At 33.5% G+C, this 115,472-nt stretch overlaps 18 protein-coding genes and 2 pseudogenes across 36 annotated transcripts; 12 read left to right on the forward strand and 8 right to left on the reverse strand.

Moving 5' to 3' along the window:
• Window positions 1–4,483: 4,483 nt before the first annotated feature.
• LOC111307190 (uncharacterized) lies at window positions 4,484–8,129 on the forward strand. Its single transcript, XM_022905201.2, has 5 exons — window positions 4,484–5,052; window positions 5,373–5,478; window positions 5,747–5,870; window positions 6,086–6,985; window positions 7,490–8,129. Exons 1-5 carry the CDS (start codon window positions 4,851–4,853, stop codon window positions 7,892–7,894), a joined length of 1,737 nt encoding a protein of 578 aa, XP_022760936.2. The 5' UTR covers window positions 4,484–4,850; the 3' UTR covers window positions 7,895–8,129.
• Window positions 8,130–11,728: 3,599 nt separating this feature from the next.
• LOC111307604 (putative inactive receptor kinase At5g58300) lies at window positions 11,729–15,920 on the forward strand. Of its 2 annotated transcripts, none has more exons than XM_022905642.2 (3): window positions 11,729–12,209; window positions 13,667–14,955; window positions 15,215–15,920. In XM_022905642.2, the coding sequence occupies exons 2-3, from the start codon at window positions 13,671–13,673 to the stop codon at window positions 15,838–15,840; spliced, it is 1,911 nt and encodes a 636-aa protein (XP_022761377.2). In that variant the 5' UTR covers window positions 11,729–12,209; window positions 13,667–13,670; the 3' UTR covers window positions 15,841–15,920. The 2 variants fall into 2 exon arrangements, with proteins under 2 accessions (XP_022761377.2, XP_089607540.1); XM_089751414.1 differs by having other exon boundaries at window positions 11,839–12,203.
• A 154-nt stretch (window positions 15,921–16,074) lies between these two features.
• LOC111307605 (uncharacterized) lies at window positions 16,075–17,570 on the reverse strand. The gene has a single exon (XM_089751415.1). It carries the CDS (start codon window positions 16,751–16,753, stop codon window positions 16,367–16,369), a length of 387 nt encoding a protein of 128 aa, XP_089607541.1. The 5' UTR covers window positions 16,754–17,570; the 3' UTR covers window positions 16,075–16,366.
• A 1,071-nt stretch (window positions 17,571–18,641) lies between these two features.
• LOC111307611 (ubiquitin-conjugating enzyme E2 28-like) lies at window positions 18,642–21,174 on the forward strand. Of its 2 annotated transcripts, none has more exons than XM_022905650.2 (5): window positions 18,642–18,896; window positions 19,016–19,126; window positions 19,884–20,011; window positions 20,117–20,221; window positions 20,719–21,174. In XM_022905650.2, exons 2-5 carry the CDS (start codon window positions 19,057–19,059, stop codon window positions 20,860–20,862), a joined length of 447 nt encoding a protein of 148 aa, XP_022761385.1. In that variant the 5' UTR covers window positions 18,642–18,896; window positions 19,016–19,056; the 3' UTR covers window positions 20,863–21,174. The 2 variants fall into 2 exon arrangements, with proteins under 2 accessions (XP_022761385.1, XP_089607546.1); XM_089751420.1 differs by having other exon boundaries at window positions 18,673–18,804.
• An 84-nt stretch (window positions 21,175–21,258) lies between these two features.
• On the forward strand, window positions 21,259–26,152 carry LOC111307612 (thioredoxin H-type-like). Of its 4 annotated transcripts, XM_089751422.1 has the most exons (6): window positions 21,259–21,458; window positions 22,224–22,305; window positions 23,231–23,298; window positions 24,336–24,452; window positions 25,142–25,264; window positions 25,771–26,152. In XM_089751422.1, the coding sequence occupies exons 3-6, from the start codon at window positions 23,278–23,280 to the stop codon at window positions 25,903–25,905; spliced, it is 396 nt and encodes a 131-aa protein (XP_089607548.1). In that variant the 5' UTR covers window positions 21,259–21,458; window positions 22,224–22,305; window positions 23,231–23,277; the 3' UTR covers window positions 25,906–26,152. The 4 variants fall into 4 exon arrangements, with proteins under 4 accessions (XP_089607548.1, XP_022761388.2, XP_022761389.2 ...); XM_022905653.2 differs by lacking the exon at window positions 21,259–21,458 and having other exon boundaries at window positions 22,102–22,305; XM_022905654.2 differs by lacking the exon at window positions 21,259–21,458 and having other exon boundaries at window positions 22,119–22,305; window positions 23,252–23,298.
• A 761-nt stretch (window positions 26,153–26,913) lies between these two features.
• Window positions 26,914–30,277, reverse strand: LOC111307607 (receptor-like protein kinase FERONIA pseudogene; annotated as a pseudogene). The gene has a single exon (XR_016331896.1). The product of XR_016331896.1 is annotated as a receptor-like protein kinase FERONIA pseudogene (transcript).
• A 1,936-nt stretch (window positions 30,278–32,213) lies between these two features.
• LOC111307610 (mannan endo-1,4-beta-mannosidase 6-like) lies at window positions 32,214–37,050 on the forward strand. 2 transcript variants are annotated; one of them, XM_022905648.2, is made up of 6 exons: window positions 32,214–33,075; window positions 33,185–33,464; window positions 33,588–33,782; window positions 33,958–34,080; window positions 34,165–34,376; window positions 34,602–37,050. In XM_022905648.2, the coding sequence occupies exons 1-6, from the start codon at window positions 32,879–32,881 to the stop codon at window positions 35,032–35,034; spliced, it is 1,440 nt and encodes a 479-aa protein (XP_022761383.1). In that variant the 5' UTR covers window positions 32,214–32,878; the 3' UTR covers window positions 35,035–37,050. The 2 variants fall into 2 exon arrangements, with proteins under 2 accessions (XP_022761383.1, XP_022761384.1); XM_022905649.2 differs by having other exon boundaries at window positions 32,230–33,069.
• On the reverse strand, window positions 36,069–38,040 carry STN8 (Protein kinase superfamily protein). Its single transcript, XM_022905645.2, has 4 exons — window positions 37,669–38,040; window positions 37,362–37,535; window positions 36,743–37,147; window positions 36,069–36,627 (listed from the first exon to the last, which is right to left on the reverse strand). Exons 1-4 carry the CDS (start codon window positions 38,038–38,040, stop codon window positions 36,283–36,285), a joined length of 1,296 nt encoding a protein of 431 aa, XP_022761380.2. The 3' UTR covers window positions 36,069–36,282.
• LOC111307609 (serine/threonine-protein kinase AtPK2/AtPK19-like) lies at window positions 36,069–42,949 on the reverse strand. Of its 3 annotated transcripts, none has more exons than XM_089751416.1 (11): window positions 42,763–42,949; window positions 41,026–41,971; window positions 40,812–40,894; window positions 40,614–40,734; window positions 40,344–40,517; window positions 39,528–39,635; window positions 38,930–39,157; window positions 37,669–38,111; window positions 37,362–37,535; window positions 36,743–37,147; window positions 36,069–36,627 (listed from the first exon to the last, which is right to left on the reverse strand). In XM_089751416.1, the coding sequence occupies exons 2-8, from the start codon at window positions 41,698–41,700 to the stop codon at window positions 38,037–38,039; spliced, it is 1,464 nt and encodes a 487-aa protein (XP_089607542.1). In that variant the 5' UTR covers window positions 41,701–41,971; window positions 42,763–42,949; the 3' UTR covers window positions 36,069–36,627; window positions 36,743–37,147; window positions 37,362–37,535; window positions 37,669–38,036. The 3 variants fall into 3 exon arrangements, with proteins under 3 accessions (XP_089607542.1, XP_089607543.1, XP_089607544.1); XM_089751417.1 differs by having other exon boundaries at window positions 42,169–42,764; XM_089751418.1 differs by lacking the exon at window positions 39,528–39,635.
• A 1,204-nt stretch (window positions 42,950–44,153) lies between these two features.
• Window positions 44,154–47,462, forward strand: LOC111307192 (uncharacterized; annotated as a pseudogene). Its single transcript, XR_016331897.1, has 6 exons — window positions 44,154–44,558; window positions 45,354–45,429; window positions 46,046–46,090; window positions 46,178–46,268; window positions 46,371–46,472; window positions 47,189–47,462. The product of XR_016331897.1 is annotated as an uncharacterized LOC111307192 (transcript).
• Window positions 47,463–47,755: 293 nt separating this feature from the next.
• LOC111307191 (uncharacterized) lies at window positions 47,756–48,856 on the forward strand. Its single transcript, XM_089751419.1, has 3 exons — window positions 47,756–48,339; window positions 48,448–48,519; window positions 48,610–48,856. Exons 1-3 carry the CDS (start codon window positions 47,911–47,913, stop codon window positions 48,691–48,693), a joined length of 585 nt encoding a protein of 194 aa, XP_089607545.1. The 5' UTR covers window positions 47,756–47,910; the 3' UTR covers window positions 48,694–48,856.
• A 1,064-nt stretch (window positions 48,857–49,920) lies between these two features.
• On the reverse strand, window positions 49,921–53,030 carry LOC111307613 (transcription elongation factor TFIIS-like). The gene is made up of 2 exons (XM_022905658.2): window positions 52,765–53,030; window positions 49,921–51,285 (listed from the first exon to the last, which is right to left on the reverse strand). The coding sequence occupies exons 1-2, from the start codon at window positions 52,927–52,929 to the stop codon at window positions 50,347–50,349; spliced, it is 1,104 nt and encodes a 367-aa protein (XP_022761393.1). The 5' UTR covers window positions 52,930–53,030; the 3' UTR covers window positions 49,921–50,346.
• Window positions 53,031–57,032: 4,002 nt separating this feature from the next.
• On the forward strand, window positions 57,033–65,294 carry LOC111307557 (phospholipid-transporting ATPase 1-like). Of its 7 annotated transcripts, none has more exons than XM_089751676.1 (9): window positions 57,033–57,209; window positions 57,445–59,701; window positions 60,379–60,721; window positions 60,893–61,685; window positions 61,823–61,946; window positions 62,088–62,307; window positions 63,237–63,695; window positions 63,776–64,051; window positions 64,952–65,294. In XM_089751676.1, the coding sequence occupies exons 2-8, from the start codon at window positions 58,267–58,269 to the stop codon at window positions 63,975–63,977; spliced, it is 3,576 nt and encodes a 1,191-aa protein (XP_089607802.1). In that variant the 5' UTR covers window positions 57,033–57,209; window positions 57,445–58,266; the 3' UTR covers window positions 63,978–64,051; window positions 64,952–65,294. The 7 variants fall into 7 exon arrangements, with proteins under 7 accessions (XP_089607802.1, XP_089607808.1, XP_089607803.1 ...); XM_089751682.1 differs by having other exon boundaries at window positions 63,401–63,695; XM_089751677.1 differs by having other exon boundaries at window positions 57,660–59,701.
• A 12-nt stretch (window positions 65,295–65,306) lies between these two features.
• Window positions 65,307–68,711, forward strand: LOC111307193 (WRKY DNA-binding transcription factor 70-like). The gene is made up of 3 exons (XM_022905205.2): window positions 65,307–66,916; window positions 67,657–67,761; window positions 68,096–68,711. Exons 1-3 carry the CDS (start codon window positions 66,603–66,605, stop codon window positions 68,535–68,537), a joined length of 861 nt encoding a protein of 286 aa, XP_022760940.1. The 5' UTR covers window positions 65,307–66,602; the 3' UTR covers window positions 68,538–68,711.
• Window positions 68,712–72,893: 4,182 nt separating this feature from the next.
• On the reverse strand, window positions 72,894–74,247 carry LOC111307194 (transmembrane protein, putative (Protein of unknown function, DUF599)). The gene is made up of 2 exons (XM_022905206.2): window positions 73,989–74,247; window positions 72,894–73,907 (listed from the first exon to the last, which is right to left on the reverse strand). The coding sequence occupies exons 1-2, from the start codon at window positions 74,151–74,153 to the stop codon at window positions 73,422–73,424; spliced, it is 651 nt and encodes a 216-aa protein (XP_022760941.2). The 5' UTR covers window positions 74,154–74,247; the 3' UTR covers window positions 72,894–73,421.
• A 1,246-nt stretch (window positions 74,248–75,493) lies between these two features.
• Window positions 75,494–79,949, forward strand: LOC111307615 (uncharacterized). The gene is made up of 5 exons (XM_022905660.2): window positions 75,494–75,885; window positions 76,049–76,985; window positions 77,313–77,408; window positions 78,854–78,990; window positions 79,660–79,949. The coding sequence occupies exons 1-5, from the start codon at window positions 75,644–75,646 to the stop codon at window positions 79,790–79,792; spliced, it is 1,545 nt and encodes a 514-aa protein (XP_022761395.2). The 5' UTR covers window positions 75,494–75,643; the 3' UTR covers window positions 79,793–79,949.
• A 282-nt stretch (window positions 79,950–80,231) lies between these two features.
• On the forward strand, window positions 80,232–85,992 carry LOC111307614 (vacuolar-sorting receptor 1-like). 3 transcript variants are annotated; one of them, XM_022905659.2, is made up of 12 exons: window positions 80,232–80,866; window positions 81,199–81,891; window positions 82,397–82,485; window positions 82,580–82,649; window positions 82,735–82,818; window positions 83,187–83,263; window positions 83,378–83,459; window positions 83,627–83,709; window positions 83,811–83,877; window positions 84,337–84,465; window positions 84,738–84,844; window positions 85,679–85,992. In XM_022905659.2, the coding sequence occupies exons 1-12, from the start codon at window positions 80,572–80,574 to the stop codon at window positions 85,766–85,768; spliced, it is 1,866 nt and encodes a 621-aa protein (XP_022761394.2). In that variant the 5' UTR covers window positions 80,232–80,571; the 3' UTR covers window positions 85,769–85,992. The 3 variants fall into 3 exon arrangements, 2 of the variants coding, with proteins under 2 accessions (XP_022761394.2, XP_089607913.1); XR_016332049.1 differs by lacking the exon at window positions 85,679–85,992 and having other exon boundaries at window positions 84,337–84,585; XM_089751787.1 differs by lacking the exon at window positions 84,337–84,465.
• Window positions 85,993–86,282: 290 nt separating this feature from the next.
• Window positions 86,283–89,217, reverse strand: LOC111307617 (protein FATTY ACID EXPORT 3, chloroplastic-like). Its single transcript, XM_022905661.2, has 7 exons — window positions 88,904–89,217; window positions 88,409–88,805; window positions 87,870–88,037; window positions 87,725–87,771; window positions 87,572–87,609; window positions 87,065–87,157; window positions 86,283–86,572 (listed from the first exon to the last, which is right to left on the reverse strand). Exons 1-6 carry the CDS (start codon window positions 89,138–89,140, stop codon window positions 87,079–87,081), a joined length of 966 nt encoding a protein of 321 aa, XP_022761396.2. The 5' UTR covers window positions 89,141–89,217; the 3' UTR covers window positions 86,283–86,572; window positions 87,065–87,078.
• A 4,686-nt stretch (window positions 89,218–93,903) lies between these two features.
• On the forward strand, window positions 93,904–98,696 carry LOC111307195 (leucine-rich repeat receptor-like protein kinase PXC2). Its single transcript, XM_022905207.2, has 2 exons — window positions 93,904–96,335; window positions 96,972–98,696. The coding sequence occupies exons 1-2, from the start codon at window positions 94,882–94,884 to the stop codon at window positions 98,413–98,415; spliced, it is 2,898 nt and encodes a 965-aa protein (XP_022760942.2). The 5' UTR covers window positions 93,904–94,881; the 3' UTR covers window positions 98,416–98,696.
• A 2,003-nt stretch (window positions 98,697–100,699) lies between these two features.
• Window positions 100,700–107,084, reverse strand: LOC111307618 (uncharacterized). The gene is made up of 4 exons (XM_022905662.2): window positions 106,586–107,084; window positions 106,016–106,478; window positions 102,625–102,749; window positions 100,700–101,592 (listed from the first exon to the last, which is right to left on the reverse strand). The coding sequence occupies exons 1-4, from the start codon at window positions 106,727–106,729 to the stop codon at window positions 101,140–101,142; spliced, it is 1,185 nt and encodes a 394-aa protein (XP_022761397.2). The 5' UTR covers window positions 106,730–107,084; the 3' UTR covers window positions 100,700–101,139.
• Between the last annotated feature and the right edge of the window lie 8,388 nt (window positions 107,085–115,472).

Here is a 115,472-nt window from a genome sequence, read left to right on the forward strand (position 1 = left end):
AGATTTTTTAAAGTTTCATCATTGGGTAATTATAAAATATTTTCAATCAAATTTGAAAAAGAATATAATTACTTTTATTGAAATTTCATTTAAATTATTTCACCATTTAGGATAAAATTAGAGAAATTCTATCTAGAGATTTTTTAGGAATTTACCATTTAAAATTTTTAAAAATTTCGTCATTAGGTAATTAGTATTTTTCCAAAATTTTATTAAATTTTTATTTTTTTTGGTTTTTTATTGAGAATAAACATTAATTATTATTTTTGAAACTTTATCTAAATTATTCCATCATTTGGGATAAATTCAGTAAAATTTCTCACATAGTAATTTTATAAAATTTTACTATTTGAAATTTTTAAAAATTTTATCATTTGATAATTATTATTTATTCTAAAAAAATTTATTTTTTTATTTTTTAATATTTTTTTAAATTTAATTATGCAAAAAAAAACTTACAAAATAAATAAATAAAATAAAAAATACCAAAACGACTCGGCTTGACGGTTGAAATTCGGCTTGACTGCAGACACAGAATGCAGCTTCGGAGAAATCGACTCAGCTTAGCTCGACTGAGGGCCCCGATTAAGACGCGGGTCAACGAAGTGGGTTGCGCTCGAGTTGGGTTAGCTTGAATGGAAACATGTGGATCTTGAAACTTTTTAAAACCAAAACAAAGTCATTTTGAGACTGATATAAAAGGTTAGTTCTAGACTTTTTCTTCATATTTCTCTTTAATCCACTATCTCTTTTCCTTCTTCTTCTCTCCCTCTCTTTCTAGAACTGAATGAATTTTGGTTGAATTTTTGTTGGATTATTGAAAATCTCGTGGGAATTTGAGTTAGTTCTCCAAAAGTTCGTTAAAAAATTCAACTTTCGTTGGAATCTTTAATTGGATTTTAGAAAACTTGTTAAAAAATTTAATCAGCTCTGAAAAATTCAATTGGCACAAAAAAATTCATCGAAAATTGAAAAATTTCTAAAAAATTTTCAAAAAAACCAAAAAATTCTATTTCACACCCATAAATTCCTTAAACACTATTTTTTGTCTCTGATTTGTTTTTTTTGTTTTTTCTATCTGTGTGATCTATGTTTTTGTTTTTTTTTTTTTTTTTACCTTATGTTGAAGTTTGATGTACATCTGTATTTATAGAGTTCAAAGTCTTAAAACCCTAAATTAAAAAAGAGTTTTGATCCTTTCAAATTTAAGAGTTTATCCCAACTTTAATAATTTTATACAAACAATTCAAAACAAATCCAACCACTTAAGAATTTTTCATAATTTTTTTATTTAACTTTTATTATTATTTTTTAATTAATAAAAATAAATAAATCCTGGCGAGGTACCTATATCGTTATCACCCATATTTTTGCTTTTTATTTTTTTTATTTTTAATAAAAATAAATAAAATGAAAGCAAAATAAAAAATCTAACCAAACTTATTAATTAATTGATTAATTAATTAATACGTAATTGACCAAACCAAACGCGACACAGATCCAACCAACTTTTGCCTCTTTTGGTCAACGTGAGATTTGTTAAATAGAGTAGCTCCCATTTTCAAAAGGTGGGGACTCACCATATTTAATGCTTTTTATTTTTGTTGACTGCAAAATAATTCCTACCACAAAGATTATTGGGGCTAATAGCGGTTGCAATGTCTCTCAAAATGTTTTATGAAAGTTTCTTAAAAAAGAAGGCACAAAAACAATAAAAAAAAATTAAGATTTTGAAACAAAATTTCATGTTTTGCTTTAAGATAAGTTGCATCTACTACTTGTTTATTTTTTATTAAGGGTACAAAATAAAATCATGTTCTTAAACAAGGGAAAATATTAACTGTTATGGAGAATTTTTTTAAAAATTAAAATTAGTATTTGTCTCTACTTGAATTCAATGAAAATAATAAATTAAATATAAAAATATTTTTCAAAAAAAATTGTGTTTAATATATTATATTAATAAAATTATAAAATACAATGCATTAGTTATATTTTTTTCTTCAATATCGCTTTAACTAGTATCATTAGACAGTAATTAATTTCTTTAAATATTATTTTAACTAACTTTAATCAATATATACCTTTAAACATCATTACTTGAATCCTTTACTCTTATTTATTCATTTAAAATGTATTGTTACTAATATCTTACACTGTTAATTATCAAATATATAATAGAAAAAATATTTATAATATCATAAAATTTTAATACTATATATAATTTAATATATTTTATGTTTAAATGATTTAAAAATATGTAATTTTGAAAAAAAAAAAAAAGGTAGCATCTTTGTCCACGGACTGATGATCTGGCCTATGAACATGAGTTTGTAATTGTATATATACTTAGAATATACTCCACTAAAGATATTATTTTAATTCATCCAGTATAATATACTCAATAATATTCTCAAGATGACATAACGGTATTACAAGCATCTTAATTAGAATAATAATTTGTATAGAATAAATACACCAATATGCACACATTCAATAGAATTTATTCAAGATGAAACTTTAATTCATCCATTTAAAATCCTTTTTTATTAAATATTGTAATTTAATTTGGTTTTATTAATATATCTTGTATCATAAGCTTTGATAACACATTTTAAAAGTACCACATCTAATATATATATATATATATATATATATATATATATTATATAATAACATATATAAATAAATTTGTCACATAAGTGCTTATATGAATAACTCTCTTAAATGACACATAAAATAAATTTTTTTTTAAAAAAATAAGATAGTTTTTTTAATTACAAATTAGATGATTTTAAATTTATTTAAATTATAATTGAAAATTAAATTAATTTAGAGATATATATTCTAAAATTAAAAATATGAAATATAGATTTTATTTTTTAATAAATAATTTCAGTTGTTTATCAAATAACCTTATTTAAAAAATTATTTAATTATAAAAAATTTTCAAACATGTTTAAAAATTACAAACATTAAGTTTATCCAAATTTTTTAACAATCCTTTTTATCTTGATTTAAAAAATTATCTTTTTAAAAATTTACGTAAAACATTAAAAATTCAAGCATTTTTATATAAGATTTTGAAAATTTAAAAAATTTTCATATTAAATATTTAAATAATAAGATTATCAAAATGAGTATATTCATTTGAATTCTAATTATTAAATTTATATTTCAAATAAATGCAAAAAATTTTATATTATCTTTATCACTTATTACATCCATTTTAAAATTTTAAAAATTATCTATTTAACCTCAATTGCCACTAAAAAATTTTTCTAAAAATTTAAGACAACAAATGTAATGTGTTATATATCAATTTTTTTATTTTTTTAATAACTTTTTTTAAGGTATATTCTATTACTATTGCAATTTTTTTGTTTATAAATTTTTTTAAGATATATTTTATTGTTATTACACTTTCATTCTTATAAAAAATAATATTTTTTCACATATTTTCTAACATTTTTCATATTTTGTATAATAATTTAGTCAATATTATTAAAGTGAAATTGTGTTAATGTTTTTTTATTATTTAATTTATCATTCAATAATATATATTTTTATTTTTTTTGAAAAAAACATAATTTATTTTTATTTAATATAATTTTATAGGTGTATAAATATTATTATAAACAAAAATATCCAAAAGAAAATTACAATCTTTTTACTGTTTTTTAAAAAATTATTTTTTAATGACAAATCAATATATAAATTTTATATATGTTATGAGTTTTAAAAATTTAAATATAATTTTAAAAGAAAACTAATATGTATATATATATTCATATTAAATAAATGAAATTATTTCGTATATCATATGAATTATAATATAATTTAATATATATTGTAATAAAAAATATAAAAATAATACCCTTATTGAACCAGTTGAAACCAAAATTATATTGTTTGCAACTATTTATAAGAAATAACTCTTTTTTTATATATAATAATAAAGAATGAAGACCCGTTACCTGTCTATCGATCCTGTTCCAAACCTTCGAGGCTTCCACCTCAAAAAAAAAAAAAATTGTAAAATTATTTTTAGGGTAATTAATCCGAGTAGAGTAAAACGTGGACGCAGATTTTTCTTTTTTTGTTGGTTGATTTTGGTGAAAAGAATCACATGTCGCCTCCGAATAAACTCAAGATCTGGCATTTCCGTATAATTTTATTTACAACTATTATTTATAAGAGAAACAATATAATTATTAATTTTAATAATATAAAATACGATAATATGATAGAAATATAAAATAAAATAAAATAAAATAAAAATTATATGATTTAAAATTTTAATAATAATTATATATAAATTTAATAAAATAAAAAATATATTTTATATTCTTATATTAATATAAATTATAATATATAATTTTTTATAAGATATAATATAAATATATGAATTTTAATATTTTTTATTGTATAAAAATATGAATTATTAAATCTAATGAAACAACAAAAGCTGTGTACGTAAACAGAAGCACGGATCTGATCTTAAAGAGAAGAAACAGAGCAGCTAGCAATGCGCAGATCTAAACACCACTTCACTTCTCTTTCCGACATATGACTTAAACTTAAAAGGTATATTTAGATTAAAAAACAATAGAAAAGAGACAGATAAGTGACGGCGCGGTGACTAACTGTCTTTGCTTTGCATTCCCAACATTTCTCTTTTGCGGTAGATCTCGAGCTTCCTCAGCCTCTCTCTCTCTCTCTCTTTCTGTTCGAGGAAAGCTGCATTTTAACAAAAAAAGAAAGAAGAAAGAGAGATGGATTTAGGGTTGGGAGCAGCTGCATAGCATAGGAGTGGGAGCAGGCAATAATTGGAACCCAAACAAGCCAAGATGATGAATAGGAATCTAAGGGAATCTCTAGTGGGTCGCAGGAGAAATAATATCAACAACATTTCGTCGGCGTCCCATCATCACCGCCGTGGTCAAAGTTTGAATAGTGCATTGATCCCCAGGGATTCCGACGAGAATTTGGATCTCTTTTCCAATAACCGCCGCAGCCTCTCTGTCGCCTCTTCCGATGAATCCCCCGATGGTACAGACAATTCACTTCTCTGCATGGGCCTCCTTTCTTTTTTCTTTTCCTTTATTTACATACTTTTATTATTACATTTAGTTTGTCGGTTTCAAGGGGGGCAGTTGGCTAAGCTTCTTCTCAATTCTATTTGGAACAAAAGAAAGCTTTTTTTTTTTTTTTAATTAGAAAATGATTGACGGTTTTTCAATTCTATTTGATATAACATCAGAAGGGAACGATGTCGTTTTCAGCAATGAAAGTTGACCGAAGTGACATGAAAAACGCTTTAGTTTTAATAAGTTTGAAGCTTGGATTTTGATATTGTTTTGTGGTATCAGTAAAACTGGGAAGATTATCAGTTGGATCAGCAAAAGTGGGAGTGGGAAAGGATGGCCTTGATGATCTACTTTCGTCTACCGATGGAGGAAAGCATGACTATGACTGGTAAACCACAATACTAATAATTATTACTCTAATCTCTTGTCTTTCGTTAATCTGAAGTTTTAAATTGTATGATAACTATGTTATACTAAACAAACTTTTAGTTGAATATTTAGAGCCTAAGTTTTAATTTGATTGCTTTCGTGATCAAATAACCGGTTGACAACATTTATGGGTAGTGTGTCGCTGTGCTTATTCGATTGAGACTTGAATTTCAACTCATTTGGTAATCCTTGTCTCTCTCTTTAATAATAACTACTAATGTCATTAGGCTTCTAACTCCTCCTGGAACTCCGCTGTTTCCTTCGTCTGAGGGATCTGAATCTCAGTTGACTTCACTAGCTCCAAGAAGCAATTCCAAAGTTAGATCAGTTTCAACCACAAAGGCTTCAAGGGTATGCATGTCCTTCTTTTTTTTAAAACTCATTTTGTCCTAACTTTTATTTTTCTGCAAGTTCTGGCAGAATTAGGGATTGATGTCTATGTGGTTGCTCTCTTTTTTGGTTGGAATTTGATTGTTGTTGAGCTAGCTTCTGGGTTGGCCAGTGCCTCAGCCACTTGAAGTTTGCAACCATGAATGACTAATTTCTCTGTTATCTCTCTGTTTCAGCTTTCAGTTTCACAATCTGTAAGCAATCATTCCTCAAGACCCACTAGAAGCAGTTCAGTAACTCGGTCTTCTCTCTCTTCTTCGTGTAGGGGCACTTCAATTCTCAATACAAGCTCAGCTTCTGTGTCATCTTATACTAGACCATCCTCTCCTATTACCCGCTCGCCATCTACAGCAAGACCTTCAACCCCATCTGCCCGCTTAACAATATCACGGCCTTCTACTCCTTCAAAAGTCCGTACATCTCCCACCAGCTCTTATATTGACAAGAGTCAATCCTCGCAAAGTTCAAGGCCATCAACTCCAACTTGTAGGCCACAAATCCCTGCTAACTTGAATTCAACAGCTAATCAATCAAATTCTCGTCCATCAACTCCCACACGTCGGAATCCAATTCCTTCTCTGGCTTCAGCAGCTGGTGCTTCACCTTCTGCTGGTCGCATTGTTTCAAATGGTCGCAATGCAGCTGCAGCATCTCGACCAAGGTCCCCAGGTCCACGAGTCCGCCCCCTACAACAGCCGGTTGTGCCTCCTGATTTTCCTCCTGACGCACCACCAAACCTTAGAACAACTTTGCCAGATAGGCCAATCTCTGCTGGTAGGTCTAGGCCTAGTAGTTCTGTCACCATGAAGGGAAACCAGGACACTACTAGCACTGTAAATATGCCAAGAAGACATTCATCACCAATTGTCACTAGGGGAAGACTCAATGAACCCCCTGGCAGGACTCGTGCCCATTCCAATGGGCAAGCATCTGACATACATGAGTCTCGAAAGACTTCGCATGTCTCAGATTTAGCTATGCGGAAACCTGTTAAGTCCTTAACAACCAATGCAGATAGCACGGGATTTGGGAGGACTATTTCAAAAAAATCACTGGATATGGCTATTAGGCATATGGTATGCTTACCTTCTACTTTTTATTGAAAACTTCTCATTGAAATCTAGTTGTTCCAAAAGTTAGCCATTTTATGTGTTTTAAAACCTTTTCTTTTTCTTGATCATGTGCTAAGTACTTTAAATGTTGCTAGGGGGTGGGAATAGTGTCATTGAAGTAGATTATAATTGTTGGTTTCCACCAGCGCCATCATTATAATTGCTTCCTCAACTCAGATATTTTTATATTCTATTATCATCATGAATAGAACATAACCATGATCCAAAAATTTTAGCCGAAATTGTCAGGGTCTCAAAGTGTTAACTTGGATTTCTGAATAAGAGCTTGGAGTTGCAATGGCATGTTTAACAGTTGGAATTGGTTGTGATATTTTCCATAAATGCTTCTGTACTAGTAAGAGACTGCATTATGTTAGGTTGCTAAGAAACAAATGTTCCAACTTGCCTGGGATGTATATAGTCTATCATGCACGACAATCCTAACACCATTTATAATCTCTGATGCAGGACATAAGAAATGGCTCAGGGAGCATTCGTTCCCTTTCAAGCACAACCCTTTTTCCGCAAAGCATCCGATCTTCCACTGCCAAAACCCCATCTCTTCATTCCTTAAGTGCTTCAGATTCTGTCAATAGCAATGGACGCCCTGGTAGCTTGAAAAATGGAGACTTCTCTAAGAATGGAAATAGTATTAGCAGACCTGCAGAGAATGGAAGTGATTCCCATGATGAGAGATACTCTGCCAAATTAAGTGAGGTGGACATCTATGAAAGTTCTCGTTATGATGCAATATTGCTGAAAGAGGACTTGAAGAATACGAACTGGCTGCATAGTATTGACGATAAATCCGATCAAGGATCCATCTTTGATAATGGATTTGAGCCTCTGCCTGAACCTTTTGGGCTATTATAACATCTAAGAAGTGGCTTTAATTTCTTCTTCCTAATTCATATTTATTTATTTTTTCTTTTATAATTTGCTCTCTTGTAATTATTTGGTTACTTTGCAAGAATGTAATATGACAGCTTTTACCACTGAAAATGAGTGAAGAAGGCAGCAAGTTTTTCTGCAAAAGAAAATTTGATCTTTAATTGGTCTTCTGTTGTTCATCTGTTTGCCCGTAAAGAGTGAAACGGAATTTTGTCCTAAGACCTACTTCTTTTTGTCATCCAGGCAATTGGAGCCTTACACAGCTAAAGGTTATCCATTGAAATTGAGACAGGATAAGTTTGCAAGCTAAAGCGAACCTTGAAATTCCCATGAGATTATTGACCAAAGGGAAGATAATCATAATTGTTAATTTCATTTCGATATTAATTGTATTGATTGGTACATTTAAGTTATGCCAAAATATTATATATCAAAAAAATTTTTTTGTATCCGATTTGCTATCGGATAATATTGGTTGTTTTTATTGATTTCGGTTGATATAATGAATTTTTATGAATTAATTTATTTTGGTAGGTATGAAAACGTGAAACATATTTTTTAATTTTTAATTTATTTTTTGTTATTTGATTATTTTTAATTTAATAAAAATAAAATTGACAAAATAATCTTTAAAAGTTAAATTTTTTATTTTTAATTATAACTTTTTTTTATACTTTATTTTTTCAAACTAAAATATATAAGTATTTTAATCTCTTTCAATAAAGTAATTATATTTCTTTTTTAAAGTTTGACAATTATAGAGTCAAGATTAATTTTTTTAATTTATTTGCTTTTATCTTAATATTTGTATAAAATAAATTATTTAAATATTATATGATCAGATTAAGTATTTAAAAATATTATAAAAAATTTATGATATTATTTTTATACTTTTAAATTTAGTTATTTGATTTTTAAAGATATTAAATATTTATTTTTTTAATTGATAAAATCATATATATATTTATAAATATTTTTATACTAAACCTAAAAATCTGAAATAATATATCAAAATCACTAGTATAAATTCTATACCATTTTTTTAAAAAAAATTAAAATATTAACCGATATTAACAACTTTAAATATAATGCTATCAGGATTCAGGACCATTGGGCCACTGGCGACTCACTGTGTTCCTCCTCTCCAGCCATGTCGTGTTATCAACTGGTTTGATTTGGGAAAGGATCCACTGTTGTGTAGACTTATTGTGGCCCAGGCTACACAACAGTGGATCCTTTCCCAAATCAAACCAGAATAATTCCACTTATCAGGACTTAAAAATGAAAGAATTTTTATACTTCATAAACAAGTCAACGAAAATGGATTAGAAGGAAAATGATAGCATAATTGTTTCAATCAGAAGAAAAGAACGGCATAGTCCTGGGGATAAGAGCAAATGATTCAAATGCATCTGAAACATGTCAGGCTAGCCATATTATATCGCCTCCGATCTCATGTGTTAAAAAAAATATGTAAATATAATATAATATATATAAAATTTAAATTCAAAATTTATGAAATATTTTTTATAAGATAAAATTATAAGATTTTTAAATTAAAATAGATAATATTTTATAAATTAAGTACAAATTTTTATAAATGATATCAAAATAAGAATCAATCAATAAAAATTTTTATAAATGATATCAAAATAAAAATCAATCAATAAAAATTAAATGTTACATCGTAAGAGTTATTAAATATTACATGATAAAAATATTTTGATCTTGTAATTAGACTTAATTTGATTAAGACATCAAATTTTAAAAATAAAAAATTTGTAATATTTTTAATTTTATATTAAAATAATATATAAAGAAGATATAATATATATGTCAAAATTTAAATTTAAAACTTACGTGATATTTTTTATATGATAAAATAATAAAATTTTTAAATTAAAATAGATAATATTTTTTAAGTTGAAGTAAGTCACCGTAAATATCCTATCTATAAAAGATTAGAAATAAATTAAAAAAAAAATGATTAACCTAACTTTAAGCAGGTGGGAAGAGAACACCAGGCTTTTGATAATGTCAAAATCAGAAATAAAAAAAAAAAAAAATGATTAACCTAACTTGAAGCAGGTGGGAAGAGAACACGAGGCTTTAAAAATGTCAAAATGGCCTTTGCATTTTCCATTTTTTATTTGATATATCCATAATAATCTACTCAACTAACACTGATGGAGGTAGTTATAAAATGAATGTCAAAACGTCTCTTTACCTTCTTGCCTTTGACAGCACCTTTAGGAACAAGAATTTTCTTGCCAACCAACCGAGGGAAATTAAGTGCATTATTAGACCAAAACCATGGAATTTCCTGCTGCGTATGGTATGAAAGTCTGAAGAATCCTATGTCAACTCCAGGCATAGATGCATATTAATAACTTGCAGTATTTGAGGAAGTTTCTATACATGTCAAAGGCCACAAAAAAAGGCCAGAATCTTCAAATTTTACCAAACGCTTAAATAATTAATAAAGTATATGTTAAGCTGGAGACTTTAGAATATAATAATAAGCAAACTAAACCTTAACAGGGTATTCCTCATTATCTTATAAAGAATTGAGTGGAGGCTAATCCACCAGTGTAAGTCAAATATTTTCCTTTATGATTATAATAATAATACTAATAGTTGAACTTTGAGAACAACCCCACCTTCATGTGCTTCAATTATTACTTCCCTTCATCCATTTGATAAACTAATCCAATGGATTCTTCTATCTATTGGATTGGAAAATCATTTCAAAGGATGATTTGAGCTTTGCATCTTTCTTTTTTCTTTTGGGTTTTGGAGAAACGAAACCCTTTGGACTTTATTGTAGCCATGCCAGCAGGAAGGGGAAGATAGAAATCACTTTCAACTTTGTCCTTTTGTAATTGTAGTATGGTATCCAAAGCCAATCTTCCACCTAATGTAGGCAAGAAATTCATGAATCAGAAGAACTTATCTGTCATAACAATCACTTTTCACCAAAATGCATGTTTAAGTAGCAATTTCTTGTTTCAAGAGATGAACAAAATAAGTCATCGGTTTGGCCCAACTGTTCATTTGTCCCTCCTTAAATGGGTTGGACTGTCCTATAACTACAGCTTGTAAAATCATAACCTAATGTCTTCAATGGAGATTACCTGATAAAATCAAGTATATAATATATAGTATAAAAATGTAAATTTTGGACCCACCAAATAGGAATGAGAATTCTTTTATCAAATATATATATGAGGAATTTCAACATAAATAGGTATGAAAATGTACGCTGAAAAATGGAAGATTAAGGCAAAAAGATTATTACATTTACACTCCATTGAACAACCTATCACTTTGAATGAAAAGGCAAAATAATACAATTTGTTTGATCAATCCATAACATGATTAGTAGCAAAAAAATTTGCGCTACTTTAGCAAATATTGAGGAAGCTTGAAACATTTGTGTCTTCCAAGCGAAACCTGACTCACAGCTGGAGTTGGACAACTTTCGTAACGGTGGAGAAGGGTTCACCATGAAAAAAAAAAAAAAAGAATCATCATTGTCTTTTTTCTTTTTTTTTTTGTCCATTAAAATTTAAGTTCATCTTTAAGATTAGAAGAAATGGTTAATTTACAAAAAAAATTTATTAATTTTTTTAAAATTTTTAAAATTTATAAATCACTTAATAACAAAAAAAATCATAGAATTCAAACTTAAATACCTTAGAATCAAACTTTAAACCTTAGCCGTTTCCTCCAACCACAAATCATCATTGTCTTACCATATCTTTTCTGTCACATAATTCTCCCTCGTAGGTCCTCTCATGAATTCACCAATGGACAGGATTAGTTAATACTAACTGAGAAAAAAAAAAAAAAAACGAAAAAGTGAATGGGTACCGAGTAGTGAGTCCAGTCAACCTACTCTACTCACCATGGTAACGTCGTTATTTACGAATTGTATTTTGCTTTTGCATTTCAATTTTTGGTCAAACAATATTGTCAGTCCAATGGCTGGAATCTAAGACCATCAACGGAACGTAGAGTCTTCGAGATCTGCAATTCGAAGTTTAAGGTCCGACGTTAGCTTAACGAAGAAGCCTGGGCTGTCGGCTCCTCCAAAACCTTAAAAACACTCACAACTTAACTCCTTTTATTTATACTTTGGTTTCTTTTCTTTTTTGGTCTTTCTTTTTGGTGAGCGTATTGTTGAAGAAATGCCGTTGGAGGAATCCAAGACCAAGAATTGCCATTTTAGCTTCTTCTCTTCTCCGTTTCTGAGCCTCGTCCTTTGTCTCAGCTTCCTACACCATCCTTGGTAAAGGTTGTTTCTCTTGTCTTTTGCATTGTCTTTATGCTCGTTATTATTTGTTTCTTTTCATCTGGTTTTTGGATTTTGGTTGTTTTAACTCGAATTCCATGTGTTTTGTTCCTCAAAAAAAAAAATAAAAAATCAAAATGCAGTGATGGGTTTTTATTTGTCTAATGAATTCTGCAATTGCTTCCGGTAGAAAAAAATCATAGATTCAACTCAATTCTGATTTATTTGCTATTTTAATATGTTTCTTTCTTTAGCTTTGCTCTGTTTTTTTTTCTTTAAAGTTTGAACTTTGGACTTGGATTGCTAAATCTTAAATATTGTATCAACATTATGTTATTCATCTTCAGATTTTCGGGAAAATTAAGAACTTTGGTTTCTTTTTTTTTTGCTTTTTTTTAAATGGAAAACTTTTGAACAATTTGGTGTTTGCTAGAATGGTAGAATTCGTTTCACAAAATAAAGAGCAAACTTTTCATGGTTATAAATAAATTTTCTTAAAGGAAAACATATTCTAATTCTCTGTTTAAAGTAGTCGTGTTTGATTGAAATACTAATTATGTTTGAGGGTCAAATAAAGCAAACGCCTTGAAGCAACAAAACCTTGATTAACTGCTGTCATCTCCTTCCTTGTAACTAGCTGTTATGTTTATGGCTCCACATTCCAAAAGCTTGACTTTATAACCTCTGATGAATTAAAAGTAAATATCTTGTCATTGTTTTTTGCCTATTTGGGTGAAAAAAATAAAAAAAAAAAAAACTTTGGACAAACCAATGTTTTTATCTCATGTTCTGTTGTTATGTTTTTTCTTTGATTTTTGTGTTGTGTTGTGCATGTTTTTATAGTATGTAGTTTTTCATATATTTATTTGAAGTTTTAATTTTATAAACATTATATTTGTTCAATTGTTCTTATAATTCCTTTTCGCTTAAGTATTGACTGCTTTGACTATGATGGAGAAAATTTTTAAAGCTGAAAATGCTATTCTTTTAAGATTTTGCATTGCTTTCTTTACTTCATTCCTTTCACTTTATTGGATTATGCTTTTGAACCCATTTTGGTGATGACTTGACTTTAGTTAATAGTGATACTTATAAGTTTTTAATCTTTGTTCCAATTTTATCATCAGTCAACATAGTAAACCTTTTTCTTCTTTAATTATGCTCTTTGAAAATTTTTAACCTTTTGTCCTTCATGGGAAAAAGAAAAGAAAGGAAATAAATCATTATTACTGGTAAGAAAGCTTTAGGCTGAGAAGAAAAGAGAAAGCTTAGGCTGAACTCATCTCTTAACTATTTGCATGATGTAAATTTTGTTAGATGGATTTAAATGTTTTGATCATGGAGTTACTTCTTTGTCTCACCAATAATGCCTGTTACATAAAAGAACTTTTCTCTTCTGTTATTATTTGCCTTGTTTGAGGAAGGAAAACACATGTTTTAAAATTACATTGCTTTGCCAGGGGAATGAGGACTGCTGAGATGAAGCTGCCATCCTATTTTGCTTCAATTGCCTTCCTGTTTCTGTGTTGCATTTCAGAAACAGTTGCTGACCTAAACTCAGATAAGCAAGCCCTCCTACAGTTTTCTGCCTTAGTTCCTCATGGGCGGAAACTTAACTGGAGTCCTGCTACCCCGCCATGCACTTCATGGGTTGGCATCAATTGCACCAAGGATGGATCCCGTGTGCTAGCTGTCCACCTTCCTGGTGTTGGACTGTATGGTACAATTCCAGCCAACACACTTGGAAAGCTGGATGCTCTCATGATCCTCAGCCTCCGATGCAATGGTCTCAGTGGGAACATTCCATCTGATGTACTCTCCCTTCCCTCTCTTCGTTACGTATACCTTCAGCATAACAACTTTTCAGGTGACATTCCTTCCTCTCTCCCTCCCAATCTGGATTTTCTTGATCTCTCCTTCAACTTCTTCACAGGCAGCATTCCAACCACAATTCAAAATTTAACAAACCTGACTGGTTTAAACCTCCAGAATAACTCCCTCACTGGACTTATCCCCAATTTCAATCTTCCAAGGCTTAGGCTTTTGAATTTGAGCTATAACCATTTAAATGGATCAGTACCATCTTCCCTCCAGAAGTTCCCTGCTTCTTCTTTCATAGGGAACTCTATATGTGGGCCTCCACTGAACCAGTGTCTTACAATCAGCCCTTCACCTTCGCCTTCCCCCACTTACTTACCTCCAACAGTGTCAGAAAATCCGAGAGGGGCCTCCCATAAGAAATTAAGTAGAGGTGCTATAATTGCCATAGCAGTTGGGGGTTCAGCACTAGTGTTTTTCTCGTTGCTTATGCTTGTACTTTGCTGTTTAAAGAAAAAGGATGGTCAAGGTTCTCTTACATCAAAAGGAAAAGGTGGAAGGAGTGAGAAACCTAAGGAGGATTTTGGGAGTGGGGTGCAAGAGGCTGAGAAGAACAAGTTGGTTTTCTTTGAAGGTTGTTCTTATAATTTTGATCTTGAGGATTTGTTGAGAGCTTCTGCTGAAGTGCTAGGAAAAGGGAGTCATGGTACAACCTATAAGGCTATCTTGGAGGATGGAACAACAGTGGTTGTGAAGAGGTTGAAAGACGTAGTTGCAGGGAAAAGAGAATTTGAACAACAAATGGATATTGTGGGAAGGCTTGGTCAGCACCCAAATCTTGTGTCCCTTCGTGCTTATTACTATTCCAAGGATGAGAAGCTGCTGGTTTATGACTACAATGCAGCTGGCAGTTTTTCCTCCTTATTGCACGGTACATTTATCTGATCATCTTCTTTCCTTTTTCATTTTATGTCCTGAATTATACATTACAATCATGTTTGAAGATCAATTATTGATGTGATTTATGGAATAATTTACTACTAAAAGTTTTTGAATGATTTTTTAACCTCTCTACCATAGATCAAATGGAGAAAATTAAGCAGTTGTCTACTGCCAAAATTTTGATGCTCCGACTATAATTCCAAAGGATAATCCCTTTTCAAAGCCCTTTGTTTGTAATTTCATTACAGGAAGCAGGGAAAGTGGACGAACTCTGCCAGACTGGGATTCAAGGGTAAAGATTTCCCTGGGAGCAGCAAAGGGCATTGCCCATATCCATTCTTCTGGAGGTGGAAAATTCATCCATGGCAACATCAAGTCCTCCAATGTCCTCCTCACAGAAGACTTGCATGGCTGCATTTCTGATTTTGGATTGACTTCTTTAATGAGTTTCCCAACCGTTACATCTAGAAGCGCAGGATACCGAGCTCCTGAAGTGATTGAAACACGAAAATTTACTCAAAAGTCTGATGTCTACAGCTTTGGTGTACTTCTCCTAGAGATGTTGACAGGCAAAGCACCAGTCCAATCATCAGGGCATGAAGATGTGGTCGACCTTCCAAGGTGGGTTCAGTCTGTTGTTAGAGAGGAATGGACTGCTGAAGTGTTTGATGTAGAGCTAATGAAATATCAAAATGTTGAAGAAGAGCTGGTGCAGATGCTTCAGATAGCAATGGCATGTGTGGCAAGATTGCCGGACATGAGGCCTACAATGGAGGAAGTAACTAGGATGATTGAAGAAATTCGGCCATCTGATTCTGAAAATCGGCCCTCATCAGATGACAACAAATCGGGCTCAAATACTCAAACCCCATGAATAATGCAGCCATGCTGTCGTTGTTATGAATTCAGATGTAAGGAACAACAGTGAGGATTAAAGTTGCATGTTGTAAGGTCTCCATCTATGTTGTTCTAACCGTCAAATTCTTTTGGGATTTTAGCATAACAAGATGTGTCTACTGCCCTCTTTCTCCCCTATCTAGATTAATCCAAAACTGTGGGAAAGAAAAAGGGTCAAAATTATAGATAGTGTTAGGAAAATCAGTGGAATAATAGCATCCGTTGTCACAATTAAAGCCAACATGTTTTGTTACATGCCAGACCATTGCATGTCCCATGGGTTAACTATCCCATCAGAAATATTGCACATGGTGTGAACAACAGCAACAAGGATGACAGTTGTCCACAACATATAACAAACATAAAATTAGTATTTCCCTGTTGGCATATACATTACAAAAACGATGTAGAAAGCCCAATTTGGCCAACTATATCTAGTTCAAAAGTATACCATATCTATTCCAAATAATAATAATCAATAGTAAATGAAAATCGCATCTAAGCTAAGACTCTGAGCATAAAGTATTGCTAACCATGTCATCACTACTAACATATTTAGCGATAAATGATATTAACCGGAATGGAGCATCAATCAGGGGAGCATCTGTGAGTGGCACAGCATTGTCTTCACTGTCAGTAGCCTGGGACTCCAAATCCCTTAGATCAGTATCATCCAGAGGAATTTGCACAATTTCTCCAGAGTCCCCAGCTTCTACAAAGAGTGGAAGAGGGGCGGCAGGTTGCTCATCCACATTCTCACCATCAATTTGGTCATTGTTAATTGGAAAAGCTTCTAGAGAATCCAACTTTGGAGCCAATATAGAACCATTCTCAATGGATTTAGGTAGAGAATCGGACATTTCACTGACTGTAGAATGTCCTGCTGCCATACTTTGTAGCTCAAGCTTAACATACAACTCATTCACCTGCCACAGAGTAAGGCAAATTCACAACATGAAAAAGTCCTTGTTCATTGGCTTTAAAAAGAATAGTAGCAAAAATAAATTATAATGTGTTGCAGGACAAAAGGCACCTTCTCAACTAGCACTGCATTCTCCATGATCAGTTTGTTGACACGAGCACTTGATGCTTCAATCTGAGAGTTCAGGTCCTCATGGCCAGAAGCTTGCTACATTGGAGAAAACTAGTCAACTACATTGTTCTCTCTTCCTAAATTTCTTCAGAGACATAAATGCTGTACGTTATAACCTTTAATTACTAAGTAGACCATAAGTAATTAATTGTTCACTTGTTTGAATATATTCTGAATAACTTCAATACACCAAAATTCAAACCAACTTTTGGCAGAGAAACCCCCCTATAGCAAACAAACAAGGAGGCAAATCTAAATATATCTCATGAATCGTTAATTATGGTGAAACTAGCAAATTTGGTTCAACCAGAAACAGAATAGGCCAGACACTAGAGAAAAGGGGAGCTAAAACTGCAGCTAAAGGAAGCAAACCTTTTTAACTTCATCTGATGAACAACCAGAGGTCATGTTCCTCCCAAGGTTTTGAATATAGAACTGCAGGGCTGTTACATTTTGTGTGAGCTGCTGATTTTCTTATGAAAGCTTACTCCTGGATTCTTCCAAGTCGACCACCTGCCAAGAATTGTTTTAATTTCCACATCAGAAAAAAAGTCCGGAAAATATTAGCCCTCTACCCCACAAATACGTGCATATGAAAATACATATTAACTTTAGTATGTTGTAACCAAAAAAAAAGAAGAAAACTTTAGTATGTTACTGCTTTCAGCAAATGTGATTCATTTTCATATTGCAATTGTTGGGTTGTCACCTCTAAAGAAGGCTGTAAGATGTCAGAGGGTTACAATGTGATTCAGTAAGAGAGAAGTTTAAACTACTACAGGAATTTTTGGTCTGACAACAGCAGATAGAAAAGGTAAAGCAGTCCATCAAATTCATTTCTTAACTGCTTGATTGTCTCTTCTAAAGTAGCCTGTATAACACAAATGCTTAAGCTACAAAACTAAATACAAAAGAAAAGACGGGAAATATCATAATATATTTGAAAGAAAGAAGGAAAAAGAACAAACATTTTCTCGTTTAAACAAAATTTAACAAGATAATTTTGCTTATTTCCTCCCATAATAACATCAATCTAACCTCCTTTGTATGTAAGATTCCTTTTCATTTTGTAAGTGTTGGATTGTCACTTGCAAAATTGCCTGTAAAACTATGACAAATTAAGCAGTGTTTGGTGATACCAGTTTTAATTTATTTAAAACAGGGACGAATTCCTTTTGTCTTTACTCGTTTAATGCTTTCGTGACTTTTTGTCTCACCTCTTTCCATATTTAGAAATAATATGTGATGACCATATTTATTTACAAATAGTAATTACAAGAATGGAGATTTGATTAGATAATTAATGCATGATTTATTTATTCAAATAATAGGATTATATTCTTACCTGCAATTTTTTTTTTTGGTTTAATTTTAATGAAGAATATTCACGGAATAAAATTGATTATTTAGTTTATTTTTCAAATTTATTTTCATAAATGAGGAAAAGAAATTATACGTATTTTATTTTTTGTCAAACATGTTTTATTTATTTTAATTATTTTTTAAATACATCTTTAAAAATATTTATCTTCTTATTAATTTTGTTTTTGAAATTTAAAAATTCTCAATAAATGTCTCATTATTATTATTATTATATTTATACAGCTGAAATTAAAATAAAGAAATATATTTTCTCAATAAATAAAAAAAATTATGTTTGAAACCGAGATTAACTCGTGAGTGGGGCATGTCAGACTCAGATATGTCATGTGTATAAGAAGGTTGGAAGCCCCAAAAATTACTTCTCTCTCTCTTTTTGTCCGACTGTTTTCGTGAGTGAAAAATCAAGGGATTGCGGGTGGAGAAGAAGCGGTTGTAGGGTAGAGGAAGAGAGAGATCTGTTTCAAAGTTTGAAACTTGAAACCCTTTTTACTCTCTTTTATCCGCTGTATCCGTCTCAACTCTAACCCCAATTTCTTTCTTTCCTTTTCTGGTTTTGGGTATTTTTCTGTTTACTTTGTTCCTTTCTTTCCTTTTCGCTACTTTCATAAGGTTTGTTTTCCGTGTGTATGCCATATATTTTCATTTATGAGATGGGTTTTTGTGATTTTTTCCTTAGGCTCCAGTCCAGGTAGGATTCTTGTTATCTGTTCAAGCGTTATGGCTTCAAAGCGGATTTTGAAGGAACTCAAGGATTTGCAGAAGGATCCACCCACTTCTTGCAGTGCAGGTCCCATTTTCATGTTCTAGATATGCATTAATTTTTTACCCTCATAATAATATTATCTTTGATCCTTTATTTATAACAGTTTGGCTATCTTTCTTTGCTCTGATTTCATTTGATGTGCGTCATGGTTTATGTATGGTCAGACTACCTTTTCATTGTTTCTAACTGCGTTGTTGTTAGCATATGAATCGATTAAATTCCAAACAAGATTATATGTATAGTTATATATAGATATATCCTAACTAAAATTTACTTTGCCTTTATCCATTCTGAGTGCTTATCGCTGAAACATTTTTGTCATAGACATGGGTCCAAACTCCAAAAGTATTAGTTTACAAAGTTTCAGAGTCCCATTCTTTGGGTCTAAGCTTTCATTTGGTGTTTATGTCTCTAACCTCCTCTTCATCCAACCTGATTTTGATGCGATTGGAAAGCTTTTCAGGTTTTTTTTTTTATATATATATATGATTTTCTATACGTGTGATTAGCATTAGATGCAGCTTGATAAGGATCAAACCATTATGGTAAAATATTTCTTTAGTGTATTTAAGCCCTCTCCGTCTCAAAGGTTAGACTTTTTGGGGTTTTTGTGGATTATGATTTATTGCCATTCACTTAGTAGTATCCGTCCATAGACATGTATAAGTTTGTGAGTATGCATTTCCTTTCCATTTGGTCAACAATAGGAAAAATGATAATGGTCATGTGCAGCCATGGATGTTATTTAGTAACTATTGGTTGCTTGCATTGTTTGTAATAGGTCCTGTAGCTGAAGACATGTTTCATTGGCAAGCAACAATCATGGGCCCCTCTGATAGCCCTTATGCAGGAGGTGTATTTTTAGTTACTATTCATTTTCCTCCGGATTATCCTTTCAAGCCTCCCAAGGTAATTACTACACCTGCAATTTTTTATATCCCTTTGTGGTGTGTGCAAAAGGTTGTTTTGAGTGATACATACTCGTTTGAAGGATGATGCTGCTCTGTTGTTTAGGTAGCATTCAGGACCAAGGTCTTCCATCCAAACATCAACAGTAATGGGAGCATTTGTCTTGATATCCTAAAAGAACAGTGGAGCCCGGCACTGACCATTTCCAAGGTTTGACGTTACTACAGCTAATATATGGTAATTCTGTTACAGTATATGTCTAGAATCTCTGTTTTGGCTGACCATGGCATGCATGTCTGCCTTGCATGGCTATACTACTTTTTCCCTGAGAAGATAAGTATGGCAGTTTTAAATGATTTCAGTCTTCGGTGGGTAAAATGACTTGCCTATGGGTTATAGGTTAGACTTGTACTTTTTGAGTTTGAATGCAAAATTTGAACAATCACTACTGATATTGAGTGATTAATATCAGAGCAGAAAGACCTTGATGAAATCTCATCGGGAATATGCACCAACTTAAGCCACTTTTGATGATAACCATTATATTATTATTATTATTATTATTATTATTATTATTATTACTAATCCTTCCTTGCATCGACTTCTACTGCTGTGTATCGGAATTTTAAGTAATTAAGGTCAAAATCAATAGAGCTTGTCTCAGAATAGGAACACATGGTAGAAAAACTAATTCAAGTGCAAATCAGGTTCTACTCTCAATCTGCTCATTGCTGACTGATCCAAACCCTGATGATCCACTTGTTCCGGAGATTGCTCACATGTATAAGACTGATCGAGCCAAGTATGAAGCTACTGCACGTAGCTGGACCCAGAAGTATGCCATGGGATGATGGTGGTTAGCATGTAATACCCTATTGGCTTTTGCATGTTGTCAAATGTGTTAACCCTTTTGTGTGTCCCTAAAGGAACTTGTCATTGTGCTTATGCTTTGGATATCTGAGAATAGAATGATGCAGACATTTGTATTGTGCACTCTGTAGCTTGTGTGAAGTCCTTGTTTTGTTCAACGTTGAAGTAGCATCAATAATGTATCATCAGAGTCTCTAGCCCTAAAGTGCTTAACTCGATTTTCAGTATTGAACATTATGCAAGATGGGGCGATTGTTATAATAGATATGCCTTTTGTTCCCATTTTATAGCTATATGAAGCATTTCTTGTTAAATCAAATATACATTTGGTCCAAAAAATCTAATACCAGAATGAAAATGGACAACATTCAGGGGGAAATTGTGAAGCAACCAAAGTTTCACTCTTTGGTTTGATCAGACCACCTTTGTAGTGTCTGGTCTTCTTTTCTGACCATGGCAAATGGCAAATTGGCAGGACGACTTCAAACCTGTTTACAAATCCACACCTGGGAGGTGGCGACATGACCAATTGAGGAGCAACTGCAAATGTTTGATAAAAAATTTCAGTAAGATCAAAGTAACAACTTGTTCTATGAATAGAGGCGCTTCTAATTCCACTCATTTTACTTTATATTTGTTCTACGAATGAACGTATATAAAATCTTATTAGCAATAAATCCTCATTCCCTGCTTGAGAAACAAATAGTTAGTTTTATTTTAAACCGGTGTTTGACCCAAGAATTTATCTGCTACAATAGGAGTACAACATGATTTTTCTTGTAATAACAATAACATGGTTTTGGTGAATGGTGATTAATTAATAATTGATTTTTTAATAACATAATTACGTAATATGATTTAAATAAAATAAATATATATTTATACGTGTAATTGTTCGTTGATATTTTTTCTCGTTGGTTGGTATCTTAAAAAAAAGGACAATAACAAGAAAATGGTTAGATTTATTTGTAAAATTTTTAATTTGATTTTTTTTACCTTAATGTTTATCTGATTAAAAAAGATATTATACACTAAATTCATAATTTTTAAATGATAATTTTAATAATATGTTAATTATCGGGTTAAATTTAATTTTTATTAATCCAAAGTCGATGAAATAAGGCTGTTCACAAATCGAAACGGTGAAACATGGGGGCATATAAGTAATTTGACAGTAAAGGTAATGATTAAACGGTCACGGCATAGGTCGTTGACGCTTGACTCTAATTATTATTATTATTTTTTAGAAAAGGCTTGACTAGTGTTCTGGTTATTTGATTTCTTATGTTTGTTTTTAGCTTATTGGTCTTTTCAGAAATTTCAAAAACATCATTTTGGTTAGGTTTTTTTAATTCCTGGTTCCAAAGTGCAAATGTTACATTGATTAAAGCATCTAATCGGGGATTGCGTGCTTATCTTTTCAGGTAAATTATCCGCTGCTTTGTTCTTTCTTCTATGTGTCGTTTTATTAATTTTCTTCGATTTACATCCCTAATTTTCTTTTCTATCACTTTGTTGCCATTTATAGAGGACTTTCCGATTATTACGTTTTTTTTTTTGACCTTTTCCTTCTTTTTTTTTTTTGTTTTTGTTATAAGCGAAAAGGAAAAAAAAAAATTTTTTTCGGTTTAAAGAATTAAAGCTTAAATTTTTTATTAGTTATGTGAAAAAGCTGTCTGTATCTCAGCATTATGTTGGAATTGTTGTTGTATTTTGATTATTTTTGCTCAATTGAATAAGGGTTTTCATTTCTGGAGATTTGCCTTAGCTTTATGGCAAAGGTTTGAGAGCTGGTTTTTGGATATTCATAATTTCTGGGCTTGGAATCGAGGATCTACTATGACTTTCTAAAACTAAAGATGGAATTTTTATTAATTTTTGTTAGAGAAAGCTGTTAAAATTGTAAATGCTAATTAACCAAAGCTTGGGGGGTTGATCTTTGATGAGTTGGCAAAGTTGATATCCCCATCATTTCCTTCTTTAGGATCATATAACAATTTAATTAGAACAGTAGAATATTAGGACTGCTAAATGGACACTTAGATTTCATTTGTTGTTGTCGATGATGACTTCTTGTTAATGAGGGTTACTTTTTTTTAACCTTAACAACCCTTTTCTTTGGGTCTACTTGTGTTCATAATATATACATAAATTTTTTAATTCTATCAAAGGACTGTTTGGCCAAACAAGAGCTATTATGCTTTTAGAAGTTTATTGTGGATATGGATGTAGAAGGATTTAATCTAATTGCTCTGTGATTGGTTACTGTAAATGAATCAATGGTTAAATTGTTTTTGGCCATGGGTTTTGTCTGTGATTTCTGGACTTTGATGTCTTTATAACTTTCAGTGTGCTGATACATTGCTGCAGCTGGCATTTTTGCAATTTAGAAAAATATGGGACATTGCTTCAGTAAGGTAAGTGCTTTTAGCACATTTCAATTGCTGCGTCTTGAACTGCTTTTAGCATATGGGAATTAGTTTATAGCCAGTGTTACTGCTCTTGTAACATCTCTTTCCTTCTTTCTTACCTAAGAGTTATTGTTTTTGTTATTTTTTTGTCCCTTTTCTTGCCTTTCTTGCCTTTATTATTTTAGTTCTTTTTCTATTGGTGAATATAATTTGATAATTTTATTAACTGTACTACCCCAAGATCAGGATATGTTTTTAATCTTTTGAGATTTGAATATCTGATGAGTGAACTTTGCTGGCTGAAATGTAATGAATCTTTAATTAAAGGACCTACAAAATTCTGAAACGTTTTAAAATTAAAGTTTGCTGATATTTTACTTCAATTATTGGACGTGTGAGCTAAAGGTGCAATGAAGAGTTGAGGGCTATTCCGTAGCTGTGAATAAAAAAATTAAAAATGCAAGAAGAACTCTGCGAAGAAGAATAGTGGAGCTCCTACTGTTTCTTGGAAACTGAATCAGTATATGTTCTTATGTAGCTACGATTTTGTTCCTTTTGTGTTATACCGTTTGTTGTAATCTGTCCATGCTAATGATAGACCATAAATTGATTTTTTTTTTAATTTTATTTTATTCAGGTGTTTAGTGTATGGATATATTTTGTAGTTTGTTAGGGGAACCGATTTTCTAGACCTCTTTGTTGGCTCACTGTCTTTTATGTATTGTAAAAGTTCAATTTAACATTTATTTATAGAAAAGAAAACAAGTATTTCACATTAGTGACAATTCTAATGCCTTAAAGAGTGTGTCTCAAGATACTACTGTCTTGCCTTGGGGAATGGGGTGCACTCTAAGAACGCTATTCAGAACACCGATGAGATAAATGGTAGTGCTTTTGTTAATTACGTGTTCTTTTAACTAACAAAGATAACGATTGTCTCTACTTTTTTTGTTTCAACACTTATTGCACAAACCTCATGTGTCTTCATTTCTGCCTTGTTAAAGTTGTATGAAGAGAATTTATGATTCCTGTGATACTTGTAGGCTGGTCTAGCTGATTTAGAAGAGAATGTTGAGTTTCTTGGTGGAAATGTGCACCCTGTTACCTCCAAAGAGGATTGGGATCAGAAGTTGTCTGAAGCAAAAAGAGATGGCAAGATTGTAAGTTTCTTATTGCTTTCTACTCAGGAAAGATAACTGGGCAGTGGTAGCTTCGGTAGAGGAATTTTGCCATCTTTTTGCAAACGTCCCTTTGTTTTATGAGTGATGTTATCTCATTTGTTACGTGTTAATTTCTATATGCTTTGGGGGTAGTTATGTTATGATCTCACCCATGAAAATTCTATGTGTGAATAGCTACATGCCTACATCTATGATGCTGCATTGTTCATCATGAATGCCTCCTCAAGAGAACTCATCAACAATTACTAAACCTTAGTTAGAAAAGCTGTGTGATGTTTTTATTTGAGTTAAACATAATAACTGGAAACATTATTTACCAGGACGATACAAATTTTCTGTGATTATTTTCTTCTGCCCGTCTTATATTGAGTTTTAAGTTGGACGAGGCTTTGCAAAAATTTCGTTAACACTGCAATTTGTCTGCATTGTGGATTTGCATTTACTTTTTGGTTTATATTGATGAGGTGGCTTCATAAGCATGAAATATCATTATGAGTCCTTTTTTATAATGCGTGCAGCTTTATGGATCCCTTTCTCCTTTCATTTGCTTTTGCCTGAAAAGACTACTTGCTCTTAGTTCACTCATCTGTGTTATATGCAATACATTTTATATGCAATCATTATGAATGCTTGATTTATCTAATGTTTGAAGCCCAATGATTTACTAGGTGGTTGCAAACTTCAGTGCAGCATGGTGTGGACCTTGTCGAGTGCTTGCACCATTCTATTGCGAGCTCTCAGAGAAATACCCTTCTATGATGTTCTTGTTGATAGATGTTGATGAGCTAACTGTAAGTACCGAATAGTGTTTTGTAATGTCTATCTGCCCCCTCCCTCCAAAAGGTGTTCGTGTATTCGTGTTTTATTTATTTATTTTGTGCATATATATATATATATATAATTGAGACATCAATTTAGTGGAGTGGTATGTCTATACCTTAGTACTGTTAGTGGAACTTGCTGCTACAAGAGCTTTGTTCCCTTGCATGAAAAACAAATTTGGCTTGACATATATGAATCGAAGTTGTGCACTCTAGCAAATATATAAATAAATAAATAGGATCTTCCCTAGGGGCCAGACCGGTTTGATATGTGATATCCACCGTCGTAAAAGGAAATTAAGGTTTTTATGATGGGGAGTGTCAGGTCAATGGGTCTCCTTATGTAGCTAAGAGATCAATTTATAAATAGACAAATGAACACTGACTTTTTAGTATTTTTTTTAGTATCATTCATGTTTTTGTTGGGAAGTATCCAAATTGATTGGTGAAAAATACAAATGGATTGTGTGCTGCAGGATTTCAGCACATCATGGGATATTAAAGCCACTCCTACTTTCTTCTTTCTTAAAGATGGGCAACAAATTGACAAGCTTGTTGGAGCAAACAAGCCGGAGTTGCAGAAAAAGATTACTGCCATTTCTGAGAAATGATATTTGTAATGGTTCCTGTTTCAGAGAGTAGCAAGTTGTGTTATTGTTGTGAGCTTTGATTGTTTACTTTGTAAACCCTTTTTTTTTTTTTTTTTTTGTTGTGAGCGTAGCCACACCAGTAATTTTTGCAATGCCTGTTTGCATCAATGGACAATGACTCTTCTTTCAGAAGGACTTCCAATGAATGACCCTGGTTCTGTTTCAAAGCACAATACTTTCGTCTGAAATGCAAAAAAGTTAGTTTTCATATCCAGGTGTTATTACTATTTCTAATTAGAAATGAAAATAATAAATAAAGATAACATGCCATATTTGAAGTTCAATCAAAAGCAAATATTATAACAAAATATTCATACAGTTTCGCACTCCTATCTTACATTTTAATAAGGTATATAGTTAAATTATCACAAACGAGATGTTTGTTGGCAAAAGTTGTTGTGACCTCAAATGTGTGTGTATATAATGTGTGTGTGTATATATATATATACACACATATATATATATATATGACCAAAATTCATAATCTTAATTTAATTTAATGATAAATACTTTTTTTTCCTAGTTTGAAGATCAAACTCCGCTGTCACCCTTTTGGGCCTTTGTGCTCGACACTTGGATGCATTCGTCATTATCATCATCATCATCGTCATCCTCATTATCAAAATAATATAAAGTTTGATACGACCATGGCCACATTATAGACTGACTATCCATCCCAGGTCTATTATTCAAAGAATTCATATGGCCGCGTAGAGAAAGTCATATATAGACAGACAGCTATCCCAATAATTCTATCCCACGTTTTGCCAGCTGATCACAATCAATTTGTCACTGTCATGCAATGGACGTTTACACATAACACCAAACTAACAAGGACCCCACCCACATGGATCACACCACGCTGCTTGGTATTCTTTTCTCGTTGTTCTCAACCATCAACAAAATGGGAGCAATGGAATGGTTGTTTTGTATCATGAAATAAGGATATGTCATAATCAGCATAATCAGTTAAATGCAAACGACACTGCAACATTTTATTTTTAACACTCTTCATGAAATTTTGGATACAAATTACAACAACTGACTTGATCCAAACGTATGTAGTGAAGGGGTAAAAATATATATATAATAATAGTAAGTAAATGAATACCACAAAGACAGCCAAATTTTTGATTCCATGATCAGCTAACAACAGCAAGAGTATTAGCTCGCCCGATTCTGGCTAAAGCTCTCGCCAAATACAATCACTTCTGCACTTCTGATCTCAACGCCCTTTAGGGTTCATGATTTGTGAGAAAACAGCACTAGGTGTTAACCCATCAGAGTCTTCACTAGCTAGGCTGCGACCACCGATGCTCATACTCATCCCACTGCTCCTGGAATCTGTCACATTACCATCAAAACCAGGGGATGCATTAGGATAGTTCTTGCCTTTATAGGTTACCTCATAGGTCCCCTCCTCAATGTCCATACCACCAATTCCCTTGCCACTCTCTTCTGCACTCTCCTGTAGCTGCAAGGCAAACTCCAGGTTCCACAGCACATCACCCATAGATGGTCTCTCAATTCCCTGATCAGCCACACACTTCATTGCAGTCTCAGCAAACTTTTTGAAGCATTCGGGTGCTATCTTCCCTTTCAGATAAGGATCCATAATCTGATCAAGGATGCCTTTCTTGTGACAATGTGCAGCCCACTCTGCGAGGCTCACTTGCTCCTTTGGCAGCGTAGGGTTCAATGCTGGACGAGCACAAAGGATCTCAAAGAGGACGACCCCAAAAGAGTAAACATCCGACTTATCAGTTAGCTGCTGGCGTCTGAAATACTCAGGATCCAAATAGCCAAAGCTACCCTTCACAACAGTGCTCACATGAGTATGATCCACTGTGGGGCCAGTTTTTGACAATCCAAAATCCGAAACTTTTGCCACCCACTTCTCATCCAGAAGAATGTTTGTTGTCTTCACATCCCGGTGTATAATAGTGTGTTTGGCTCCAGTGTGGAGATAGTGTAAGCCACGAGCAGCCCCAATGCAAATTTCAAGCCTTTGATTCCACGGAAGAGGAGGCTTTTGGGTTTTGTACAGATGTTCACGCAATGTCCCATGAGCCATATAATCATAAACTAGAATCATTTCACAGTTCTCTTCACAGTAACCAATCAATGAAACAAGGTGGCGGTGGCGAAGTTTAGAAAGCATTTCAATCTCAGTTTGGAACTCATGCACACCTTGCTCAGATAGTGGGTTGCCACGCTTGATTGCAACTTTAGTTGTCCCACCATCAATTTCTCCCTTGTAAACTTTGCCAAAACCTCCCACCCCAAGGAGTAAAGCCTCATCAAAATTGTTTGTAGCAGCCTTGATCTCAGAAAATGAGAAGTGGCGGCAAAGGTTTGAAGGAAGGGAGGAAGCATAGCTCCCTGTGGTATTTGTCTTTGCTGAACCTGCAGAGTGTGAATTTCCATACAACGAAAGAGGAAGCCATCCTGATGGGCCATCACTTGTGCTTGTCTCCTTTCCATGCCTACGTCGATGTGAAGCAGCAACAACACAGAAACCAATAACAAGAGCTAGAACCAGTCCACCACTGACTACTCCAGCGACAATTGCCTTCAGGTTCTTTGAATGACTTCGATGAGATGGCAAAGCCAATGATGGATCGACTACATCCTGTTGTGGACCAGGGGTCGGATTGGGCCCTGCAAGGTTGCTTTTAGGATCACTTATCTTGAATATTTCCGCACCATTTAAGATTGCATCATAATACTGAGGCTTGGCACTTGTGTCTGGATGCAATGCAAGCCATAGATTCTGCTGTGAATTCCCTCCAGGAAAAATGACCACGTAATCCCTATACACAGGAACATCGACTTGTTCATTTGCCAGGGCAATCACATCAACCCCAGGCTCAGCAGTTTGATTGTTGAGGAAGACATCAAACACTCTCTGATTAATCTTAGTGATGTTATCTGTAAACTCACAGAAATGTAGCCTGACCAAGTAAGAGAATCCAGAGTCAACACTGAACATCCAGGTCAAATTGTAATTACTGTTTATGTAAGCATTCCGCCCCATGGATCTAGCAGTGGTGTACACATTGCTCGGTGCAATATAAGTAGGCATGGTCCCATAATCAATCGTGACATTTGGATCAGCAACTCCTGTAACTCCAAATGCTGCCCCAAACAGGTATGGCTGATCATCATACCAAGACCGAAACAAACCTGTATCGTCAGAAGGCGAGATATCATTTCCACCCACATTCAGTCGGTAAACATTCTCGAGTGCTGTGCTGTTATCAATGATGAATGGAGTATTTTGGCCCACAATCGTTATCCCATTGGTATTACTATAAATATCAGGCATTGACAAAACCTCAATTCCATTGACAAAGGCATAAGCATTTGAAGGAGCGGTAGAAGGACTAAATGTCAAGTTCAAATGGTCACCATCTACATTGATGGAATACTCCTTAATAATAAAGGCATAATTCAAAGCTTCACTTGTTTGAGCAGCACTAAAATTCTTAAGCAGAGTATAGGCACCAGAGGTGACTGAAAACAAAGCATTGGTTGCATTTTGCCCATCATACGAATTAGCATAGAAATACAACCTAACAAACTTCCGACCAGCTACTACCGGGAAACTATAGGTGAAACTTGAGAAAAAAACCCGGGCTGTCAAGTAAGGAACTTCAGGAACCGCCGGATCTTGCGTGGCAGCTTGGGCAGCAACAGAATTCCCACTTCCCACCAGAAACTTGGACCCAACATCCGGAGTCCATTTCCGATTATTGTTATCGGTAAGATCAGATTTCTCACCACAATTTAAGAGAATTTTCTCAGTTGGTACATAATCAGCAGCTAAGACAAGTTGAAACAACAAGGAGGCAAAAATGATAACAGACATAGGAAAGGAGTGATGAGCTGGGTTCCTCATGAAGTTGACAATGCGAGATCCGGGACAGAAAAAGACTTAATATTTAAACAAGAACGATAAAACCAAAGGAAACCCAGAATTCCAAAGCCAAAAAAGCATAAAGATTTCAGATCCAAAGAACAAGCTAGCTACCTCAAAGAAATATAGATGAATCTGAAAGAATGCAAGAAAGAAAAACAGGTTGCGTGTAAAAGACGAGAAAATGAACAGACTTTCAAGCCATTTACCTTTAGGAAGCTCAAGAGAAGACAAGAGGGAACTCACTGAGTGAAATCGGAGAAGATTGCAACACAGAGATACAAGGCCTTCGCTTGTTTGGGTGGAGAGAAAGAGAAGGAAGCAGGTTAAAGCAGCAGAAAATGAATGAACCGCCCTTGGTTTCTCGGTAGTTTACTTTTGTGTCTGAATTCCAACACCCAGCTGAGCTGATTTAATTTAAGTATTTTTTTTCTTTATAAATCAAATAATTTTTTTATCTAAAAAAAATAAAAATACCGTTACTTTAAAATCAAACTATTCTAATTTACTGATATAAACATAAAAAAAATTTATACAAATAAAATATATAAAAATAATATATTTTAAAATTTTAATAAAATTTATAAATAAATTTAATAAAATTAAAAAATATATTTTATATTTTTATATAACACAAATTATAATATATAATTTTTTATATAAATTATAATATAAATATATAAATTATTAATATTTCATACGATATAAAAACAAAAATTATCATATTTATTTTAAAATTACATAAACAAACGTGAATACGATATAAAAATTCACAAATAAAAAACAAAACTATGGAAACATAAATTACCATATTTATTTTAAAATTGCATAAACAAATGTGAATACGATATAAAAATTCACAAATAAAAAACAAAACTATGGAAACATGCTTCCCTTAAACTTTAACAACCTCTTTTATACGAACTAAAACATAAAATTAATTTGTTTGTTAGTTGCGTTAACGTTGAATTAGCAGTTGGAGTTGTAATATTGTTTTTTTTTTTTTTTTTGTGAGGAAGACATATACAGTTGAATGTTGAAAGGACAAAAACACCCTTCATTTCAATGTCTTATAATGTATCTGATGAGGTTATTGATGATCGAATGACAGCTAGATTGACGATTCCCGTGAATGAAGTAGGCGACGCGTTAACGCGTGTTTTTCCTTTTATATTTATATTTTCTAATAAAGTGGAAAGATTTTTATTTTTATTTTTTCTTTTCTTTTGGGGAAACAGCTGCACATGGGAGGGGGTGATGTGGGCCCCGCCAACTTACAGCTGTCCTCCAGTTAATTTTTTTCACCAACTTCATTAAATCACCCGCTAAGCAAACCTAACAAAAATGCATTTACCTATAATTAAAAAATAAAGCAATTTTATAAAAAAATTAATACAACTGACTTTTATAATTAAAAGAGCTGACATTTGTTCTTATTTCAACATTTATAATTTTTTTTGCAGTAACTTATGATTTTTTTAATAAAAAAAAAGAAAATTCACAAAGGGATTTTTTTATTTTTATAAAAAATAATTTTAAAAATGTTATCTTTTTTGGTTTTTTTAAAAAAATTTGAAAAATCTTATATTTAGAGTTTTTTTTATGGTTGTTTGTGTAGATTGATTATTGTTAATTGTTTTGTAACTTACTATAAAAATATCAAATCTAATATTTTTAGTTTTTTAATTACATATATATATTTTTTAAATATTTTTAAAAAATATTTAAATTTTAGATATGATAATTATTTTAAAGAATTTTTATTATTTTTGTGAGATTTTTTAATTGATTTTCATGTAAGTTATTTTTTAATTGATTATTTTTAGTTATATTTTTTATGTAAAATTTAATATATATTAGTTTTAAAATTTTAAAAGTTGACTTTTTTTATGAATTAAATATATTTTTACGATTTTTTTTTATTATCTAGAAGTTTTTTTTTATAAAAATATTTGAAGATATTATAATTGCAAACAACATTTCATTCTTTCTGTACTCAACTCTTATTATATTTTTATTACAATTATAATTAAGTAAATAATCTTTTTGAAATTTTTTTTATTTCAAAACATATTATTTTTTAAAAAAATTTAATAAAAATTAAAAACAATAAACAGAAGACTCGTGGCAAACAATGAACTTGCCACATGTCACCGTGCTAAGTTTTAATCTATTAGTTATAGATTCTTCCTCCTTGCTATCCTTGACAAAGGACATAAATTAGCCTCACTCTGTTTTTTCTTGATCAAACACGTAAATGAAATCTAAAAACCAAACACACATAAATTAGCTTTGTAAACTGTAGATGAAAAACAAAAGGATTAGTGCAATATAAACCATTCCATCCAGTATCAGTTACCTGCTGCAATCATTGTAAGCTGAAACCCACTTCACAAACCAACTTTCTCATGATCCTCTAGTCCTCTCTTCTTGACTTTACTCATATTGTTGCTCTCCTCTCTCTTTTCACGCACTGTTGCAGAAACTAAAGTCTCATTTCTAACAACTTCTCATATTTGCACACACAGAGTGAGTGCCAAATTCTTTCTTTCTTTCCTGTTTGCTTGCTTGCTTTAGATTGCAAGTGCAAGTTTTATTGATGGACACTATAGTTAGATTGTATCCCAAGAAATGCTATGATGTTCGCTTATCAACTAAAACTTTGTTGAACTCAGGTGTCTGGACCCACTTCAAAAACTTAACTTGGGAGTGATATATGTTGCTGTAGACCGTAGATAGCCCAAGTTCCTTTTCCTTCAAATTCAGTTTCTAGTGTCTTCCCCATCAGCCTATCATCTTACCCTATCTGCATTTCAAAGGGAAGGCAATGACTGAATGCCAGACCAAAGCAAGAATTTTTTTTCTTAGCGTCAAAGCTAGACAGATCATTCCCTCTTCCCTACTCTTCTTGTTTCGCGATTTCGGACATGCATTAAGAACAAAGATTAGTATTACATCTGGATAGACATTGTTGCACACTACACGATGCGTGTATAAATATGTTATCCTCGGAAGATGCAAAGTACAGCTTCTGGGTCAGTTTTCACTGCCATGGATACTTGCAATAGATGCTTCATTCTTCCATTGGCCTTTTTTATTATTTTCTTCGAAAATTTGGGGACCAATGTCTTTGGTTTTAATGGGAATGAGCAGACTGAAACCATGGTGGAGGAAGCCATGAGTTATTCACCACAATTTAGCACAAGGCACGGGTAACTAATCAGTGGAGCACACAATTTTATAAGAATTTTCAGATGTTCAAGTATCAGTTTCAAGTTTCAACAGTTGCATCTAATGTATTCGTGATTTTACTTTGTTCAGGATTTATAATGTGGAAGACGTGGAAGGTGATGACTGGCAAATGGTGGAGACGAAGGGGAACCAGTTTGTTGTTAATGGTCAACCTTTCTATGTCAATGGATTCAATACCTACTGGCTGATGGTATTTTCAGCTGATCAATCCACGAGAGGAAAGGTCTCTGAATTGTTCCAACAAGCATCTTCAGTAGGACTAACTGTTTGCAGGACTTGGGCTTTTAATGATGGCCAGTGGCGAGCCCTTCAGAAGTCTCCGTCAGTTTATGATGAGGAAGTATTCAAGGTACTAATTTCATTCTGAGTGTTGACATTGCTGTTCAATTTTTTGTGAATTTTGGTTTTGAACCAGTGGCATAGGGCATTCATCAGAATCAGATAATATGGTTTTGTTTGAAAATTAGTGCAGGGCTTGGATTTTGTGGTGAGTGAAGCAAAGAAGTACAAGATCAGGCTCATATTGTCGTTGGTTAATAACTGGGATGCATATGGTGGCAAGGCACAATATGTCAAGTGGGGGAAGGCTGCCGGCCTCAACTTGACTTCTGATGATGAATTCTTCTCTCATCCAACTCTTAGAAGTTACTACAAGGCCCACGTTAAGGTAAGTTCTTTTCAACTATATGTTACAGTGTTGTTTGTTGAATTTGCTGATCAACTCTATTCTCAATGGTTTGACAAAGTGGAGCTTATTGCATGCACATTATATCAGCATGTTGCAAACTCCTACATCAGTAATTACATTTCTGTTTATCTCTGTAATTTTTTTGGCTATGTAGGCAGTGCTAAATAGAGTCAACACATTCACAAATATAACTTACAAGGATGACCCTACAATTTTCGCTTGGGAACTGATGAACGAACCTCGATGCACCTCAGATCCCTCTGGCGATACGCTGCAGGTTTGGTTTTCTTCTAAAAACTAGTGAAATAAAATTAGCTTTGTATATAAGCCACTAAATTCTACTGTTGTTATTATCTTCAAGTCATGGATAGCAGAAATGGCTGCGTACGTGAAGAGCCTGGATGCAAAGCACTTGGTTGAAATTGGACTAGAAGGATTTTATGGCCCCTCAGCACCGTCAAGGACTCAGTTCAACCCCAATTCGTATGCAACTCAAGTTGGAACTGACTTTATAAGAAACCATCAGGCTCTTGGAGTTGATTTTGCATCTGTTCACATTTATGCAGATTCCTGGTAAAAGCTATCACTCGTTTTGGAACTATAGTAAAACATTTAATACTTCCTATAATATATTACATACATTAAGCAAATTCATCAGGCGGGTTAACATTAGCAACATATTAAACTCCAGCATACGCATGTCTCTTCATCATAATATGCTTTTTTGCCTATGCTCATTGTCTACTCTTCTCCATGTTATGCATGTGTCTTAATAGATGATTTAATTAATTTGTGAAGGATTTCACAAACTATTTCTGATGCTCATCTCCAATTCACAACATCATGGATGGAAGCCCACATAGAAGATGCTGAGAAATATCTAGGGATGCCTGTAATCTTTGCTGAGTTTGGTGTCTCTACAAAAGACCCTGGCTACAACTCATCTTTCCGAGACACTCTTATTAGCACAGTGTACAAAACACTCTTGAACTCGACAAAGAAAGGAGGGAGTGGGGCTGGGAGCCTCTTGTGGCAGCTGTTCCCTGATGGGACAGACTACATGGATGATGGCTATGCAATTGTCCTTGCAAAGTCTCCTTCAACATCAAACCTAATATCCCTTCATTCTACAAGACTCGCAATCTATAACTCCATGTGTTCTTGGAGATGCCGTTGGGGTTGCAAGAAGAAAAATGCTTTGGAGGCTTTCCTCTACCATGATGATCTGTAAAACTGTCTATGGATGAAGGGTCCTTCCAGGAAAGATCAAACATATTTAATGATGGTTATTATAGATAACAAACAGCTATTATACATGCAAAATGAGAAATGAAAGAGAAAACGAGGAACAAATAAGATCTTTGTGGAGTTGTAATATGTCAGCAATGGTCTCCACAACATGATTTTCACATTATATCAGCTAATCACACTACTTAATTCCATCAATACTTTCTATCTCTATCTGCAAACTGTTCCAAGCATTTCTTTCCAGCATATCTAGTCCATGTGGATCAGAGCGTGGATACCATACCTGCTGTAAACTTATATGCACATTCCAGACTTCAAACATCGTGTGTAAGCTTTACACACAGGAAATTCTTTTGGCTGTAAGTATAGTAGTTCCTTTCTTTCCCATATAATACCATGCATTCCTAGTAATTTTGTTTGGATTCAGAGCAAGCACAGTAGAACCACAATTCTTTTTAGATTTGCTTCTCTTACTCATTTAGCTTTTCCAATTAGGATGTTAATTGCAATTTTCTTTTGCTGTCACTATTCTTAAGCAGTAACCTTTTAGCAGATTTAGTTGCAAATAGGAAGAAATGTTTATTTCACTTTCACGCGGAAATTCTCACTCAAATAGATTATCAGGCTCTTTGTTCCCAACTTATCATGTTGCCATTTCCCAATCACAGGATTGAATGAGTGATTCAAGGTTACAACCACTTACCAGCAGTAATTAATTATATCAGAACCTAAAATCGGTTAGCTTTAAGCTGGTGGAGCAAGGAAGTGCAATCTAGTGTTTGGCTGTTGCATTTCTGATTACTTCTAACATGCTTTTCTCTGTGTTCCAATGTAATTCCCAACTGATGCCAAAACTATTGTATGACTTTGTGTAACAATTCTCCAGATGACATTGGATAATATGGTCGGTACGTCATGGTCATATCATAACCATGTTTTGGCATTGATTGGGGAAGTAATTTTGCAAAAACTAGAACAAGCTATTTCAAATCAAAATGACAAAAAAGGACCTTCACCTTTGAAAATGAAAATGTGTAACTTGTGATATCAAATCAGCTATTAAAAATTATATCAAGAATGTAACTGTAATTGCTGCCAGGGTAAGTTGAATGCGTAAGTACATTTTGCATACATTGAGCAACTTGTGGAAAGGCTGGCAAGGACCAAAAGAAATATAATGAAAGATCTCGAAAGGGCAAAGATTCACTCAGTCCGCCAGCAGCACATTGGCCTAGTTAAAGCTGAATTTTGAAAGAACAGCAGCTGCCTGGTCACCACCCAACAAAAAGTAAGGATGCCTCAGAGCAGCAGCAGCAGATAAACGCCCCCTTCTAAGGAAACCTCTTTCTGAAATCAACTTTGTTGCTAGGTCCCATCCTCTACCAGACTCAAGATCCAAAATTGTAAAATCGGGCCTTAACCGGGTTTTCTCCCTCCATTGGTTCAAGTCATATTGAACTGCTTTCAATTCTGAATTGAAGTTCTTTAAATATGCTGTTGACCTTAGGGAAGGTATTGCCATTTGTAGGAGTACAATGCCAACGGAATACATATCAAATAGATCAGGACTGTTCAGCTGCAACAATGATTACACTTTCCACTAACTTAGCACTTTGAAAGGCACTTCAAGCATATGCAACTCACAGAAGCAGTAGTATTTTAATACAAACGAAACAACAGAGAAACGATACCTGCCATAAAATCGGAGAAAGAAAAGCAGCAATTGGCTCTGGAGGAGGACTTGGTGTTTCCTCTGGTAGGACATACAGCTCTGGAGGACAATAGTCAGGATCAAGGAGCCCACGGTTGGGTACATAGTTCTTGCCAATGCGAAGGTCAGTTGCTGCCCCAAAATCTATCAGTTTAATCTGTCCTCGTTTCGTCACCACTAGGTTGGCTGGCTTTACATCACGATGAACAATACCTGTGTCATGAATTTTTTTAAGCGAAGCAATAATCTGGCGCATTATTTGCTTGATGATTAATGCATTTCGTTTAACAGATTCTACTCCTTGCAACACACGTCCGAACATGACAGACTCTATGTTTAATGGGAAGCTGCGCTCTTTCATGTAATCAGCAAGTGTTCGGTCCCCCTGTCACATTGACATCTTTACAATTAGTGCTGATTGATGATGCGAGAACAAGAATCCTTACATGAACTGATAACTCTGCAATAATCTTCATGCATTTAAATAGATAAAGATAGAGTTGATTTAATCTTACATTATATTACAAATTTCAGAGTGAATTAACCAGTAAGAACAGGAGATTAGATGAATTTTGCATATTTACAACCGGCTATCGTACCTCAAATTTCCAAACAAGCCACTTCCCACCCTTTATGAATTGTGAATTTGTTTTATCAGCAACAAAACTTCCTAGGAACTCAGCACAAGTCTCAGGAGCTGCTCTTGAAAGCCTGTAATTAAACCATTCCTCATAATCTCCACATTCTTCAGCCCCTTGGACACCAACTTTAACCTGCAGATTCCCAAGAACAAAATTTTACAAAATATTTTTATAGCATCGAAGTTATATTCCAATGTAGAGAGAAGGAAAGCTTAATATCAATATGATTTGTCCGACTAGTGCATTTAAATGATCAGTTAGTTACCTTCTTGAGAATGACCTTCTCCTTAAACCTACCATCCATGTCCAGCGCTTTTCTTCCTCCTCTTTTTGGTACTTTTTCTTCAACAGAAACATTCTTTGGAACAATCACACCAGAATAAACAATACCAAAGGACCCTTCTCCCAGCTTATCCCCAACCAAAAAATCACTCCTCTTCAAGCTCCTCCTACCAGTCAAGCTGTCCAATCCTAGTTGCAGAGGAGCAAGAAGGTAAGCATCAATGGCACCTAGAAGAACACCTGGCCTTGCAGTCAAGTATATCCATGTAAGCCCTGCAAAAACAATGAAACCCCACTTCTGCACCTCTGTTAATTCTCCCGTAACGGTTTCAAACCTAACAAACCCGGATTTCATGACAGGTAATTGAGACAAAGACCGCTCCAACAAATCATCTGGGATGCTGCCAAAGAATGCATTACACCTTCCTGGGTTACATTTGAGACGATTTGTTAAAGTAGAAAGATTAACTTGGGAAATGAACTTCAGAGGAGAGAAGCAAAGAATTTTAGGATTCTGCTGAACTCTTGCTGAAGTAGGACAGAGCAGGGAAGCCATACTGGTTTTTCAAAAGGTGAACTCCTATGTTTTTATCTCTGTTGTTTTTTAACAAGTTGAAATCGAAGCATCAGCGCTAAGCAGAACTGCAGAAGGGCCAGAGGCTAGTCTTTTTCCACGTGTCTTTCATAGATTTATCCATCGAGCACTATATATGTGGATACAAAACAGCCCCGACTTGATTTCCAGTCAGCAAAAAGGTGCTAACTTTAACTGGCACCGGGCCCTTGATCAAAGAAAAAGACAAAGATGGCCTTACAGCTAAGCAGTTATGCTATCGTTCTGTTCTCCTTTCATATGTTTGTCATATCTTTGGAAAAACAGATGGAAACAATCTCATTTGAAAGTGGTGAAGTTAGCAACCTTAAAGTTTCTAAATCGAGGACAGAACATAGTAGTTGAGCTAAAATGCTCAAGTGTAACTAACATTTATAAATGGAGGACAGAACATAATGCAAATATAGAACACTTGGCCTTCTTCCTTATTTGAAACCAGTTTGATTAAAAACGTACTAAATGGGCTTCCAAACTAAATACTATTTCAGGCTTGCTATAAGTGAGCAAAACGCAAAGATCTTTTCAAACACGTAATCGTGTGGTCCAAGCCGAAACACAGTAACAGAGGGAACTACTCTGAAGGAAAGGGTGTTACAGGCCTTATGTAAGTAAAATCAGTGAAAGGGTTTACATTGGTCTTTGGGCTAGAAGCTGGAGAAAACGACACTGGCATGTTAGTCCATCGCTTATCAAAGTTGGCAATGCAATGCTTCCCAGCAACTTCAGGACGAAAACAGGGTTGGATTTCCCTCGCCTCTAGTTTTTTCCAGTTGATTGGTTTGAACCACTTGTGTCGCTTAATTTCCTCACTTCCGGTTGGTCCACTTCCCAGGCGCTTGCTGACATCTTTATGTAGCAGCTAAAACAGCAGAAAACCAATTATCAGTAATCAGTTCCTCAAAAAAAAAAAAAAAAAAAGAAAACCTCCTTGTTCCCACCCCAACCCCCCCCCCCCCCCCAAAAAAAAAAAAAAAAACAAAAATGTTAGCAGGATCACCCACTCATGTTTTGTTTCAAGCAAGGAACGCCAGGTCAATCATCAAACAGAAAAGACACAGTTCTAGACTGGAGTATTTACATTCATTCATGATGTGAATTGAGGATGGAAGGAGATTCCCAACATCCTAACTTACCATCATGAAATCAACCAGAAAGATGCAATAACGTGTTGAACTCAAAACCCAGAGAGGAGGAAATGAGAAACATAAATTAATGTTTTGAATATTTACCCCTTTCAACAGAGAATGTGCTTCACCAGAAAGGAAGGTGGGCAGCTTTATCCTCTCCTTAACAATCTTTTGCTGAATTTTTTCCCTGTTTCCACCTATAAAAGGGGGCTGCAGGAACAGAAAGCAACAAAAATCAATGTTTAATTCCCATAAACTGCCATCACAGCAAGATAGAAACCTCACAAAATGCACCTAAAAAATGTTGAAATAGCAGCAAAAAGAAACATATTTTTTATGTTATTGAGATAAGTTCTTTAAGAGACTTGCAGTTCTATATGACAGGCCTAAGAGGTCATACATAGATGTTACAAAGTCATATGATGTCTTTATCTTGAGCAAAGCATGGCTACCCATTTTCAAAGATAAGTTATGCTTTCAGTTGTCAACCAAGGATATCACACTCCATAGACCTTCTGTCTGACCCAGTGCTTGCTCTTTGCTGTCATTCCTATGTCATTCTCTACGCTTGATATGCTTATCTACAAAATCAAGTAAATTCCTAATATAGGCACCGACATTATGCAGATTCATACCGAAGACCATTTCATCATCAAATACAGAAATCAAGTAAATAAACTGTATGTCCATGCTACCAGTTTCTTAATGAAATTCATCATGATTAGATAAATTTGTTCATTAATGTCAACATTAAGGATCCACAAAAACCCAGTCTACCAAAATTTGCATATAGAAACAAAAGCTATGAAAGAGCAAATAATAAACTGGTAAGTAACAAATCAAAGGAAGTATTTGAACATCCAACAAAGTGACATTTGATACAAAGACAAGAAAGCAGCAAATGATGAAAGCACCTACCTTTCCAGTAAGCATTTCATATAATAAAATCCCAACACTCCACCAGTCAGCAGCCTTATCATGTCCCTTCCCAGTAATTATTTCAGGTGACATATATTCCACTGTTCCACACAATGAGTTTGATCTTGTATTTTCGTCAAATTGCTTAGCCAGGCCAAAATCAGTCAACATTGCCTACAAAAAAAAAATGGTAAAATGATTATTTTTAATTTACTCCTGTTACAGCAGACACAAACAAAGATATATAGATAAAGAGGGAGAAATGAATACATAGCCATCAGCGTCCAAAAGAATATTTTCAGGCTTAAGATCCCTGTGCATTATGCCATTTGCATGAAGGTGCGACACTGCAGAAACAATCTCAGCAGTGTAGAGACGAGCCAGATCCTCTCTGAAAAATAAATGAAACTTACATCAACTATTTGTTGGCCACCTTATAACAATAAAATACAAGAAAAATAGTAATACCTGAAAAGACCATGGTGATAAAGCTGAAAGAAAAGGTGGCCCCCGTTAATGAAATCCAGAACAAGGTACAGCCTATATTTGGTCTGCAAAGGAATATTTTCGATAAAAATCGTTAGCTATAAGGCATGAGCAAATTATAATTCCTTAAATGCATGTTAAAAGCATTTACAAATAAATTTCTAAAGATTAGATTCATGGAAGAGCTAGAAATTACTTGGAATGAGTATTTGAGCTGGACAATGAAAGGATGATCAACTTTTGTTAAAATATCCCTCTCAGCTTTCATGTACTCGGCATGATTCTTCTCCATTATCTTGTCCTTGCGCATGACCTTCATTGCATAAATTTCTGGTGTGCCCTTTTTCCTAACCTGATATACTTTTCCAAATGCACCCTGCCCAACAACCTTCAAAACCTCAAAATCCTCAATGCCTATGCTCCCAACCTTCGAGTGATCTCCATTAACATCTCTAGGGGACTTCTCATCACCACCATCTCCAAAAGAGTGCTCCTCAACTTCGTTGATGGTTTCTTCCTTAACACACTCTATTATATCCACTGAATCCCCCGTCTCACGTAAAGTGAGTTTGCTTAGCTTCAAGGATTGACTGACACAAGAAGAGGGGCCGAACAAAGAATGTGAGCGGCTGTAAACAATAGCTGGTTCATCATAAATGAGCTCACTTGCACCTGCAGCAGAAACGGTGCTGTCTAGTTCACCACAGTTGACTTCTATTGAAGCCTGAACTGGTAGGGGGCCGAACACATCGGAGAAATCTAACTCAACCTGCTCGGGTGCAACAGCTCCTAGAGGAGGAAACAGGAACTTAGGATCAAATGTTTTACATGTACGACCCTTGGTCAAACCAGTTAACTGTGAGGAAACCATATCATCAAAGAGGCAAATTGGCTAACTGAAACACGACTGATGAGTAAGGCTCAACCCCCCCCCTCTCAAAGTCTCCTAAATGTGCACTACTGCAGAACTCCTATCAATGGCCTTGATCAATATAAAGCTGACGTATGTGATAGGAGTTCCAAGAAACTTTGGAAGCAAGCAGAACAAGATCCAGAAGAAGAAGTTGTTCTTGTTTCCCGATTCACAGGAAACAGTGGATGATCCAGTGGTTCTTGAATTCATGAAGAGCATGCAATCAAATCTACCATTCAAAGTTCACAAAAAGATCCTAAAATTAGAAACAGAAAAATAAAATGATCTTACTTTTCTAACATAACAACGATAATCAAGAAATTGATTCAACTAAAAAAATTGGAAACAATTCAAAATTTGATCTTGTTTCATTAATGATGAATTATGGGTAAAGCAGAAAATCAAAACTTTTGAAGAGAAAATTACCAAGATCAAAAGAAGAAGTTTAGCATGTAAACTGAATTCAAAAGTTGAAAGTTCATAGGCCAACCATATAACAAGGTGGGGTTTTTTTTTTTTTTTTCTTTTGGATTAGCCTTGAAACCAAATTGAAAACTTTAACACCCGTTTTGTTCTGGAAAATATTTACGATTTGAAGTCCCTACATTTACTCTAAATATGATCAATAAAATAGGAAAAACGACTAAATTTGTAAAATTGACGTTTACAAGGATTTTCCAAAGCCAAAACAATTGTTGGCTTTTTTTTTTTTAAACGTGAGCTTAAAGAAATCTAAAGATGATTAATGAACAGAAACATGATAAAGATTAAGGAAGAACAAACGCATGCAGAAATTTGACTACTTGATAATATTCTCAAACAAAGCTAACAACTTGTTAGTTGTATTATAAAAATGAAAAAAAACCATCAAACCCAAAACCAAATACAATATTCAAGGTCATCTAACAATAAGGACGCCATGATCCATCATACACGTTTGTTTGTGCAACGAGTAACATGTAAAAAGAAAGAGCAGAAAGAGATAAAGGCAAGGTTAAAGTGAAAAGAGAAAAGAATTACCTGGGAAGGGAACGAGGGAAGGGAGAAGACGGAAGAAGGGATGGTGAAGCGTAAGGGAACTGCTTTCTTTGGTTTCTTCTACGAAACGAATGCTTCAGGGATGAAGCAACGCGACGCCGCCACTATATAAAACAATAACAACCCTCCGCTTATTCTGTTCTTTGTTTTTTGTTTAATTTAATAATATGAATGCATTGAACGTTCACTTGGCTTATTTATAACGGTTGATCGATTAGGTCGCTTTCTTTTAAGGGAAAAAAAAAAATCTACTTTGACCCAATTCGAATATGCTGCTATTCCGATTTTTATTCGAGATGGATTGGCATGGCGGAAATTATGCTTTTTTTCCTTTTTGAGTTGGCAGGCAGCCTACCGTGAGAAAATCACATTCTAAAATTACGAGAATGCCCTTTGCATTTTTTTTTGGTCAAAAAGAGATTAGGACCTACGGAAAAAAAAGGCATGATGCCTTATGCGCCGTGGGTTTAATATCGGATTAAATTTGATTAGATTTTTTTAAATATTATATAATATTATAAAATTTTAAATTTTGATTTAAATTCAAATAAAATTTTTATTAGATTTAAATTAAATTAAATTAAATTTTATCGATTTAATTCGATTTAATTTATTAATTTTTATATATTATTTTAATATAAAATTTTAATATATTTAAATAAATTTTGATATAAATTTATTAATTTTATTTTATAAAAATTTAAAATAAATATAAAAATTAAAATATATATAATTTGAATCGATTTAATCTTTTTTAATTTTTTACTTCTTAATTTAAAACTTGATCCAAATATAACATATATATTTAATATTCGAATCCTTTGAATTGAATAAAAAAAATCATTCAAACTTAATCAAATATTATAATTTTGGATTAAGTTTAAGATATTTTTTTTTCTCATCCCTAAATTTGGCCCTCAATTTGAAATCCATATAGCTCTAACAAGAAAGTTTGAGCATGTGTTACTGCATGCTAGTGAATCAAGTTGATGTAACAAAAATTTTCAATTCAATTTGAATTTAGTGTTTCAATTAAATTTTAATTTGATTTTAAATAAAAAAATAAATTTTTTGAATTCATTTAATAAAATTTAATTTGACTTTTATATTTAATTTTAAATTTGATTATGTATTTATACTCAATCTCAAATTAATATATATAAATAAAATAATATTTTTAATTAAAATAATAAGATATATTAAAATTTAAAAACTTTAATTGGAATTACTTTAATAAAAAAATTTTAACTATTCCAATTAAATTTTACTAAATAATAATTAATTTAAATTTAAATTTAAATTTTAGCTACAAATTTAAATAACTTATAAATATTAATATATTATTTATTCCTTTACTCTGGACCCCTTTTTAAACTTGGAAATTCAACACTTAATAACTAACAAATTCCAGGTACCCATTTCCCAATTATTACAAACAATGGCAGATTACAGCTTATTTAATGCAATATGGAAGCAACACCATCTCCAAGGTCAGGCTCAGAGGGAGAGGGTTATAGTCACTTGGAGTTTGAAGACAAAGGGGACAATGAATTGGAGCTCTGACGACGTCGCAGCGATGCTAGCTTGGAGAAAATTAGTAACGAGGAATTGAAGGGTGAGAATGGGAGTGGAAAAAGTGGGGATGAATTGGTAAAAATGGGAAGGAGGAGGCAAGTGATGAAGAGTTCAAATATGGTGGCAAAGCAAGTGATAAGTATCCAATCTGCTCAAAAGCTTAGGCTTTCTGTCTCGATTATGGGTGGATACCACTTCAGCCAGTACTTTGCTCTCCACATTTTTATTATTATTCCATGTTATTGTGTTTTATTGCCAATTTGCAGCTGAATTTGGAATTTTGGGTTTCATTGTATATCCAGGAAATATTTCATTACTACGAGAATCTTTACGGCTGAGTTCGGTTGTTTCTTTTACTATTCACGTTTTGATTCCATAGGTATAAAGCAAAAAGCTTTACCGGATAAAAAAGCAAGTACTAATATTTTGCACAGTTAAAAATTGAAACTTTAACTTTTTGAATACCAAAATGTATGATTTTGTTTCTATATGGAACAATTATGTTTGAAAATGTTTTGAATTTAGCCAATTGTTTATTTTAAACAAACAAAATTTTGCTTTTTACTCTTTGCCTTGTTGATTTTTAGAGAAACAATAGTATGTAGCAAAAGTTACAACCAAAAGTGAACCTAGGTTATTTGGGCAAGTTGTTAATACATATTTATTGTTAATTTTTTAGTGGCTGGTGTTGGTTGTGGAGTTGAGGCCAACCTTGCTTGCTGGGGAATCAGAAAGGTTTCTTCTACAAGATTTCGACAAGCTAATGGATTAATATGTTTTTCATATTTGGATTTAAATACTGGTAATCACATTCCAGTCTGTGGTTCATGTCTGATGTCTGTATAAATTTGCGGTTAACCATGATAGAGTGTGTGTCTCTAAGTCAGGGACTATGCTTGCCTTCACCACTATTTCAATTAACTTCCTTGCATGTAATTTTATTCATAACAGTTTTCTTTTTCTGATAGTATGTAATTTTTTTTCCTTTTTCTTTCAAGGGTTGGTGATGTTGTGCTTGTTGAAGATGAGAGAGTGATGGAGAATGATTTTAAAATGCTTAGACATGAGACTCTGGTAGGTGGTGTTCCTTACCTGTCTTGCTTCCTCTGTTTGAATGTAAATCTCATCGTTTGTGATCTATAACTTGCTTGATTATTCTTCCCTCGTTATTATATTAAAGTTTTCTTGTATAGCATAGAGTGCTTTGTGCTAATATTCTGCCATGGGTTTCATCGTAAGAAATTGACCCATATTTGGTATGATTAAGAGATGACATCTAGTTGTTCATTTGAAGTGAAATTTTATTGGTTCAGCTTGCAACTTTTAGTTGTTTTAGAACGTAGACTTGAATTGCAAGTTGGATTTTAGTTCTTATAGATTGCAACCATTGACTGTTGAAAAATGTCATGGTTCTGTCATCTATGGAAATTAAACAGAAAACTAGAAATCTTTCCATGTCTCGGAGTCAACTAGTTTTTATTTTCACTAAATTTGAAATTTTGCACAAATTGATTTTTTAAGTGATAATTCATATTTTTCCATAGTTTATTGATATATGAGTGAAGCTGATGTACTAAATTCCCATAAGATATCAAAATTTCCCTTTTGTTATGGCTGTTAGGAATCGGCTTTTTCTTTATATTATATCTTAGTTTTTATTTTTTAAAGCTCAATTTTTTATGTTTCCTAGGTAGGATACAGAGTTGTAACACCAGGACATCGAAACATTGGGAAGGTGAGTGTGCACTTTATGCACTAGAAACTTGCTGCTTATTTCAGTTTGCTTTATAATTATCTTATCATATATCTCATATGATTGTAGGTGCGAGGCTATACTTTCAACATTAATTCAGGGGCTGTTAAATCTCTTGAGCTGGATTCTTTTTGGGATATCCATCATTCCATCAAGTTTGGTAGTCTTAATGCCTTTTTTTTTTTTTATGTAGTTAATATCAAGTCGTATAAGAATGTAGATTACCAGTATTTTTACTGTCATAACCAGATTATGATTCCAGGTGAGCACTTATGTATTGCTTGTTGAAGATGTGCTGGAAGTTATTGCTGACATAGTAGTTGTTCATGAAGCTGCAGCCTCACGCATACAGAGCTTGACAAAGGCATCTTACTTGTCACTGAGTTTCTATTTGAAAGTACTTGCTTGCGAATTTCTGTTTTGGATCCAGTGATGAAGTTTGAAAGTAACCTTTGTCATTTTGAATGTATGTTAGTAGAGATGCATGCCTATTGGGCTCAGTTTAACTCAGCAACACCACCTTTATGCAACATTATTTCCATGTACATGCACTTAGAAAAAAGCTTAATCTAGCCCCTCCAATCTTAACTAGAATCTTCTATTGTGACAAACAAGCAACTTTTCCTGAGTCTGGTTGACAAGCACACATCTTTTCTACTCTTGGGACAATGTTTCTTCCATATATAGTAGTGTATCAACATCTCATATGATTACCATGTTTATACCAATAAGTGCACATTGTTATGATCTATGGATTACTTCCTAATTCTTTTGAGATCTTTTTTCATAACTACTTCTCAGTTCTAGGGATCATTTGGAGATGCGCAATGCTACCTGCTTGTCAATGACAATATATATATATTTTTTTTGACATTTGATTCTGTATGTGTTTGATATGTGCCGGTAACTCAAACTTGGTTTAACACACTAAGTTGACTAATAAGTTTTCTCATAAAGTTAGAGAAGCTGATATCTGCTTACGGTGAAAATGTTGCCGTCAGACATGTTTGCCAATATTTTTCTTTTTTATCTATAATTTAAATCCTGCCATTATTAAAATCTCAGACCTGCTTACGCCAGGGTTTCTGGGATGCCAAGAATGCTGGTATTTCCATAGATGAGCACACAGAATATGCTGATGATGAAGAGCGGGTCAGGTTTAGTGATGGTTGGAGAACTCGAAGGGGCCAGAATTCAGGTTCAAAGATGAGGGAAGCAGATGATGATTGGGAATTTCCAACGGATTACTTGTGACTAGGTTTAGGTCCCCATGCTTGATCCTTTTCTAGCTTTCTTTCATATGTAGATTATGTGAAATTGAAAATTGAAGCCATTCCTCACATGGTTATTGTAATGTTCTCTGTTAACTTTCTTCTCAAAGCTAGTGCAGACAAGGAAAAATAGTGGTATTATTGTATTGTTGGAGTCATTTTGCACAATTTGTTGCAGAATGGAATGGAACACCTGAAACCCAAGGATAGTCATACAACATAAAAGTATATAATATAACATATGTTCAATTTGAGGAATACATGGTTTTGATTGAATCTGAAAAATGAAATGGCAATGAAGCAATACACTGAATAGCATTTGTCATAATCCTTACAAGAAGTGGTGGTCCATGCTGGTCAGTGACTAGCATTACGGTATCCTATTAATTCAATTATTTTTAAAAAGTAATAGCCGTTAGCGCCTGCATCTGTTCAAATTCAAACACTCTTTTATTTTATCTGTCTCTCGCCCTTTCCTTTTCTTATCTTTCCCATTTGTCCTTGTCTCTCCAAAATCCCAAGTCTCTAAGAATGGCGACTGCTCAGTTTCATCTCAGCGGACGCAAACCTCTCCAGCCAAAGAACACGGCCACCAGCAATGACAATGTGGTAGTGAAGCAAATAAAGTCAAAGCCCAAACAAGAATTTTGGGTGGACGATTCCGACAAGGAGAACCAGACACACCATCCCATACCTATGACCATGTTTGCTACACCCACGAAGAAGATGGAGGCGGCGTTGGATTTGGATTCGTCGTTGGCGGAGGAGCTGAGCGCCATTAGGAAGAAGATGGAGCGGCTGAAGTTGGATAAGGAGAAGACAGAGAAGATGTTGAAAAAGAGGGAGGCTACGCTGCATTTGCAAATGAAGGAGATGGAAGAAAGAGGGCAGATTCAGAAACAGCTCGAAATGGAGGTTGATAGATTGTTCAGATTAAAGGAGCTCAAATCTTATTGCATGGTAATTACTAAACTAAAGCAACCTGGGAGAGTTTTTAACTTATTTATTCTTACAAACTAAACCAGATTGACTTGTTCAATTCATTGTTGGCATTGATTTTGAATTCAGAGGATATCTCCAATAAAATCACTGAGGGAGAGACAACAGGGTAGGAAGATGATTAATGAAGTGCAGTCGCTGGTAAGTTGTTTTGAGTAATACAAGTAAAGAGAGTAAAACTGGAACCCATAATTTCATTTCTTTCTGATTTTTTATTATTCAATCTTTCAGGAAATAAGGGCTGCAGATTGGGAGGAGGAATCTGTGGATGAAAACACATTGCAGAGTCCAACCCCATCAGATTCTTCTGAGTAGCTGTATAATTACGGAGCTTTTGATTTTCGTTTTGGTTTTTGTGTTTCATTATTTCTCTTAATGTTTTGCCATTTTGAAATGAAATAATATAATATAATAATATCTCATTATAGTAACTGATCTTGTTGGAAATTCAAATTCAAAGGTGCTCCTCTCTCTTTTGACTTTAGATCTTCTTTCAATTCTTTTTGCCTTGGGTGGGACTCATAACAAAGTTATTAATATCGTTTTGAATAACTTTTTAATTTTTAAAAAAATTGTATATATCAATATCAATTATTTTGATAAATTATTTTTAATTTTTTAATTTAATACAAATATATTTATAAATATACGTGAATTTATATATTATAATATTATTATTAATAAACCATAAAGTAAATATGTAATATATTCAAATTAAATAAATAAATTTCAAAATATAAAAAATATTATCATTAATTTTTCATGACATTTTTAAACACTTAATCCAATCATATAATAATTAAATAAATATTTTTTTCATATAAATATTAAAATAAAATTGAATAGATGAAAAATATTAATTAAAACTTTATGATAATTAAACTTTATAAAAAGAGTATAATTATTTTCTTAAAAAAACTAAAATCTTTGTAAACTTTAGTTTGAAAAAATAAAATTATAAATTATAAATTTCGAATAGACAAAAATAAATTTTTAAAAATTTAAACTAAAAAATAAAAACTCAACTATTAAAAAATTATTTTGTTAATTATTTTTATTTTTATTAAATTAAAAATAATTATATAACAAAATATAAGTTAAAAATTATTAAATATATTTCATATTCACGTATCAATTGAAATATATTATTCTACTAAAATAAATCAAAATTAATAAAAGCAACTAGTATCATCTTATATCAAATCCGATACAAAAACTTTATCTTTAAATATACCATATTTTGATATAACTAAAACGCACCGATCATACCATCGGTAACAAAACGAAATTATCAACTAAGCTCTCGTGATTAAACCATACAAATCATTGTTCTCATACAAACTCTTTTATACTGCCTACGCACATATAAGACCAAACAAAATATCAGAAGCTCAAATATTCTTTTTCTTCTTTATACAAAGCTTCTTTTAAACTTTGGAATAGATGTACCAGGGTGACCAAAAGATCAAATCACATACCAAAATCCCATCAAATAATGTAAAAGAAAAAAAAAATCATGGAAATGGTACAAAATAACAGCCATTGGAAAAATTAAAGCATGCCTTTATAGGATTGTTGTTGGTGCACTAAGAAATTAAAGAGTCCTAATTCTACTACCAGCATCCTCCCTACCCTTTCGAATCAAATACATCATCTAAAGGGGTTACGATAAAAGAACAAGCATTAGGCACTTCACATGAAATGCCTTCGACAAACAGAGACTGACATAAAGAAATAGCCAAAGCCTCTGGTTGCATCCAAGCTCATCTTTGCCACAAGATGTGAAACAGCTGAGTGATGATTTTGCAACAATCATCCCTCAAATACCTAGTTATCCTTAAGAAAGTCCCTATAGCAGATAAATATGAACGAAAGATTACTTTAAAGTCAATGACCACAAACTCAAGACAAACAGAATGAAGTTTCCAAGATGATCAACCCTAATGAATGAAGAATCTCCAGATTCCACTAACAGAACTTCCAATGGTTGTTGCAGTTTACACACGTTACATAGGTTGTCATAGGTTCATCTGCACTCCTTGTCTGCATTTGATAGTATGTGGTCTTGCGTTGACCACAACGACCACACTTAAATTGATCAGTTGTGGCCTTTGGTGCACCACCACGCTCACAATCAAATAAAGCTCTTTCTTTTATTTCTTTATTTTCACGTTGCCTTTGCTCACTGGCCATTTCCTCTGGGGTCATAGTAATAAGCCTATCCGGCTTCACTTCTCCCAGAAGAACCTTCCTCCTTAAATCTGGATTGTTTGGATCCTTCACGTTGAACATTATAGATCTGTACTTAAATTTCTGGGGGCCATTTGATTTACCCATCTTCTCAAACATCACAGATTCTACAGATACAGCAACCCGGATGGGATCACAAGCATTCACTTGATCCAACATGTCCTCATCAGTCTCACTGGGAACTTTAGACAAGGCTTCTACAAGAATCTCCCGAAATTTGTCACGCAAAGGATCATTACATTTGACCAATGATGTCAGCTTCGGAGGACCAGCAGGTGGCTGTGATGGTTTCTTCACATTCGACATTTGTCTCTCATCATTATAAACCTTTTCAACCTTACCAGTCTCTCCTCGGTGCGTCTTCTCAGCCATTGCAGTATCTCCATTTGCTTCCTTTTTCTCAACTTTGATGGGCTTTGTTGAATCACCTTTAGATGTTTTCTCAACCTTTACGGTTTCTGTATTGGAGAGCTTTTCAGCCTTCACAGCACTGGGCTTCTGAATTTTCTCAACCTTGACAGTACTAGTGGTGCCATTTTTCTTAGTCTTGGTAGTCTCTTCAATAACAATTTTTTTCCATAACTCAAGCAAGTCAGAAGCCACAGTATGGATCTTCTCCCTAGGATGTTTTGTGAGAGGTCGAAGCCTTTTTCCAACCTGCAATATATATGGGAGTAAAATTTTTCTGAAATATAAACATTCACTAGGATACATATAACTAAGTATATAACCACATCAAGAAGCAGATGATAATGACTAGGTAAAGACCCACTAATAGGTTGAATTTGCCACCATTATTATACAGCTATCATCAGATCTGACTATAATTACAAGGATCTCCTTCATTGTCATTGGGCAACATCTTCAAGAAGATAGAATTAAACTATAACTACCTACAATGATAGTGGTAATAGCTGGGAATTTTAAGGCTCAATCATATACCAAAATTGGCTTTCTATTGTTAGTATGACAAGATACCTAACACATTTTTCATGATAAATCTACACATGAAAAATAATTAAAGAACAAGGCCTGTTGTTTTTCATACATGAAATGCAAAAGCTTTTTAACATGCTTGATTGGGAAGAAAACAGGATGCTACAAAAGGTGTATTGAAAATGAAGGAGAGAGACACTGTGTTCCCTTACTTAGTGAGAAAGAAAAGTAAGAACAAACAAAATGTGATGGATAGATGTTTTCCCACCAACACAATAAATAGATTGAGGGTAGGGTAAATGAGGAAGGTATTCGATATACCTTACGATTTTCAACTCTTTACTCGTAATTTTATGAGAAACAAAAGGAAAACAGCACAATTTTGGAAAATAATAAAGATGTATATTTGTTATTGCCTCATCCACTTCTCTATCATTTCTTCTAGTCAGTAGTCACAATCATACTATAAACAGGGGAGCCTTCCTTTGGCAAGAACATAACACATTAAAGGCTAAAGCGTCAAAAATGCCCTTGAACAAAAATTCAATGATCATCCAAGCCCTTATCGTTTTATTGCAATCAATTAAACCGTCAAACATCTATTTTAATCAATTGAGCCCTTATTAAATAAAAATTGGTTAACCATCAACATCAATTTCTGACTAGTCAAGCGCTCAATTGATCTGAAACAGAAAATTCAGAGTTTGATTTGGTTGCAATCAAATGTCAGAGACTTAAATGATTATCGAATTTTTGTTTGAGGGCTCTTTTGACCCTTTTGCCTACATTAAACTATTCCTATATTTAGTAACTGAAGCATGTGTAATTCAACTGCCCTAAGAATCTAAAAAGTAGCATTATCAAACTCCACCAATTTGTGCGTCTGGGCGTGTCCAAAATCAAAAGAATTATTTAACCCAATATAGTTTATTCACACTTGAATTAATCCAAGGAAACCAATTAAATCAGCTTCTCTAACGTTTATAAACGGCACTACATATATATGTTATTTGCTTCCGTTTAAAGAAAAAAAAAAGTTAATTTCTCAACCTACCAAGTAATTGGAATATTTCGTAAAGATTCACAAAATTAAAATAAAGATAAACTCAGAGACAAATTAAAATCTATATATGAGATTATTGGTTCATCAGAATTTTAAAAAATAATAACAATTATATTAATTTGGGGAAAGTGAAAAACCTGAGTGGAAACAAGAATATCGTATGTGACGGGGAAAGCCTTGAGCTGTTTCAAGGCGTCAACGCATCTGGAAACTTCAGGGCCGTTGGAGGAAACGGCATCGGAGGCAACCAAATCAGCAGCTTTCTTGGCGGCCTCGAACAAATCCACCAGCTCCCTCTCCATTCGCCAAAGCGGAATAACCTAGAGTGAAGAAAGATAAAGAGATCTGTAGGGTTTCCTCTCCCTCACTTCTTATAAGGATATTTTGAAGAGAGATCAAAACCGAGAAGGAAAGAGAAACGTTTCGATTTTGATTTGTTTTATTTCGTTTGGTTTGGTGTTTTGGACCGGACTAGGTCAAGATCAGGGCAGAAACTTAGGGATGGGGATTTTGGAAATACGTATCGAACGGTTACTGTTCTCAGGCTAGTATTGATCAAAGGGAATGGACGGTTTGTTTCGTTTCCATTATTTGGGCTTTGTCCTGGGCCTGGACCGTTGGGCTTTTATATCTGCTTAATCCTGTGCTTGGTGAGAAATAATAAGATCAGCACAAAAAGAAAAAGGAAATTAAAAGGGACTTTGTGTCCTTTTTTGTTTTATACTAGAAATATTCTTGCGCCTTGCCGTAGGTTTATTATTTGCATGTAATAATTAAAGATTAAAATATATATCTAAATAAAAATCTTAAATGAGGATTTGAAAAACTCTAACTCAATGAATTATTATATCCTTAAATTTTATTACATTATCCACAAAAGTTCGAGAACCAATAATTAAAGTAATTATAGTAATTTTGTTATTTATTTGAAATTTATGTAAAATACATAACATGAAAAAAAAAAGATAATTTAAAATTCTTATGTTAAATCTACATTCCTAAATTTATTTACATTGTTAATAAAAAAATAAGTTATCAATAAAAATATCAATGGCATGTCTATGCTTAATTTGTAGCAGTGAATTTTAATTTTAGAAATGGATAAGTATAAAAGAAATAAGATGATATACCTTATTTTAAGTTGTGTTGTTTCTATTTTATTAAAGCCCACATATATTTTTGTTACAAAGATTATAGGAAGAACTCATTTAAAATAAACATGAGTGAGTTAACATATTAAGAGTGTGTTTAGTACATAAGATTATGATACGATAAAATAAGAAGGTATTATGATTAATATTAGATTAAATAATGTTATACTATTTTGTGTTTGATATATACAAGAATTAGGATATGGTAATTTATTTATTGATCAAAATTATCTTTCATTAAATTTATATAATTTAAATTATTGATATAATTTTTAAGAATATAATATGACACATAAGTTCAATCCCATAGATTAAAATTAATCTTTTCCATTTTGAAATGCTAAGAGGATAATTAATCCTCTTTATAATCGTATATATTTTTTTAGATATATTCCAAATATAGTATAAGATAGTTATCATCATATCTTATTTATCATCCTATATATTATAGATGACTCAAGGCTATGTTTGGTGTAAAGAATGATTGACAAGATAAGATAGGATAATAATCATTTTATACCATATTTAAATTGTATATATAAAAAAAGGGATATGATTGCAATGAGGATTAATCATCTTCTTGACATAAAATGATTGAATCATTCTAAAGTAAAAAGGATTAATCCATGAATTGAATTTACATGTCCTATTATATCATTAAAAATTATATCAATAATTTAAATTATATAAATTTTAAGGAATGATAATTTTGACTAATAAATAAAATTATTCTACCCTAATCATTACACATATTAAACATAAAAAAATGATGATATTATTTAACCTAATTATATTTATAATATCATTTTTTCTTATCTTATCATACTCTTTTGCACCAAATGCACCGTAAATTTAATAAAATAAGCACTTGATACAACATAACACACATTTTAAAGGAAAGAAAGGGAAAAGTGTTACCTTTGTAGCTTTTGAAAACTGTGCCAGCAAAGATCACAATAGGATTGTTGTGCTATTTAGTAGTTGTTTTTCCTTTATCTTTGAAACCATCTCAACCCACATTATAACTTTGAGAATCTGACCACTATGTTGAGGAATGAAATTCGAGTTATGAATGTGATAAATAAAAAAATAATATGAATATGTTCCACATTTTTTACTTAAGTTCTCAAAATGACATATCATGTTTGGTGATCGTTTGTTGTTATACAATTAATATTATGGTTGATGTAAAATAAAATGTGAATACATTACTTAAATATATGAGATATATAAGAAATTATTATTCAGATGATTTACTCTCAAGCTTTGATATGAGTTTTCAATGTTTAAAACAAAACTAATAATAAAAGTTCTCGTAATTACACTTATAATAAAGATAATAATGATTTAAAAAAATTATTTCATTTACTGTTTGTGAATTTGAAAATTTATACTAATGATATATGAAATATTAAATTTTTATTTTATAAATGTGATTATTAAATTTGTATATTTTTTCACCACTTTATGACCATTTTAACCCTAAGTAAATCAATAAACCTTTAAAAAATCTGTATGAATATATAAGATTAATAATTAAATTGATGTCACGAATCAAATTAATATTAATTCAATTGATGAAATTTTATAAGAATTTAACACAATATTAAAATTTTAGCGCATAAAAGTAGAATTATATTAGTAATTTAACTTTCTAAGTAAGTATAAAAATTATTTTATACAATCATACAATGAAAAATAGGATATTCAGTTCAATGGAAAATTTTTTTATCTACTGTCCTATGCTAATCAAATGCACTTTATATTATGAAAATGTTTATTAACTATAAGTTTTTTTTTTTTTTTTTTAAGTTGGATTTGTTGTATAATTTTTTATTATATGAAGGGTTCTTCACATTTACATGAATTACCTAAAATCTTTTAGTGTTATTATCAAAAAATAAAATTTTTTATTATCGTCACCTAATTTATAAATTAATTTAAAATATTGAAAAAACCAATAATTTGAAACCTAACATTTTGAACCAATCATTGTCAGATAACTGATAAACAAGTATGATCACTAATCATGTTAAAACTTAAAAAATTAAACTTGATAAACTCTAAAATCTAGAAACGGTTTGAACTGAATGAAAATTTTAATTTATCCAGAAAATTATTACGGATAAAGATGAAATTTCGTAAAAAAAAAAAGTACAAAAGGGCAATTTTGGTAAGACAAAGATTTCAGAGACATAAGCTAGAAGTTGGAAGACAGTTGCACACGTTTCTGGGTTGCGAACATCTTTGCTGAGTGAGAAGATCGGCGACCAGCAGTTTTGTCTCTCTAGTTTTACTTCCTGCTAATCACCATCTCAGCCACGCAATTTCTGGTCTCCACCCCCTGCCTCGAATCTAACGGCTAATACTAGATAACACTAGATCACAAGAGTCAGAGCCCTAGGGTCATTTTAGGAAATTCATGACAACCTTGTTCTTTCATTTTTTCGTTTTCTAAAAAAAAAAGGAAAGAAAATCCGAATTTCTGTGCGGAGAAGAAAAATGGTGGACGTTTTCTGGTAATTTGGGGACAGTTTTGGAAATTTACATATGAGTGAGACAGAGACACGCAACCGTGAAAACGGTAACACTAAGTTTCATAGCACTAGCAGGAGGAGCGTCGGTGTTTTTTTTTTTTAATAAATCCGTTTCATTTTCTCAACTTACTACCGTATTTACTGCGGTTAAAAACATTAATTAACTAAACTTTTAATCAATCGAATTCGTTTTGATTTTTAGATAATATATAAAATTATTAATTTTTAAAATTTAATTTAAATTAAATTAAAAAAAATTATCATGTTGATTAAATTAATTATTTTTAATTAATTATTTATTTTTATATATTATTTTAATATAATTTTTAATATATTTAAATAAATTTAAATACAAAATATTTATTTTATTTTATAAAAATTTAAAAAATATATATAAATTAATAAAAATATATAATTTTATTTGATTCAATTTTTTTATTATTTATTATTTAATTTTAAATTTATCTAAATTTAATATATATTTAATATCAATATTTAGTTTAAATTAAATAAAAAAACGATTTGAATTAAATTAAACATTATACTTTTAAATAAAATTTTTTTCTCACCCTTACTTTACATCAATGTTATATTCATGTGTTCGAAATTTTTTGTCAGATTTTTTTTCAGAAAATAACTACTATCATTACTTTAGAAAAAGAAAAAGGTCATTTTTTTTTTGTATGAATAATGATGTGAAGCATGATTCATGATTTTGATCTGCTATTTTCATTTGGCCAAAAAATAGAAAAAAAAAGGAAAAAAGAGTCGGCAAAGCCAAGATTGGTGCTAAACCACCCGTCTCTCTTCCGATTTCCTCGCATTACGTGCCCTTTCTAACAAAATTTAACTTTCCCCATTTCTCTCAATCGATCTGATCGCTTCTTCTCTCAGGTTTTTACAACCCTTTCCTTTTTCTTTTTTAATTTCACCTGCCATTTCACATGATTTCGTTTTCAGAGCATTGATTCGTGCTTTGCTCTTTTCCCGAGACGATAACCCCTCTTTTCCCAATTTTTTGTTAAATTGCGAATTAGGGTTTTCAGGGCTGTGTTGATAATTAAATGCTATAAGTATTATCATAGACATAGCCATCATTCGAAGTTTTATTTATTTTTTGTTTTGTCAGGTCGTGTTTCTAGTTTTGGCATTTTATTGAATAGAGGAGATCTGTGGGAGCTGAGTTGAGTTGTTTTATCAGAGATCTGTCAACGTTCCCATTCAATTCGTCGACAGAGCTCTTTCGCTTTTTTCTTTTTTTCTTATTGATTTCGTGACACTTTTGATTTTCTGTGGGGCCTGTTTTGAATCTGCTGTCTCTGATTGTATTGACGATTTGCGTAGGCCTTGTTGCTGGCCTCTTTGTCTTCTCTTCATTTGTTTTTTGAGCTGCATTGTGTTTGTCTGGATTGAAGAAGAAGCAAGATTATATGTAGTTAGCGAAGGGGGCAAAATGGGGATTTTGGGATTTATTTTTGGTATGAATTCACCGGCGACGGGAACGTAAGAACAAGGCAGAGTTTGTTGCCCGATAGGATTCTCCAATGGGGACGGTGACATTGGAGAATTTATATTATTTTTGATTTCTGACCACCCTTTACTGCCTTCATCTGAGTCTTCCTCTGTGGTGGTGCATTGCCGTGGTACTTCTGCTCGCAACTTGCCCTCCTTTCGCTGTCTTGCCGCAATGTGTCTTTTTCTTCTTCCATGTACGATGAGACCCAGACCAATTTTCTTGAGTTAAAAGGCTAACAGGAAGAGGATCAGGAAGAAACTGCTGTCTCTGCTGGAACTACACCACGTTCTCCTTTGAAACCTCTTTATCTCTTTTGCACATTCCCTTTCTGTTATTACCTCAAGACAGTTGTATTCTGCTGACTCTCGTTCCTCTCAGCAGTTCTCATTGGAATGCCCCACGAAGGATCAGGGACACTGGGTATCGTGGGGTTCCATGGAGCTGCATAATAACAGTAACACTTGTACAAGTTTTGATATTTCCATGGGTTCATCTGTGGTGCAAGATAAGTTGAGTAAGTCCCGGAGGTTTCGCAACAAAAGCGTGGATTTTGATGATAATCTGTTATGTGCAGAAAATCCAAGGCTGATCTACATTAATGATCCGAGGAGAACAAATGACAAGTACGAGTTCAGTGGGAATGAGATTCGGACAAGCAAGTATACACTTATCACGTTCTTGCCCAAGAATCTTTTCATTCAGTTTCATCGAGTGGCCTATTTGTATTTCCTGGCTATTGCTGCTCTTAATCAACTTCCACCTCTAGCAGTCTTTGGGAGAACTGTGTCCCTTTTCCCACTCTTGTTTGTGCTTTGTGTCACGGCAATTAAAGATGGTTATGAGGATTGGCGAAGACACAGGTCAGACCGGAATGAGAACAACCGAGAGGCACTAGTTCTCCAGTTGGGGGAATTCCAAATGAAGAAATGGAAAAAGATAAGAGCAGGAGAGGTTGTCAAGATCCACGCTGATGAGACAATTCCTTGCGACATGGTTTTGTTAGGGACAAGTGACCCTAGTGGACTTGCCTACATCCAGACCATGAATTTGGATGGTGAATCGAACCTGAAGACAAGATATGCTAGGCAGGAAACAGCTTCTTTGGTATTTGAAGGTTGTAATGTATCGGGGCTGATCAGATGTGAGCAGCCAAATAGGAATATTTATGAGTTCACAGCCAATATGGAGTTTAATGGACAAAAATTCCCCCTCAGCCAATCAAACATTGTTTTACGTGGTTGTCAGCTGAAGAACACGGTTTGGATAATAGGCGTGGTGGTTTATGCTGGGCAGGAAACAAAAGCAATGCTAAACAGTGCAGTTTCCCCTTCAAAGCGAAGCAAATTGGAAAGTTACATGAACAGGGAAACATTCTGGTTGTCCATTTTCCTTCTTGTTATGTGTTCTGTTGTTGGCCTTGGGATGGGCCTTTGGCTTAATCGTCACGAGGAAGAGCTTGATACCTTACCTTATTACAGAAAAAGATACATAACAAAAGGAAAGGAGAATGGTAAAACATACAGATATTATGGGATCCCTATGGAAACTTTTTTCTCCTTTTTAAGTTCTATTATTGTCTTTCAGATAATGATACCAATCTCTCTTTATATTACAATGGAGTTGGTTCGCTTGGGACAGTCTTATTTCATGATTGAAGATAAGCACATGTATTGCAGCTCCTCTGGCTCAAGGTTTCAGTGCCGCTCATTGAATATAAATGAGGACTTGGGTCAAGTACGATATGTCTTTTCGGACAAAACAGGGACACTTACTGAAAACAAAATGGAATTTCGAAAAGCAAGTGTCTGTGGGAAAGATTATGGAAGCTCCAATCTTACAGATGACTCACAACAGGACAATAACATCAGAGGTGTGACATAATAATCCCTCTTCCATTTGATAATGTCCTTACTACATGCTACAATTTAGTAATTTAGAGTGCTGGTTGGTTCTTTTTAGCTCTCCTTTGTGTTTTCCTTTTTTTTTTGTTGTTTTTGTAATTATTGCAAATTTCAGTTTCTTTATGTGCAGGACTGAATCTTCTCTTTTTTTTGGATAAATTTAAAATTCATTTAGTTATTCCTGCTTGGTTTGATTGTTGACTTGATAACTTAAATGGACTTATCAATAAAATCTTTCTCACAACTTTCTGTTGAACTCTTGATTTGGTAGACTACTTAGATTTATTTTTGGTCTCTTTTTTTTTTTTCCTCTCTTTATCCTTCAGGTGGCAGGACGATTCTTAAATGTTATGAAATGACCGGTTAGGTTGTTAGAAAGGTATGACTTTGTCTTTGATAGGGTTGACTGGCATGTCTGCTGTTTGTACCGGTCTCCTATTCATAGATAATGGAGCTCAGTATCTATGAAAATTTCCCTTTTTATGCTTTATCCTGTGATGCTGTATCTTACATTGTTGAGAAGCTAGTTGATTCCATGTATATGGTTTGATGATCTTCTTTTGAATGATGATCTTGTGATCAGAGAAAATTAATCAGTAACTTATTTCTGCGGTATTAATTCCTCCTTTTTATATGATCGTTGTAGCTGCTGCTGTTCTTAGAAGCAGATGGAAGCTTAAGTCTGAAATTTCTGTTGATTCTAAACTTATGGATTTGTTGCATAAAGACTTGGCTGGAGATGAAAGAATTGCTGCACATGAGTTTTTCCTCACCCTGGCTGCATGTAATACTGTGATCCCTATTGTTTCCCAGGATACTTCTTCTGGTCATGGAAGAAGTGAATCATGGGGAGAGGTGGAAGCTATTGATTATCAGGGTGAGTCTCCTGATGAGCAAGCACTAGTTTCTGCAGCCTCTGCTTATGGGTACACTCTCTATGAGCGAACATCAGGTCATATTGTGATTGATATCAATGGCAATAAACAAAGGTATGTACTTTTTTGTAGTTACTTCTTTTCTTCCTTCTGTCTCCATGCAGCTATTAGATCATTTTCTATTGATCCTGCACTAGTAATTTTTCAAGGCCCAAGTGTCAAGTAGTACACCTTTATTTTTCTATATGCAATTTGTTGTGTTCAAATGGAACTTTCATGTTGCAGGTTGGATGTTTTGGGGTTGCATGAGTTTGACAGTGTGCGCAAGAGAATGTCAGTTGTTATAAGATTTCCAAACAACACTGTCAAGGTGTTAGTGAAAGGTGCTGATACCACAATGTTCAGCGTTTTAGCAAGAGACACTGAGAGGGATGATCAGATGAGACGAGCAACTCAGAGTCATTTGAATGAATACTCATTGGAAGGCCTCCGCACTCTTGTAGTTGCTGCAAGGGATCTTACAGATGCAGAACTTGAGCAGTGGCAATGCAGATATGAAGATGCAAGCACTTCTTTAATTGACAGAGCTGCAAAACTACGTCAAACAGCAGCTCTAGTGGAATGCAACTTAAATTTACTTGGTGCTACTGCAATCGAGGATAAGCTACAAGATGGTGTACCGGAAGCCATTGAGGCTCTTCGGCAAGCGGGAATAAAAGTTTGGGTTCTGACTGGAGATAAACAGGAGACAGCAATTTCTATTGGTCTATCTTGTAAACTTCTGACTTCAGATATGCAGCAAATAATCGTAAATGGCAATTCAGAGGAAGAATGTAGAAATCTTTTGGCTGATGCAAAGACTAGACATGGCGTGCAATCAGCAAACGGAAAAAAACAATACTTGAAGAGGAGAAAGAACTCAGAAAATGGTTATCCTGAGATACCTGATGATTCCAAATCTTCCAATGTGCTACAGTCACATGCTGGAAAGGAAGAACGTGATGTACGTGCACCCCTGGCACTTATAATTGATGGGAACAGTTTGGTCTATATTTTGGAAAAGGATTTAGAATCAGAGGTAAGACTAATTTTTATTCTCAAGTAAGATTAACTACTCATGGTGTCTGTAGCATATTGTTTGGAGATGGTTCAGCCTTTGAATCTATTTTGAACTGGCTTTAATATGTGGATTTACTCTCCTTTTTTCCTCAACAGCTTTTCGACATTGCAACTTCCTGCAGGGTAGTGCTATGTTGTCGTGTTGCACCTTTGCAGAAAGCTGGAATTGTTGATCTTATCAAGAGCCGCACCGATGACATGACACTAGCTATTGGTGATGGTGAGTCTTCTTTTTGATAATTCTCTTTGCAGTTGCAAGTGAAGTATGTGTTTAGATTTTGCTCTAGAGGCTTCACTAGCTTCTATAGTTCGCATGTTTTAAGCTTGCAGTGATAACTCTCTGGTAATGACATTTTGGTAGGGGCAAATGATGTTTCAATGATCCAAATGGCGGATGTTGGTGTTGGAATATGTGGTCAGGAAGGTAGGCAGGCTGTGATGGCATCAGATTTTGCTATGGGCCAGTTCCGTTTTCTGAAAAGATTGCTCTTGGTGCATGGTCATTGGAATTATCAGCGTGTTGGTTACTTGGTTCTTTACAACTTCTATCGCAATGCTGTTTTTGTGCTGATGCTATTCTGGTATGTACCATTTTTTTTTGTTGTGAATTTGAGTTTTTTGAATTTCCTGGGTTCAGTGTTTGAAAGAAAGAAAAAAAAAAATCCTAGGTGATTTCCCCACAGGTCACTGTATTGGTAGTGCTGACAATACTCCCATCTAGATAACAATTTTACCTCCATTTTTTTGTTGTTTCTTTATCTTTTTCCTTTTCCAGGGTCATTCCTCTTTATAATTCTCAGCAGCCTCTTCCTCTAGAATTTGCTACCTTTTTCCTTTTGTTCTCCCCTCAGTGCAGGGTGGCCAATTGGTGGCATTGCTTCAGCTAGCTGTGCCCCTTCAACATGTCTCAAACTCTCCTTTTCACTCTCTCCTGTTTGATCTGTCTCATGTGTCTAGTGTGACTTTTCATTTCCTTTATCTTCTCTCAAAAACACAAACATGATTAAAAAAAAAAGGGAGGTTAAAATCCCCCTTTATTCTCCATAGTCATCATCTCTGAGTGCCACTAAACTCAAATCCTGCAAATTAACCCAAAATCAAGAAAGAGAGGTAAACTGGTAGCAAGCAACAGGCAGTGAGTGTGTGGAAAAAGTAGAGGAGGAACGAGTTAAGATAGGAAACATGTGAAAGGCAAAAAAGAATAGAAAAAAAAAAAAGAGAAGAAAAAGTTGGGTTTAGTGTGCCCCCACTACAACTAGATTGCTTTTGTTTTATCCAAAATGATGTTGATGTAATATAAGATTGGCTGCCTAACAATAAACACAATTTCTTTACATCCTCAAAATCTAAACATAGTAACGTATAATTCAAGCTGTAGGTCTTTACATGGGCAAACGCATAGCAATACAGTATCTTGACTATCAAGAAATATTGAGTTGTTCTCTCTGTTTTCTGCAACTTGTATGTTAATGGATGTGGGTTTCACATTGCTTTCTTTTCTACGTTGTAGGTACATATTATGCACAGCCTTTTCAACGACTTCTGCATTAACAGATTGGAGTAGCGTATTTTATTCCGTTATATATACATCTGTCCCTACTATTGTTGTTGGCATTCTCGACAAGGACCTAAGTCATAGGACACTCCTAAAGTATCCAAAACTTTATGGTGCAGGGCATAGACATGAGGCTTATAATCTGCAACTCTTCTGGATTACAATGATTGACACACTATGGCAGAGCCTTGTCCTGTTCTATATACCTCTCTTCACATATAAGGAGAGCTCAATTGACATATGGAGTATGGGCAGCTTGTGGACTATAGCAGTTGTTATTCTTGTTAATATACACTTGGCAATGGACATTCGGCGTTGGGTATTCATTACACATGCTGCGGTATGGGGATCAATAATTATTACTTATGCCTGTATGGTGGTATTGGATTCTATACCAATCTTCCCTAATTACTGGTTAGTTTTGCCGCAGAGTGTGATTCTTGGTCTTTAAAAGTTTTATTGCATTGAGTTTATATTATTCTTACATTTGGCAGGACAATCTACCATCTGGCAAAGTCACCCACCTACTGGCTCACCATTTTGCTTATAACAATCGTTGCTTTACTTCCTCGCTTTCTTTTCAAAGTTGTACATCAGATTTTTTGGCCTACAGATATTCAAATAGCCAGAGAAGCAGAGATACTACGAAAAGTGCCTCCTAATTTGAGGTCAAAGCCAGATGAAGTTTCCAGTTAACATGGACATTCCACCCTATTTTGAGATGGTTCCCCAAGACTATCCATCATACGGATGTCCTGTGGCATGCAATTGTAAGTTATGGTAGTGCATGTTCCTATCTTTTTGTGTTAAGTTTCATACACCTGTTACTAATGACATCAGTCACTATTTATAATAGATGCATCCTCTGTGAATGTTTTCCCACAATTACTAACTTTTAACATTGAAATGGAAAAAAAATCTTGGTTGTGATATATAAATGATTTTGAAATCTTTAATAATTTTACTTAAAATAGGTTCAAGGGAATATTTCGTTGCTAGTTTAGATGTTACAAATAGTCTTTGTACATGGTCAAAGCTTGAGTGGTATGTTTGGGAAGCTTAAATTATAGATACTTGTGTGTAAATACTGCTTCATTCAAACTTGGAGGCAAGTGTTAGTGTTGTGCTCTGTCAATGCCTTACATTGTTTATATGAAAAAGATGCTGGAAATTCTACTTATGGAGCCTTTCAAGTATTTGACCTATTGTGCTTTACTTGCCATTTTGGGACTTTGTTTGCATTAAGTATAGATTAACACACTGTACTCGCTGTAGTACTTATATGAGCAAATAAAAGATGGATATTGCTTAGTAGAGTAACCATAATTGAGATTGAAGGGTGTCTATCTTGGACTGGTTGGCTACCTTTTGCCAAGCCTGAAATGGAGTTATTTCTAATATTATTAACATAGTGTTTCATATAATTAACTTTTGAAATTAATGTTCAATGCTTATTTATTGAGATAAATACTGGATAAGCCATCCGACGTCTTCTTTAATCTTTTCTTAATATGTTTGAGCTTTGAAGTCTGAATTTCAGGATCAAAGATAGTTTAGAACAAATACAAGTTCTGATAAAATCCATTAAAACAGCATTACTATATTTAGTCATCTTGTTGTTATGTGATTTTGATTCCTCTGATGAGTTGCAAATTTTGATTTTGCACAAGCTTTTGACACATGAGAGCACAGCAGCATAATCAGTTTCTTTTGGAAAGGGAAAGCCAGAGGTAGTGCAAGAGAAGGACTGGCCTGGTTTACACAGCGCGTCATTTGGATGATTCTAATGGTGGAAAGTTGCCCCGAAGAGGAATCTTTGAAAATTTGAGAAAAAGTGAAAATCAATACTAGTTTGGTGAGTAAAAAAAAAAAAAAACTCCATCCAGAGTTTGTTATGGCGTTAACTATCAGCAGTCAGCAGAAAATGAATCAATTAAAAGGAAAAATATTGGAAAACTGTATATTATTATTGTTATATATATATAATAGCTGTGTATTTTTTGGCAAATAGAATGAGGTGTTGGGAACAAATACATTTTTTACATGATCCTCTTCGCTAATAATCTTTTACAAGTCCCTTTAACATGAAGCCTAACTCAAGGTTAAGAAGGGCTTCAACCTGATGCATGTTACCTCGGCCGGGCAGCCATGTTAGCACAGTATGAAGCAGATGCTCGCAATGAGGAGTGGGTGTTAATTTTTGTTTTGATCATTTATTTTTTTGGTCCAAGTTTCTGCTCCTTCCTTAATCACATAAGGCGAGAAGCTGTTGGATTTGTCGTAATGGCTATCACAAACAAAACAACGAGTGTGTCAATTATGATCTTACTAATTGGTAGCGCAACTCCAATCTGTCTCTGAATTCCTTAATAAATAAAATTGTACGGCAAACATTTCAAATCTTACGTTTCTACGTCGGTAGTCCCACTGTCTCTCTTACATCCATCCCCACATTTTGTTTTTTTGTTGAAGATGAAGTGAACCATCCATTCATTCATTCATGGTATTTAATTCACTCAACTGCCAACTAATCTCCATGGTTGAATAATGATGATGAGGTTCTAATTCAAGGGCGATGATGAGGCCTCATCGCACAGTATCACTCCTCGCTGCATCTTTATCCACAATGAACTTAGTACATTACTAAACTAAACATTTTATTTTTGGGTGATTTTAAACAACCCAGCTGTTGTCGTCTTTCTCGCACCCAAATAGCCCCCCGAAACCGTCTCTAATTTCCCTCCTTCACCGCAAAAATCCATCTCTATTACCACTCTCATAGGGCTATTATTGTCTTTTCATTTAAAGTTCTACCAGTTAAACTGAAATACTTAAAAATATGATCAATATAATAATGATCAATTTGTAATTTTTATATTATGAAAAGCCAGTTGGCACTGCTGCTGACGATATAGGCATGACATATAATTTCTGACCTCACTACACTATCGTTATAGGCTCCAACCGCTCTCTCACGCGCCTTAGGTAGATTCTTTGAAATACAAAGTTAACGACCGTCACATTGCCCATACAATCCGTAAGGACTGTAACTAAAGTGGCCTTAACAACTTAAAATCGGACAAGTTTCCGTCCATAGTTAAGCGATTGGTCAACCGCGCGTGGGCATCGGTAGTACTTAAAAGTCCTCAACTCGTGGAATTTTCCACGTTTCCTACCTTCTCTCTTCCTTGCATTTGCGCTGTGCTATGCTTTTTATTCTTTTTCGATATAAAGGTTTCTGTCTCCTCCTTTATTTAGGTTAACATTATCTCAAATTAACCACGCGCAAAAAAAAAAAAAGAATCGGGTTGGTTGGAGAACATGTCGTCGGGTAACAAGAAAGCAATTGAAGAACTTGCTCGGGGCAAGGAATTGGCAATTCAGCTGCGAGATCTGCTTGATAAGTCTTTGGGAGATGAGGGTTTGGTGGGGAGTGAAGATCTAGTAATGAAAATCTTGAAGTCTTTTGCTAATACGCTTTCCATATTAAGAAACAGCGGTGGCGACTTTGATGATGAAGTTTCCCAGAATCCCAGGAACAGCAACATGGGTTGGGATGGTCGGAAATCCGAGGATTCAGGTGAGAGTATTAAGAGTTCAAAACAAAAGGATCGAAGAGGATGTTATAAAAGAAGGTAATTAATCATTAATCCCTATTTTCTACATTATTTTTCCTTTTTTTTTTTTTAAGAAATTATACACATCTAGGGTAAACTTTTTTTTTCCTAATGTTTACATTTGTTTGCTTTAAAAAAAGTAGAGACATTCTCATTGCCTTTGGATAAGAATTCACCCTCGTCTTCTTTCTCGTTTCTTTACAAAACAGCTTATGGTTTCGCTAGCGTTTTTGGAAAATTTTGCTGCTAAAATATTTTGTTAAATATCTTTTTTTTTTTTTTTTGTGTGTTTTTTCTTAACTCCTTTTCTTAATACAAAATCTAAAAAAAATCTTAATTATTTAAATCCAAGAAAAAATTATATAAATTATTTTGCCTTTTTTTACTCTTTTTTTTTTTTAATTTATTCTTGATTATTTTTAATTGATCTTAATGTGATTTTTTTTTTATAGATCTTTAATCTCAATTATAATAAAAAAATGGAGTTTTCTTATCAATTTGACATCTTTACTTGTTTGTGTATAAAATTTTTTTAAAGTATAAATATATATATGTACTTTTCAGTGATAAAAATTAGATCTCTTGTAGTTCACTGTGTTTATATTTATCCATGTTTTAATTAAATTTATAATTATTAATTAAAAAAAAGTTAAAATTCTTTTTCTCGTCATTTTAAAAGCATGGGTGATTTACTAAGAGTTTCATGACAACGGCCTAGGAGCTGGCTAACTGTGAATTGGAATTTATTTATAATATAGGAAGTGTGCAGAGTCATGGATAAGAGACACCTCAACTCTGATTGATGATGGCCGTGCATGGAGAAAATATGGACAGAAAGTAATCCTCAATGCCAAGTATCCAAGGTATTTCAATTTCCCCCTCTCTTTTCTCAACAATAAATAAATCATCATCAAGAATATTTTGTTTTTTCAAACCTTTTTTGATAAGAAATTGATTAATTAAATACTGGGGAAACTTTAGAAATAGTACTTTCCTTTTTCTCTTATGAGTTGGATTTTATCCTCTTTTTTTCTTATGTTGGTTGGGACAAAGTTGCTATAAGCATGTTTTGTGCCATATATAACTATATTAATCTTATGTCATTTCATAAAATTGATTGAATTGAACAATTTTGTGTACATTAATCTTTATGCTAGCTTTTCTCATAATAAGAGAGATATATGTGTTTGTGTCCAGAAACTACTATAGGTGTACCCACAAGGTTGATCAAGGGTGCCAAGCAACCAAGCAAGTGCAGATGATTGAAGACAATCCTCCAAAGTATCGAACAACTTACAATGGTCATCACACTTGCAAAAATCTACTCAAGGGTTCTCAACTCATCCTGGATCCCACTTCCAATGACTCTTCCATGATCAGCTTTGCAAACAGCAATCTCACAAACAAACAAGAAAACTCCTTTTTCCCATCTTTCCCATCTGTAAAGCAGGAAAGCAAAGAGGATCATTTGCCAAGTGACATCACCTACAACCCTTCCTCATCATCCGAGTATCTTTTGTCACCTGAGCTAACGACGTTCGATTCATCAGCTCAAATGACAGTGTTGTCTGCTGATCAAGCGGATTTGATCTCTGGGGTGGTGGATTCTGTAGATTTAGAGGACTTGCTTGACTTTTAAGGCCAGAAGTAGCTAGCTAGCTAGAGAGTAACTAGTGATCATGAACTGATGATAGAATTCAGTTTCTTTGTAATCTAAATGTACAAGTATTGTGTTTTTAGCTTCTTAAGCTGCCAAGCGCAAACAGCTGTAAAATTAATTGCTGGCATGTTCTATTCAATATGTTTTACTCCATTAGCTTCATCACTTGCCAAAAACAAAACATGCACTTTTGTTATCATTTTATCAGTTTAATTTTTTTATTTGATTGGTTTTAGGAACGTTTTCGTGAACTTTGATCGGATAACTTCACTTAAATCTTGTCCATATATTTTCCTTAAGGGAAAGTGAATGTGAAACGTGTACTTGATAAGATAGAAAATATAAAGTGAAAAAAGAAAATTTAATCCATATATGATCTTCAAACAAATCATTACTTACGTTCACAGAGAACAAAATCTTTGAGGATGAAGTTCTTGAGAAAGTGACATGATTTAGGTTTGAACCAACTCGTTGGTTTGTGGTTTGCAGCTAACGACTAAAGACAGACACACATGCAGTTTTCACAATAATTTCACGAAAATAGCAAAAAAATCTAATTTGTTATCTGATAATATCCATTTGAGTTAACCATAACCAGACAAGGTTGAAAACTATTGAAATTGGGAAATTTTATTATTCCTTTCTTTTTCTTGAGCATGCTTACCTTCCTGTTTTAAAATCTCTTATCCTAAACAAATTTAACTTCGAAGGCTATTTCGTTTTCTATTTGATCAGCAACAACATTGAAATCTAGTGATGAAGCTGTTTCTTGCAACCAATCATAATCACAATTAGCTATAGTATGCCAGAATGGACCATCTTTTTCTATAAATCTATTATATATAGAATAATTTTATATTTCAGGCCATTAATCAACAAATGCCACCTAGAAAACGAGAGTCACGGACTTTAAAAAAATATGGGATGGAGCCCATTAGAGGGAAAAAAAGGGGAGGTGGTGTTCATTGAGAGTGACATATATAAATTAAACCAGACAATTAAAGAACTGCATCATCCATTGAGAAGATGAAAATAAATGATAAAGACATCAATCTTCAAATTGCAAATTCAAATTAACCAAAGTTTACCTTTCTCACCAAGTCATAAAGCTGTATATGAATGTGACATATATATATATATATATATATATTAATATCTATCGATATAAAACCCTAATTCTGGTTGTTGTAGTGGACCCCCATGGTTCAAGTATGTAACAAGTTTTGAGAAATTACTTTCCTATGAAATTATCTTCTGGAAGGACATACATGAAAATGATCATGTCACAATTTTTCATACTAATAGTAAACTATTAACAGTTTTAATTATAATTAAATTTGGATTTTATTAAACATTTTCCTCGATTATCACCATTAATTATTGATGGAAAAATGGAGATTTTGAAAATTTTAGATCCTAGGTTTGAGTGTTTGATTATTACTATATGTATTTATGTTGGTTTGTTAATTCATTTTTCGTTAGTTTTGTCTCATGTGTTAAAAAAATGAGGCAAATAACAAATTGCATTAATTCAGAATATGAATTATAATCTTTGAAAAAATTTGAACTAATCAAAATCCTCCAATTTTTTTTCTTAAAAATTTTGCCTTAACAGTCTAGACGATCTTGAACGAACCGTCTCAATCTCCTCTCGAAACTCAATTTTTTTCCTTAAATTCTTATGTTGAAACTTTGCAGACTTTGTTCTTCAAAATATTCTTCCCAGGGATTTTTGTATCGAAAGAGAGGAGACTTTGTTCTTCAAATTCTTTTTCCTTTCCAATTGTGTACGTAGATAACTTGAGAAGCACTGCAATTATAGTAATAAATGAGGAAGTATTATAAAAACTTAATATTTTTATTTTATTTCTAAATGTTTATAATTGAATTAAAACTAAATTTGATGGCTCACAAGTGAAATTTGATTGCCTAAATCAAGATTTTTTAAATTTTGATTTGCTTAAACCAGGTGTCTTTACATTGAATTTCCAAATGATAAAATTTTACCTCATCAATACTTAATTATTTGACAATTAATTTAATGATATATGGAAATTCATAAATTAATTGATTATATTCAAAGAAATTTGGACAGTCCATGGCGTGCTCGTTAATGCAAAGGCAAGAAAAAAAAAAAAAAAAAGAGTTGATTACATAGATATAGACACAAGAAAAATCCAAAGAATGGTGAAAATGAAGAGCAATTTCATGGACATAAGGCTTTGAAAGAGAAAAGATGACAATGAGGTTGCATAAATCGACCTTTCGCCATCAATTCTAATGAAAGCATCCTTGGAAAAATGTTGCAAAGTGTGAAAGAGAGACAACAATGTGATGTAATGCTTCAAAAAACTGATTCTGAATTCCACCCCACATGGGTTTGGTGGGTCTCCCTTCTTTATCATCTTGTTTATGAATCACTATTTTGTTTTCGAGTTGTAAGTTTATATGCATGTGGGGTGGGGATGACCTGCTTTTCCAAGATTCCATGCCAATGCCAAATATATTATTAGCTGGGATCCCCTAAATTCAAGACAAAACCCAGTCAAGGGACATCAACCAACTAATTTTTGTTTACTTATGTAATAATTTTAATTCATTTAAATCTAGATAGATTATGTTTAATACACAATATTATAATAAGATAAAATAAGATAATGTTATGAATATAATTAGATTATATAATGTTATTTTATTTTATATTTAATACGAAAAAAGATTAGAATATGATCATTTATTTATTAGTTAATATTATCTTTTTTTTAAAGTTTATATAATTTAAATTATTGATATAATTTTTAAAAGTATAATAAAACATATAAATTCAATTTCAGTTATTAAAAAATAATTATTTCTATTTTAAAAAAATTAAATTATTCACAGATTAATTAAAATCATAATTAAGATCACTCAAGACCCTAAAAATAATAAATTCCTTTTCATCTAAAGAAATATCAAAATTCTTTGTCTTGTACTCTTTCATATTAATTGCCACTCTATATATAATTTATCTCTTTCATTTTCAACATAAAAGGTCTGTGCAAGTTGCAAAATGAAAAATACAATTAACCCCTCCCCCACAAAAAAAAAAAAAAAAAAAGTGTCAGCATACAATTTATCTCTTTCTCTCTTTCCTTTTCACCACAACATAGGAATTAATGCAGATCTAGAAGCTGAACAAGATGCATTTAATCCAGAGTTCCTGCCAAAGTTGTTTTTCTTGAAAGGCAAAGGTTATTTTATTGAATAAAGAAGAAGAAAAAGAGCAGATATATATGGCAACAAAGGGAGCAAGCTGCTACGTAAAAACATGATACAAAAGTTATGATCTATTTTTGGTCATACATAAATCGCAAAATCTGCTTTAACCGACTATGATAATGTTTAAATTGTGTCTGTCTTTCTCCGATCTCTTCGAATGATGAATTGTGTTGTGAGTAAAGCCAAGGATCAAATTTCAAAGCAGAAATTTTTGTACTTGATTTAATGGTCAAAATGAAAGTTCTCCCACAGTGTCACTTACTCAAAGATTTGTTTTGTATTTGGCTCGTGTTTAAATCCATAACTACTTTTTTATTTTATTTTGTAATTTAATTATTAAATTAATAATTTTTTTATTTTCACCTGTTTTTCATCCTTCTAAGTTAGGGATATTAATAGGTAAGGTAAAGTATTTTCTTCTCCATCGTTATTTTCGAATTTTTATATTATATCTATTTTTGTATTTATATTTAACGAATATTTTAAATTTATTTTCATCTCCATCATTACAAGTATTTAACCAATATGGGTAATCCCCAAACCCATAGTTTTTGAAAAAAATAAAAATAAAAATTTATATTTTAAATTTTTTTTTTAGTTTTTATTTTATTTACTTAAATAATTTTTTTATAAATATATACTAATAAATATTTTTTCAGTAAAAATATATTAATTTTAATTAACCTAAAATAATAATTTATATTATTTAATAAAAAATTATTTATTAAATATATAAAAATATATATAAGGTATGAGTACGGAACGAATACTATCTTACTTATTTTCATTACCATACATAATAAAAATTTAAAATCATATTCATTTTTATTCTGATTCTCATACTTAAAATATAATACTCATTCTTATCTCTATTCAAATTAAAAATCGAATTTTTCATTAAATATGAATAAGATTAACATTTTTATTCTAAATTCTTACCAAATATTCTAATATCAAATAAACTTAAATTTAAATATTATGAATATAAAATTAAATTAGATTCGAAATGAGCAAAAAACTATCCCTAAATTTATTTCCCTTGTCATATAAACAATCGAGACATTTTTTACTACTGCGTATAAATTACACATATGATTAAGGACTTTGTTGAATTTCCATGGAGTATTACGTTCTTGATTTATCCACGAGATAACCACTTTGGAGTCGCTTTCAGTAATAATACCGGGCAGTGGATCGATGTTAGCTTCCACCACGATTATTTGCCTAATAACGCAATTAAAATTCTTCCACACAGTACATCATTTTGTTTGAATTTTGAAAGCTAATCCTACATTTTTTTTTTACCAGAAGAAGAATTTCAATCTGACACAAACATTACAATTACATTAAAAAGTAAAGGTACATTTAAAGCATAGGTTTTTCTACCGATGATGTCTAGTCTCAGTGTAAGAAGATACTTGTAGCCTTACCTAAGTCGAAGATCTGATGTATGAATTTTTTAGAAAGTTTGTTTTTGTTTCCGTTTTCTTATAATTTGTATCGTTTAATTAAAATTTTCTTTCATTTTCTATTCTTTATATATTAATGATCTCTATACGATACAACTTAAATTCTGAAGGCTAACCAGGGTTTTTTGGATATTCAATTTGCATTGAAGTCAAGTTCATACAACCCCCAAACCAACGCTGCCGTGGACAGTGCCACCGGCAACGGACCAAACATCCACAGCAACGTAGGAAATGATATGCAGAGCACCCGGTTTCCGATTAGGGCCAAAGCAAACCCTCGTTCAAATATGGTTTGTGTGTAGGCAGGATCGGATGAGAACTGATCATCACCAGAAGCATTTATCAAGAAATTGGCATCAATCAGATATCCCAGGGCCATTGAGTAGCATAAGAAGCTAACCAACAGAAACAGTGATGCTGAACCATACTTTAGAGCATACATCCTACCCGATTGTGAGCCGAAAATTTCACTGTTGAAAAGATGGTTGGCAGTGTATGTGTTGTTTGTCAAAGCAGCCAACGCTAAGTTAACCAGGATGGCTGCGGAAGCATTGAGAATCGTGGCCATTAGAGTGTTTCTCAGGCTTTGGACTGCCAACATAGCCTTCTTATCGTCACCCTGCAATAGATCAGATTTTAATTCATACCAATGATATAAATTAACAATCAAAATTTGGTATTAACAGGGTCCCCAGCTTACCTGTTTTATGTCTAGAAACCATGTTTTCCTCCTAAACTTGTCGAGACCAATTTTGGTAGTAGAGGGCTTCTGCTTGAAGCTTTGCCAAAGACGGGCATGATAACCCAATACAAGGAAGAGACTAAAGGGGATAAAGACAGTGTCTAGATAGAGGATGAGTCCCATTTTTCAATAGAATTAATGAAGGAAGCTATACATTTAGTAGCCAAATGAAGACTAAATATCAGAGATGGATGGTGACATATATAGTGGAATTATTAGGTCGGAATGTAAAGAAATTCTATAGTTACTCATATTTCTGTTGTTGGTGGGCTTAATTTGTGGAGGACATGTCAAGGGACATTGAGTTGGGACACGCAGGAGACCAAAGGAAAGCAACCCATTTTTTTTTTAAGTGGCAAGTCCACTAATAGCAACCTAAACCAACCTCAACCACATTGTTGGTGTCAACAAGAGAATATGCTTTGACTTTCCTTCACCTTGCGTAACATTCCCGACTTGGTTGGCAATGAGCTTATGTTAGTTGAAAAACATAAAACAACAAAAATGAAGAAAGCAGCATATAATTCCCATTCTAGAACGTACAGTCGTACAGCTTGGATACAAACTCCCCCGGATACTCTTACTGAGCAGGAATGTGATTGGATCACTAATGACTTTGGTTTAATTATAAGAAATTAGGCTTAGATTACATATATTGTTCTTGCTTTACCTTATCTCCAAATTAAGAGTTTTTTAAGAGAAATAAATAAATTTGACAATCTAAAATAGAACACAATGATATAATATAAAAATGATACGAATAAAAAATATAAAAATGATATTGTTTAAAATTTTAATAAAAAATATAAATAACTTTAACAAAATAAAAAAAAAATTTATATTTTCGTGTCGATATGAATTATAACACGTAATTTTTATATAAAATATAATATAAACATATAAATTATCAATATTTTATATAACATAAATACACGAATTATGATGAGCAACAAAATCTGCTTCACTGACGGCAGTGCCACTAAAATAAATCTCCAGAGTCATACATTATATTCTCATCTAATATGGTACACGTATTATGTCACATTAATTCTTTATCAGCCGTCCAAGGAACACGTATGGTAAATGGGTTTACTTTTGGAGGGAAAAAATAAAAGCCATATTATTACAATTTTATGACTTTTTTTTTCAAGGATATGATCGTGACATCTAAGCACCATTGATTAGTTAATTAATAAAATTGATTTAGAGCTTCAAATGATATGATCAGTGAAATGTATACTTTGCAAGTTAATGGGCTCTTGACTGATGAGGCTGATTCATTTATATATATGAAACGAGGCGGAAGAAGCTGAGCCCAACAGAGAAAGGACAAACATAGGAATGACAAAGGCTGACGGGGTGGCTCTCGCATGGATCTAGTAAGCCCACATAGAAAAATATCATGACCCAATACAGGTATTGGGCTGATGAATAATAGGGAAATGAAAGGAAGGCGCCAGGTCGATGTCAATGGTTATTGTCTGGGACTCATCAGTGTATTTGCAGTTGTTGGCTGTTGCTCTCTCTTTCTTTACCAATTTGCAAAACACAATGGCAAAACCAACAGCATTCTGAGTAAAAGAATAGGAGCCCTGAACAAAACTGCTTAAAATATGAGGCAGAGAGAGTTTCATAGGGGAGGGATTAAGATTACTATGTTTGTGTTAGTGGGTTTGTTTCTTTGGTTCTCAAATGTTGACGCTTCCATCCATGAGTATAGAATGGAAGCTTTTAGCCCAAAATCAGATGCATTCTTTTTCCATGGTGGCAGTGAAGGCCTCTATGCTTCTAAGCTCCATGAACCCACTTCCCCTTCTGAAACTAAACAATCTTTCAAGGGAAAGTCCATTATCGGGTACTTTACAATTTTCTGAACTCTTTCTTCATTTGGTCTTTCCTTTTTGCCTTTTGTTTCATTTGAATATGCATCTCTTTCTAATTTGTATGCTGTTGGTGTTTGTTGCTTGGACTTTGATTCACATTATGAATCATCATCATTCCCTGTTGGAAATTTTCAGTTTTGACTCGGTTACCTTTGTGAGGCCGAAAGAGTATGTTAATAGGCAGAATGAAATGCAGCAGAACACAGGATTAGTGGAAGCAATCATACTTGATGTTAAGGATAGAGAAAGGATTGGAGGGTCTTTCTTAAAGTCTGATCATGTCATTTGCTGCAACAAGCAACTTTCAGACCAAGGGTCCTGCAAACTTGGTGAGGTTATCATCCATAATAACCCGAACAAACCCGGGTGGCCCAAACGCATTAAGACCTTTTTTCAAGGGAACAATGAAGAAGTTAAAATGGATCTTGAAACAGTTGAAATAAGCAGCACTGGGATGTACTACCTCTATTTTATGTTCTGTGATCCGCAACTCAATGGTACTCTCATTAACGGAAGGACTGTCTGGAAGAACCCCAATGGTTATTTACCTGGGAAGATGGCTCCTTTGATGACATTTTTTGGTCTCATGTCTTTGGCTTACCTTGTGCTAGGCCTTGGCTGGTTTCTAAGGTTTGTTCAGTTTTGGAAGGATATCATTCATTTGCATTACCATATAACGCTTGTTATTGCTCTTGGAATGTGCGAAATGGCTGTCTGGTACTTTGAATATTCTAATTTCAATTCAACTGGGAGCAGACCAATGGGTATTACATTGTGGGCAGTGACCTTTGGCTCTGTTAAGAAGACTCTATCTCGCCTTCTTCTTTTGGTGGTGTCCATGGGCTTTGGGATGGTGAGGCCAACTCTTGGTGGCATAACATCAAAAGTACTTCTCCTTGGTTTGATATATTTTATTGCGACAGAGGCACTTGAACTAGTAGAACATTTGGGGAACATTAATGACTTTTCTGGGAAAACAAAGTTATTTTTGGTGCTACCTGTTGCTTTTTTGGATGCTTGTTTTATTCTATGGATATTCTCATCACTGTCAAAAACTTTAGAGAAACTTCAGGTAAGACTCTTTCCACTTAAGCTATTATTAGTAATGCATAGAGATAGATGAAAGAGAAATGGTAGACATCAATGGACAATGCATATATCTGCTAACGTGGCATGAAGCTATTAGCTCAATTAGAAATCAAAATTCACTAAGCCTTGCTTCTTAATTTGTAGTGGGTTTAGTTACAAGAAATTTCCTGGCAGTAGTAGGCTCTGTATAATAAGACATGATTTTCTTGTGAAAATTTAAATTATTCATAATGATAGTCTTATCTAAATTGCAACAACTTTTAAAATGATCCATTTCTTTCCATTTTTTCCTGTTTTTTCTTGGGTGTAGACGAGGAGAAACTTGGCAAAATTGGAGTTGTACCGCAAGTTTACTAATGCACTTGCAATGTCTGTGTTGCTTTCTATTGCTTGGATCAGCTTTGAGGTAATACTAGTTCTATCCATTTTAATGTTCTTTAGGTGGCTTGGTACATGGAATCTTGGAGACCCAGTTGGCATCTTCTTCCTAGGTATTTGAGAATTAGAAGATGCTGAAAAACAATGTACTTTCTTGTTGGTCTAACATAAACAACCTTGGTAATCTTTCAATAAACATTCCTGGGAAAGCATGCTAGTGTTTGATAACATGAACATTGTTGGTAATTTGGTATCTTGCATAATATTTCCAACATGCCCTTAATGTCGACTGGCAGGTAATTCTATGAAGTATCTATATTAGCTCAAATTAATGAATCAATTTCATTTGGCTTCTTACTCCAGCAAATAGTAATTAACATTATTTTCTTTTTTTTTTTTGGTTGTACATATAGTAATTAACATAATGAATCCTTGTTATATTCAACTCAACTAAAGCTTCACTTCAAGCTAGTTGGGGGCAGGCTATATCATTCAGTATTGCATGATTAAGGGCTAAAATATTTGAAAGATTTAAACAAGCCAAATCCTTTGTGGTTCAACCAATTTAATCTTCAGTCTGCCTCTACCTCTCCGTATTCTTCATACTTAGATCAAATCATTCTTATGTGCCGAAGTATCTCTAGCTCCACATTGCTCATGACTAAACCTTCTAAGCCGCCTTTCCCTCAGTTTATTTTCAATCAGTGCCGGTTTTTGCTTCATAGTGTATTCTGTTCTACCACTATCATCCTCTCTCGTTCTACCTATGTTAAGATTATGCCCCACATTTATTAAGTTTTGATCCTACTTAGTCTAAATCCTTCAGAATCAACACACCCCTTAGTTTCGTCTACTAAAACAACATCTGCAAATGCAAATAATAGGCAGCACGGTATAATATCAAGCCCCTACCAATCTCACTAATCCAAAGTTATTTAGACTTCTAGCATGTCCTTCGTATAAATCCCTTTTAATTGGAAATTTACTATTTTTGATACCACTAGTTGTAATACCTGCAAAGACTCTTGTATACATGTCCTTAATTTGATCGTTGAGTTTTCTAATTGAGCTCGAGCTTGAGCCTGGCACTTGGTCGGCTCTCATGGCTTAGCACGATCACACCCTATGCATCACAGGGTAAAGTAACATGCCAATCTCTCTCTGTGGGAATGACTTTCCCGCAAGGGAGTGAAAAGAGAGGTCTTGTGTGCCCATTGTGGTACTTTAGATTTCTGCTTCAGAATTCCCAGGCATTCCGATGGATTCATGTTTCTCTGTGCCAAACATCAGCTAAGTGAAGTTTAACATTTTGTAGTTTCCTCTTTCCATCATATTTGTGGATACTTTATCTCCACCAATCACCCTCCCCTCCCCAGCCCATGCACACGCTCACAGACACCCAAAAGAGCTCTGAAACAGAAACAAAAGCAAACAAAAGAATAATTGAAGCTCCTCTGGTTTCTCTTGGCTCAGCTATACTTCAATGCGAATGATCCACTGAGTGAGTTTTGGCAAATTGCATGGATCATCCCAGCTTTCTGGAATATGCTTGCATACACTGTCTTGGTGGTCATATGTGTTCTCTGGGCTCCTTCACGTAACCCAACCAGGTACTTGCATTAATATTTTCTCCTTGCAGTTTGTGCATTTCAGTAAATGATGGTTGGCACTTACATTTACCTGACAAATCTCTCTCTTAAACAGGCAAGTTTTAATTTTTATGAGTTTAATGGTGACAAAATAATTTCCTTTTTGTGTAAACTGTAATATTTAAACCATACATTGTTTCTATTACTAAATTTTGATATATATATATATATATATATATCCTTACATGAAATGGAATTTTTCTTTTTACTTTAGTCTGATTCTATAGCATAGATAAATATCCATACATTAGATCCAGTGGGTCCGACTTTTCCCTGATTTCATGCATAGTGGGAGCTTTATTTCTCTGGACCTCTTGCATAACGATGCACCGGCCTCTTCCATAATGAGAGCTTTATGCACCGGACTGTCTTTTTTTAGTCTGATTCTATAGCATGGATTTTGGTGGGAGGCAGATGTCTCATATTGTGTTATATGCAACACGAATAAACAACATGAATTATCTTTAAATAGCGAGCTGCAACATAAATTATGATTTAACTACAGGTTTGAGCCAGTACTTGATTTGACTGTACATTTAGTTTGTTTTGTGGGTGATGTTTGACTTTGATTTAGAGTAGAAGGAAAAGTTGATAATAATTTTGGCCATTAATATGGTTGTGGGCTTGCAGATATGCTTACATGGAGGAAATGGGTGAGGAGTCTGATGAGGAAGTTATTGCATTGAGCAGTGGGGACAGTGCAATGAAGCTGGAAAGGCAGGCTATTATTGGAGATGCTCTTGAAGAGGATAAGCGCCAATAGATGATATCTCCAGTCTATTTTAGCATACCTAGGAAATATCTGTAAATCTTTGCCATACAGTATGTGTTGCTATAGGCATGAACAGATAATAAATTTTATTTTTATTACTCCATCCATTGGAATAGATTATAATATGCTAACTTGATAATAACAATAATTTCTTGTTTGGTTTTTGTCCAAAAAAAAAAAAAAAAGAGAAGGGAATGGGGCAGTGCAGGCATGACGTGTTTACCAATCAGGAAAAGGAACACGTGTATTTCATGTAATACAATTTACATCATTAATTATCGTCCCTGTCTTGGGTCCCTTCCTTTTGTCTTGTTCGTTAGGGGAAATTACAAACTGAGGCAATGGAATCGAAAGGCGGTTGCCACAATGCCACTCCATTGCTTACACAATACGGGTCTTCAATATATTCTTTTTTAATTATTACCACTTTGTTCTTTCTTTTGTAGTCTACGATATATCCATAGATAATGTAGATAACAAGCCAAAGCCCAATCTTTTTCTCAGCATTGGATTTATCATATCAAAACTTTGAAAAAGCTTACGACTTCTTCAACGTCTGCTTCTTTTCTCTGGATTTTCTCTTTAAAATCAAACAAACGCCTTTTTTTACCACAGCAAAAGCAGAAGAGAAAGAGAAAATTCAGCCCCCAAGAAGGATTAGGAAACTTAACCGGCCAAAAAAAGGTGACTTTTATGCTAAGGTATTGATTGGAAGATTCCCCATCTTGAGTTATTGTTAGAAAAGTTTCTCATTTTGGATCGGAGAAAAGATGAGAGAAAAGTTTGGGTTTTTAATTTGCTTATGGATTTTGTTATGTGGGAATTGTTTGGGGAGGTTTGTAGTGGAGAAGAACAGCTTGAAATTGACATCGCCAGAGTCAATCAAAGGAGTTTATGAATGTGCGATTGGGAATTTTGGGGTTCCTCAGTATGGTGGAACCTTGGTTGGTACGATTGTTTATCCTGAAGCAAATCAAAGGGCATGCACGATCTTTGATGATGTTGATATCTCCTTCAAATCAAAGCCTGGTGGACTCCCCACTTTTCTTCTTGTTGATCGTGGAGGTCTGCCTTTTTTTGTTCCTTTCTATTTCTGATTGATGATCCAATTTTGGAAGTCAATGATTTCAATTATGATGGGTTTTTCTTTTACTTTCTATTAATGTAAATATGGTACTTATCTTAATTCAATGGAATTTACTCTTGTGTTTTTATGAGTTTTACACTACTTAAATATGCTGGCAGTTGGCGCTTGTTAAATTTAGCAATGCCTACTGTGTTGATTTAAACTTGTAGGTCTTAGGTATTTGAGTTATTGTTTCCTTGGTTTCAGTTTGCTCTTCTCAACTAGGTTTAAAGGCTCCTGCTTCTCATCTTTAACGTTGCTGTTCTGGCAGATTGTCTCTTCGTCTTGAAGGCGTGGAATGCTCAGAAAGCTGGAGCTGCTGCTATTCTTGTTGCTGATAACAAGGATGAGCAATTGATTACCATGGATACCCCTGAAGAAGGGAATGCTAGAGTTGAATACGTGCAGAACATCACCATTCCATCAGCGCTCATTAATCAATCACTAGGTGACAGCATCAAGAAGGCCCTTTCTAGTGGGAAAATGGTTAATATGAATCTTGACTGGAGGGAGTCGCTTCCACATCCTGATGATCGGGTTGAATATGAGTTTTGGACAAATAGCAATGATGAGTGTGGGCCAAAGTGTGACAGCCAGATAGAGTTTGTTAAGAACTTCAAAGGAGCTGCTCAAATACTTGAGCAGAAAGGGTACACTCAGTTCATGCCACATTATATAACTTGGTATTGCCCTGAAACTTTTATTTTGAGCGACCAGTGCAAGTCACAGTGTATCAATCATGGGAGGTACTGTGCTCCAGATCCTGAGCAAGACTTCAGTAAAGGATATAACGGTAAAGATGTGGTGGTTCAAAATCTTCGCCAAGCTTGCCTTTTCAAAGTTGCTAATGAAAGTAGAAAGCCATGGCTTTGGTGGGATTATGTTACAGACTTTGCTATCCGCTGCCCAATGAAAGAGAAGAAGTATACCAAAGAGTGTGCAGATAAAGTTATCCTATCTCTTGGTAGGTTAATGCTTTATACATACTGCTCTCTATTATATTTGATTCTTTGAATAGGCCACACACGATAATGCTGCTGCTAGAGTGCTAAGAAGGTGCTAATGTTATGTTTTGATTGATTTTATTTCTTTAAGAATGGAGCATTAGACCACTGAATTGGTCCCCTTTTGTTTGGGGTAAAAAATAAGTAATTTATTCTTCCTGTTTATCCCCCAGTATATATATATAAAATGTTTCCCTTAACTTTTTCTGCTTTATTTTTACCAAAGTTAATGAAATTAGATAGTTTTTGTTGTAGCACTAATTAATTTATATACATTTACATGTGCATCTACCTGTATGTGTATTTGTTATGTGTGTGTGTGTGTGTGTGTGTATATATATAACTCTGATTTAATTGGGACCTATAAAAGCAAAAGAAGTCTTATTTTCCACAGGAAATGTTGTATTTACATCTGACAGGCGTACTTATGTTTAGTGTATTGGTCTTCCATTCTCTGCTTTATAGGTGTTGATCTCACTAAAATAGACGAATGTATTGGAGACACTGAGGCTGATGTGGACAACCCAGTTCTTAAAGCTGAACAAGAAGCACAGGTCAGGCAATTCTTAAACTTTATAAGTCCCGCAGTTCCATCTATGTCATATCTTGTCATTCAGTTTCTTATTTATGCTGTAATTATGGTTTCAGATTGGCCACGGCTCCCGTGGAGATGTAACTATACTGCCAACTCTTGTGATAAATAACAGACAGTATAGAGGTTTGAATCAGAATTTACTGCCATTGCCAGCAATTTGACTGCATGAATTACCTTTTGTAACCAATAACTTCTTTGATGGATGTAGGGAAGTTGGACAGAGGAGCTGTTCTCAAGGCAATTTGTGCAGGTTTTCAAGAGACCACAGAGCCAGCTATTTGTTTAAGTGAAGGTTATCATCTATTGCACTCAATTTACGAGCATTTTCTTCATGTGTTCTCCTTTGAAACTTACTAATCACAATTTTATTGCATAATCAACACATGCTATGCCCTCCTTTGTTTACCGTTGAACCAAATGACAGAGTTACTTCAGTGTTGTTGATTGGTAAAATGATTACAGAAGCTGTCCTTTATTAGCTGCAGACCTTTTCTCACATATCTGTTTCGGTGCTTTTGATAAGCTTCAGTAAAGTAATAGTTATCTCTCTACAAAGTTGTTCCCATGCTATTTTAGTTAGACTATGATAAATTTGTATTTGCGGGTAGAGACTACCATAGAGAGGATATTCATTAATTTATCATGAATTGTCCTTGGCAGACGTAGAAACCAATGAGTGCTTAAAGAATAATGGTGGGTGCTGGCTGGACAAGACTGCTAACATAACTGCATGCAGGGTATGTCAGTTACAGGAATTTTTTTGTAGATTAACTATATATTCAATTTAATTTTTTTGTAGATAAATATATATTCAATTTAACCTTTTTGCTGATGTCCTTTTTTACTTGTAGGATACCTTCCGAGGAAGAGTGTGTGAGTGCCCAATGGTTAACGGTGTGAAGTTTTATGGAGATGGTTATATGCATTGTGAAGGTAAATATTTTTCATTAGTAAGGAGGCAACTTAGTGTGAAATTGTTGATGGAAATGATTGGTGGTTACACTTAAGGGTTATAATCAATACTAAAACAGAAATTCGCATTTTAAAACTCATTTATATTTAGTTCCTATGCTATAATATCTTCTTTTTTGATTTAACAGCTTCTGCGGCTCTACATTGTGAAATAAACAATGGAGGATGTTGGAGAGAAACACAGGAAGGAAGGACATACTCTGCTTGTGTTGTGAGTGCCTCTCTCTCTGTCTCTTTTGCTGTTTCTCTCTCTCTCTCTCTCTCACATTTTTATTGTTTCTTAGTTATTTGGTTCTGGAATGGATTGTTCAGGATGATATTTCGCATGGTTGCAAGTGCCCACCTGGATTCAGGGGTGATGGAGTCAACAGCTGTGAAGGTACTAGGATTTCCTATCTGCTTTCTTTATTTAACATCCAGAGTCATGCTCAACACTGGAAATAGACAACTCATTGAGATTTTTGTTATCTGCTTTTAGTCAATGAGTTCATTTAATATTATGCATGGTGTTTTCCACTAATCTGTGGAACACATGTAAATTATAAGATGCTTAACCGCTATTTTCTGTCAGATTTGTGTCTACTAAGAGACAATAAAAGTTATCTATTTTAGATTCTGATGCAGTATCTTAATTTCAATTTATATTCTCGGCATCTAAAATGCTTTGATAGGAGGATGGTAAAGTCTCAAATCACTTCTAGACTTATGATATTTTCGTTTTGGCAGAGCTTTTAACTTAAAGTGCTCCTTGATTGCAGCTGCATCAAATAAGTTTCAAGCTTTATATTTGTTTATATCTCTGTTGGTGAACTATTTCTCACATATAACTGTCTCCCAGATGTCGATGAGTGCAAGGAGAAGCTGGCCTGCCAATGTCCTGGGTGCAAATGCAAAAACACCTGGGGCAGTTACGAGTGCAGCTGTAGTGGTGGTTCATTGTACATGCGAGAGCATGATACATGCCTCAGTGAGTATCTTTGGGGCCTGCAGTGATAGACAAACATTTTATGCCATCTTACTCTTTGTAGGATGGTCTCTATCGGCTATAAGTCTTTTCTTATAATGTGTTCCTGGATCTTGTACTATGGTAGGAAATGCTGGTAGTGGGTATAAGACTAAGCTAATTGTCCGTTTAATTGCCCGTTTAATTGCTTGATTTGGAGATTGGCATTTAGGATCTCCATGCCCCTCTATTGCATTATTTTCTACTGCTGATATGTTCTATTGCAAACTACGTAGGTAAGAACGTTAAAACAGGGTTAAGCTGGGGCTTTGTTTGGGTAATAATTCTTGGACTGGTTGCTGCTGGAGCTGCTGGATATGCCATTTACAAGTACAGAATCCGGGTAAGATTGTTGTAGCACTAATATATCTGATGTTCCTATGTATCCCCCACAGATTATAGAGCTCATTTTAGAACCAATTGAGGTGTTCCTGATAAGAGGCATCACATAGTTATTAGATGCCTGAGTTGATATTGACACACGCAGACCTTTAGAACCTTATAGGTATTAATAGAAGGGTATTTTTGAACCAAACTGGAAATTCTGGTTTTAAAATATTGAAACCATACCTAACTGAAATTATGTGGAAAACACAAAAGGAGTTGAACTTAATTCCTGGTTTGACTCGGTTTCTTGTTTAGTTTGGCCTTAAGTTTAGAAACCAAACTACAATATCTGAAGTTCAAATCATATCAAACCCACTCAAATTGTTCCAAATAGTGCAAAGTTGTTGTTAGGAGTTAGGACCCACCTAAAAAGCCAAAGAAACAGAAGTTTCCTTATTGAGATGGTAGTGAATTAAGTAGGGTAGGTACTTTTTTAAGGTTGAGCCAAGATGGGGGCAATTGATTGCTTGTTTCTTAATTAACTGCTTGACTTGCATCTGTTATTTTTTTGCCCTTTTTTTATTAAGGATCTGCTTTCGAGTAAAAAAGACCAAATCTGGCTAATAGGACAGATTTGGGTTAGAAATTAATGCAGCAGTTTTATCAATTAGACTCCATTTTAAAACTGAAATGATTGACAGGAGGGCTGTAATTAATCACAACTCTAATAGCACTTTAACATTGTTTCTAGTAAGAAAAGGCCTAGATAGTCTAAAGGGGGGAGCATTTTTTTTCAATGAATGATTGATGGTGAACTGAATTTTCATATTGTTCTTGGAACTTCATGCAGAGCTACATGGATTCAGAGATTCGGGCTATAATGGCACAATACATGCCATTGGATAATCAACCTAATGAAGTCCACCATCCAGATATCTAAAATAACAGCAGCCCGATGGCTAACAACTGCTGTGGGAAAAGAGGCACAAGGACTTATTCTTAGGTGGCTGTCTGCATTCTCTCATTTCATTTGGTTATTATTAGGCGTAATACTTATCCAGTGAGAAGTTGTAATTGACTTATTTGAAACCATGATGTATTTACGAATGAAACTTTGAACTAGTAAATTAATAGAAATTGGATTACATAATTACTTGGAACAAATTTAATTGTAAATGCATAATTTTTCTCCTTCACCCTTCCAAAAATCAAAATTAAAGCATAGCAGTTTTGGATTAACAGTGGACAGAGTAATTGGTTTTTCCTCGTGCAAATTGGATTAACATCTTATGCTTTACTCTATCTTAATGTATCTGTATAGAATAATAAATGCTGGACCAAAGGCACTTTTTGCAATGCTCACATTATCAACTAACTCGTCTGCCAAGCAACTTCACATTCAAAGATGCTGAAAAATCTCATACGAAAATTCACCTGTGTATACAAGAATTAAGTGGAAAAAAAATAGGACACCTTTATTATTCAAAGCTTCTAATGGACATAGGGGAATAGCAAAATATTTAAATATTTTTAACATTATCATGAAGCATCAAACTTCATTCTTTTAACTACCTCTCATATCATCATATCCATATGGATTCACAACACAAAAACAACCAAGTCAAACAAGGACCTAAAATTCGGCATTCTTTCAACATCATCAAGAGTTTGTAGTTTCTTCTTGTGGTATCAATTCTGCTTTCTTCAGAGCCAAAATGATGCTGTATTTAGATATTTTTCCTCCCTGGATCCAAGGAAAAATTAAACTTCTCAGAAAATGTACAAGACAACTGAGGATATTTCAACATTGGAATCAGAAATGGAAGTACCCTGACAGAGAAAGATTAAAAATTTACCGAGGGGAAGGGTGTCCATGCGTGTGTGAGGGGTGGGTGGGAGGAGTGAACTGGAGACCTCATGACAGAAGGTTTTGCAAAACATATTGAGTGCAGTCGCTTGAGAATTTAACATATGTTGTTATGTAAAGAAAAAAAATGAATGACAAGTATACATGTAATGGGCACATATATATTGGCCCAGGCTCAATTCCAACTCTATGTGCAGCAGATTCAGATCTTTATGATAAAGAAAAATGAGGTAAAGAATATAAAGGTTTCCCACAATGAACTGGAAAGTGTCCATAGATGGAGATTAGAACCTATTGTGCATGTACACCTTTTTTTTTTGGGGGGGGGGGGGGGACCAGAGATTGAACATACACATCAATAAAACTAACCTCAAAAGAGCACATCAATGTTCTGTCCCAGGTTCCAAGCCTGGCTTCTTATTTTGTAGAAGTTTGTAGATATAGAATGCCACCACCGCACCACTGCATAGGAAAGCAAGATGTCAGACAACATGTACTTTTCTTTACTGCAATAGCAATGCCTTCACAAACTAAAGCTCCAGCTATGAATCCAAATAAAAAAAATGAACTGCATAATATACCTGAAAGGAGTGTATGCCAATGAATAACACATGCAGGCAAAGCTAATATTTTCATGCAACTTTGAAAGAGCAAGAGACAGCACATATTTCCACGGGCAAAGATAAATTCAAATTTGTTATACATATTCATTCCTCCTTTTATGCCATCCTATAATCATGTTTTAGAATACGCAAGGCTTGTAAACTTATAGTCATCAATATTACACCCTTCTTAGCCGCACAGAAGTTAGAAGCAGCCTCTAATTTTCATGTATATATAACAGAAAATTTAAAATGTCAAAAGAATTTTATGAACCTGACTAAGGATGTAAGAAAGGTGCCCAGAGTTGATCTCTGCAAAAAGCATTGGAGCAGCAGAAAATTAGAAAAGAAATAGTAGCTAGAAACAAAATCGGTGGCAATTTAAAAACCAATAAGCAAAACAAAGTTACAGAGACAGAAGCCCCACCCGAACCAGCAAGCTTATCTCCCTCAAAAATAATACAGATGCGATGACTGCAGAAAAACATAATCCAATTAATAAAATATAAAAGATATGTAGTCTTGTATTATTTAAGTTGCAAAAATCTGCAAATTAAGAAAAATGTAGCAACCTGCTTGTCCTTTGGTGGCAAGAGGAGACGACTCTCCTCTATCATATGATTTTAAACTTGATACACTTAATGCCAAAAGAGCTCCACCTAGAATAACCCCGAACCTAATGGCAGATATGCTCCCTGTCAGCATGAAAGAAAGGAATCCCAAAACCGAAAGAATAAAACCTGCCAAACCCAAAAAAAATAAAATAAAAGAAGTTTCAAGTTTTTGTGTATGAAATTAAACTTTTTAAGAAAATGACAAATGGGGATCAAGTCATACTGACATAAATTTATGTCTACATGTACAAGAAATATTTTCATAAACCAACTTAGAGTTAACAACTTACTCGTTCCTGTCATGCATGTAAAGTTTCAAGTCAATTCGATTCCTCTATCATTTCGATCGGGTTGAAATTTTACTATTATCAAACAAATACTTAGACAATTTGACATTATTTGAAATTTGACATGCATGATCTTGAACATCTTGAATAGAGAGTAAATATTTATCATATAAGAAGATATAAAAGAATGTAAAATAAGTGGATCAATACCATAAGGTATCCCAACGTGAAAGTCGAGAACTTTGTTAACGTCCTTGAAATCATCTGCTGAGGAAGAGAATGTTACAACAATTTCTTTGACTTCTGGAGGGGAATTCTCGGCTGCCGTTGAGAGGTAAACTTTGCCTTCTTCACTGATTTCTTTTACTATTTCATTCAAATCATTTTTGGCTTTTTCTGCTTGAATTTTAAGCAGCTCCGAAGTTTCTTTCATAATAACCAAAGCTTTCTCGCAGAAAAGTTCGTAAGCTTCTTGGGACACGCTTTTCATCATCAAAGCATTTTCTTTGAATAATTCTAAAGCCTGTTTCCATGCTTCATTTGACTCTTCTTCGCTTCCTATTTTCACTTCATCCTTTTCTCTCTCTACTTCCATTTCTGAATGCTTCTAAAAAAATTGAAAACTTAAAAATCATTTTATTAATATTATCCCAAAAAAAGAAGGAAAATTGTGAGTAATAAAATGTCATTGGAATTTCAACTCACGGATTCTTCGTGGGATGCTGCGAAAGCGACGACGGATTGGTTGAAGGATATCCGTCTATTGGGAGAGCGAAAATCGAGGGCTAAACCTTTGGGAGTGGCGATAGAGACTCTGAAAGAAGACGGCATCAGCCGCAGAGACGGAGACAAACACAGTGCCATCGGAGAAGCAGAAGCACGAGTCAGTCTCTTCAATGGCTTCAAGGCGGAGCTAGCGCTAGGGCTTTTGATCGATAACATTTCTTTGGATTGTTAAATTTTTTATTATTAGGGACAAAGAAAGCGAGAGGCCAAATGCACGAGAAATAATTTTAATTTGGCAGAGAAGGGGATTTAGGAATTTATTGTTGTTGCTGGGTGTCAAAACGACGTCGGTGAGGAAACATTGTCATCCTTCCTAGTGGTTTTGTCTGGGAAATAGGAAGTAGGAGCATTATGGCTACGAAATGCGATGCTTTGATGCCACGTAATCAAGAAAAAGTTTTGTCCGAGGGGTCCCCACAGAATCGTGGTTGGTGAAAGCTGTGATATGGTACATGGAAACTACGTTGTTCTCGCTACTCCAAGTTACTTTTCTTTCCAATTGTCATCACATAATCATGTGATTCTCGATTCTCGGCCGTTGGATAGTTAATTTTCCCCTGTTTCTATTTTTTTAACATAATCTACACTTTGTTAATCAACAAATTCAACAAATCAACTCCGACGATTTGGTATTTAAATTTTTTTTTGATAAATTTAAAAATAAAATTTTAAATGCACTAATAAATTATTAAAAAATTAATTCAGATAAAATCTTAGAATATCTTTGATCACATTAATATATATATATATATATATATAAATATATCTAATGATTTTTTTTTTCTTTGGTGTGAGATTGCTTGATTGGAGGGGCAGAGGACCGATACCTTTATGAAAGCTTAATTAAGATTAAGATCTGCATATATGCTAACTAAAGACGTTTATTGTCAGGTAAAGTGAAATGAGCCTATTTTTAATATTAATAATTTATATATTTATACAAATTTAATTTAATTTGACATTTTGATTTTCAAAATCTTTTTAAATTTGGCTTATATTAAAAAGATAAATTTTAAATTTATTTATTAAATTTAATTTATATAATAAAAAAATAAAAAAAAATCTTTACTTTTTTTTGTTTGGGCTTAAGCCAAAATAAAAAAAATTTTAAATAAAAATTTATATATATACTTATCTAATTATAATATTTTAATAGTATATTTTATTCAGATCAAATATATCGGGTTTAGATTTTAATTTTTTAATCTAAATTTGATTCAAAATTTAAACGAACTTAAAAATTATGATCAAATTCTTTTAATGAATTTTAATTTTTTATCTAAATTTTTTAAAAATTTTGGATGGACTTTCAAATTTAAATGGATAATTTAGGTCTTGAACAAATTTAATTCTAAAACAACAAGAGGAAAAAGTGAAAGCTGAAGCAAATTAAAACTTTGAGGACAAAGTGAACATGGAAAATGAAAAATACGCATCTGCTCATAGGTGTTCTATCTGACACTTGAGCTTGTTACAGAACATGTGAGGTGATTCAAAGCAGATCATATCTCCATCATTTTAGTTTCAGTTTCTTGAACGGTTGTTGGAATTAATTTTAAGAGATTCAGGTCGAAGCTCATTGGTCTCCCTGAGCTCCCAAGTGTTGACAGTTTTAAGTGTATTCTATAGACTTTGAATCGACCACCTGCATGCTTAAGTTTGGCATTGCTCTATTGACAGCATCTTGGAAGCGGAAGGCTCTCGGTTGCACAAACTGTGCTCTTCAATCTTCCTGAGAAAAGAAAATTTACAATTGTTGACAAAATTGAACCATTCACACCCCGGGAGCCCCTGTATTATGCTAGAATCTATTTGGTACAGCAGATGGGCTAGTCAGGATAGGGTAGGATATCAGCATTGAATAAGTTCAGGTTTAATAAGAAAAAAAAAAAAGGGAAAGCCATACAAGTAAAATGTGGGCAGATCCCACATTGTGGTTTCAGAAAAATTTTAAAGAAACAGCACTCTTCCCTGCAGGCCAGACCAACGCATGCATGCCCCAAACAAGGATGGGAAGCTGACAGAATACATCAAGCGTTTTTATCACATCCTATGCAATAACTGACAGATTCACACGTCGCATTATCCAGTTTACAAATCAGGCTTCGAGTTCAATATCGCCATCGAGTACAATAAGCAGTACAAGGCAGAAATAAATGGAGAAATAAAGAGGAACATATGTTTGCTGATCCTATCAAACAAGGAGCATTCATGACAAATCACCTTCTTCATCATCTATAGCGACCGTATGTGCAAAATGACTAACAGTTAAGTCCAAATGTTTACTAAAATTAGGCTATCAAGATTAAAAGTGCACAACCAGGTCACACAAGAATGCACGTTCTATTGAACTTATATAAACTCTTTGCTTATGAAGGAAAAGCAACAAAGAACAAAAGCAACCAAACAGTTCCTGTTGAGAAGTAACTTATATAAGTTCCTTTAAAATCAAATTACTTTCATTTCACTTGGCGAGCACAAAAAACAAAGCATGATAAAGCATATATTTTCACTGGTCATCAAAGATCAAACCTGACGGCGAGTCATGGAGTAATGGTAAAATTGTTTCTTCGTGATCGAAAGGTAATGAGTTCAAGTCTTGAAAACAATCTCTTTGCAAAAATTTTGAAGAAAGGTTACGTATCATGGACCCTTTCTGCAAAATTGCAATGGAAAGGTTGCATATTATGGACCGTCATCTTAACTCTCGCAAAGCGAAAAATTTTGTGCACTGATCTTTTATTAAAGTTCAAATGCCTTCAAAAAAAATTAAAAAACGAATAAAAATTGGAAACCTTTTTAAAAACATATAAAAAAGACAAGTTTCACCCAAAAAAAATTCATTGCTAACGTCAAGTTTGGTCCATTGAAGTTAAAATTTGTGAATCAATTTATCATCATATGGTCATTGTCCAACCAAAACGTCAAACTTTCTCATTTATCCCCTCTAAAAAAAAAAACTTACAATGTGGAAATTGATCATCAAATTGAGCTTGACTTGGATTCACAAGAAAACAACACAGTCGATATCTTGATTAGCCAGATTCAAAAGTGCTGTCCTAATCAGACTTTAATTTCTAATCTTGTCTTAGATCTATATGGGAATTGAAGGAGGTTCCATTCTATTCTAATTACTTTATTAATTGGCGACAAATGGATCAAATCCAACTAATTAGCACATGCATGGCGTTGGCATTGGGCATTGAAAACAGGAAATTCCACATTAATTATACAAGTTAGTCTTCCTTCCTTTCTGCATGCCCCTTTTGATCTGTTGAAAAAATCAACTTAAAAGATTGAGACTCCGCGCCATTTACGCCACTCATATCCAATCTAATCAGTTCCCCAAGGCCAAAGAAAGCTGAAAAACTAAATGCTGATTTATAATTCTTGGAATGGGCATTTAGGGTTCAAACGATAAAATGGATCTTTTATTTCATAGTATAAATCATCTGATAAACGAAAACAATTTAATTAATTTGATCAAGTTAACATGTCCGGTCAAAAATTTTGAATTCCATATCAATTTGGTCACCTGCTAACATATAAAAATATTAACTTGTCGTCTCCGATTAAATGGTAGATTGTCAGCTTAACTCAAACTTTCAACGTTAATCTTAATTTCGTTACTTGAAGCTCGGATCACCTAGACTCAGATACTCCTGTCGCACAAAGCTGCAAACTTCGTAAGTCAGCCAATGTGCAAAAATTAAAAAGAAACTTCAGAAGTTAGTCAAAAACGAAAAGAATCTAAAAGCACAAATCTTGGCTTGCAACAGCCAAAAATGTCAGGTTCCAAGCATTTGAAGACGGGGAAGAGACCAAACAACAGTAGATTTTTTGACCCAAAATTTTATTTTTTTATTACATAAACATAGATAACTTGTCATGATGATCTCCTCTCCCCCATTGGGTTTGCCGAGAAATTCCAGTGGACGTAAAGCTAAACCGTGTTTGTTCTGGAAGAACAAAGCATCAAGGGGTAGGCAGGTGTTGTCGTGTTGTTGTCTTTAATGTTGTACAATATTATTTTGCTTTTACAGCTTTGTCAGATGTTCAAATAATGATATGAAGTTTTCATTCCTGTCTGGGCTTGGGGTAAAGTTAAAAAGTGTAAGACCATGTGATTTACATTAAAAGTAGCAACCCCTTTTATATAGGGTAATGTCTTAATTTGAAGTTAAATTTCTTTACTTTTACTTCAGTATTTAATTATTTTATTTTCTATTCTTCTTACTAAATAAAATTAAAAAATATTTTGTAATTTAAAAGACAAAATAAAATTTTTTTCTTGATAAAAAATAAGTAAATAATTAAGAATATTTTAAATTTTTTATGCAAATTAATCTGTCAAATTAGTTTGATTTACGAGTCTATATTAATTAGTTATTTCATCAATTTAAAAATTAAATTCCTTTTGACATTATCTATCATTCTTTGAATGGATAATTAATTTTAACTTAGTTCAGATTTATCAAATTATCTTTATTATTAGGACTAATTTTGAACAATTTAATCTTTATTATTAGGACTAATTTTGACCAATTTAGACTGTTCAAAATCTTTTATTTTAAAAATATAAATAAAATCGTCTAAATAATATTTATCAATTTTATTTTCTCTACTCTTTATCATCTCTTATTTATTATTCTCTTTGATCGATATTTGATTTAAAATATCTGAACATAAATGTTGATCATCTCAACTTTTATTCTTATTTATTTATTTATTTTTATTTTTTTCGGCACCAAACAATGTTAAAATTATTTAAAAATCACTTCATATTGAATTTAGAATAGTATTTGCTACTATAAAGAATCATTAAGGAATATGCTCCACAATTAAAAGTTTTTTTCTTTACATTATGGTGTTGAAAATAATTGTATTTTATGATTAAATTTTAAAAATTTAATTGGCATGACAATACTACGGGAAAGAACTTAATACTTTATGGGTGCTTTTAAACCAAGTAATTACTTTAAATCATGATTTGAAACTATTTTTTGACATTAAAAAAAAAAAAGACCATAGAGAAATATTGACAGAAAATCATGGCAAGTTGGGGGATGGCCAAATCAGATGGTAAAGCAAATCAGATGTACCACGTGTATGTCTCATAGGATTCTGATTTGACCAAAATAAAAAAAAAATAGAAATTCAAAAAGAAATAAATACATAAATAAATAAAAAGTGAAACCCCATTATTCATCGTTTTCCCCCCCAAAGCCCAAACCCTCTGTTTTTAGGCCTCCGGAGCTTTAATTGCTTCCCTGCTTTACTCTTCTCTTCTCTCTCATAGTCTCTTTATTACACCCAACATACCAACCACATCTACACTTATTTCCATCATTAATTATTATTCTTTTTCTTCTCTTCTTTCTTTCACTCCCCACTCCCTCTTTATTTCTTCACCATCGCCACCTTTTCAGCTAAGCTGACCTGACACAGCAGCAGCTCCAAAACTGTGTCTTCTCGCTTTCCTTTTTCCCACAGGTTTTCTGAGCTTGAGTTTCTAGTAAGTAGGTTTTAGCTTTGGAGCATTGGGGTTCTTTTTCTTAGCTGAAACTAAGAGGAAAAACCTTCGAAAGTGGTTTTGATTGAGGGAATCCGTTCTTTGTTTTTGTTTTTTTTGCTTTGGGTCGAAAAAGTTCTGCACTATCTATCTCTTTGTTTTGTTGAACTCATTTCTGACCGTCTTCTTTGTCCTTTTGCTAGCTTCATCACTCTAACTCTTCCTTCCCCTTCTCTGCCTGCTCAGTGTTCGCACTCACACCCCAAAGTTTATCCTTTTCAAGCTTCCATTTAATCTATCAAGTAGAAATAGATATAAAATACCAATACCATGGAGGCTTAGCATTTTTTTTTTTTTTTTGCTATTGAGTTGAAGGGAAAAGAAAATGCTGTTAAAGGTCTTAGTTTTTCTTGTTTTGGTATCAGTTGTTGGAAACGCTCAACAGCAAACTTTCAACGACGATGTTCTGGGGTTAATCTTCTTTAAAGCAGGGCTCAAAGACCCATATGCAAAGCTCCAATCTTGGAGTCAGGATGACAACGATTCCTGCAACTGGATGGGTGTTAAATGTGACCCGACAACTTACCGGGTCACTGAGCTCCACCTTGATGACCTTTCTCTTTCTGGTCACGTTGGCCGTGGCTTATTACGGTTACAGTTTCTTCAAGTTTTATCGCTTTCGAATAACAACCTTACGGGAACCATTAACTCTGAGCTTTCTCACATTGGGAGCTTGGAGGTTATTGATTTAAGTGGAAACAGCTTGTCAGGGTCGATCCCTGATGAATTTTTTGCACAATGTGGGTCTCTAAGGTCGGTCTCTTTCGCAAGAAACAATCTTACAGGGCAAATTCCTGATTCTTTGAGCTCTTGTTCCACCCTTGTGGCGGTTAACTTGTCGTCTAATCAGATTTCAGGGCATTTACCATCTGGATTTTGGTTTATGAGGAGCCTTCAATCGCTTGACGTGTCTGGTAATTTGTTGGAAGGAGAGATTCCTGAAGGAATTGGAAATTTGTATGATTTGAGAGAGATAAATTTTGGAAACAACAGATTCTCTGGGAGGCTTCCGGGAGATATTGGAAGTTGTTCACTATTGAAAGTGGTTGATTTTAGTAAGAATTATTTGTCTGGTAGCCTTCCGGATTCAATGCAGAGGCTTGGTTCATGTACTTCAATCAGTTTACGAGGAAATTCTTTCAGGGGACAAGTACCCGATTGGATTGGAGAATTGTCAAGTCTTGAGAGTTTGGATCTTTCTGCAAATGATTTTTCTGGTGGAGTTCCATTTTCTCTGGGAAATCTGCAGTTACTGAGGGAATTGAATCTGTCAATGAACCAGTTTACAGGTGCATTGCCAGATTCAATGGCTAATTGTTTTAACCTTTTGGCTATAGATGTTAGCCAGAATCTGTTGACAGGTAATGTTCCGTCATGGATGTTTAAGATGGGTGTGAAGAGTGCGTTGATTTCTGGGAACAAGCTTATTGGGAGCATGGAAAGACCTTTACTCCCTTCAAGAGTGCCATCTTATCAAGGCCTTCAGGTCTTGGATCTTTCTTCAAATGCTTTATCTGGAGAGATTCCATCTAACCTTGGGGTTCTTAGCAGCTTACTCTTCTTTAATATGTCCAAGAACCATCTGTTTGGTTCCATTCCGGCCAGCATAGAAGAATTGAAGAGTACACTAGTTATTGATTTAAGTGACAATATGCTGAATGGAAGCATTCCTTCAGCAATTGGAGGAGCAGTCTCGCTCAAGGAACTGAGGTTACAGAGGAACTTTCTATCTGGGAAAATTCCAACTCAGATAGTGAATTGTTCATCGCTAACAACTTTGTAAGTTCTTCCTTACTCTTTTGTTTATTTCTTTTAAGGGCTTTATGTTGTGTTATATGCATTGTTATTTAAACTTTAAAGGTTTCTTAATACTGAAAAAATTTGTATTAACACTTTAACTTTACACTATTAGGCTCTATCTAATTAATGTTAACCACTACACCTACTTTTGAAGCTGTTAGGGTGTTTTTATGGATGATTCACCGAGGGTCTGAGACCTTTAGTTAAATGGATCATGGCTAATTGGATTGGCACTGATCACCTAAAATCCATTAGTTCCTTTAATTTATCAAATAATATGCGGCTAAGTTGTTGTACAAGTAAATGGTATCTAAATGACCGTTATCATTCTCCAGGAAGATTACAGGTCCCTTGCTATCCTAATAGGCTAATGACTTGCTGTACATTGTTTGATTAGGAAGCAAGGCTGTTGCTTGCAATGTTGTAAATAGACAAAAATTGGCTTTGCTGCAATTGAATTGATCTGATTAATTTTTTTCCCTTTTTCTGTAGTCTGAGATTGATGTTCTCCTATTTTTGGGTTCAATGTAGCAGAACTCATTATACATTCAAATTTTAAGCTATGACCTCCAGTTTTCTAACAATTTTGTTCTGGTTTCTATTTCAATGGTACAGAATTCTGGCCCATAACAAACTATCTGGCTCAATCCCTCCTGCTATGTCAAACTTGAGCAACCTGCAGTATGTAGACTTGTCATTGAATGAACTAACTGGAAGCTTGGCAAAAGAGCTGGCAAATCTTTCTCAACTCGTTTCCTTCAACATCTCTCACAACCACCTTCGTGGTGAACTTCCACTTGGGGGCTTCTTTAACACCATCCCTACTTCATCTGTCTCTGGAAATCCATCATTGTGTGGTTCCATTGTCAACCGCTCTTGCCCAGCTGTCCATCCCAAGCCCATTGTTCTCAATCCTAATTCATCTGACTCCATTGGTGGCTCCTCTCCAAATCACCACCGCAAGAAAATTGTGCTCAGCATCTCTGCCCTCATTGCTATTGGTGCGGCGGCTTTTATTGTCATTGGTGTAGTAGCTATCACTCTTCTCAATATCCATGTCCGCTCTTCTATGTCACGTGCTCCTGCAGCTCTCACCTTATCTGGGGGGGAAGATTTTAGTTGTTCTCCTACCAATGATCCAAAGTATGGAAAACTTGTAATGTTTTCAGGGGATGCTGACTTTGTTGCTGGGGCCCACGCCCTGCTTAACAAGGACTGTGAGATTGGTCGTGGAGGGTTTGGAGTTGTTTATCGAACAATCCTTCGTGATGGGCGTTCAGTTGCCATTAAGAAACTGACTGTTTCAAGTTTGATTAAGTCTCAAGAGGAGTTTGAAAGGGAAGTGAAAAAACTTGGAAAGATTAGGCACCATAATATTGTAGCTCTTGAAGGATATTATTGGACTCCTTCCTTGCAGCTCCTCATTTATGAATTTGTTTCCAATGGGAGTTTGTATAAGCACCTCCATGATGGGTCTGGCAGAAGTTGCCTATCTTGGCGACAGAGATTCAACATAATTCTTGGGATGGCCAAGGGTCTGGCCTATTTGCACCGAATGAATGTTATTCACTATAATCTTAAATCAACTAATGTTCTGATAGATAGCTCTGGTGAGCCCAAGGTTGGAGATTTTGGCCTGGCAAGGCTGTTGCCGACATTAGACCGCTGCATCTTAAGCAGCAAAATTCAAAGTGCACTCGGTTACATGGCTCCTGAATTTGCTTGTAAGACCGTGAAAATAACAGAGAAATGTGACGTGTATGGCTTTGGTGTCCTGGTCTTAGAGGTGATAACAGGGAAGAAGCCAGTGGAATACATGGAGGATGATGTGGTGGTGCTGTGTGACATGGTCAGGGGTGCGCTCGAGGACGGTAAGGTGGAAGAATGTGTTGATGGGAGGCTTCGGAGTAACTTCCCAGCTGAGGAGGCAATTCCAGTTACAAAGCTTGGTTTAATATGTGCATCTCAAGTGCCATCAAATCGGCCAGACATGGAAGAAGTAGTAAACATTTTAGAGCTAATCCAATGCCCTTCTGATGGCCAGGATGAGCTGGAGTAAGCGATTAGAGATTGAGATCTTTGTGTTTCCCGGTGAAGAAGAATCCAGTTTGTTCTACAGAAAAAAAGATTTAAAACTGGTCATGAAATGCCCTCCGCCTCACTTTTCCCCCCAATTTTTTGTTCCTTAATGTTGTTTTTTCTTTGTGCCTTAATTTTTTTTTTTATCCGTTCCTTTATGGTATTTTGTTACATACAAACAATTTCACTTACTGGATTCCTTTTCACCGGCTCCATATGGCACTTTGGATATTATTCAATATCAAAGATATTTCTGTTCAACCAGGGTCTCCACTGTTGCATTATCCTGTATTTGTTTCATTATGAATGAACTGTATTTCTTGAAAGAATGAAGGAAAGCAAGGAAAAAATGCTGCCTGTAGGTAAGAAAAGGAAGAGGAAGTGAAATAAAGCAAAACAAAGCAAGCTGACAAGGTGGGAAATCAAAACCATAAAAAGTGAAAGCACAAGAATCGAATGGTATGATAGTAACACATGATGATGTTGAAGACAAGCACTCATTTGCTTTATTTACACTTTAATTTTTTTTAAAGCTTGAATTCAATCTTTTCTGCTTTTTCCTTTTTAGAATATTTGGCACCCTTGAGATACAACATGGTCAACAGCTTTTAGCAATCAAACCCAACACTCATGGTCACCCACTGATGGTCATTTTCTGCCCAAACAAACCCATTTCTTCCCTTTCAAAGTTGGTTACCAAAGTGTTTGGTTGTATCATAAGCATTTGATCCCCTGTTTTCACAATCTGGTCAATTATTAATTCTTCATTTTCAAGTTTTAATTTAATCCCTCAGGGAAGGGGCCTTGGTCATCATTGCATGGGGGTCCAGAGAAACATTTTTCTTTTGACTTTTTTTTTGAATGGTGGCAAGCAAGCAAGCATGGCATATTTATTTAGTGCATGAAAATCAAGAAATCATACCATTTCCGCCATGGGAGTCTCAAGGTTTTATTTTTTATTACAGTTACTCTTTTGAAAGAAATATTATACTAGAATTCTTTACCTAATTCATGCTGAAAATTTGTTTAAATTCTACAGCACAAATACCAGAGATAGAATCACATAAGTGGCAATCTAAGACTGAAGGTTTTTAAACTATTTTTAAATATCAACAACAGTATGATTTGTTAATAAAATATTAAAATTTTGTCATAATAATTAAAATTTAATCCTAATAATTTAAAATACAGGAAAAAAAATTGTAAGTGATTAGGTTGGACCAGCTTCTGCCTGCTGCTAACTTGAATTCTAATGAGTATAATATATAGGAAGGAAGAGTAAACGGCACGTAGACAAATCATTACTATTATTATTATTATTATTATCTAAAACTTAAAAGAAAAGGCAAAGCTATATTAATGTATTCTTGAAATTTGTGAAATAATGTGTTCAAAAACAAGAAGAATATTATAACGGGTGTGTGAATGTGATTGTTCTTTGTTTGTGAGAGACAAAATGATAGACCCCCTGCGCGACTTTTACAAGGGATAATAACGATTTAAGTTAGATTAGATTTAATTTAATTTTTTAGATAATATATAATATTATAAATTTTTAAATTTTGATTTAAATTTAAATTTTTTTGATTCAATTCGATCAAAAATAAATTTTATCGATTTGATTTATTAATTTTTAAAATTTATTTTTTATTTATATATTATTTTAATAAAATTTTTAATATATTTAAATAAATTTTTATATATAATAAATATTTTTATTTTATAAAAATTTAAAATATATATAATATAAAAAATATATAATTCGATTTAATTTATTTTTGTTTTTTAATTTTAATTCAAAATTTAATTTAAATTTAATATGTGTATTTAATATCTAAATTTAATCTAAATCCAATACAATAAATCAATTCAAATTGAGCCAAATATTAAAATTTCGAATAGATTTTCTTCCTTTTTTTTTTTTTTTCACTCCTAACTACCAAATCCTTCACCAAACGCAATATTTCTGCTTGCGGGGAACAATTTGATAAAAGAGAAATGGCAAAGGCGAGGCAGGGACACGGATACGTAGGAGATGCATTTGAATAGTGGATCCACCATGAATGGCTGATCTTATTTTGCAATCTAATCACAAAGTGCGTTGCAAATGCAAATTTGGAATTTCGACTGATCCAATGATTGATTCGACACCAATTTATGGGAGCTGCTAACAAAAAGGTGAACCGTACACACTAAACAGGCCTCTGGTTGGGGCGGCGCAGACTTACCTGAGATTCATGTTTCCACTTTGGTGTATCATAATCTAATACTAATATATCGTTAGCCATTGTTATCCAGTCAATTTGGATGAGGTTTCCAAAATGTAATCCTTCCTACAAAGTATAAATACATGAAATGGTTATTATTTTGTAACCCATTTCATGCCCTGGATTAAAAGAATTTATCACAAACTCCTCTACATGCAGGAAAAAAAAAAAAAAGAGCAGAGCGACGAGAACATTAACTCAAACAGAGAGTGGTTGGAACAAACAGCGCCATCACCCATGATAAAATGCAGAAAAACATATGTAGCTCCCTAGACAATACCTAGAGGCCCCTTTTGAGGACTTCCTATCACCATGATGACCACTAATGTTAGCAACTGTGTTGATGGACGAATTTACAGTTTCTATATCAAGTTGCCTGCTCGTCGTTCGACTTCGAGTGATTCACTTTCTTACCTTCATCTTTTCCGGTGAAAAACCTAATCATCCCAGTCATTCTCCCAGCCATCTCTGTTTGAAGACCTAGCAGTAAGACCATTTGCTGAGATATTCGCTGCATGGCGTCCCACTGGTGATTTCACTGCCTTGTCCTCATCCCAATCATCATCCCAACCCTGGTCCCAACCTTCAGCTGTTTCTACTTCAGCAGCTGCCATGGATTCTGGTAATCCCATTTCTAGCTCTTGGTAAGGTATACCATCATGCCGTCTCCTCTTCCGAAACATGCAACAAGCCCATGATCCTCCAAAAATTACAACGGTTACAATCAAGAAGTACGCACCATTTACTGGAGTCACCAACTTGTCATAAGAAGGAAGGTTTAAGAAAAAGTTTCCTTCAGAAACAAGAGGGTTCAGATGAAGCACACAATTTCCATTTCCAGCACTTAACACTAGCTCACTGCTTTTGACATCAGTCGAAGAGATATTAATCTGAAAACAAACAAGCAAATATACACATCAACTCTGGATACAAAAAGTACATGGAAACGAAGCATGAACACTTTTTGGGACATTGTTCAGAGTTGTATTCTTCAGTTCAACTATCTTCATCACTTATGAACTGAAGTTACAAAACACAATACCATTGAACCCTGTAAAGGCCTGTTAAGTGCTATTATCTAATATTAACTTCAGATTTGATGTGCATTTACATTCAGGTTTGGCCTCGCTTGTTGCCAATTGGCTTTAACTCTTAAGTAAAATGCTTAACAAGGTATCATACCAAAACTGTGTTTATCGCCTCATTTGTTAAAATTTTTGCTGATTTGCTCCTTATTAGTTGTTCACAAAAGAAGCCTGTTGGTTTCAGTTGTTAATATTGGGCCTCTAATTAAGGGTACCGTTAAGTATGTTAACCCATATCAATTGAGAAAGTTTTGTTGGTTAATTTAGGGGTTTTTTACTTCTGTATTTAGGTTGACCTCTGCTCTTATTACCAATTGGTCTTATGTAGGATGCTTAACAAAGTCCTTTCTAGCAAGTTTTTTAATCTTGTTATACAATCAATCAATCATGCAAGCTACACTAAGGGCCCCATCATAAACCAATAAACATATGAGGAATAACTTCTTATTTTTCCCTTTTTTTATTCACTTAGCTCAGCAATGATTTATTGGAAGTCCTAAAACTTAGGCAGATTAAAGATAACAATTTTGTCACGACAGTTTACTTTTTTGGGTATATTTTAATAAGTCCAAGGGGAGTGAGGGAAACTGATATGCCAAGCCTAGGTTCTTCCTAACAAGAAATCAATTGATAAATTTCATGCCTAGTTTAACAGCTGAGTAGAATCAAGGAAACCTAGCTGAGATTTAGAACTTCTCCCTTTGTTTGGATGGCCACTGGCTAAAGCCCAACTTCAACTTTTATATTCTGAATCTTATTCCTACAAAAATAGGTCTCATAATGTCCCAATATTATGAGAAAAAAATGACTAAGCAGAAGAGATATAAAAGACCATACCCTTTCAGTACCATGTTTTGGTACTTTAAGTCCCTTGCGAAATGATTCCACAGAAGGGCGAGCAAGATTGACTTTCAAAGTTTTTTCTCCACCATTGTGGACCAGAACAACCAGTTCTTTGGACCCTGGAAAGGAAAAAGGAATAAAATGAGTTACTCTCCCATCAGGAAATGTAAGAGATTAAGAAGTATGGATCACTAAAATACTATATGAATTCTTCATTGCCAACAATCAATATGAAAATAAAAATAACCTCGCTGCTTATCTCATCTTTTAGAATTAGAAAAGGAAACTGATTGGGTATCAAGCTTATTAAACAGACACTACATTATATAGTGCCTAAAATTTACACATATTTTAACTTAACATCTATACTAAGATCCATTTCTTAGCACTGGAGCAACAACATCGCATAACATAAAAATACAGCCAGGATATTTTTATAGATATGAGAACATTTGTGTTCAAGAACTTGCTATCCCTTCTATCCACAAATGATTGTTCACTTAAAAATAACCCAACAATTAGGAAATTAATTTACAGGCATTTACAATGTGTTGCAATTTCTGCCAGCTTTTACCCTACAAAAGAAGTAGGATTTATTTCTCTTCATCCATAGTGGTAAAAAGGATACAAAAACATAAACTATTCCAAATTTGTCAACTAAGCACCTATCCTGTTATTGCCTTCAATTGAACCCCTAACTTATTTACAGACAATGACATGAAAAAACTAACAACACCAGCAGAAAATGTGTCAAAATTTTAAAAAAGAAAAACATTGATGGAGGATAGAAAAATGCTTTGAGTTCAAGATAAAAAGATGAAGTACAGGTGGGAAAAAGAAAAAAAAAAACATGAAATTAAAAGAAATGGAGGGACCCTAGTGCTAGAACATCATTACCTAGTGGTGAATCAAGAGGAGGTAAAGGAAACTAGGGCAGTTGAGGACAAAAAGGTGATGAAGGGAGGTGATGGAGTGAAGTGGTGGGAGAGAAAGTGGTAAAGTGAACAAGTTTCAGAAAAATTCAGCAGAAAAGGGAAATTAAATGGAAACAGAAACAGGAAGAAGTTTTTACAATTTTTATATGCAGACACACAAATAGATAGATAGATAGGTTGATAAAGATTATAATTTAATTATAACTTAGCTAAAAAAAGCTTATGCTAATTGTACTTTTAATTATAATGAAGCTGCATACATATGAACTTGTCAATTGTATCTTTCAAAATACATTTTCAATAAGGATATTGATGGAAATTAACCCTAGAGCCACATTATTTATATTGTTAACCAAATATATCAACATTACATTCCTAGCAATTTAATCTACAACTATGTTACATGGACTCCGGTAAGGGTATCTGATAAGAGAATGTACCTGAGTGTTGGACTCTCTTTTGTCAAAAATTTTGGACTCACAAAGTAGGCTAAAAAGTATTCTAAAATAGGATATGGTAAGGGGATACGTATTCTAAACCAAACTCATTTAATTCAATAGCTCACAAAAATGCTTTCATTTTCAGAATTATTGTCTTATGGAATTAAATAAAACTAAATTTGGACTTTTATAATCTAGTTGGATTTTTTTTTGACACATATTCACGGTAATGAGGTTTATATTCTAATTGAATTTGTTTTTCTTTTTCTTTTCTAAAAGAAAAGCTAATTAAAGAGCCACAAAAGCCTAAACCCATCATGCGGACTTGTCTAGAATCTTCTTCTCATTTTACTCTCTTTTCCCTCTTCTATCTTTATCAAAGTGCACCAAAATCTTTCTCTATTTGAAACCAATGGAGGAAGGCAGAAAGCAGGTGGTCATGTAAGACAAAAATTAGTTCACCTCGAAGCTAATTTCAAGTTCCAACCCTTTGTCTTCCATTTAATCTCTATAAAAATTCTATTTTCCTCTTAGCTTTCTCCTTTTCTTGATCCTCTTTATAATTTCCCAGACCAGAATACTCCCTCAATTCCTCTTCTACCTCATTTTTTTTGGTCAATTTGTGGATTGGGCTTTGTCAATTTGGTGTCCAGATAGCTCACACCCATTGCTATCTCCGCTGATCACTCCCTTCGATTAGTGCTTGATTTGGTTCAATTTCTTCATTGCCAAGTCAAAATTACCAGCGCCAATTCTGCAGCCAAATCCATGTCATGTTGTGCCAACATTGGTTTAGTGATCTAATATGGAGAGTCCATGTAACAGAGATCTATACATTCACATGATTACTAAAACCATTAACCTTATATTCCCAAGAATTTAATCAGCTGCAATCACACGCCTCGCAATCAGATTCCCATTATTATCTATATTTCCTAAGCAGGCACCAAACAACTCCTAAAAGGATATTACAACCCATAAAACTGTTCATGGTAATGAACTTCTTCATTCGACCTAAAACTTGCATCATAAAGAAGAATTAACTTTCCCACTATTTTTTATCTTAGTTTTTTTTTTCTTAGTTAAGTATAAATTTTAGCCTCAAATCCCTTCAGCTGTTCCTATCTTATATATCGCTGCGCTTTCACAAATGAATGAAAATATCACAGCATATAGATAATCTCTCATAGTAGAACATCATACTGAAAAAATTAAAATAGAGAAGTACCTTACAGCAACAACTTCAAAGCAACACAGAAGGAAAGTTATTTACTCTTGACATCCATGCTTTATAGAAGATATTGTCATCCTTGTTGCTAGCTACTTCTATTTTAAATCCAGGACAAAAAGAACAGATAGAAATATCTCAATACTGAGCTCCTATCTCCTAGCTAGAAGGCCTATTCAGACTTTGTTGCATAGGGTAAAGTGCAGACAGCCTTACTAACAGAACATGGGTTTTCTTTTTTCTTCTCTATTTGTTTGTTCTTTAGCCTTTGTATTAGTAGTTGATTTCCAACATTTTAAATAATTAATTCAGTTGTAATTCTATGTATGTTCCAGCAGTTGACAACTTACTCATTAAGCATTTAACCAATTGAGCACAACAAAATTCCCAACCTAAAGGATCAACCTAAATATAAGGCTACAACAAAATCCCAAAGTTGATAGACATGGTATAGCACCACTTTAGTATCAGATTTAATAATTTGTATATGGAGGGCCTAGATATATGCAAATTTACGCATGGATTCTTCATAACCCTTTTTCCAAACATTTCCAAATATGCAACAAGCCTGGGCATATTTATGCTCCAATTGACAGAACCAAGAGCAAATATAATCGATAACATATTTCAGTGCACATAATTACTCTACAATGCAGCTAAGGCATACTCTTAAGTAACAAATATAAGCACGCATTTCTCTAATAAAGGCAACAGCACAAATCATTAGTTCATTTAAAGTTCCATTTAAGCATTAAAGAACTTAAAGAGCAATATGGAATTACCAGTTCCAAAACCCTTAATGCAGGCAATCAAGGAGTTCCCGTCTGTGCATTTGTTAGCTACACCATCACACGTTTCGGTCCCTAAATTGGAGTCACTTTCATCCCCATTTGTCTTCTTCTTCTTCTTATTCTGATCCTCCTTTGTATCAGCTCCCTTCTCAGTACTATTGGGATCCTTTCCACTATCTATTTTCTTTTTCTTCTCCTTATTATCCTCCATTGGTTTATCATTTGTCGAATTTGAAGTTGAACTTGAATTATTTCCATTACCTATTTCCTTTTGAGGAGACGGATTCACCTTCTCCGGTTTATCCGATGGTTTTGGATCCTTCTTGTCATCTGGAGGTGGAATCACAGAATCAGTTTTATTTGACGAATTCGGATCCAATTTCGATGAGCCATCCGGTTTAGGATCCGATTTGTTGACGTCCGAAACCGATAAAGGAATTGGTGACGGAGAACTCTAAAATCCCAACAATAAATAATTTTTGTTAATAAAAACAAAAATGAATATAGTAAATAAAATAATAAATGATAGAGATAGATAGGTAGAAGGAAAGAGAAATTTACGGGCGGCGTTGCGGCGGCGGTGTTGTTCTTTGTAGGAGATTCATCGGCCAAGTATCGAAGCTTCCAAAACGACGACAAAGCATTGGAAACATCGGCGACGATTAAAAACAGTAAAATCGCCGTCGTAATTGCATTTCTATCCATCGCCGTCTAAAAAAATTATTATTATTGTTTTTTTGTTTCTTTCGAAGATTAAGATCTGGAAATTGAAAATTGTCTTTGAGCAGCTCCGTTGAATAAAAAAATTTCCAAGCAAAATCAGAAACCGACTAAAGTAACTAACTAAGAAATAACTCGGAAATCAAAACGGAAGAAATTCTACAAAATTCAGCTGAGGCTTATGTTTCACGCAATTCGCTAAAAAAAAAAAAGAAGGGAGACGACGAAGATGATGAGGAATAATAATTTTGGAATTTTGGGAGATTTTTAAATTTTAAGTGTTCGATGAAAATTGAATTTCTGATTGGTCAACTCAACGAGTACACAACTTAGGCTCACTCGCTCACTGAATCACTCACATATTAGTACTAAATAAATGGTATAAGTATACGCTGTATATCTATACGGCATTAGTATACGTATAATTTACTTGAACTACTTAGATTTCTTTATGACAACAATTTTACCAATAAAATTAAAAGTGAATATCATTTAATAAATTTATTTATTTACCTAATTATGTCATAATAAATATGTAGCAATCAGTTAATTTTATTTATGAAATTTAAAAATTGTAATTACGATATGTAAAATAATTTATCTTAACATTAAACTAACAGAATATAGAGTAATTAATTTTTTAAAAAAAATTTAGAATTTGATTATAATTTAAATATCAAATGAGTAATTAATTTTTTTTAAAAATATTTTTTCGTATTGAAAAAAAGTATATTAAACTGCAAGGATAAATTGTTGTGGTTTTTTTCTTTTTTATGGCACCCAACCAATAGGAAAAATACTATAAACACGATCTAATATACTCGTTTCGTACACTCATCTAATATTTTGTTTTAAAAATGCTATTATAACTGATAAAGATTTTAAAAATTGTCACTTAAGTCCCTAGAATAAGATAATAACAGATAAATACAATATTTGAGTTCAATATTTTAATGCGTATAACATTGGCCTTAAAATATTGTTTAATTAGCCTTTTTTTTTTTTTGGATAATTGGGAGTTTTATTTTAAAAACAATAACAGATACTGCTACGCAATGAAACAATAGAGGAAACCAAAAAATATATATATAAGTAATGATGTTGGTCATAGTTATTTAATTTTAGAAATCTTTATAATTCGGTTTTAATTAAATTAATTAAATAATTAATAAAAATTATTATAAAAATTTTAATTTTTGGTTAATTTAATTTTAAAATCGAATTAATTAAAAATTTAACAAAAATATAACAAAATTTAAATATAAAATTGTTAGCTTTTTAAGCGAAATAGTGATCTAAGAATGGTGAATTTGATCTCTTTAATTCTTTTCCAAAAGAAATTAAAATTAATATCTAAATATGATACAAATAACAATAAATTGATGAACTATATGTTGCGCTTGAAGTAATAATCACAACAATACAGAAGCAATAGACAACAATCAATAATCAAATACGCAGAAAAAATAAAGCACACCAAGATTTACGTGAAAAACCCTCCAGTGTAGAGGAAAAAAAATCACGGGTTACCAGAAAAATCTTCACTATCAAATAATAGTTATACAAAGTTCTTCTCTAGCTAAAACTAGAGCTAATCAACAACTAGAGAAACAATTAGAGAAATCTCACCAAATAAGTAACTCAACAAATACACCATAGATTTGTTCCTAGAGAGCTTCAAACCCAATCTTCACCGTTCAGAATGTAGAACTCTAAATCATAAACCTCCTGACAAGGTTCCAACTTAATCGGATCATGGATCGACTTCCGTTCAACCAACTCTCCTTTCTCTTTTTTCTCTCTCTGTTTTTCTTGACTTTTTTTCTTTTTCTGCTTGGTTTTCGACATACACCTAAAACAACTCCACCTCTTTTTTATTAAGTAGTTAGGGCTCTGTGTAAAATAAAAGATCAAGTCCTATGGCCTTTACTTGGTCCAAAACTACTTACATGGGATTGGACCCCATTTTCCTAATAATCTCCCCCTCTAGCCCCATTAGGAGGAGATTCATCACCATAACAGTTTCATTTGAAACTTACCTTGGCCAGGGAACTCATTCTGACCAAGTTACTACAAAGCTCAAACTTTTTCTTAGGAAGTATCTTAGTCAACATATCTGCTACATTCTTATCAGTATGGACTTTCTTCAATAACATCTACTGTTCTTCAATCATTGAACGTAACCAATGATATCTAACATCAATGTGCTTTGTTCTAGCATGGTACATGATATTCTTACTCAAATCTAAAGCACTCTGACTATCATAAAATATTACATACTCTTTCTGATTCAATCTCAATTCAAGAAGAAAACGTTTCACCCAAAGCATTTCTTTATATGCTTTGGTTGTTGCAATATACTCAGCCTCCGTAGTTGACAAAGCAACACACTTCTGTAACTTAGATTGTCAAGATACATCTCCTTCTATAAAAGTAAATAAATACCCTGAAGTAGATTTCCTACCATCAAGATCGCCTGTCATGTTAGCATCAGTAAATCCTTCTAGAACTAGTTGTGAAACTCCATAAGTCAAGCACATTTTTGAGGTACCCCTCAAATATCTAAAAATCCATTTCACTGCTTCCCAGTGAACCTTCCCTGGATTAGAAAGAAATCTGCTCACTATACCAACTGCATGAGTAATGTCAGACCTTGTACAAACCATAAGATACATTAAAAAACCGACTGTAGAAGAATAAGGAATACTAGACATAGCTAGTTGCTCTTCCTTAGACACTGGACAAGATTTCTTACTTAGATGAAAATGATTGGCAAGTGAACTGCTAACTGATTTAGCATGTTGCATGTTGAATCTATCAAGCACTCGTTCAACATACTTTTTTGTGACAACCACAGCTTTTCAGCTCTCCTATCTCGGATAATGTCCATACCAAGAATTTATTTTGCTGGACCTAAATACTTCATATCAAAAGACTTAGACAATTATTTTTTTAACCTGCAAACCATACTAGCATCTTGTCCTATAATCAACATATCATCAACATATAATAATAGGATAATGAAATTACCATTAGGAAATTGTTTAACATACACACAAGAATCCGCTACTATTCTTTTATAGCTATGACTCACCATAAAAGAATCAAACTTCTTGTACCACTATCGCGGAGCTTGTTTCAAGCCATACAAGTTTTTTTTCAATTTGCAAACTAAGTGCTCTTTTCCTTTCACTTTAAAACCCTCAGGCTGATTCATATAAATGTCCTCCTGTAAATCACCATGCAAAAATACAATTTTAACATCAAGTTGCTCAAGTTCAAGATTCAAATTAGCTGCCAATCCCAGTACCACTCGAATAGAACTCATTTTTACAACTGGAGCAAAAATCTCATCAAAATCGATGCCTGGTTTCCGAGAAAAATCTTTTACTACCAATCGAGCTTTGTACCTCACTAATTTATCACCATCTTTTTTTAACTTGAACACCTATTTATTCTTTAATGGCCTCTTTCCTGTTGGAAGTTTAACAAGATCATAAGTATCATTCTTTCATAATGACTCCATCTCTTCTTTCATTACTTTTAACCAGTGCTCTCTATCCGGTGTAACCTGCACATCTTGGAAGCTTTCTGGCTCCCCTTCACTAGTAACTAAAATAAAATCTGAACTTGGATACCTGGTAGATGGCCTGCGCTCTCTAGTAGATCTCTTATGCTGAGACTTTACATCACTTGATGTCGAAGGTAACCCCCCTATTTAACACTCTCAAGTAGAGAGAATTGCTCTCATGCTCAAAACTAATAGCATCTGGCTCATCACTAACTGTGGCTGGCTCATTCATATCCCTAAGTTCTGTTTCTTGCTCATTTTTACCATCTGTGGCTCTTTCTTGTGGAATCTCTGTCGGTGTTGAAACATCACACTCAACAGTAACTCGTGTAGTCTTCTCATTTTTCTCAAGGTCTGTTATAATTTTTTTTTAATGAAAGACCACATCTCTGCTTCTGACTGTCTTTCTCTTTACTGGATCCCATACCCTGTAACCAAATTTTTTATTATCATATCCTACAAACACACATTGTGTGACTTTACTATCAAGCTTTGATCTCTGCTCTTTCGACACATGCATGAATGCTTTACACTCAAAAACTTTCAAATGAGAGTATGAAGTATCTTTTTCTGTCCACACTCTTTCTAGAATGTCAAAGCCCAAAGGAACTGATGGTGACCTGTTAAGTAAATAACAAGCTGTGTTGACTACTTCACCCCAGAATGACTTTGATAATTTTGCCATCCTCAATATACATATGACTTTTTTCACAATGGTGCGATTCATTCTTTCAGCTATATCATTATGTTACGGTGTTTCAGGTTCTGTCCTCTCATGCCTGATCCCATGCTTTAAGCAATACTCTTCAAAGCTTTTAGATGTGTATTCCTCACTATTATCAGTTCGAATACACTTCAAGAGTAACCCTGTCATCTTTTCAATTATGACATGAAATTTTTAAAAATACTGTAGTACCTGACTTTTGTATTTCAACATATACACTCAAGTCTTACGTGAAGCATCATCAATAAAAGTAACAAAATATCTACTACCACCTAATGACTCAACCTCAATGGGATCACATACGTCAGAATAAATTAATTCCAATCTATTTTCTTTTCTCTGAGAACTTTTACGAAAAGAAACTCTATGATGTTTATCAAACAAATAATAGTCACATGAATCGAAAGACATACCTTTGGTTAAGGGAATGAGAGACTGCCTTGTCAAAACCTGTAATCCTTTTTCACTCATGTGTGCCAGCCTTCTGTGCCACAAATTTACTGAAGCATCATTTTCAATGATATTTACCTGGTTACCATTCAATTGCATCCATGTCTTATACATTGTGCAGCATAGTTTTCCCCTTGTAACTACCATAGATCATTTGAGAAGCTTTCACTGTCTATTCTTTTATCGACTTTCATATCCCTCCTTATAAAAGACATTAATAGCAAACAAGTTCATTCTCATATCTGAAATATGTCTGACATCCCTTAAAGTCAACATATAACCTGTACTAGTTTGTACAACAATATCACCAATCCCAACAATCAGTGACACACTCTTGTTTCCCATCTTGGTACAACTAAAATCTCCTGCTTTGTAAGTCGTAAACAACTCTTTCTTAGGAACACAATGATATGTTGCTCCTGTGTCAACTATCCACTCAATACCGGGATCACTAACATGATTACAATCACCATATGTACAAATCAAAGTAACTGAATCACTATCTGAATTTACTGCTGCAACATTGCCATCATCTGAACTCTTATTTTTCTCATCTTTTCGTTCTTGCTTCAAGATTTTATAGTTTCATTTTATATGACCTGCCTTACCACAATAGAAACACTTCACTTTACCTCTAGACTTGGATCTATGTTTAGACTTACCACGGCTTTTTGGGTCTTAACCTCTGTCGATGTTTCTACCCCTGTTCTCTGTGACTAGAGCTTGATTCCCAGGGTTTACATCTTTTTACCTTGCTTCTTCATTAAGCATATTGTCTTTTGCCATCTCCAATGTCACTTTATAATCAGGAGCTGAATTAAGAACAGTCACAACTAGAGTATTCTAGCTGTCTGGCAATGAACCCAAAAAAAATAATACCTTCATTTCATCATCCATCTTAAGCTCCATAGTAGTCATCCGATTAAATATATCTTGAAAATCACTCAAGTACTCTGTAACAGATCGTCCATCCTTGTACTGTAAAGTTGCAAGCTTTTTAACAAGCATAACTTTATTCATACCTATTTTTCTCTCATACAATGCTGCCAATTTTTCTCAAATAATGTGAGCATCTGACTCCTGCACTACATGATGAAACACGCTGATATCAATCTATTTTTTGATTATAGCCAGCGTCTTTCTACCTAGCTTCTTTCAGTTTTCATCTTTCAAATCTGCTGGTTTAGCCGAATCACCCAATACTGGCTCATACAAATCTTTGCAGTATAGATGATCCTCCATCATAGGCTTCCAAATTGAATAATTCGATGCTATCAATTTTATCATGGAACTTGTATCACCCTTCATGATCCCAAACAAAATTTACTTCTATCTTGGGTTACTTTTGTATCGATGTCTCAAAATAACCCTCGCTCTGATATCACTTATTACGCCTGAAGCAATAATCACAATAATACAGAAGCAATAGATAACAATCAATAATCAAATACGCAGGAAAAATAAAGCACACCAAGATTTACGTGGAAAACCCTCTAGTGTAGAGGAAAAAAAATCACGGGCCACCAGAAAAATTTTCACTATCAAATAATAGTTATACAAAGTTCTTCTCTAGCTAAAACTAGAGCTAATCAACAACTAGAGAAACAATTGAAAAAATCTCACCAAATAAGTGACTCAACAAATATACCCTGGATTTGTTCCTAGAGAGCTTCAAACTCGATCTTCACCGTTCAGAATGTAGAACTCTAAATCATAAACCTCCTGACAAGGTTCCAACTCAATCGGACCACGGATCAATTTTCGTTCAACCAACTCTCCCTTCTCTTTTTTCTCTCTCTGCTTTTCCTGGCTTTTCTTTTTTTTCTGCTTGGTTTTCGACACACACCTAAAACAATCCCACCTCTTTTTTATTAAGTAGCTAGGGCTCTGTGTAAAATTAAAGATCAAGGCCCATGACCTTTACTTGGTCCAAAATCACTTACATGTGACTGGACCCCATTTTCCTAACACTATAAGCAAATATAAATTATAATCAAAATAAAAAAAGAATAAAAAAATTAAACACAAGAATTTATAAAAATTCGATCATTCTCTACAAAGTATCTATACACTCTTTTTGATTGTCTATACCAAAACTTGAATTCATTATTTTTTAATTAAAAATATAATTCTATATTTTTTTCTCTAAAGCTTAAGATAGAAATTTTATACTCTCTACTTTCTAAGCTGAGTAGAAACTTCTCAATCACACAAATTCAAAAAGATACCTCACTTCTTATTACAAAATCATTTAATAAAAATGTAAACTTAAAACACATCCAAAAAACTAAGTGTTTGTCTAATGAAGTATAAATAAAATTTGATAAATGAACAATAACAATAATTTGGATATAACAAATACAAAGATGTAGACTTTTAAGCTCTAACAACTCTTGATTCTTTAAGAGAATGAAAATATAGCTTGTTGACTCTTGCTCTCTTGGTTTATCAACCTTCTTAGTGTTTTGGAATGTCCAATTTATAAAAAAATTAAAGAACTAGCCGTTGAGAATGGTTTGAAAGAAAAAATATCCATTGGAAGCTTGAAAAAAATTAATTATTATGCACAATCTAGGCAGACCCGATCGATCCCCTACCCAGGTGATCGATCCTTATAGGGAGGGGATCGATTCAGTCAAGCTAGGTGGTAGTATTTTATTTTACATTTCACTTACTAATTTAATCATATCTTGAGTTATATAAATTTAAATAAAAAATCGTTTGTAGATTTAGAAACTAGACTTAAAGGTTTTTTATTCATATAAAATTTATCACTTAATTCATTATATACGAATTATAGTGAATTTTTAAAACTATCCCTTATATAGGTTTTAGATAAATATGGAGTGTCTAATGAAAATTCAAAAATTTTTTTTAAAAAATTTGGATTTTAATTTTGTTTAATCGATTAAAAAGTAAACTTAAAGAGCTTTCTAACTATATAAATTTCAAATATTAAAATTTTGTGAATTAATACAGAAAAAATAAAACAAGTTCGATGTTAAAAAACTTTATTTTTGTAAAACAACTTTATTAAATTAATCTATTTATCAAAACCAATATTATTAAAATTGTATTAAGTAAAAAATGAATATGTTTACTTTAAAAACAATAATTGTATTTTCATTTAAGCTCAAATAAATAATTTTTAAAAATAGATTTAGCTTGAGAAATATAAAAATAAAGAAAAGTTTGTTTATACTTAAAAAAATATATTATTTATTTAATATTAAAATATAAAACTTAAGAACATGTATTAAATAATTTTTTTAAAATCTTGATCATATTTATTTAGTTTAATGTTTTATCATTTCAAAATAAAAATCAAGTCAAGGCTAACAAAAATAAAAAATATATGAGATGAATTATTTTATTTCATAAACTATTAAAAATTTTAACATAATATTGATATTTAAATATTTTGTTAGATAATTTTATTTAATTTATTTAAAATATAAAAAATTAAAAAATATAATTTAATTTAAATATATTTATTATTCAATTAATTAAAAAATTAATTGAATTGATAAAATTAAATTTAATTGATTAATTTTTAAAATTAATAAATTTAATTTGGTTAATAAAAATAATTTAATATAATTTAATTAATTCAATTTTTGATAATTCAATTTGAAATTTATCGAAGTGACTGAATGAATACTCATACTTAATATAAACGAAGATGGTTGTAAATATTTTTTTTTTACAATTGAAACAAGAAAAAATCGATTTTTTTTTTTTATAATACGAAGTAGTTGTATATATTATACCCACTTTTGTGTTAAACAAGGCTCTTTGGAACAAAACATGATTTCTTTGTTGCAAGGAAGAATAAAGCGAGACATTTTTACAGTTCCAGCTTGGCTGAAGAATGCTTTAGGACAAGACCCATGGCCGCTGAAGAATGCTCCACTAGTAAAGCAGAAATTCCAGCTACAGTGAATAACAATCAAATGGAAGTAAAGTGAGTAATATTTTTATAT

This window comes from Durio zibethinus, chromosome 22 (genome assembly GCF_047325235.1).
Source record: "Durio zibethinus cultivar Kanyao isolate XHJ-2024 chromosome 22, ASM4732523v1, whole genome shotgun sequence".
In the NCBI taxonomy this organism is placed as follows: domain Eukaryota; kingdom Viridiplantae; phylum Streptophyta; class Magnoliopsida; order Malvales; family Malvaceae; genus Durio; species Durio zibethinus.

What these genes read in the sequence shown, in the direction of transcription:
- LOC111307612 (XM_089751422.1), top strand. Translation starts at nt 23,278, where the DNA reads ATGGGACATTGCTTCAGTAAG. An exon ending in CAAAAAGAGATGGCAAGATT is followed by an intron (nt 24,453 to 25,141) that starts GTAAGTTTCTTA and finishes ATGATTTACTAG; the next exon opens with GTGGTTGCAAACTTCAGTGC. An exon ending in TAGATGTTGATGAGCTAACT is followed by an intron (nt 25,265 to 25,770) that starts GTAAGTACCGAA and finishes TGTGTGCTGCAG; the next exon opens with GATTTCAGCACATCATGGGA.
- LOC111307194 (XM_022905206.2), bottom strand. Translation starts at nt 74,153, where the DNA reads ATGGGACTCATCCTCTATCTAGACACTGTCTTTATCCCCTTTAGTCTC. An exon ending in GGTTTCTAGACATAAAACAG is followed by an intron (nt 73,908 to 73,988) that starts GTAAGCTGGGGA and finishes GATCTATTGCAG; the next exon opens with GGTGACGATAAGAAGGCTAT.
- LOC111307614 (XM_022905659.2), top strand. Translation starts at nt 80,572, where the DNA reads ATGAGAGAAAAGTTTGGGTTTTTAATTTGCTTATGGATTTTGTTATGT. An exon ending in AAGCTGAACAAGAAGCACAG is followed by an intron (nt 82,486 to 82,579) that starts GTCAGGCAATTC and finishes TTATGGTTTCAG; the next exon opens with ATTGGCCACGGCTCCCGTGG. An exon ending in GGACATACTCTGCTTGTGTT is followed by an intron (nt 83,710 to 83,810) that starts GTGAGTGCCTCT and finishes TGGATTGTTCAG; the next exon opens with GATGATATTTCGCATGGTTG.
- LOC111307618 (XM_022905662.2), bottom strand. Translation starts at nt 106,729, where the DNA reads ATGGATAGAAATGCAATTACGACGGCGATTTTACTGTTTTTAATCGTC. An exon ending in CCGCCGCCGCAACGCCGCCC is followed by an intron (nt 106,479 to 106,585) that starts GTAAATTTCTCT and finishes TTGGGATTTTAG; the next exon opens with AGTTCTCCGTCACCAATTCC. An exon ending in CAAAACATGGTACTGAAAGG is followed by an intron (nt 101,593 to 102,624) that starts GTATGGTCTTTT and finishes GTTTGTTTTCAG; the next exon opens with ATTAATATCTCTTCGACTGA.
- LOC111307195 (XM_022905207.2), top strand. Translation starts at nt 94,882, where the DNA reads ATGCTGTTAAAGGTCTTAGTTTTTCTTGTTTTGGTATCAGTTGTTGGA. An exon ending in TGTTCATCGCTAACAACTTT is followed by an intron (nt 96,336 to 96,971) that starts GTAAGTTCTTCC and finishes TCAATGGTACAG; the next exon opens with AATTCTGGCCCATAACAAAC.
- LOC111307605 (XM_089751415.1), bottom strand. Translation starts at nt 16,753, where the DNA reads ATGGCAGCAGGACATTCTACAGTCAGTGAAATGTCCGATTCTCTACCT.
- LOC111307191 (XM_089751419.1), top strand. Translation starts at nt 47,911, where the DNA reads ATGGCGACTGCTCAGTTTCATCTCAGCGGACGCAAACCTCTCCAGCCA. An exon ending in AGCTCAAATCTTATTGCATG is followed by an intron (nt 48,340 to 48,447) that starts GTAATTACTAAA and finishes TTTTGAATTCAG; the next exon opens with AGGATATCTCCAATAAAATC. An exon ending in TTAATGAAGTGCAGTCGCTG is followed by an intron (nt 48,520 to 48,609) that starts GTAAGTTGTTTT and finishes TCAATCTTTCAG; the next exon opens with GAAATAAGGGCTGCAGATTG.
- LOC111307193 (XM_022905205.2), top strand. Translation starts at nt 66,603, where the DNA reads ATGTCGTCGGGTAACAAGAAAGCAATTGAAGAACTTGCTCGGGGCAAG. An exon ending in AGAGGATGTTATAAAAGAAG is followed by an intron (nt 66,917 to 67,656) that starts GTAATTAATCAT and finishes TTTATAATATAG; the next exon opens with GAAGTGTGCAGAGTCATGGA. An exon ending in CTCAATGCCAAGTATCCAAG is followed by an intron (nt 67,762 to 68,095) that starts GTATTTCAATTT and finishes GTTTGTGTCCAG; the next exon opens with AAACTACTATAGGTGTACCC.
- LOC111307617 (XM_022905661.2), bottom strand. Translation starts at nt 89,140, where the DNA reads ATGTTATCGATCAAAAGCCCTAGCGCTAGCTCCGCCTTGAAGCCATTG. An exon ending in CAGCATCCCACGAAGAATCC is followed by an intron (nt 88,806 to 88,903) that starts GTGAGTTGAAAT and finishes CAATTTTTTTAG; the next exon opens with AAGCATTCAGAAATGGAAGT. An exon ending in TTTCTTACATCCTTAGTCAG is followed by an intron (nt 87,158 to 87,571) that starts GTTCATAAAATT and finishes TTTCCTATGCAG; the next exon opens with TGGTGCGGTGGTGGCATTCT.
- LOC111307611 (XM_022905650.2), top strand. Translation starts at nt 19,057, where the DNA reads ATGGCTTCAAAGCGGATTTTGAAGGAACTCAAGGATTTGCAGAAGGAT. An exon ending in ACCCACTTCTTGCAGTGCAG is followed by an intron (nt 19,127 to 19,883) that starts GTCCCATTTTCA and finishes TGTTTGTAATAG; the next exon opens with GTCCTGTAGCTGAAGACATG. An exon ending in CGGCACTGACCATTTCCAAG is followed by an intron (nt 20,222 to 20,718) that starts GTTTGACGTTAC and finishes AGTGCAAATCAG; the next exon opens with GTTCTACTCTCAATCTGCTC.
- LOC111307609 (XM_089751416.1), bottom strand. Translation starts at nt 41,700, where the DNA reads ATGGTTTCCTCACAGTTAACTGGTTTGACCAAGGGTCGTACATGTAAA. An exon ending in AGCTCAAATACTCATTCCAA is followed by an intron (nt 40,895 to 41,025) that starts GTAATTTCTAGC and finishes ATTCCTTTGCAG; the next exon opens with ACCAAATATAGGCTGTACCT. An exon ending in TTTTGGACGCTGATGGCTAT is followed by an intron (nt 40,518 to 40,613) that starts GTATTCATTTCT and finishes TTTTTTTTGTAG; the next exon opens with GCAATGTTGACTGATTTTGG.
- LOC111307610 (XM_022905648.2), top strand. Translation starts at nt 32,879, where the DNA reads ATGCAAAGTACAGCTTCTGGGTCAGTTTTCACTGCCATGGATACTTGC. An exon ending in CAATTTAGCACAAGGCACGG is followed by an intron (nt 33,076 to 33,184) that starts GTAACTAATCAG and finishes TACTTTGTTCAG; the next exon opens with GATTTATAATGTGGAAGACG. An exon ending in ATGATGAGGAAGTATTCAAG is followed by an intron (nt 33,465 to 33,587) that starts GTACTAATTTCA and finishes AAATTAGTGCAG; the next exon opens with GGCTTGGATTTTGTGGTGAG.
- LOC111307615 (XM_022905660.2), top strand. Translation starts at nt 75,644, where the DNA reads ATGAGGCAGAGAGAGTTTCATAGGGGAGGGATTAAGATTACTATGTTT. An exon ending in AAACTTTAGAGAAACTTCAG is followed by an intron (nt 76,986 to 77,312) that starts GTAAGACTCTTT and finishes TCTTGGGTGTAG; the next exon opens with ACGAGGAGAAACTTGGCAAA. An exon ending in TTGCTTGGATCAGCTTTGAG is followed by an intron (nt 77,409 to 78,853) that starts GTAATACTAGTT and finishes CTCTTGGCTCAG; the next exon opens with CTATACTTCAATGCGAATGA.
- LOC111307557 (XM_089751679.1), top strand. Translation starts at nt 58,267, where the DNA reads ATGGAGCTGCATAATAACAGTAACACTTGTACAAGTTTTGATATTTCC. An exon ending in ATCAATGGCAATAAACAAAG is followed by an intron (nt 60,722 to 60,892) that starts GTATGTACTTTT and finishes TTCATGTTGCAG; the next exon opens with GTTGGATGTTTTGGGGTTGC. An exon ending in GACACTAGCTATTGGTGATG is followed by an intron (nt 61,947 to 62,087) that starts GTGAGTCTTCTT and finishes ACATTTTGGTAG; the next exon opens with GGGCAAATGATGTTTCAATG.
- LOC111307190 (XM_022905201.2), top strand. Translation starts at nt 4,851, where the DNA reads ATGATGAATAGGAATCTAAGGGAATCTCTAGTGGGTCGCAGGAGAAAT. An exon ending in TTCCGATGAATCCCCCGATG is followed by an intron (nt 5,053 to 5,372) that starts GTACAGACAATT and finishes TTGTGGTATCAG; the next exon opens with TAAAACTGGGAAGATTATCA. An exon ending in GGAAAGCATGACTATGACTG is followed by an intron (nt 5,479 to 5,746) that starts GTAAACCACAAT and finishes TAATGTCATTAG; the next exon opens with GCTTCTAACTCCTCCTGGAA.
- LOC111307613 (XM_022905658.2), bottom strand. Translation starts at nt 52,929, where the DNA reads ATGGAGAGGGAGCTGGTGGATTTGTTCGAGGCCGCCAAGAAAGCTGCT. An exon ending in ATATTCTTGTTTCCACTCAG is followed by an intron (nt 51,286 to 52,764) that starts GTTTTTCACTTT and finishes TATATATTGCAG; the next exon opens with GTTGGAAAAAGGCTTCGACC.
- LOC111307604 (XM_089751414.1), top strand. Translation starts at nt 12,103, where the DNA reads ATGCCGTTGGAGGAATCCAAGACCAAGAATTGCCATTTTAGCTTCTTC. An exon ending in AGCTTCCTACACCATCCTTG is followed by an intron (nt 12,204 to 13,666) that starts GTAAAGGTTGTT and finishes TTGCTTTGCCAG; the next exon opens with GGGAATGAGGACTGCTGAGA. An exon ending in TTTTTCCTCCTTATTGCACG is followed by an intron (nt 14,956 to 15,214) that starts GTACATTTATCT and finishes ATTTCATTACAG; the next exon opens with GAAGCAGGGAAAGTGGACGA.
- STN8 (XM_022905645.2), bottom strand. Translation starts at nt 38,040, where the DNA reads ATGAAATCCGGGTTTGTTAGGTTTGAAACCGTTACGGGAGAATTAACA. An exon ending in AGAAGGTCATTCTCAAGAAG is followed by an intron (nt 37,536 to 37,668) that starts GTAACTAACTGA and finishes GGGAATCTGCAG; the next exon opens with GTTAAAGTTGGTGTCCAAGG. An exon ending in TTTCTCCGATTTTATGGCAG is followed by an intron (nt 36,628 to 36,742) that starts GTATCGTTTCTC and finishes TCATTGTTGCAG; the next exon opens with CTGAACAGTCCTGATCTATT.